Here is a 144179-nt window from a genome sequence, read left to right as displayed (position 1 = left end):
ATATAAACATATAATAATGTTAAAAAATACTAAAAAGTACCTGCAAACATTAATTTATAAAAAAATTAAAAACACTTAACAAACAAATAATTATATTTAATATAAATTAATGATAATCAAAAACATTAATAATTACACATAAACAATACTTTTTATTCCTACCCAGTAACACCACACATTTCACAACGTACATCTAAATTTCTATAAAAGTGTACCTCCTTAATTAATATAATTATCAAATAAACAATTATTATAATTACAAATCTATTTAAAACATATAAAAATTAATTTACTCACCAAACATTACCGCTATAAATTCAAAAACCCAACACAAAATGAAAGTAAAATTTACCATAACAATGTATCAATTAATGCATCATGAATTAGCAAATATTTATTAATTAATACAACTTTAAATAATTTTCAACCTCTACCCCAACAAAACCACAACACACACATAAAAATAAGTATACAATTTGCATAACTAATTTAACATTAATAAATTATTATCAATTAACAACAACATATTAATTAATGAAAATTAATTAAACTTCCCACCCTTTACCATTATAATTACACAATTTTCATATTTAATTTTTAATGAATGAATTACCATTAATCAACAATTAATTATTAATTAATTTTAAATAAATGACTTCACACCCTATTCCCCTATAAACCCACAAACGACTCCTACATAATTGACACAATTAACATAATTTCCTAATAATTAATAATAAAACAATTATTAATTAATTAATAATAAATTAATTACCACAAACAATATATTACTGACTTCGATATTTTAAAAAACTATATTTCTTACCTTACTGTTGATATTCTGGACCATGATTTCTCACAGGCCATATTCTTGTATTACAATATTTGCAACTCGTTATTATGGTAGTTCGATAATCACAACTCGATATTCTGTCTGTGCACCATGCTGGAATACAGTGATTGATTATGACCAATCGGTATGTTCATCAGAATATTAGCATGCACCCGGGTTCAGGCCATTGGAGCGTGCCCACTTGGGATTGCTTCTGCTCAATCAGACTGTGAATGTTGCAGTGATATTTTTAAAGGGTATGTCCAGACCTATCTGTGCCATTCCTGCCAGGACATAGGTCCTATCACCCTGTAGTATCAAAGGGGAAGCCCCCCTTGACCCCTATGCACTAACCTTGGCTGGTGGAGACACACTAATAGATTGGGGGTGCATAGTTGCACCTAGGGTTGCTGCCTACTGCCTTCACAATGAGGATTAAGTCCTGGGGCTTTACGCAGAACAGTACCTTTTTATATTTGGCATGTTTAGAATTTCTACAAACGTTATGAGCATAACTTTTGAAATTATTGTTACCAATGATTCACTTCTCTGAGAATGTCAGGATGGATGGAGGAAAATCCCAGTCTCACGAGTGCAGTAGGTGAGCTTTGAGTCCTAGGCATTGAGCTAGACTAATGGTCTGCTTTCAATATTGCTTAGTGGCAGGGCCAGCTTTAGCGCTGTTGGCGCCTGGTGCAATTGTTTTTTGACCCCCCTTAACTTCCTCTCCACAAATGTCCTCACTATCACTCTCCAACAGTGTCACGCATCTCTCCACTGCCCCTCTTTGAAATACATTTAAGTTGTTTTTAAAACACTACACATAGTTCACCCACACTGAGTTTTTTGATCTGCATGGTATATGTTCTTCACAGCAGGCACTTTAAACGTCTGCTCTACTTTATGATAAGTCAAAACTGCCACTATTCGGATCTCACACCAGCAGTAACATTAATCACCTGAGTTATCTTGACATTTTAATTGTAGCCTGAAAACTGCTGGACGCACAAGGAGGTTCACTTGCTTAAACCCATAAGTTATTTTGGAACACAGTGCCCCACACCAAAGTCAGCACCAGGTGCAGCGGCACTGGTCGCATTGCCCTAAAGCCGGCCCTGGTCAGTGAAATTATTAAAAGGATGAATCAAATCAAAAGGATCTGTCCTCTTCGGTTCAGCTTGGAAATGCAAGCGAATAAAACATATCCATCGTTTTCTGGTAGTTTTTGTTTCAATGACTGTCTGGAAGCAATACACACAGGTTCCTTCCATACCAGCTCTCTGGAAAGTGTCCCTTGGTTTCTGCACATAAGCAAAGACACCTGATCCAATTTCGAGAAGATCTTCCCAGGCTACATCCAGAATAGAGGAACTATGCCCCAGCATGACTGGCAGGGCCTTTTGAATCTGGAGGTTGCGCCGAATGTGATTGTCATTTTAATGCTATACTTCAGGGCATGATGATACCCCCCAGCTGGTTGGGAGCAGAGATCATTCCAATTTTTAAAAAAGGATCCCCACCACTGGCAACAAATTATAGACCCATAAGTCTAATAGATATTTCACAAAAATTATTTGTGAGGGTCTTGTTAGCTAGACTTCAATCATGGATGGAAGAAAAGGGGGTACTGTCTTCCCTTCAGGCGGGATCAGGGAAAATATATCAACCCTGGTCCAAGTACTAAGACTGCAGCTCCTGTACTGGAAGACCGTCTGCCTTCAGGGGGGGATCTTATATCTAATTTTCGTGGACCTAAGGTCGGCTTTCGACCTGGTGCCACAGCAAAAGCTGTGGTCTGTTCTCACTGAGATGGGGGCCCTGGTATGTCTGAGCTCTCTCCTCAAAAGATTGCATGAAGATAGCTACGCCCAAATAAGATTTGGCAAAGATGGAAAACTTACAGCTCCAATCCCCATAAAACGTGGCGTACGACAGGGATGCGTCATAGCACCAACACTATTTAGTCTTTATATTAATGGGTTGATCGATGAATTGGCAACTGTAAAGGATCTTGATGACCCCAAGTTAGCGTCCTGCCGAATTTCAGCAATGATGTTCGCGGATGACACCCTTTTGGTCTCAAAATCACCCATGGAAATTCAGAGGGTCTTAGATAAATTTGAGCTTTTCTGTAAGGAGAGAGATCTAGACCTAAACTTACAGAAAACTAAATATATGGCATTTAATAGTCCAAAGAGCTCACGTCTGAACCCCCAATTAAATGGGAAACACCTGGAAAGAGTCTCATTCTTCACATATGTGGGTCTCATCATTACTGAAAATTTGGATTAAGGGGGCTCATATTTCCAAGAACACATTAAAACTAGCTCAATCTACAGGAGGCATAATGAAAGTGTATAGCAGATCAGACAAATGAACAGTTAGCCCAGCTCTAGAAATCTATAAGGCCCAAGCGTGTGGGGCTGCATTATATAGTGCCGAGCTATGGGGCCATGCCAAACTAGATTCCCTTTTAAAGGTAGAAAATCAATTCCTCAGACAGCTGTACAGGCTACCAGTGAGCACTCCGCTGATCCCGCTAAGACTAGACTCAGGTTTGATGGCGATAGCGGACACTTCAAGTCTTAGACCTATACTGTATTGGTGTCGCCTTTGGGTCACCCCTGAACTAGTGACATATAGAGAGGAGTTGCTGGAGGTCATGTCAATCCGGGGTGCAGTTACACTTCCATGGTTTGCAAATATAAAATCTTTACTGTCCAATATGGGTCGAGGTGACTGTTGGCCAGACCCAGACCGTGCCTGGCTACAAACCACAAGAAAACAAATTAAGGCGCAATAGGAAGAATATAGGAGGGCCCAATTACATTCTTGTCCCAAAATGGGCACACTTTCCCTGGCTTTCTTGGAAGTCAAGGATGTTGCCCGCTTCGAGCCAATACTAGACTTGATTACACCGGTGGAGGCAAGAAAGCTCTTCCTACAATTTCAGTTTGGGGTTCTACCGCTCTGGGGCTACACGGCAAAGTGGAGCAAGGATCAAAAGGCACAGTGCCCTGCCTGTGGTTCCACTGATGAATCAGCGCAGCATGTGTTTTTCGGCTTCCCTGGCTATAATAAGGCCCGGAAACGCTGGCTGGCACAGATCTGTAAAAATATTTGTACTAGGCACTACCAGGAGGCATTTCGGATATTGAAATCCTACCTTAGCAACCCGATTGTGTTCTCAGTCTCCAGATTTTTGTTCTCCATGTGGTGTACGAGAAGGGCTTTACTGAAACTTTCTAATGAGGCCTAGGGATGTTCCAATGTTTTAATGTAACTATTCTTTTAACAACTGTATATTTTATAAATCACAAATAGTCCTTTTATGTGCTATGGTTGTTTTAACCTTTCAAATAGATTATTATTCTACTTTTTAACCAATCATTATCTATTTACTGCATTCCCCGATATGTAATTGTACAGCCCAGTAGCTTGTAGTATCCCTAACGTCTAGTTCCTTAAATAATGAAATCTAAAGACTGTTGGGATACTGTTCTTAAATGTCCTAAGTATGACGATTGTAAGCAAATATCAATGAATGTATATAGTATTGCACTTTTTTCAGGTCGTATGACCGAAATAAAGTTTTTTTAACTGAACTGATTGTCAGTGGGTATTGTCCAACCGTCTGAGCAGGGACAAACAAGCTGGAGGTTCCTTCAATCTCACAGAACACCTTTAGGACATGGATCTCCAAATAGCCTGCTATTCCTGCTCTTTCCAGAATCTGCATCTGAGTGTTGTTCCTGTCCATCTGACTTGCAACAAGTCGAAAGGTCTCTGCTGAGGTTCTACTTTTCTTTCCTGCTGCTACTGCTGACTGTGCCTGCGGGGAAGCCACAGCTGCCTAGGAAGTCCAGATGCAGACATAGGCCCAGATTCTCAAAAGAATCACAGATATCAGCGCAGCAGCCAAAAATGCTGCACTGCGTTGCATGATAGAGGGGAGCAGGAGGGGACCATGGCCCGATTCACAGAACTAACTTAAGACAAAATCCTAAAGTTACTACCATTTTGAAATTTACAGAAGGCACTTACTCATTTTGGTATTCACAGAAGGCACTTACTCATTTCGGTATTCACAGAAGGCATTTAGGAGTCCTAAAGTTAGGAGACCGAACTTAACTACTCCTAAACTAAGAAAAATCCTAAATTTAAGACTTTCGGTATTCACAGAAGGCATTTAGGAGTCCTAAAGTTAGGAGTCCTAACTTTACTACTCCTAAACTGAGAAAAATACCAACTTTACGACTTTCGGTATTCACAGAAGGTATTTATACTTTAGGACTCCTAAATGCCTTCTGTCAATACCGAAATTAGTCAGTGCCTTCTGTGAATACCAAAATGGTAGTAAGTTTAGGATTTTGTCTTAAGCTAGTTCTGTGAATCGGGCCCCAATTCTCCAGAGTTAGGGCTCTCTCCTCCCCTCTTCCTGGTGCCGTCGCTGATTTCAGCTGTCACGCGCCAGGCACACAGCTCAGTGTCATAGTGTTAGGATGCGTGTCTGAGTCTACCTTAGGTTTTGTACAGGAAGGGCACACTTCCTGTACAAAATACTATGTCTAGACAAGTTTAAAAGCGTTTCATACTTTATATTTGTGCTGTACAGTACAGTACAGCACACATGTAAAGACAGAAGAGCAAGGAGAAATAAAAACATTTCTCCTTTTAACTCATGCTTTTTAGCGGCATTCATTTTTTATGCTAAACCCTGTCTATTAATGTTAGCAGACAGGGGTTAGCATCAAAATACATGGGTGGCTGCGTGGGAACCCTCATGTACCACCCATGTCGCCCCTTGACACAATGTAATGCCAAGCAGCATTTCGTGCTACTTTGGGCTACTTTTTCATACAAACCAATGCAAATACCAAATTGCTTTGGTTTTGTTAATCCCCCAAAAGGTTTAGCACAGGTTAAGCAATAAAAAATTAACATTAACCCGGTGCTAAACCTTTGTGAATCTTGGCCATAATGGCTTGAAATCATCTGTACCCCTCATCAGAATTCAAAGGAGGGGTTTCCTAGAAAACCTATCACAATAAGTGCAGGGAATTTGAATGGTGAGTCTGGAAGACGACCATCCAATTTTTACCACACTGTGTTTCATCTAAAATCCAAACTTCCTTCCATTGGTGGTAGACACATGAACTCGATGGGGCTACAGTTGGATTGCAGTTCAAATAAAGTATTTACTTCGCTATATTTTTCTGTGCATGCCTTTTAATCTTAACACAAACACCACATGATCTTTTGACTCAGTTTCATTAAACTCTTTTCTCAGGGTAAAATGTATTTCTCTTAACGAAATCTGCTCAGAAGAGGAGCCACACTCACACTCACAGCTTCTATAATGGTATGTCCCAAGATATTGCTTCATCAGGGGATTGCTTTTTCTAGGGTAGTAGGGAGCATCATACCCGGAGTCACCCAGCTATTACAAAATAGTTTCCCTGCAACACCTACTCCTTCCTGTTGCCTTTGCGAATGCTGATTTACCACAAGCATTATAAATACCAAATGTACCCATTATAACAGTACTTATGTTAGTTACCTGAAACTTGAGGCTTGTAGGTCAAACTAACCTGCTTGTCTCTACTGATTCAATACTAGCCCTGGTCAAGTTCTGGAGATCTATCTGAGCTGTCCTCCAGCTGGCACCACTTTCTTCCATAGTCCACTAACATTATGCAGTCTTGTCACATTCCATTCCATCATGGCTTGACATCTATCGAAAGTTCTCTCTAAAACATTCTTGCTCTGAGTATAACTCTGCAGCGGAGGCGGTAGTGGCACCGCTGCCCTGGCAGTCTGACCGCCCTATTACAAGTTGGGCTGTCGGACCACTATTGCACCGCCAAAACCGAGAGGGATCAGAGATCCCTGGCGGTGGTGCGGCGGTCTTGAGGCGGCAATATGCTTGGCGGGGCAGATGTGGTCCTGCCAAGCATATTACGAGTTTCCTCTCTGCCACGGTTTACAGGGCGGTTCCAACTCCATGAAAACTTTGCAGAGAGAAAACAGAGGGGGCCCTACAGGGCCACCTGTTGCCTCAGGGCCATAGGGTGCATTCAGGGGGGTACATGTTGTGCCCCCCTGTGTGCATGCACCCCAGTACCTGTATGGCATGGACTGCACCCGTCCATGCCGTGCAGGTACTGTCTTTGACGTTCCCATTGCAGTGCCTTCTTCAAAGCGCACATGGGGTTGACAATGTGGGAGTGGGGCGGCGGTGTGGTGGTCCTGCTCCCACACCGCCAAAGTCATAATCGGACCCTCTGTGTATTCTGGCAAGGACAGTATTGCTCTGAAATCATATGTTCTTGCCATCCATACTCAAGCATGTATCGATTTAATGCAAGTCTTTCACGTGATTTACATCTGTCAAATACACTACAGTATCAATTTCATAAACATTTATACCGTTTTTAATATAAGAAGGTTTCACTATCACATGCATCCAAGTACACATAATTCAGTTTGTTTTATCTACCTGTCACATATGTCTAGGGTAGCGTGTCATAAAATGTATGCTGAAGGAGGAATAGGATTCCTTCAAACTACCTCTCATTTATCATAAAGCCTGCCATCTTGTTTATTTAGATCTAATGACATTCAGTAAACACCAAGCCCTATGCCAAGTAAGGTAGGCTAAAACAATTGTAATCGCATTCACCGTCAGACTATTAGGCTCTTGTGACGTCACTAAGTACGGGGGAACTGCATGAACTGCTTGGATAAATCAATTAAACAATTTGTCAACTGTTCATGTTCAGGACATTCACTTGCTTGTAGTCATAGGATATACACATGGTATGGATTGAAATTCCTATTGGGGCCATTTAGTCTTTCATCTTTTTAATGTTGCATTTTTCCTCCCCCCTTTCTCCTTTCACTCTCATGGCATCACGATGTAAATGTTTTTAAGGGTACTTTCTAATGCATATTTTCATTATGAAAAAGCAAGTGACTGAATGGAAATAAAAGGGAAGACAAATAATTATAGTTAAATCTTTTTGTGCAATTTTCTGTCAAGCTCAGGCTCAAGATTATTGACAGCCTGTTTATTACTTTCTGGAATAAATGTATTTATTCTCTGAATAAACTCTATCATAACAATTGACTGCAACGCAAATCCCTTTCCCTCTTATTTAATCACATTTCGTAAGGTTTGCTACTTGTAACAAATTGTGTTACTGGTTGAGGGGGCTGAAACCCTACTCAAGCAGCAACCACACTCCTTGACAGGGTGAAGTCACAAACATACCTAAAAATAAATTGTACTTGGCCCACGAGTAGCTTGGCTCAGACCAGTCAGGCTTAACTTGGAGGCAATGTGTAAAGTATTTTTGCAACACTTCAAACAATAACAAAATGAAACCACACCACAAAAGGGATCCCACACCAGGTTAGAAAAATAGAGCAATTTTTAAGAAATAAAAAAGACCAACATGACAAAAATCAATAGAATCAGAGATCTGCAGTTTTAAAGATTTCAGTGAAAAGAGCGCCAAAAAGCAGAAAGCGCCAACCATGGACATCTGATCGCGCCGGACTGTAAGACATTCCATAACGTGTATTTGTGGAGCACACATTCTCCCGTAGGCATCTTGGCACTGAATAACAGATGTTTATTTTACCCAACTCAATGGTACTAATTTTATTTACCTCAGATGGACGCGTTGGATTTTGAAACTGTGAACATGAGCTCATACACAGGACCCTGCCTTGAATACATTAGTTCACTGAGCCACTGGACCCGGCCAGACAAAGTCACAAATTTAGGGCAATGGTGGTGGAGAGTGAGCTTGCTACAGGGACTCAGTTATGATTGCTACACAAAGTACCTTAAATTCTGGTTTGACAGGCATTGCACAGGTCTGCATTGTAGATGCATCTCGTAGATGAAGCAATACGTTGGTTCTGAGGTTTGGCGAGGCTGTGATATGAGCTCCTTCGTCATCATTGAGGTTCCAGTCAACAAGGGTTTGCAATTTTATTCTATTCTGCAGTATTTGTATAGAGTATGGCTACTCGTGGGCTTCCTAGCGCTTTCTCAGCTACGGTAGAACAGCTGGAAGATAAGATTATTCCCTGTATAGCCAGGTCTTGAGACCTTTACAGAAGGAGAGCTCTTGCTCCAGGAAGCAAAGTTTGAGGGGGAGGGAGTTCCAAAGCTTAGACACCAAGAAAGATGTAGAACAACCTCCCCAGCGAGATCAATTAATCCTAGGGACCTTAAGTAGGTGAGCAGGTGCTGATCTCAGAGGCTTGCTAGGCAAATACAGAGAAGCTATTGATCGTAGTAGCGGAGGAACCTGTATTGTTTATTTCTCTATGAATGATGCATAGGGACGTAAACTGGATGCGGCGCACCACCGGAAGTCAGTGGAGATCCTTAGGGGCCTTGGCAGTTGACTGACACTTGGGAGTGTTAGTAAAAAGTGGTGCTGCTGCATTCTGCACTATATGCAGTCTTTTGTTAACATAGCACGGAGAGCCATGGTATAAGGCATTCGCATAATCAAGGCGTGCAAGCACCAGGGCATGGAAAATGATTCTTCCAACTGTGAAAAGGAGGAGCTGAAGGACTTTCCTCAATAACCTCAGAATGCCAAAGCAGATGCAGAAAGTTTCTTGGCCTGATGTTCCATTGTGAGCTTAGAGTGCAGCCAGACCCCCAAGCTCTTTTTTGGACTTGTGGGGGTCGGATGCTTGCTTGGCCAGTGTGGTATGGGCCTCTGAACACAGATCTGGGAGTAACTGCCCAACAACATGACTTGTGTCTTGTCCTCATTGAGTTTTAGTTTGCAGCTTGGCATCAAGCTGGCGGATCACTGACAGAATATCGAGGAGCAAAATATCGACCTGCCAAAATATTGTGGAAAAAATATAGAATGCCAGAATATCTACTTCCTTTCTTTAAACAGGTAAGTACAAAAACATCGACTCCAAAATATCGTTGTAAAAACATATAGACAGTCAAAATATCAAATTTTTTAAATGTCTTAAAAGTAATTAAAAAATAATATAATAATAAATATAATTAATTTAAACATACTTAAAATACTTAAATAAACTTAAAATTACTAAATAATTAATGTAACTTAAATGTTTTTTAAAAATAATTTTAATACATATATATCTATACTATATATATACATACATATTATTAACAAAACATATACAATATTTTCAACGTAGAATAGCGAGAGGGTTAAATTTACTATTACCACTCCAGTGAGTGCAACAGTAGAGAAAACATTGGATAGCGTAGGGGTAAAAATTACTATTCCCACTCCAGAGAGTGCAACAGTAGGGAAAGCATTGGATAGCGTAGGGGTAAAAATTACTATTCCCACTCCAATGAGTGCATCAGTAGGGAAAGCGTTGGATAGCGTAGGGATAAAAATTACTATTCCCACTCCAATGAGTGCAACAGTAGGGAAAGCGTTGGATAGCCGATGGGTGAAAATTACTATTACCACTCCAGTGAGTGCAACAGTAGGGAAAGCGCTGGATAGCGTAAGGGTAAAATGTACTATTCGCACTCCAGAGAGTGCAACAGTAGGGAAAGCATTGGATAGCGTAGGGGTAAAAATTACTATTCCCACTCCAGTGAGTGCAACAGTAGGGAAAGCGCTGGATAGCATAGGGGTAAAAATTACTATTCCCACTCCACAGAGTGCAACAGTAGGGAAAGCATTGGATAGCGTAGGGATAAAAATTACTATTCCAACTCCAATGAGTGCAACAGTAGGGAAAGCGTTGGATAGCCGATGGGTGAAAATTACTATTACCACTCCAGTGAGTGCAACAGTAGGGAAAGCATTGGATAGCGTAGGGATAAAAATTACTATTCCAACTCCAGTGAGTGCAACAGTAGGGAAAGCGTTGGATAGCGGGTGTTTAAAAATTACTATTCCCACTCCAGTGAGTGCAACAGTAGGGAAAGCATTGGATAGCGTAGGGGTAAAAATTACTATTCCCACTCCAATGAGTGCATCAGTAGGGAAAGTGTTGGATAGCGGGAGAGTAAAAATTACTATTCCCATTCCAATGAGTGCAACAGTAGGGAAAACATTGATAGCGTAGTGGTAAAAATTACTATTCCCACTCCAGTGAGTGCAACAATAGGGAAAGCATTGGATAGCGTAGGGGTAAAAATTACTATTCCCACTCCAGAGAGTGCAACAGTAGGGAAAGCATTGGATAGCGTAGGGGTAAAAATTACTATTCCCACTCCAATGAGTGCATCAGTAGGGAAAGCGTTGGATAGCGTAGGGATAAAAATTACTATTCCCACTCCAATGAGTGCAACAGTAGGGAAAGCGTTGGATAGCCGATGGGTGAAAATTACTATTACCACTCCAGTGAGTGCAACAGTAGGGAAAGCGCTGGATAGCGTAAGGGTAAAATGTACTATTCGCACTCCAGAGAGTGCAACAGTAGGGAAAGCATTGGATAGCGTAGGGGTAAAAATTACTATTCCCACTCCAGTGAGTGCAACAGTAGGGAAAGCGCTGGATAGCATAGGGGTAAAAATTACTATTCCCACTCCACAGAGTGCAACAGTAGGGAAAGCATTGGATAGCGTAGGGATAAAAATTACTATTCCAACTCCAATGAGTGCAACAGTAGGGAAAGCGTTGGATAGCCGATGGGTGAAAATTACTATTACCACTCCAGTGAGTGCAACAGTAGGGAAAGCATTGGATAGCGTAGGGATAAAAATTACTATTCCAACTCCAGTGAGTGCAACAGTAGGGAAAGCGTTGGATAGCGGGTGTTTAAAAATTACTATTCCCACTCCAGTGAGTGCAACAGTAGGGAAAGCATTGGATAGCGTAGGGGTAAAAATTACTATTCCCACTCCAATGAGTGCATCAGTAGGGAAAGTGTTGGATAGCGGGAGAGTAAAAATTACTATTCCCATTCCAATGAGTGCAACAGTAGGGAAAACATTGATAGCGTAGTGGTAAAAATTACTATTCCCACTCCAGTGAGTGCAACAATAGGGAAAGCATTGGATAGCGTAGGGGTAAACATTACTATTCCCACTCCAGTGAGTGCAACAGTAGGGAAAGCGTTGGATAGCGTAGGGGTGAAAATTTCTATTACCACTCCAGTGAGTGCAACAGTAGGGAAAGGGCTGGATAGCGTAAGGGTAAAAATTACTATTCCCACTCCAGAGAGTGCTACAGTAGGGAAAGCTTTGGATAGCGTAGGGGTAAAAATTACTATTCCCACTCCAGTGAGTGCAACAGTAGGGAAAGCGTTGGATAGCGTAGGGGTTAAAATTACTATTCCCGCTCCAGTGAGTGCAACAGTAGGGAAAGGGCTGGATAGCGTAAGGGTAAAAATTACTATTCCCACTCCAGAGAGTGCAACAGTAGGGAAAGTGTTGGATAGCGTAGGGGTAAAAATTACTATTCCCACTCCAGAGAGTGCAACAGTAGGGAAAGTTAATACTTCATATATGAATGAAAATTAATTAAATATTAATACCAATATTTTTTTTAAATAATTTATAATTTTTTATAATAAATTAATGAATCAATTAAAAATACAAATAAAAAATAATTTAAAAAAAAATTACCTACTAATACAAAGTATTTAACAATTAACAATATGTATAATTAACAATTACAACATAATAATAAATTAATACAAAAAAAATACATAAATTAAACAATGTTATTATTTATAATTAAATTACTTCCCAACCTATTCCCCTATAAACCCACAACCCACTACTGAAAAGAAATTAAAATAATTAACATAATTAACATTTAATCAATTAATTAAAATGAATTACCATTTATATTTTAATTACTCACCAATTATAAATTAATTAACAATGAATTACCATTTATATTTTAATTCATTACCAATTAATTAATTAATTTAAAATAATTACCAATTAAATTTTAATTAATTTCCAAATAATAATTAATGAAAAATTATTTTAAAATAAATACCAATAAATAAATTAACATATTTAATTAATTAGAATTAAATTACTTCCCACACTATTCCCCTATAAACCCACAACCCGCGACAGAAAATAAATTAATATAATTAACATAATTATCAATTATCCAAATAATTAAAATTAATTACCAATGCTATTTTAACTAATTACCAATTAATAATTAATTCAAAATGCATTCAAAATAAATACCAATAAATAAATTAACATATTTAATTAATTATAATAAATTACTTCCCACCATATTCCCCTATAAACCCACATCCCGCTACAGAAAATAAATTAATATAATTAACTTAATTATCAATTAAACAATTAATTAAAATGATTTACCAATTACATTTTAATTAATTACCAATTAATAATTAATTAACAATTAATTCAAAATAGATACCAATAAATAAATTAACATATTTTATTAATTATATTGAAATTACTTCCGACCCTATTCCCATATAAACCCACTACCCGCTACTAATTTATATTACGCAAAAATAAAATACCATAAAATTAATTAATTTAAATTAATTATAAAATAAATATACACTTTTCACACATATAGTAACATAAAAAACACTTTACAAAATTGATATTAACTTACTTACCTCAAATTCGATATTTTTGTTGTCTATATTCTGTCCATTCGATATTTTGTCCATTCTATATTTTGGAATCGATATTAATGCTGTTCTAGTCGATATTTTTGTAGTCTATATTCTGTCAATTCGATATTGTATCCATTCTATATTTTTGAATCGATACCCCCCATGTGCACCCCCAACCCCCGACACCCTGGGGGCCCGCAACGGGTCACCAAACACCAAAGACCACATGCTTTGCGGACGGACCTGCCGTCCGTCGCTGGTCCCACCGCAATACCACCGCCACCCTAATCTGGAGGTGGGTGTTTTCTGTGGCCGTGGCGGTGAATTCGCATCCTCCGGGCTGGCGGTGGCTTCCGCAGGCCCGAAGGATGCGGATTCACTGCCATCCTAATGAGGCCCTAAGTTAGGTCCAGGCGCGATCTAGTCCCCTAGCCGCCTGACAGTAGGAAGCGACAGAGTGGAATGGGATCAGAAACAGGTCTGACCAACATAGAGGCATCGGCGTCTGGACCTGAAGAGTATCGATGTTACTGACAATCAGATCAAGAGGATGGCCCTTCTCATTTGTGGGGCATTCCACCATCTCAACCAATCGTAGTGCTTCCATATCATGCACAAGACTTTTTGAAGCATTATCTTTTATGTCATTTACATGTAGATTAAATTATAACTGTGAAGTTGGCTTTATCTGTAGCTAGCACTGCCACCACTTCTAATAGGGTGTGGAGAAACTGAGCATATGGGCCAGAGGGGTCTGTAAATGAGGATTCCAGAAAAAGAGATCGTAGAAGAAAGTGTCTCAGAAAAGGCCAGGCACTCACAGTTCGGGATCTTAACTGGAGAGGTGCAGCAACTCAGCGGCTCCCTGTAAATAATAGCTATCCCACCACCACCACCTCTATCCTGCCTATCTTGTTTTGCAACACAGTAATTGGAGTAGAGTGTCTGACTTTAACCTCTTAAGCGCTGCGCCTATACCAACGGCTGACGGCACCACTACCTCGGGAGTGCTGCCGTCGGCCGTTGGATGTTCCAACTGCACCTGCGCAATGGAACGTTCAGCACTGGAGCTGGACGTTCCAAAGCAGCTAAGGTGTTAAGTCAGGCCTAGAGACCTTTGACATCCAGGTTTCTGTAAGAAAAAGCACATCTAAACAGAATTTCGAAAGAAGATCAAATAAATCAAATTTGTGTGCACCCAGTGAGTGACAGTTGATCAGGCAGGCATGCCCAGCAAACAAAGGGGAAATACAATCAGGTTGGTACTGTTCGGAGGCTTACTGAGGGGACCAACTACAGTCAAAGCAGACCCAAGATGCTTGACTGGGATCTATACCCCCCAATGCGAAGTCCTGTGTCGAGGTTGTATCACGTAGTCGAGAAGATGCATCAGTTCGATGGAGTTGCGAGACAGCAATGCAGAGTTCGTGCCAGCACTGAGGCTGCCATTCATGAGGGATGCGAAGGAATGCACCGAGGATGCGTAGCATAGAACTGGTTCGAAGACGTATGTGGGTGCAAAGGTGATGCGGGTCTTTGCGATGGGTCAGATCCATGCAATAGCAGCAATACTTGGGTTCTGCGCGGGGTTGCACTGCACAACAGATGTGATGCGTTGGTTCCACTGGCTTCACAGAGGCTGGCAGAGCACCTACGGGCCATTTCCAAGAGTTGAGGACTGGGGTGGCACTACTTGGCAGGTTAGACTCACAGATGGTCCAGTTGCTGAGCCCAAGGTTGTTGAAGCCTTCTGTCCCTGAGACTCAAGTCAGGAGTCCACCCAACTAGCCCTGGGAGTCACCCTGGGGTCCTGGATTCAATAGATATAAGTTTTGTTCCTCTCTCCCAGGCAAGAGGGCTGCAAGTAGCAGGTCTGCACAGCAGGGTAGCGGCCCTTCAGAGCAGCAGTCCAGAAGAGTGCCAGCCCAGCAGTCCTTCTTTCTGGTAAAGTATCGACTGGTCCAAAATTGCACTTAAGAGTTGCAGTCTGAGGTTTAATGAATATACCCTATTCTGCCTTTGAAGTGGGAGGAGCTTCTAAAGGTTCCCCTTTGAAATGCACAAGTGTCCTCCCTTCCTTGCCCTGCTCCAGACTAACTACAGGGGGTATGCAGCCCTTTGTGTGGTCGCAAGACATGCCCTATTCAAGTGCAAGTAGGGCTGTGCCTAGCTCTTCCCTCCCATCTTGCCAGTGATGGGCCATCCAGGCAAACCTAAGCTCTCTATTGTGGGATTTTCTAGGAGGAATACACAAAGCACAACTGTCAACTATACACTGTCATGTGACCCAGAGGCATGCTGCAGGCACCAAAAGGCTAAGGCAGGAAAATGTCTACTTTCTAAAAGTGTCATTTTCCAAATTATAATAAAAAATCGGACTTTACCACAAAGGAGGATTTTTCATTGCAGATACAAAGACACCAAAACATAAACTGGTTATTAATTCACATTTGGAAGTTACAGCGCATTAAGGGCCAGATGTACGACCTGTTTTTGCATGTGCAAACGGGTCTGCAACCCCTTCCCCTTTGCAAATGCATGCGAATGCATGTGAAAATATGCATTCCCTTTTGCAAATGCATGCGAAAATAGGACCACTGCCTGCCCTTAAAAAATTAATAGGAAACGTTTAATTTTAAAAATCTAAAAAATGCATCCCGTTTTGCTTTAACCCCTCCCATGCTCGTGATGGAACCGTTCTGTCACGAGCCTCGGGAGGCTGTGCTGGTGACGGAACGGTTCCGTCACGGCCCGCTTGCCGCGCCTGCGCGCCGCGAATTCCGCGCCTGCGCTGGACGTTCTGAAGAGTGGGCGGGGCCGTGACGGAACCATTCCATCACAAGCACAGCTCACCCACGGGCTGTGACGGAGCGATTCCGTCCGCCTCCCCCTTAGCGCTGCGGCGGAATAGCTGCCGCAGCGAAGGGGTTAAGGAAAATGGTCTGCTTTTAAAAAAAAAAGCCGCTTTATTTAAAAGCAGTCCCAGACATGGTGGTCTGCTGAGCCCAGCAGGCCACCATCCCTGGGAGGGCCAGCCATTTTTAATGGGGTCGCAAAATGAGAGTGCCTCATGAATATTGATGAGCCTCGCATTTTGCGACCCCATTTGGAATCGCTAACAGTGCCTATGACAATGTTGCACATTTGGAATTGTGGCTCGCAAATTGGAACGTGTTGTTTTTCACAATTTGCGAGTCGCAATTCCAAATGGTCGTACATCTGGCCCCATATGTAATAAGGTAAGTCCAATGTTATTCTATGGGAGGGGTATACCTTGCTGTATTGGAAAACGAATTTAAGACCTTTTCACCACTAGGACATGTCAAACAGATAAGTACATGTCCAACTTTTTAAATACACTGCCCCCTTAACTCTGGACTGTCCAGGGCCTACTTTAGGGGTGACTTATATGTATTAAAAAGGATGGTTTGGGTCTGGCAAAAGGTTTATTATAATCACAAAAACAGGTGTGTTGTCCCTATGAGAGATTGATGTTTTTTTAGCTGGTTATGGCAGTTTTGTGGACTAATATGATCACTATAGGTGCCTGTGTTTGACCTCATGATCACAGGTTCAAATCCTGCTTGGTTCACTCAGTCTTTCATCCTTATAAGTACCATTTAAGTGGGTAACAATTGAATGTTATTCAGCACCAAGATGCCCTTCTGGATTAACATATGATTTACAAATTCACTTTATGTTATTTGGTATTACAAATAGTAAGGTCAGACAGAAGAAGCATCCCTTTTCAGCTACACAAGCAAAGTGGCATGCAGTGGGTGCGGCAATGCCCAGCGGGCCCGAACAAGGGGGCGAGGGGGTCTTTGCTGGATTTCTTTTTCTTCCCTAAAGATGCCTAGAGAAGGCAGCTGAATATTGCTGTACACCTAGCTTGGAAGAGGTATGAAAGGTGGGGTGGTAGACTGGGAATAATACAGATTAAAATTAGCTATAGGTTATCAATAAAGTGTTCTTTATTCATACTCAGAACTCATGCCAAAATTATAAACAGACACAGATCCTAGAAGGATGCTAATGAAACCCAGGTTCACGAAAGCTCAACATGTTTCTTGGCGGAATCTGCTTGCAAAGATTCCATGCCAATCCATCAGGGCCAGTTATCGCTACCCTAATCTACCTCATTGCCAGTGCTACTCGTGAGTTGTGATTCCTGTATTAGGTAAAAATAATGGATTTTTTGGTTTTTAGAAAAGGGGTTTCACAATTGAGACTATCTCTGTGTAACCCGTGAGCAAAGTGAACTCCCTGGAATGCTGTGGAGTCGCTTCTAGAGCTCCAAATTGGGGTAGTCAGACAGCGTGGTGTAGAACCTCCCTCCTTGCCGGCATCTCAGGAAAAAAAGCCTTTTATTATGCTAGGCCCAAATGGCAGTTTAAAACTGCACACATAGCCACAATGGTCTGAAAGAACTACTTAAGTGGGTGGCACAATCAGTGCTGCAGGTCTACTAGTAGCATTTAATTTACATGCTCTGAGTACATATAGTACCACTTTACAAGGGACGCATAAGTAAATTAAATGTGTCAATTGGGTATAAGCCAATTCATTTTACCATGTTTGAAGGAGAGAGCACATGCTTTTTAGCACTGGTTAGCAATGGTAAAGTGCGCAGAGTCCTAAGGAGGGCAAAAACAAAATCAGCAAAAATGGAGGAGGAATGCAAAAAGTTTGGGGAAGACCATGTGACGGCTGACAGGTCTAACACTACTTATATAAACCCCTTTGCTGCGGGGGTAATTCCCCTGCTCTGCTGGGAGTAAGGGGGGCGCTGTGGAATGCTCAGCACAGCAGGGGAATTCTCCCCGCACCTGAGCGTTCCACTCAAATGAGATGTCATCAGTGATTTCATCAGTGATGTCATTTGAGATGTCATCAGTGATGTCATGAGTGATGTCACTGACCATGTCATGAATGATGTAATATGTGACATCATCAGCAGTGGATTGCGGGTGCGCGAAATATAGTTAGTACAACTAACTATATGGGAGCAATTTCAATGGTTTTTTAAATGCTAATTCCTAACTATATAAGTCCTGAAACCTATGGTTTTTTAAGTGAATTTGCAAGGTTTTTTAAATGCTAATTCCTAACTATATAAGGCTTGAAACCTATGTTTTTTTCAGTGAATTTGCAAGGTTTTTTAAATGCTAATTCCTAACTATATCAGGCGTGAAACCTATATTTTTTTTTCAATAAATTTCAAAGGTTTTGTAAATGCTAATTCTATTAGCGGATAACGTTTATATATGTTATTCTCCTTCTGGGACCAGCTGAGCAGCCATCTTGTTTCTCCGGAGAAGTGAGGCACAAGAGAGCACAAAACAAGAGTGGAAAACGCGAAAAGGGAGCAGGGTTGAGACCCCCTGACCCCCTAGCCCTTCTCAGGGGGTCCCAGAAGGACCACCAAGTGCAAAAAAAAATGTTAAATCGTGGGGTACGCGCACGGTACGCGTACCCTACGTGTACGGTGTGCGTACCCCGAGATTTCTTTTTTTTTTTTTTACCCATGTGGGGTCCTTTTGGGACCCCCTGAGAAGGGCTAGAGGGTTGGGGTCTCTACCCTGCCCCCTTTTCGTGTTTTCCACTCTTGTTTTGGGCTCTCTTGTGCCTCAGTTCTCCTGAAAAACAAGATGGTGGCCAACACTTCCTGGTTTGGACAGTTTGGAATGTTGACAGTCGACTGCCAGCCAATCAGAAACTCGCTTGCGCACATAAGGGTACGGTGAGCGCATATAGATATATAATTTGATCAAATTCAATTTTCTCAACAACTACTGAAGGGATTTTCACCAAATATAGGAAAAGGCACTACTGCATACCTGTCCCTACCATTTTGCCAAGTTTGGTGTAATTCCGTTCAGCCGTTTGGGCTGTAGCCGTGTCTAAGGGTCCCATAGAAAATGCCATTTGAAAAATTTCAAATTTAATTTTCTCAAGAACTACTGGAGGGATTTACACCAAACATACAAAAGGCACTGCTGCATACCAGTCCCTACCATTTTGCAAAATCTGGTATAATTCCGTTCAACCTTTCGAGCTGTAGCCTTGTCAGAATGTCCCTATGGAAATGAACATGGGGAAAACACGTTTTGGGTCCCCCCTTTTTTCTCGGCCCCCGCTTGACGAATCCCCCCGAAACTTTCAGGGAAGGAGCGGAGCTCAGCGAGGCAAATTTAAGGAAAATTACAGGCAGATCCCTCAATCGGCACCAAAGTTATTCCCAATAGAATGTTCGGAATTTCCTATGGTAACTAGGTCCTAACTATGCTCAGATGTGAGTCCCTTGCTCACTTTGCCATTGGATTCTAGCAAGCCGGGCTGAAGAGGGCTGGAATGCCAGAAGCCGGTCCTCGGAAGCTTGTTTCCGGTCCAGGGAAGACATGGCTTGGCAGTTCGGGCTGGACTGTTCCAATGAGGCACAGGGTCAGACTGATTTGCATATAGCCATGTCTGAACTGGGGTGGCAGAGTGGGCTAAAGAACGGTGATGGATTAAACCCAGATCTTTTGACTGGGTGTGAGTGTTTGATTGATTCAGGTGCTCCGTCCATCACCACCCCCTTTTGAACCGCTTTTGGCCGCCATAAGTGTGGCAGGGTATGCTCAGACGTGAGTCCCTTGCTCACTTTGCCACTGGATTCAAGCACGCCGGGCTGAAGACGGCTGGAATGCCAGAAACCGGTCCTCGGAAGCTTGTTTCCGGTCCAGGGAAGACATGGTTTGGCAGTTCGGGCTGGACTGTTCCCATGGGGCACAGGGTCAGACTGATTTGCATATAGCCATGTCTGAACTGGGGTGGCAGATTGGGCTAAAGAATTGTGATGCATTAAACCCAGATCTTTTGACTGGGTGTGAGTGTTTGATTGATTCAGATGCTCCGTCCATCACCACCCCCTTTTGTACCGCAACTGGTACAGAAGCCAATATGTACCATCATATCTTGCCCTTAGCACCGTCCCTAGCTCCGCCCACTTACCACACCTCTAGCTTATTTTAATGAGTACCTGTATTTGTTTTTTCCCATTTAAAGCACTGCCTACACATAGGTGACCTGCTTGGTAATTGAAGGCCCCTAGTTTCACTCTGCTCTCGGGGTGACAGGCTCAGCGAGGACAAAGTGCCTTGGAAATGGTTCTGGAAACTGGTATCTAAAGTAAGGTACCTTAAGGTGGGTTTTGAAAACAGTGATGCCCACTTTATTGTCTTTGTAAGCGGGGAGATGTGATCCAACCTGCAGATGCTGGCTATCCTGAGAGAGTGGCCATTATAAATGGGATAGCTTCTGAAAGGAAACCTAAACAATTGACGACAACTGGCCTTCATACTTTCTAGCATAAATAACTAGAAACAATTCGACAAAACAATGCCATTGCTTCCACCTCGTGTAAATAAACACCCACAGTAATAGAATGTAATCTAATAGTGCCCACACCGCCAGCGCTCGCTCCGTACTGCGCACGTTAACACTTACATACCAAAGAGACTCCTGAGACATATTTGTGGGAAAGCAGTGGTGCAGGTTTATTTCGTACAACAAGTAGCTGATAAGGTGGGTCATCTTACAGGCGATCCAATACGGCAGCCCCTCGCTGACCCGCATGCCTAAGGAGCCATCTTGCACGGCGAGTCGATGCTCTGACGGTGCAGTAAATTATCACTTTATTTCGTTATACTCCCGCCCCCCCTGTCAGGGCGGAGCGATGAGGCACACCCCCGGTCGGTTCAGGCCCCCCGACCGCCCGAAGGACTAACGGGGCGCCGACGCTGTTTCCTGGAAACCCCTCGGCTCCAGGTTCTTGGCTCAGGCACCCTTACTGTGCCAGGCAGAGGTATTTAGACTGTATCCTTCTGCCGCAGAGGTACCCCTACTGTCCATCTGCTTCCAGATCGCCCTGTGACTCCGCCTGCAACACAAAACATGACCATTAAAAGTTCACAACTTTCGCCCTCCGCTCTGCAGCTGGGTCAGGGTTAGGGTGGGAACAGCGCAGAGCAGCCCAAGGAACCGACGCGGGAAGGAGAGGCCGAGCAAAGTTGTTGGGCCTGCTATGTACCCCCCAGGAACGCCCCCATCCCTAGAAGAGCCCTCCCATTGGCCGTTGGCGAGGAGGGCGGCTCAGAGGGGGGGTTGGCGCGCTGCAGGCTCCTCTCGCGCGACGTGTGGGACTAAGACACTGTCTCGCCCATGCTCCCCTCCGTGTCGCGCGGCCAGTGGCATAGTGCCCACACCGCCAGCGCTCGCTCCGTACTGCGCACGTTAACACTTACATACCAAAGAGACTCCTGAGACATATTTGTGGGAAAGCAGTGGTGCAGGTTTATTTCGTACAACAAGTAGCTGATAAGGTGGGTCATCTTACAGGCGATCCAATACGGCAGCCCCTCGCTGACCCGCATGCCTAAGGAGCCATCTTGCACGGCGAGTCGATGCTCTGACGGTGCAGTAAATTATCACTTTATTTCGTTATACTCCCGCCCCCCCTGTCAGGGCGGAGCGATGAGGCACACCCCCGGTCGGTTCAGGCCCCCCGACCGCCCGAAGGACTAACGGGGCGCCGACGCTGTTTCCTGGAACCCCCTCGGCTCCAGGTTCTTGGCTCAGGCACCCTTACTGTGCCAGGCAGAGGTATTTAGACTGTATCCTTCTGCCGCAGAGGTACCCCTACTGTCCATCTGCTTCCAGATCGCCCTGTGACTCCGCCACAGCTCTGGAGGAGGCCCCCGTCGATGACAGAGCCCCCCACCACCTAGCTACTTTCGGTCGCTGTTTAGTGCACCTTTATCCTAGTACCCTTCCGTGTTCTCTCCGTATTGGTACCTGCCAATGAACATTTCTTGCTATGGTTCTCAGGACATGCCCTCAATTACATACACCACTTATGGATATTTCTTAGAACGGGTCTTAGGACACGCCCTTAGTTACATGAGCCGCACCTCTTATGGGGATTGCTTAGATACGGTTCTTAGGCCACGCCCTTAGTCACATAGGCCACACCTCCTACAGAGATTCCTTGGGTACTGTTAGTTGTATTTGTCCGGACATATTATACGGGGGATCGGCAAGTGACAATTTGCATTATTGTATCTGCTGAGAATGGAAAACCAGTGATATTTGTCCCTGCAAAGAGGTGGGATTATGACAGTTATCCTGTAGTCAAATCATTTACTTGCTGCATGGGCACAGTGCTGCAATAATCATGACAGCGATTGGCCTGGCAAATCACTGCAAGATCATTATTTGAGATTGGTTAGAGCCAGCTGGCAGATGCCCGTAACCGTCAATGTCATTCCCAGTTCTCAGTTTCAGTGTTTGTCATTCTTGCAGTGCTCTCTTTGTACCTGTGTTTGGTACTCTTTGGTGCATGCCACGCCACTTCTCTCTTATAACACACTGTTTGCTATTTCTCACGTGTTGTTTACCTTTGCACTTGCATAAGTGCCATCATTGCCTACGTAACGTCTGTTCCTGTGCCTGGGTGCATTGCGAACTATACCTCTACTTATACTGTATGTTCCCTTGCAACCTGCACACTGTTGTACTGTTTGCTACCTCCTGCATTTCATTTACTCACAATTGTCACTTTTACCTCATGTAACTGGTCTGTTTTTGTAGGTTTTCCCCTGTCATTTACTGCAAAGTTTCTCGCCCGTCATTTTCTGTACCCATTGAGTCCCACTCAGGGTGTCGTGTTTGCCGACCATGCCTGGCATAATCGATTTTGCAGTGAGGGCCAGGAAGGTGGCTGTGCTCCCGCCCTAGCGAACACATTGAGAGGTCCTGAAAGTACTGGCGGCAAGGTCTGCTCGGGCGCGTTTCTTGTTGTTCTTCAGAACAATTAAGTGAGTGTCACAGTGAATGATAAAGTGAATGGCGGGAGTGCATAAAAGGCTCGGCGTGGTACCCCCGGGGGCCACAAGCAGCCTGTGAGTTCTGAAATCAGACTGAAAACCGGAATTTTCACTCACTTTCACAATCCATAAATACATACAAACATCCCATGCATAATCATGCGCAACATGTGTGCGTCTGCTTGACCATGACAATATTACTACATGTATGCAAGGTTGGCTCTAATATTCTTAATCACTGAGTGTGAGAGGAACCACCACGATTCCGGGCAACACATATGACGTTACGATAGGGACTGCCTTATGAAAATTCGGAGGACTGGGGAGACCCAGTGGAGAATAAACTAAGACCCGATAAGGAAACCGAGTTGGTGCTGTAGCGTTAAGGTTAAGGCAGGACACTACTAACAACAATAACCACAAGAGGATAGCAGAATGCGACCAATGGCAAAAGGAAGCTGGGAGCAGGCCTGCAACAACTGGAAAAACCCTTCCCTGGGGCTTACGGAATCCAACCCACCAGGAGTGCTACACATTCCTGTACTGACAGATGTAGCCTGAGGGCATTTTAAGAGGCTGACACAGTAAACTTGACAGGTGTGGAGATTAACATGTGAGCAAAAGGTGCCAAGCGTTACCCTTTGACCAGGCTTGTGGCATATTATCACAACAGAACGGAGTGGTATGGGGGTGAAACACAGCAACGGCGTGTGGCTGAGTAAAGTTGACTGGTTTGCACCTGGCATGTTCTGGCCTGGGATTGGAAGCTGATGAGTGAGGTGGCCCACCAGATGGCGAGTAGGAGAGAACTACCAGATGCAAAATTGGGAAAGGCGGGCACACGCTCAGAGCTGTTTTAACCGCATTATAGGCAACATAGGCAAAGCAGTGCACTGGGCCCTGCCAACACAAACACTCACAGCAATCAAATTGTTGGATAGAGCCGCATGGGCCCTATGCTCGTGGGGCCCCTGGGAAACTGCTCAGCTTGCCCATGTGTTGAAGACCGCACTGCACCGCTAGCTTGGAGAAGATAAATGTTCGGGCGTTATGCGGATACATTAAACGACAAGGAAAGCAACAACTGTTGTTCAAAATCACAACACCGACAATGAGCACCAGGGAATTGGGGTGAGATGCTTCTATCAAGTTCGAGTAAAAATTGTCTGTTTTGGTGAAAATTTAAAACACGCCTGTGTACACTTGAAACCTGATGTCAAAGATTTTAAGTGGATTAATATGTAAAAATACTTGATATTGAGACTTTACTCCTATTAAAAGTAGGATTCCTTGCTTAACTTCATTTTACGCCGTTTAAAACACCGTTCAAAATGTTCCGCTAAATTTCCTTGCCCTGAGTCAGAAGACACCTGTTAAATTGTGCCTCACTCTCACGCTCCCAATTTACAATATAGGCGGTCTAAATCCGGTAGATATGCAAACTTTTAGAAAACATTGAAGGTGTACTAGGATTCTGCAGAAATAGCCACACTTTGGTAAGGAATAGTAAGAAGGCTCTACTTAGGCATTGAGATACAAAGGTATGTGCAATTACAATGACGGAGTATAGGTAGGCATAGAGGAAATTGTTCAAGGAAAACGTTCACAGTTCATGGCATGAGCCCCAGATAGGTAAGAAGAATGATTAGAACCAAAAGGCAACATGAGTTAGTGTATTGACCAATGGCACTGACAAAGAAGGCAGACTTGGCTGAACAAGTGATCATATGCCAGCTCCAACAGTCTGCCTGCGATGAAGGGTTGCACTTCGATCCTTCACCGTTCATAAATTAACGATCACACACATGCCACGCATGCGCTCCGACCCTGCGCTGCATCCCTTGACGATAAACCGTTCTGGCCACATGCATCACATACTCTTGCCCTCTATATCAGTAGCCCCCGTAAACTGCGCTGGGAAAGCCTCAGGGCCGACGCCACCGCAGCTGATAAAAGGTGCTGCGCACGGGCAGTGAAATGGCGTGAGTTGGGGACCGCGGACATCTTACGCGCGCTCCTCAATCACCTAGCTGCCGTTACTCGATAACATATTCCTTCCCGTGGGCATTCTTGTGCAGTGCTTTAACCTGCCTCATTCTGGTTTTAAGTGATTCATCGACGCCCCTAGCACGAGCGCTGTATTTCTGAGCGCTCTCATTATACTCCTGCATCGTTATATCAAACTATGGCCCTGTTCTTGCATACATAAATGCGCCGCAGCTGGTCACATAAATGCACGAGGACGAGGCTTTTCTTCACCTGAGATGCCCATAGCACACTATATGCAGCACAACACGCCCCAGCTTCCCTGTGAATACCCCCGTGTCAGATCGGGGGGGGGGGGCGGTTGTAACAAGGGACTGATACCGGCGATCAATTAAAGCGCCAACCTAGTCCCACACACCAAACGCTGTGTTCTCTGCTCTGTGCATTAGAGCATGTTAATGCATTGTTAGTTGCATCTCACGCAACGGAGCATCAACCAATGTACATTTGCTTTAATGATCCAGGATGTCGATGAGAAAGTATGTCAATGGAGAAAGGATTTTGGCTGGCAATACACATAATCCTTTGTGAAGCGAGGTGCAACCGGCCAGGCCTGCCTGCCCTTGCTCTACGTTAATTACCATTACAGCCTAGACGAAGGTGGCTCCCCGCTGCTGCCCTTAAATCTGAATTTTGCCAACTTGGCAGGGCTCCGTCCCCTCCCTCCTGCTAGGCTCAATACACTCTTCCTATAACATGATGTGTATTGCTTCTCTTGTACCCGAGTGCTAGCATATCTAACAGTATTATTTCGCAGCTGCACACGTGGCTTAAGTGATTTGCCCAGAATCACAGGATGCTTGGCGTCGTTACCGAGACTCGCACCCAAAACCGAGGTTGAACGCCCTCCTGGTGGGATGCGACCCGCAATTTTGACTGTCCTAAGTACCAGCGACGGCTCGTGGAGGGAGTTACGGTGGGGCAGGAGGGCGGGGAGGGGGAGGGGCAGGGCGGAGGTTGCTAAAAACCGGCATATAGATAATTGCAGGTAAGTAAACAATTTAATTAATAAAACGAATTTCGTAGTGCGCCTTGCATCGCAAAATGCAATGCGAGCTACGAAATTCGTTTTATTAATTAAATTGTTTACTTACCTGCAATTATCCATATGCCGGTTTTTAGCAACCTCCGCCCTGCCCCGCCCCCTCCCCGCCCTCCTGCCCCACCGTAACTCCCTCCACGAGCCGTCGCTGCTAAGTACTTTCACTTCTCGTGCTTGACCTATCGACCGCCGAACGCGGTGGCGGGAAGCAGCCCCCGGCAGCAACACTCCCTTCGCGGCCGTCTGCCGCTTTGTTTTGCTTTTGAGAGCTGGCTCTCCCTGTGCTGCCTATCCAGCACCCCCAGCCCACCCATTGCTACATTGAATTCCTTGTACTTTGCTGTGTGTCCATCCTCATTATTTCGGGTGCATGCACCTTCACTTCGCCCGAATGTCCCTTAAACTTCGCTTTGTTATCGTCTCCTAACTTATGTTTATTTATATATCTATGCCTTTATAACTAACGCGGGCTTTTACGCCATGACTCGGCAGGGGCAGAATTGCACATATCGCTATTGCATGCGAGTGTTTACCAACCTCCTGGAGCAGATGGGGAAGTCCCTTTGTGGAATAATCGGAGCAGGCATAACTATATCGGCCTCTACCGCACTGCCAAGGCCCGTTAATCCTAAACCGTGCCCTCTCTTTTATGTGCACTCAAAATCGACACCTAAGCAAGTCGCTTTCGCTGTGCCTGGCGGTTATCTGGGGTGCGCAAACAGGCAGGGCCACAAGCGCCCAGTTTGTCCTCCGTGCCGTTTGCATGGTGGAAAGTTCCACCCTTTTACAAATTTCCAAATTAACTAACGTATTATTCATATTCATTATGTACTGGTGTGGCATATCGGCAAGAGCTGCAAGCTCCAACGCGGGGGGGAGCAAGTTCGAGTCTGTCCGCCGGCTCAATATCCTGCGATGCATGAGGCAAAAGTGGCAATCGTGCGGGAACAAAGTATAAAAGGTAGCAAACGGTGCAACGCCGGAGGGAACGTTTTATTTAAAATGAACATGGCCAATGTTTTAATACTTGGTCTGGCTTCATACGAGGATTTGTGTTTTTAAACCTCGAGCCAAGGGAACGTACGATAGTTACAGAGATCGACAGCTCCATCGGAGAACCCTGTGCCCTCGTGGGGCGAAACCGGTGCTCATGTAAGTCGCTCTGATACCCGGAATCTCAGTTGTAGTTCACAAAGCATCAACGAGAACGTAATGTTGTGTTCTTCGTGGAGTCCGGGCTTTTCTAAGCATTTATTCGGGTGCAAGCCACCTTCACACGAAGGCGTCTAAGCGCTCGACACGTTATACAGCGGGGCTTCGCCAGCAAGCCGGGAGCGCATCATTAATTCGATAGCGAATTATATCACGCTTTACATAGGGTTGGCAATGTTACGATCATGGAACGTTACACGCGAACCTGTTCCCATCGTACAAAAGTTCACATGTTAATTAACAATTCGGGTGAGGCAGATCCCTCGCGCGGGGTGTACCCGACGGCGCCTCTAAACGCTCCTAACCAAATTAAGTACAGTGGCCGATTGAGCATTGAAAGACACGGGGTCAGGGAACATTACACACGCACATGTTCCCAACATACAACAGTTACCTCGGGCAATTTATATTCAGATGAGGGCTGTACATCGCGCGGGTTGTAACCGACAGCGCTCCCAACAACGTTCATTAAAGTGTCACAATTGAGCAACTAATGACACGAGGTCATAGGGGCTCAAGTGTTGCGACGGCCTCCCGCTCTATACACGGACTCAACCGCTCGTAAACTCTAATGGCAAACCCCTTGCACGTCTTGGCCTCCTTGCTGAGGAAGCCTTGCTATCGCCGCTATGCTGTACTCGCGGCACCCCAGCCACCCCGGATTGGGGTGTACTGATCCTGGATGACTACTCCCCCTAGGCCCTTCCATGGTGGCGTACTGCCTCAGGGCACTTTCTGTGGCGGCCATTAGCAACCCAGGCATTCTTGGCGCGAAACTAATCGCCTCTCCCGATCCTGCCCCGCAAAGGCATCGGGGCGCTTGCGGCCGGCCATTCCCACCCAGGGCATATTGGCGCGGTATTACTTGCCTCGCGTTTACCAGACCCCGTATTCAAATATCGACCCACCGTTTTGATGGGCCTACGGGCACTCACAGCTTGTCCCTAGCGTTCCTATCGCTACGTGCTTCACCGCCGACACTCGCCCGTTGTTGCCCGCCCGAGATCCCGCTCTCCTGGCCCTAAAATCGACAAATTCTCGACATACTTTGACAAGTCTACTACTCCGGGCATGAACTGGGAAAAAACCCAGTGGATCATCGCCCATTCTAATTCTCTCGCTCCCCTTGCTCTATCCTCCGCGACTCACAACACATTCACGATAGCCGCCACTGACCCCCCCCCCCCCCGTGGCCGATGCCACAAGGCCCCCGTCAACCTGGTCATGCCCAGGGACAGGGCCTGGAGGAGGCGAGTTGGGGCACATACCTCGAAAAACCTAGTCGACCGACGCGATCGGGAAACAGCAAACAGCGCAGAGCAGCCCAAGGAACCGACGCGGGAAGGAGAGGCCGAGCAAAGTTGTTGGGCCTGCTATGTACCCCCCAGGAACGCCCCCATCCCTAGAAGAGCCCTCCCATTGGCCGTTGGCGAGGAGGGCGGCTCAGAGGGGGGGTTGGCGCGCTGCAGGCTCCTCTCGCGCGACGTGTGGGACTAAGACACTGTCTCGCCCATGCTCCCCTCCGTGTCGCGCGGCCAGTGGCACTTCCGTCATCTTTTTGGCATGTGCTCCCTGCTTGTGTTTGCTCTTACAACGTGGAATGTTGACCTCTGCTGGGATTGTAGTCTATTGATTTGGGCCTGTCAGATCATCCGTGATGAAAGGAATACATAATACGTTCACTTCATTGCTGTAACATCCAGGCTTGTAAATCAGCAGTCCGTGCACAGACTACCTGCACAGCTGTCTTACAGCAGAGATATGAGAAACGGGAGGGGAGGGCAGACTGTTTTACATATAAAATATGTAGTTTAGAGTACGTTTTTTCATGGCAACCCGCGCTGCAGAGCAAATTACCAGACAGGTAAGAGTTAACGTGACTGTTAATGCACAACTTTCAGTTTATAAAGCCCCTCGGAACCAAACGGGCAGCCTTGATATTTGCTGAGCTGAAAGGCGATTGCTAGAGTTGGATTCCAGTGAGCATGTAGCCTGGTGGTGCTCATGAGATACGGAATGAACCGACAATGCTCCTTCAAGAGACTCTGTTGTCTCTCGTTCCAAATGGTCCCATGGCACCTGAAGTGATACTCGGGGTGAAATTCTGCCAAATATTTTTTCGGGTGGATAAAAGTCTTTGGGTTCAGGATTACTCGATCAAAAAAACTCTAGAACCTGAATATTCTGGGTCCGAGCCCAGAGACATTACTGCGGGGCAGGGGTGTACAGGCAGGCCCCCATCTTCCTCGTGCATCGTCTGTACATTAAATGCTCCTCACGGTCAGGGGTAGTCGTACCCCAGAAATATCTCTCACCTCCTTACCCCTCCCTACCTTCCGGAGGAAGAAGATCCCCAAGTCAATAGAAGAGTCCACGGCTGAGTGACCCCGACGTTTACCCTCCCCAATCCCATGCCAGAGCGCAACATAAGAGGAGCAGACAACACTCCCCCTCCGACTTTCCCTACCTTGCCCTGAACCCCAGACAACTACTCTCCAACCCGGCCCTCCAGCTGGCTTCCACCTGCTTTGCCAGCTGGAGTAAAGATTTCACCATCTTGGGTTTATGATGCACGGAGCTCTCTCTGGAAACAATTAGTGCCCCAGTGCACATTCCCAAAGCAGTAAGTGCATCACTTGGCTGAAAATATGGGAGTGGAAGGACTGGGAATATGAGACTTGGTTTACAAGTCAACACCGATAGTAAAATGATTTGCCCTTACTCACCGTGCTCGGGCCACTGTAAGGAACCAACCTGCTTGGAACTAAAGAACAGAAGCGTCTTTACTTGCCTGCACACTAAGCTGACTGCCTGGTAATGTGTTGGAGAAAACTGTCTCCATCTCTTTCAGAAATGTCTGTCCCAAGCCTTCTTTTACAAAATAGATAGCGTCAGTTTCACTCCGAGGGTCTGTCCAGGGAGAAACGTGTAGCTGGGAAAAGCCTTTCTCCTTGAATGTGCTGCCTTTCCTGGGAAACCCTTGCTTGCCCTGAGTGTTGAAGGGCTGGGACGCCTTTTTCTACTGGGAGGCTGCAAACGGGCCCCTGATTCAGTACAGCTCGCCTCCTGGATATCTGCAACTGGATTTTTGCAAACTGGAATGCACAATTACGATTTTTGAGTTCTTTGGAATCAATCAATCATAACACTTGTATAGCGCGCTACTCACGGGTCTCAAGGCGCTTGGGGGAAGGGGGGCGCTACTGCTCGAACAGCCAGGTCTTGATATTAATATTTGATATTTTTGGGGTTTGTATAGCGCAACTATCGCTCCGGAAGGAGCATCTTGGCGCTGAGCATGCAGAAGAACCAGCTCGGTGAGGCATGGATCAAATGGCTGCGAGAACTAATGAGTCGGGCTGTGGGAATATCCAGGTCTTCAGGAGTTTCCTAAAAAGGCTTTCTGTAGGGGCGTGCCTGAGGTTGAAGGGGAGGCTGTTCCATGCCTTAGCCGCTAGGAATAAAAAAGTTTTTCCTCCTTTCGTTTTTAACTTGATTCTAGGAACAGTGACCAGGTTGGCTCCTGATGATCTCAAATAACGCGATGGGGTGTAGTGCAAAAAGCGCTTAGAGAGGTAAAATGGGCCTGTATTCCTGGTGGCTTTGAAAACCGTGACGAGGAGTTTAAAGAGGATTCTTTTGTGGAGAGGCAGCCAGTGAAGGGTGTTAAAGGCTGCTGAGGCCGAGGACCTTCTTGGGAGTTTGAGAACGAGCCTGGCCGCCGCGTGTTGAACGCTTTGCAGTTTCTTAAGAGTGGACTTCTTTACTCCTGCCAAAAGGCCATTACAGTAATCTAGCCGGGATAGGATTAAGGCCACCGCGACTGATTTCCTGGCTGAGATGGGAAGAAAGTCAAAGAATTTCTTCAACTGTCTAATGAGACTGAAACAGCACCCCGCAGTGATGCGCACATGGTCGTCAAAACTAAGGGACGAATCGAATTGGACAACCAGGTTGCGGGCTGAGGAAACCGCACTCGGCGAGGCTTCAGAGTTTTGAGGCCACCAATCTTTTGGGGAGAAGAGGATGTCTTTACCTAAGGGTATAATTTCCGTTTTGGCACTATTGCACTTAAGATGGTTATTGTTGAGCCAAGAAAAGACTTGAGAGAGACAATTCTGAAATCTGAGGGCGGCATCAGTGCATTTTTTATCTATGGTGACGACGAGCTGAGTGTCATCAGCATAAGATGTAACGAGGATTCCGTGGGATTCAATTCAATTCAATTCAAATGATCTTTATTCGGATTAATACATCCATAAAAGTACATACAGAATGAGAATACATTAGAAACATTAAAAACAACTCATACACATAAGACAATAATCGAATTAGGTTTTAGGTTAAGCAGCAAGATGACTTAAAGTGCATAATATAATTTGTAAAGTGCATAGTGCCTAATACTAAAGAGTATTAATTCATCAATATCCACAGTTGCCCAATATAGAAATATCTCATAAAATCATTCAATATTATTGCTATTTAGTAACTGATACTCAAATACGTGAACCAACATAACTCGGTTATCCATTATCCAGTTTCCATGGTTGCCCTAGATTTTACACAGGCTTTTATAAAACAGCTAACAGAGTAAATAACATCATCCATATGCAGCATTTGCAAAAATTGTAGAGCAGGAATAGATTCCCGTAGATTATATTTACGTAAAATTGGTCTTAAGTATTGACATGTATACAATTTGTAATGGCCACAAAAGAAGAAATAATGCAGTAGATTTTGTCGTCCACCTAAAGAACAGGGACAATCCAATTCTTCTAAATTTTTATTGTAGCCAATGGGGAAGCTAAGCAGATAAACTAAGCTTCCCTCCCGGAACCTAAATAAAAGACTCCGGTTCCATCTACCTATTGGCAATGTCAAATATCTAATAAAACTGTTAGGATTATCAGCATCTGGGTCACAAATGCGTGAATATTTCATGACCACAGGTTTACTAGATTCTGATCTCATCCTTTCCTCAGTATATACCTCCAAAAGTGCCCGTTTGATGCTGTTTTTATGGGTGGGTACAATTAAGTCAGGGGAACTAAATAAAGATCCTAGTCCCACCTGTTGCAGGCTAGTTTTGACTGCTTTTAGCCAAGGTATATGTTGAGATCTATCACTAGACAAACAGTCAGATATAATACTACGAGTCAGTGTTGCTGCTGGGTTTAACCAGATTTTAATCCAAAATAGGGCAGGCCTTGACTTTATAAAATCAGCAATGTATGGCAGCCTCAATTCATTATGGCAAATCAAAGTGGGAGCACAGGGGACTCCCCCTAGCACCCTCCTACAGAATCTATTTTCTGCCACCTGAAGGGCCGAGCTGTTACAATATCCCCATACTTCTGCACCGTAAGTCCCAGTAGGTCGACATTGGGTACGGTAGATGGAAAGAAGAGGGGTAACAACATCAGCCAGTTTCGGTTGGCGAAGGGATAGGATCGAGTTAATCGACTTGCCAATTTTGTTACTTGCAAAGGCTACATGTTGCTGCCATGAGCCTGAATTAGAAAATGTCAACCCTAAATAAGGAAAAGTGCTGGTGCATTTTAAAATATTATTACCAGATTTAATGGATGCAATGTTATACTTCTTTGGTCCACAATTCATTATAAAAGATTTTTTAAAATTGGTATTTAAACCAAGGTCGGACATGAAGGCAACAAAGCCGGAGATTAAAGTGCGTAATGCATTCGGCGTACGCCCCATCAATACAGCGTCATCCGCATAGAGAAGAGTGGTGATGGGCGAGCCGTTTATTATGGGGACATCCTTAACAATCTCACTCAAAGTGTTGCTTAACCTATTAATATATAAAATAAAAAGCAATGGGGCGAGTACGCAGCCCTGTCTAACACCTCTACTAATAGGGATGTCGTCAGACAGATCACCATCATTGTTAATTCGTACTCGTGCTGTTAGATCCCTATGTAAATAAGAAAGGAAATACACCAGTGAATCGTCCAAACCATAATCAAGCAAAACTGACCACAACCTAGAACGGTTAACAAAATCAAACGCAGAACTCAAGTCCATAAAACCTAAATAAAGAGGGGATTTTTTAACAATAATATATTTAGCCATAATCAGGTTTAGATTTAAGCATTGTTCTGTGGTGCCCACCTTACTTCTAAAACCCAATTGACTACAGTGAAGAATATTGTTTTCTTCAGCCCAATCCCTTATCCTTCTGAAGATTACTCTTCCCAAGACTTTTAACGTATTGTCGATTAGTGAAATCGGGCGGTAGCAAGCGGGATCCGACCTATCGCCTTTCTTAAAAATAGGCACGATGACACTATTCGACCAGGATTCGGGGATTGAGCTGTCATTTAGGTTATTAAATAGATTGCATAAAAGAGGAGCCCAAAAATTAATTTCTGATTTTATTTGGTCGATGGAGAGACCATCAGGACCCGGAGCTTTATTGCTAGCACTATCAGTGATCGCGTCCTCGACCTCAAATAATGAAAAAGTCAAGGGTTCATCACTAAGGGATGGATGGACAGTGTCTGAAGGGGTAGCTGGTGCGGCATAAATTTGGGAGAAATGATCTACCCATGCCTCGCCCGTTATATTACTGTTAATTTGGCTGATGTTAGAGCCAAACGATCTTAACGACTTGACTTCTTTCCAGAATCCCATTGAGTCCTTCAGTTTGGCGGTGTGCGTGAGTGATTCCCAATGTTTAATTACTAGGGTTTCAGATCTAATGTATAAGACCCTTTTATATTGTGATCTTAATGTTCTCACAAGTTGAGGGTCCCTCGGGCTGGTGTTAAGTGCAGCCCTCAAATCCCTGTTGGCCTTAGAGCAGGAGGTATCAAACCATCGGGTTCCCTGCGAGATGTTCTGCCTAACAGGTTTAGATGATTCAATTTTAATTGCCCTACATAGATCACCAAAAGCGCCAACCACCTCATTGCCAGGACTTGTATGCGACAGGCAAGTTTCAACTGTCTCAGGGTGTTTTTTAATTACTCTGGAAAGTATCCCTTTATTGTCAGCTCCCTTCCATGCTAGTCTCAATCTATCGGTTGATAAAGCTAGGTTTAAAGGACCTACATCTGGTTTCGCTGCAGCCCTTGAGGTCTGGGGATTGTGTATGTTAACTTTAAGCGGATAGTGATCACTGTATGCAGAACAGACGACTTCAGCTTTTAAGGTTATTTCACTTAACTCAGGGCATGTGAAAATATAATCAATCGTAGAAGCACAGCCCTGACCTATGAAAGTGGGGGTTGTTACATTATTTATACCTGTACCTGCAAATTCCATAGCATTAACTAAGTCATGAGAAGCTATAAAATCTTTCAATTCTGCCCCATTCTTACATATTGGGTTATGGCGATACAAGTGTGCATTAAAATCCCCTCCGATGCAAATACCATCGAAAGATCCATGCTTTTTCCCCCCCATAATTTCATCGATAAAATTAAACAATAATATAAAATTGCCATTTGGGCGACTAACAAAATCATTATTATAAAAGTTTATAATACATAATTTCAATCTGTTAATGTACTTGATGGCCATAAAACAACAGATACCTGGTGTAGGGATCAATTTAGTATGCACCCCGTATTTTATCTTGGACCAAATAGATAGTCCCCCGCTAGGTCGACCCATGGGTGACGGCAGAGCCTTAAGATTGTGGCAGCAGAAGCCCTCAATTGTTGGTGACATTGTACTCCATGTTTCTTGTAGCAACAATATATCACAATTATTATCAACCCACTTAAGCCACTCCGAAATTTTCAATTTAGAATTTAGGCTAGCTATATTCCAGCTAACAATAGACAATACTGAGTCCAAAGGCAAATGAGCAAGGGTCTGATGTTGTTTGCTCAGGGTTCTTTGAGGCGAGTTTTCCGGGGCAATCAGGAGTTCGGATACCGGAGAAGAATCGACAAAGGTAGTCGAAGATGGTCAGTCTTGCATATCCAGGTCCGAAAGTGGTGCATATCTATTGTACATTTGTAATGGGAAATAGGGTTGGTGAAATTGCATAGGAGGTGGGCGAAAATGCACAGGTGGTGGTTGAAAATGCATAAAAGGTGCTGGTTGTGAATGCGTTAGTGGCACTGTGAATTGCATAGGGGGTGGGCGAGGTTGAGTGGCCGGTTGTCTGTAGAAATAACTCAAGGGTAACATAGTTGCAACAGTTGGGATGGTTGAATAATTGCAATTTCTGTTTAGGAGGTTTCTTACTGTCCCAGGATTATTAAAGTTGAGGACTACGCAGTCACCTTCCTTGTCCTTGAGTAAAGGGCCAACCCACGATACCCTACGCGCAGATATAATCTCTCTAGAGATATCAAAACCAACACCTTTGTGTTTAGTTAGCCAGTCTATGCTCTTATTCCGCAATTGCACCCACGATTCCCCCTGATCCTCCCTCAAAGGCGGGACACCTGCTAGAACCAGAACAAAAGGACAGGCATCCGGTGGCAGATGTAATGCTGGTCCTTGATGTTTAAAAGATTTAGTAGACCCTTGGGAGCCAGTGCCCACGTTGTTATTAACCGCTGTCGGTTTTGAAGCTGCACTTAAAATGGTTGGGCCACTATTGTTGCTTGGAGCAGAGGTATTAGAAGTCGATGGAATGACAACTGTCCTAGGGGCAGGTATAGGAGTTGGTTTCGTGGATGTGTTAACCTTACTCGTAGCTGGCCCCTTTTTAGTGGTTGTGGGTTTTACTGATAATTGTTCCGTCAGTGGAGAGGCAGAAACAGAATTGCTTAGTGCCCCACCCGAGGTACTGATGTTAACCTGTTTTTTTGATGACAATATATTGTTTGCATTTTCCAATTCCTTCAAAAGGCGATCTGCTCTAACTTGATCCAAGATGATTGACCCTTTCCTTTTTGTTTCACCAGTTTTAACCAGGTTATCCAATCTATCAAGTCTTTTAAAAACATTATTAAACTGGCTGATCATTTGTTTTTCAATTCGATTAAAAATAGTATCAACTATGGTTTCTATCATATTTCCATTCTGTCTTGATAGATTAAAATTATCACCCATTATTGTAGTTTGGGTCCATATGGTTTTAGAGTTCCCACAAGAATTAGTGATGGATACATCAGAAAAGCTGTCCAGGTCCGCGGATTCTTTATCCACTTTATCCTCTGTCAAGACGATTTGTACCCCCGATGATTTGTTTTTATTCCACAGACTTTGAGGTGTTGGTTGGTTTTTGTGGAATACAGTCTGTTTTCTTTTATTCGCACTTAACTTGGATGTGCCTCTTTTGCGTTTCTCCCTGCCCGGCTTGTTACTACTGGAGTCGATGAGGTCCACATTAATGACATCATCCTGCGAGGCAGTTACAATTGTAGTAACACTCTCTGTCTGAGTGGGTACCGGGGATATCATTGTCAGTGTTGGCTTTGGCGTTGCTGCCACTGGTGATGTCGAGGCAGAAACTTGTGCTGTGTAGATGACTGTATTTTCATCATCCTGAATTATGGGCACATCAACACAGGGATATGATGGTTTTACCACGGTTATTTCTGGATTTATGTGTGCATTACCATTGATGCCACTGGAGCTACTTGTGGAAGTTGTTTTACTATTGATAGAAACCATAGAAAACCTTCGCTCGGTCTCCACTATTTCGTTAAAAGCGGAGTCTATCATTGACTCAAAGGAAGTAATAAGGGAAACAGAGGCGTCAGCAATCTTGTTTCCTACATCATCATTCTCGTTGTCGCCCATTTTAGTATCCGTAATAAGTGCTCACCTTTAATAGAGTTGTTAGAGGGGTGGCCCGCCCGTCCACTGCAGTCCACTGACGGCCACAGACGGCCCCGCCCTTGTCCCGGGCTTCTCCCGGGACGCTCCCGCTTAGCGGGAACTAGCCTTTCCTTATATAGGTGGTCCGTATGGTTATAGGCGGGGCGTGTGTCCAGGGAGAGCGGCCAGGTGACGGGAGGCGTGGTGTGCAGGGACTTCTGGGATTTGAAGTCCTGCCCCGCACGCTCGCAGCCCTGGACCTTCACGCACTGGTGCAGCAAGACTCCCCTGTCGTGCTGATGCGCAGCGGGACCCGCGAAGCGGGTTCCGCAAGTTGTAGAACCGGTAGCGGGAAGAGAAGGGTCCAAGCAGAGTCCACGACCCACAGCAAACACAACCGCTACGGTGCTAAGGTTTCCCGCGTTCTGCTGTCCTCACAAGCCTTTTGATGGTTACAGGCGGGGCGTGTGTCCAGGGAGAGCGGCCAGGTGACGGGAGGCGTGGTGTGCAGGGACTTCTGGGATTTGAAGTCCTGCCCCGCACGCTCGCAGCCCTGGACCTTCACGCACTGGTGCAGCAAGACTCCCCTGTCGTGCTGATGCGCAGCGGGACCCGCGAAGCGGGTTCCGCAAGTTGTAGAACCGGTAGCGGGAAGAGAAGGGTCCAAGCAGAGTCCACGACCCACAGCAAACACAACCGCTACGGTGCTAAGGTTTCCCGCGTTCTGCTGTCCTCACAAGCCTTTTGATGGTTACAGGCGGGGCGTGTGTCCAGGGAGAGCGGCCAGGTGACGGGAGGCGTGGTGTGCAGGGACTTCTGGGATGTGAAGTCCTGCCCCGCACGCTCGCAGCCCTGGACCTTCACGCACTGGTGCAGCAAGACTCCCCTGTCGTGCTGATGCGCAGCGGGACCCGCGAAGCGGGTTCCGCAAGTTGTAGAACCGGTAGCGGGAAGAGAAGGGTCCAAGCAGAGTCCACGACCCACAGCAAACACAACCGCTACGGTGCTAAGGTTTCCCGCGTTCTGCTGTCCTCACAAGCCTTTTGATGGTTACAGGCGGGGCGTGTGTCCAGGGAGAGCGGCCAGGTGACGGGAGGCGTGGTGTGCAGGGACTTCTGGGATTTGAAGTCCTGCCCCGCACGCTCGCAGCCCTGGACCTTCACGCACTGGTGCAGCAAGACTCCCCTGTCGTGCTGATGCGCAGCGGGACCCGCGAAGCGGGTTCCGCAAGTTGTAGAACCGGTAGCGGGAAGAGAAGGGTCCAAGCAGAGTCCACGACCCACAGCAAACACAACCGCTACGGTGCTAAGGTTTCCCGTGGGATTCAATCACTGTGAGAAGGGGGGCCATGTAGATATTAAAAAAGAGTGGACTAAGTAATGACCCCTGGGGCACTCCTGATGTGGTGGGTCTTTCGCCGGAGAGGAAGGGGCCTAATGAAACTGTTTGAGATCTGTTAGATAGGAATGATGTTATCCATGTTAATGCTGTACCCGTTACACCAATCTCGCGCATTCTGTTAATGAGAATGGCATGTGAGATGGTGTTGAATGCTGCGGTTAGGTCGAGCAGGATGAGTACAGCTTGTCTCCCCTCATCCTGCAGGAACTTGATGGAGTCCGATAGCTCGATCAATGCAGTTTCAGTGGAATGGCCAGGGCGAAAGCCTGATTGCTGTGGGTGCAAGATGTGACTGTTTTCCACAAAGGCTTTTAACTCCTCGTGAACTAGATGCTCTGTAATTTTGCCTAGTGCCGGAAGTAAGGAGATTGGGCGCATATTGGATAGGTCTGACGGGGATTTGTTTTGTTTTTTCATTAGGGGCTTAACAATGGCCTTTTTCCATTCATCGGGGACAATGCCTGAGCTAAGGGATTCGTTGACAATGGCATTGATTGTGGGGTTAACAGCCTCGATGAGATGGTGGAGGATAATCGGGGGGCAAGAGTCCGTGGGTGCTCCCGATCTACAGGTCATAATAGCCTTCTGTGTTTGCAAAAGGGAGACTGTTGAGAAGCTACCTAAGGTGGGTGAATTGGTGACGGCTTCCTGTGTGGGGATTAGGGGGGGGGAAAGTCCTTGTGAATATTGTTGATTTTCTCGATTAAAAAATCGGCTATTTGATCGCAAAGGGTTTGGGATGGAGGAATTTCGAGTGCGAGGGCTTTTGGGTGGGTGAAAGACTTGACTATATTAAAAATTGTTTGCTGTTTCTGTTTAGCTTCCTCTATGGCTATGGTAAAGAACTCCTTTTTAGCTTTTTTTATGTTAGAGAGGTATCGTTTCCTCTGCAGGATGTATAGGGTTCTGGAAGTGTGGTCGTAAGTTTTCCTCCACTCTCTTTCTAGGACCCTACACATGAGGTGACTTTCGGTGAGGGCCTGGGTATACCAGGGGGCATTGGGCTTTCTTTTGCGATGGACTGATTTTTGACTATTTGGGTTGGAATTAACCGAGACCACTTTATCGATCCACGTGTGAAAGTTGTTGGAGTCTAACAATACGTCTCCAACAATAGTGGGAGGGGGGGTCGGAGGCTGGGGGTTCAACTTAATGCGCTCGGCCACTTTCTTCCAGTTGGTCGAGAAGGGGGTGGGGGAACACTTAGTGTTCAGTTGCGCTGAGGGTTTTGCCTTGATAGAGAAAGGGATGAAACAGTGATCGGTCCATATTTGTGGGATCGGGGGAGATACGAATAGAGTGACTAAATTTGTACAGATGCCGTCTAACGTGTGGCCGGCCCGGTGCGTTGGGGGAGTGACCAGTTGAGAGAGCCCAAAAATATCGAGTGATTGTTGGAAACTTAAAGTATGAGGGTCTGCGCAGGATTCTAGATGAAGGTTAAAATCTCAGAGAAGGGTGAAGGTAGAGTAATGGGTCATGAGTGACCCGAGGGTCTCGTCAAGAGAATCCAGAAATGGCGTGGCGTTTCCAGGGGGCGATAGACTAGTCCTCCTGAAAAGGAGGTGGAGGAGTTGATTTGGATCACAAAGCCTATGCCCTCACTGTCCTTGAGGTGGCCCAGATCGAATGTGTGGCACATAAAGGATTTCTTGGTGATGAAAGCTATCCCCCCTCCCGTTGCCGCTAGGTCTGTCCCGCCTATGGATGGTAAAGTCGGGAGGGAGGGCGATTGCCAAGTCAGGGTTGGACGCGTCATTTAACCAGGTTTCGGTGATAAAGAGGGCGTCTAGGTCGTGAGAGAGTATAAGGTCATGAATATCTTGTCCATGACATGCTAGAGACCTGGCATTAATGAGCCCGCCTTTAAAGGTGATGAGCTTGTGTGTTGGTAAGGGGGGTGGGTTGGAAGTTTCGCAGGCGGGTCCCAGAGACGACCATCTGCAAAGGCGGCATGAAAATGGGCCCCAGAGACGATCTGTAGGGGGATGTTCCTTACAGCTATGGCTGGCCGTTATGTGGCGCAATGAGAGAAGATCGTTAGAGTCGTACCTGATGGCTAGATGGTTTTGGCAGACGGGCTTGGCTTAGGCGTGGCTTCGGCGCGCGACCGGCGCGCCCGCTGCGCCAGCCCGCTGCGCCGTCTGGCCGCCTTGCACATTTATAGGAAGGAAGGAGGGTGGGAGGACGGCGCAACTAGAGCGCTGACCTCACCTGCCTCGCTCAAGATGGCGCCCACCGCCGCCGAATGTTGGCAGAAAACGGCTGGGCTGAAAGGAGAACAATAGTAGGTGTAAGAAGTGTCAGAGTACCTAAAACTCAATTCCCCTTATGCTGACAGCCCCCAAAGGTGAAAGTACGGCGATTTGAAAAGCGGTTAAAAAAAACGCTCAAAATGTAATGCTTATAATGCTAAAATAAAGTTTCCATAAATCGCGATTCTTAAAAATCTCCAGCAGCTCGCAGCCCCAGTTCCCCTCACCAGGGAGAGCTTCTGAAAGGCACAGAGTGCTGGGAAGGGCTCACCTAAATACACCAGGAGGGCGGGAGGACGGCGGGAGTTGTCTGCTGAAGGCGAGGTGGTCCTGGGTCAGCCGAAGGTGGATAGGGAGGGAGTTCCATGTCTTGGCCGCCAGGTAGGAGAAGGATCTGCCTCCGGCGGTGGCTCTTCGGATGCGTGGTACGGCGGCGAGGGCGAGTCTAGCGGATCGTAGCTGGCGGGTGGGCATGTGGAAGGTCAGGCGGTCGTTGAGGTACTTGGGGCCCAGGTTGTGGAGAGACTTGTGTGCGTGGGTGAGGAGCCTGAACGTGATCCTCTTGTTGACGGGGAGCCAGTGCAGGTTCCTCAGGTGGCCGGAGATGTGGCTGCGTCGAGGGATGTCTAGGATGAGTCGGGTGGAGGCGTTCTGGATGCGTTGTAGTCTTTTCTGTAGCTTGGCTGTGGTTCCGGCGTAGAGGGTGCTTCCGTAGTCCAGCCGGCTGGTGACGAGGGCCTGGGTGACCGTCTTCCTGGTTTCGATCGGGATCCATCGGAAGATCTTGCGGAGCATGCGGAGGGTGTGAAAGCATGAGGAGGAGACGGCGTTGACTTGTCTGGTCATCGAGAGGGAGGAGTCCAGGATGAAGCCCCGGGTTGCGTGCGTGGTCTGTTGGCTTGGGGGCGGTGCCCAAGGCTGGGTTCCACCAGGAGTCATCCCAGGCGGTGGGTGATGGCCCAAGGATGAGGACTTCTGTCTTGTCTGAGTTCGGTTTCAAGCAGCTGTTCTTCATCCACTCTGCGACGTCTTTCATCCCTTCGTGGAAGCTGGTTCTGGCGGTGTCGGGATCTCTGGTGAGGGAGAGGATCAGCTGGGTGTCGTCGGCGTAGGAGATGATGTTGAGGTTGTGTTGGCATGCGATGGCTGCGAGGGGACTCATGCTATTGTCATTCATATGTCATTCATGCTAACCCAAGCATTTTAAACCGACTTAAAGCCACAGTCATAAGAAGTGCCTGCACCAAGTCTGTGATCTCTGCACAGCATCTTCTGAATGTATAAGAAAAGAGAGGTACCCCTTAACCCCTTCGCTGCTGGGCCTTTTCCCCTCCTGTGCTGAGCCCTTTTTTGGCTATTTGGGGTAGTGCGCGCTTAGGCCCCTGTAACTTTTTGACCACATAAGCTATCCACGCCAAATTTGCGTCCTTTTCTTCCAACATCATGTGGATTCCAAAGGCGCCCAGGGTTTGTGGATTCCCTTGGAAGGGTCCCAGAAATTAACCAAAATATAGTGATTTTTTTGTTTTTTTCAGAAAAATGGGAAAAACGGGCTGCAAATGAAAGCCTCTGGGTTTTTCCCTGAAAAGGGTATCAAAAAAGGGTTTGTAGGGCTGAAATCTCCGTTTTCTCAGCTTTCAGGGAATGACAGTCTTTTGTCAGGGAACCAACATTTTTCACACAGTTTTGGCATTTTTCTGGGACATAGCCTATTTTTGCAATTTTTAGAGCTTTCCACCTCCTTCCAATTAATGGTAGAAAAGAGTTTGAAAGCAATAATGGATCCTAGAAAGCTGTACATTTTCGAAAAGTAAACAAAATTCTGAATTCAGAAAGGGGTCATTTGTCTAAATCCATGAAGGATTCTTTATCGAAAGTAACAGTTAAATCTTGGAATAATAGAAAACTTGTTGAAAAAAACAGCCTTTTGTCTCAACGTTTTCACCTATAACTTTTTCTAATCTTGACAGCTCTTGGAAAGCAATATACTGTTACATCCGTTAGACCTTCCTGGTTGTGGGGATATATAGGACTTGTAGTTTCACCAAGAACCCAACGAACCCAGATCCAAAAACTGAGCAGCAACTTGCAATGGTTTTTTTTTCTTTTACTGGGTATAGAGCACTTTGTCTTAGAAAATGTATACATGGAAAAATCTGTATGAAAGACACCTATGTATTTCTGAATTGGGTACAAAATATAGAGTTCAGAAACAGTATATAATTGCACATTTTCAAAATTGGGAATACCCATACTAGCTTGAGAATTATTGGTCATTTTTCAAAAACATTTTTTTTTTACACAATGTCTGTCATTGAAAGGGAGAAATGCTAGAAAGCTCATTTGGTAATAACAGTTGATTTACAAATCTGAATTACCCGAAGTCTCCCGATAAAAACGGTACCTCACTTGTGTGGGTCGGCCTTGTGCCTGCGATAGGAAACGGCGCAAAATGCAACGTGGTCACACCTCAATTTTGCAGTTACAAATTGACCCTTTTATGGCAAAGTGCCTACCTGTAGTTTTTGCACCCTAGCTCTGCCGGCACCTAGGGAAACCTAGCAAACCTATACATTTTTGGAAAGTAGACACCCTGGGGAATTCAGGATGGGGTGACTCGACTGCCTACCACCAGGCTTTGTTACCCAGAATCCCTTGCAAAGCTAAAAATATGACAAAAAAAACACATTTTCCTCACATTTCTGTGGTGGAAAGTTCTGGAATCTGCGTGGATCACCAGATTTCCACCCACCCAGCGTTCCCCCAGATCTCAAGAGAAAAATGGTATCTCACTTGCGTGGGTAGGCATAGTGGCTGCGACAGGAAACAGCGCAAAACGCAACGTGGTCACAACTCAATTTTTCTGTGAAATTGTGGCCTTTTTGGGCAAAGAGACTACCTTTTGTTTTTGAACCCTAGCTCTGCCGGCACCCAGGGAAACCTAGCAAACCTATATATTTTTGAAAAGTAGACACCCAGGGGAATTCAGGATGGCATGACTCGACTGCCTACCCCCAGGTTCTCTTACCCAGAATCCCTTGCAAAGCTAAGAAATTGGGAAAAAAAACACATTTTCCTCACATTTCTGTGGTGGAAAGTTCCGGAATCTGCGTGGATCAACAAATTTCCACCCACCCAGCGTTCCCCCAGGTCTCCCGAGAAAAATGGTATCTCACTTGCGTGGGTAGGCATAGTGGCTGCGACAGGAAACAGCGCAAAACGCAACGTGGTCACAACTCAATTTTTCTGTGAAATTGTGGCCTTTTTGGGCAAAGAGACTACCTTTTGTTTTTGAACCCTAGCTCTGCCGGCACCCAGGGAAACCTAGCAAACCTATATATTTTTGAAAAGTAGACACCCAGGGAAATTCAGGATGGCATGACTCGACTGCCTACCCCCAGGTTCTCTTACCCAGAATCCCTTGCAAAGCTAAGAAATTGGAAAAAAAAACGCATTTTCCTCACATTTCTGTGGTGGAAAGTTCCGGAATCTGTGTGGATCAACAAATTTCCACCCACCCAGCGTTCCCCCAGGTCTCCCGAGAAAAATGGTATCTCACTTGCATGGGTAGGCATAGTGGCTGCGACAGGAAACAGCGCAAAACGCAACGTGGTCACAACTCAATTTTTCTGTGAAATTGTGGCCTTTTTGGGCAAAGAGACTACCTTTTGTTTTTGAACCCTAGCTCTGCCGGCACCCAGGGAAACCTAGCAAACCTATATATTTTTGAAAAGTAGACACCCAGAGGAATTCAGGATGGGGTGACTCGACTGCCTACCCCCAGGTTCTCTTACCCAGAATCCCTTGCAAAGCTAGGAAATTGGAAACAAAAACACATTTTCCTCAAATTTCTGTGGTGGAAAGTTCCGGAATCTGCGTGGATCAACATATTTCCACCCACCCAGCGTTTCCCCAGGTCTCCCGAGAAAAATGGTATCTCACTTGCGTGGGTAGGCATAGTGGCTGCGACAGGAAACAGCGCAAAACGCAACGTGGTCACAACTCAATTTTTCTGTGAAATTGTGGCCTTTTTGGGCAAAGAGACTACCTTTTATTTTTGAACCCTAGCTCTGCCGGCACCCAGGGAAACCTAGCAAACCTATATATTTTTGAAAAGTAGACACCCAGGGGAATTCAGGATGGGGTGACTCGACTGCCTACCCCCAGGTTCTCTTACCCAGAATCCCTTGCAAAGCTAAGAAATTGGAAAAAAAACCACATTTTCCTCACATTTCTGTGGTGGAAAGTTCCGGAATCTGCGAGGATCAACAAATTTCCACCCACCAAGCGTTACACCAGGTCTCCCGAGAAAAATGGTATCTCACTTGCGTGGGTAGGCATAGTGGCTGCGACAGGAAACAGCGCAAAACGCAACGTGGTCACAACTCAATTTTTCTGTGAAATTGTGGCCTTTTTGGGCAAAGAGACTACCTTTTGTTTTTGAACCCTAGCTCTGCCGGCACCCAGGGAAACCTAGCAAACCTATATATTTTTGAAAAGTAGACACCCAGGGGAATTCAGGATGGCATGACTCGACTGCCTACCCCCAGGTTCTCTTACCCAGAATCCCTTGCAAAGCTAAGAAATTGGAAAAAAAACGCATTTTCCTCACATTTCTGTGGTGGAAAGTTCCGGAATCTGTGTGGATCAACAAATTTCCACCCACCCAGCGTTCCCCCAGGTCTCCCGAGAAAAATGGTATCTCACTTGCATGGGTAGGCATAGTGGCTGCGACAGGAAACAGCGCAAAACGCAACGTGGTCACAACTCAATTTTTCTGTGAAATTGTGGCCTTTTTGGGCAAAGAGACTACCTTTTGTTTTTGAACCCTAGCTCTGCCGGCACCCAGGGAAACCTAGCAAACCTATATATTTTTGAAAAGTAGACACCCAGGGGAATTCAGGATGGGGTGACTCGACTGCCTACCCCCAGGTTCTCTTACCCAGAATCCCTTGCAAAGCTAGGAAATTGGAAACAAAAACACATTTTCCTCACATTTCTGTGGTGGAAAGTTCCGGAATCTGCGTGGATCAACAAATTTCCACCCACCCAGCGTTCCCCCAGGTCTCCCGAGAAAAATGGTATCTCACTTGCGTGGGTAGGCATAGTGGCTGCGACAGGAAACAGCGCAAAACGCAACGTGGTCACAACTCAATTTTTCTGTGAAATTGTGGCCTTTTTGGGCAAAGAGACTACCTTTTGTTTTTGAACCCTAGCTCTGCCGGCACCCAGGGAAACCTAGCAAACCTATATATTTTTGAAAAGTAGACACCCAGGGGAATTCAGGATGGGGTGACTCGACTGCCTACCCCCAGGTTCTCTTACCCAGAATCCCTTGCAAAGCTAAGAAATTGGGAAAAAAACACATTTTCCTCACATTTCTGTGGTGGAAAGTTCCGGAATCTGCGTGGATCAACAAATTTCCACCCACCAAGCGTTACACCAGGTCTCCCGAGAAAAATGGTATCTCACTTGCGTGGGTAGGCATAGTGGCTGCGACAGGAAACAGCGCAAAACGCAACGTGGTCACAACTCAATTTTTCTGTGAAATTGTGGCCTTTTTGGGCAAAGAGACTACCTTTTGTTTTTTAACCCTAGCTCTGCCGGCACCCAGGGAAACCTAGCAAACCTATATATTTTTGAAAAGTAGACACCCAGGGGAATTCAGGATGGGGTGACTCGACTGCCTACCCCCAGGTTCTCTTACCCAGAATCCCTTGCAAAGCTAAGAAATCGGAAAAAAACAAATTTTCCTCACATTTCTGTGGTGGAAAGTTCCGGAATCTGCGTGGATCAACAAATTTCCACCCACCCAGCGTTCCTCCAGGTCTCCCGAGAAAAATGGTATCTCACTTGCGTGGGTAGGCATAGTGGCTGTGACAGGAAACAGCGCAAAACGCAACGTGGTCACAACTCAATTTTTCTGTGAAATTGTGGCCTTTTTGGGCAAAGAGACTACCTTTTGTTTTTGAACCCTAGCTCTGCCAGAACCTAGGGAAACCTAGCAAACCTATATATTTTTGAAAAGTAGACACCCAGGGGAATTCAGGATGGGGTGACTCGACTGCCTACCCCCAGGTTCTCTTACCCAGAATCCCTTGCAAAGCTAAGAAATTGGAGAAAAAAAACACATTTTCCTCACATTTCTGTGGTGGAAAGTTCCGGAATCTGCGTGGATCAACAAATTTCCACCCACCCAGCGTTCCCCCAGGTCTCCCGAGAAAAATGGTATCTCACTTGCGTGGGTAGGCATAGTGGCTGCGACAGGAAGCAGCGCAAAACGCAACGTGGTCACAACTCAATTTTTCTGTGAAATTGTGGCCTTTTTGGGCAAAGAGACTACCTTTTGTTTTTGAACCCTAGCTCTGCCGGCACCCAGGGAAACCTAGCAAACCTATATATTTTTAAAAAGTAGACACCCAGGGGAATTCAGGATGGGGTGACTCGAGTGCCTACCCCCAGGTTCTCTTACCCAGAATCCCTTGCAAACCTAAGAAATTGCAAAAAAAAAACGCATTTTCCTCACATTTCTGTGGTGGAAAGTTCCGGAATCTGCGTGGATCAACAAATTTCCACCCACCCAGCGTTCCCCCAGGTCTCCCAAGAAAAATGGTATCTCACTTGCGTGGGTAGGCATAGTGGCTGCGACAGGAAACAGCGCAAAACGCAACGTGGTCACAACTCAATTTTTCTGTGAAATTGTGGCCTTTTTGGGCAAAGAGACTACCTTTTGTTTTTGAACCCTAGCTCTGCCGGCACCCAGGGAAACCTAGCAAACCTATATATTTTTGAAAAGTAGACACCCAGGGAAATTCAGGATGGGGTGACTCGACTGCCTACCCCCAGGTTCTCTTACCCAGAATCCCTTGCAAAGCTAAGAAATTGGAAAAAAAACGCATTTTCCTCACATTTCTGTGGTGGAAAGTTCAGGAATCTGCGTGGATCAACAAATTTCCACCCACCCAGCGTTCCCCCAGGTCTCCCGAGAAAAATGGTATCTCACTTGCGTGGGTAGGCATAGTGGCTGCGACAGGAAACAGCGCAAAACGCAACGTGGTCACAACTCAATTTTTCTGTGAAATTGTGGCCTTTTTGGGCAAAGAGACTACCTTTTGTTTTTGAACCCTAGCTCTGCCGGCACCCAGGGAAACCTAGCAAACCTATATATTTTTGAAAAGTAGACAACCAGGGAAATTCAGGATGGGGTGACTCGACTGCCTACCCCAGGGTTCTCTTACCCAGAATCCCTTGCAAAGCTAAGAAATTGGAGAAAAAAAAACACATTTTCCTCACATTTCTGTGGTGTAAAGTTCCGGAATCTGCGTGGATCAACAAATTTCTACCCACCCAGCGTTCCCCCAGGTCTCCCGAGAAAAATGGTATCTCACTTGCGTGGGTAGGCATAGTGGCTGCGACAGGAAACAGCGCAAAACGCAACGTGGTCACAACTCAATTTTTCTGTGAAATTGTGGCCTTTTTGGGCAAAGAGACTACCTTTTGTTTTTGAACCCTAGCTCTGCCGGCACCCAGGGAAACCTAGCAAACCTATATATTTTTGAAAAGTAGACACCCAGGGGAATTCAGGATGGCATGACTCGACTGCCTACCCCCAGGTTCTCTTACCCAGAATCCCTTGCAAAGCTAAGAAATTGGAAAAAAAAACGCATTTTCCTCACATTTCTGTGGTGGAAAGTTCCGGAATCTGTGTGGATCAACAAATTTCCACCCACCCAGCGTTCCCCCAGGTCTCCCGAGAAAAATGGTATCTCACTTGCATGGGTAGGCATAGTGGCTGCGACAGGAAACAGCGCAAAACGCAACGTGGTCACAACTCAATTTTTCTGTGAAATTGTGGCCTTTTTGGGCAAAGAGACTACCTTTTGTTTTTGAACCCTAGCTCTGTCGGCACCCAGGGAAACCTAGCAAACCTATATATTTTTGAAAAGTAGACACCCAGGGGAATTCAGGATGGGGTGACTCGACTGCCTACCCCCAGGTTCTCTTACCCAGAATCCCTTGCAAAGCTAGGAAATTGGAAACAAAAACACATTTTCCTCACATTTCTGTGGTGGAAAGTTCCGGAATCTGCGTGGATCAACAAATTTCCACCCAGCCAGCGTTCCCCCAGGTCTCCCGAGAAAAATGGTATCTCACTTGCGTGGGTAGGCATAGTGGCTGCGACAGGAAACAGCGCAAAACGCAACGTGGTCACAACTCAATTTTTCTGTGAAATTGTGGCCTTTTTGGGCAAAGAGACTACCTTTTGTTTTTGAACCCTAGCTCTGCCGGCACCCAGGGAAACCTAGCAAACCTATATATTTTTGAAAAGTAGACACCCAGGGGAATTCAGGATGGGGTGACTCGACTGTCTACCCCCAGGTTCTCTTACCCAGAATCCCTTGCAAAGCTAAGAAATTGGAAAAAAAACCACATTTTCCTCACATTTCTGTGGTGGAAAGTTCCGGAATCTGCGTGGATCAACAAATTTCCACCCACCAAGCGTTACACCAGGTCTCCCGAGAAAAATGGTATCTCACTTGCGTGGGTAGGCATAGTGGCTGCGACAGGAAACAGCGCAAAACGCAACGTGGTCACAACTCAATTTTTCTGTGAAATTGTGGCCTTTTTGGGCAAAGAGACTACCTTTTGTTTTTGAACCCTAGCTCTGCCGGCACCCAGGGAAACCTAGCAAACCTATATATTTTTGAAAAGTAGACACCCAGGGGAATTCAGGATGGGGTGACTCGACTGCCTACCCCCAGGTTCTCTTACCCAGAATCCCTTGCAAAGCTAAGAAATCGGAAAAAAACACATTTTCCTCACATTTCTGTGGTGGAAAGTTCCGGAATCTGCGTGGATCAACAAATTTCCACCCACCCAGCGTTCCTCCAGGTCTCCCGAGAAAAATGGTATCTCACTTGCGTGGGTAGGCATAGTGGCTGCGACAGGAAACAGCGCAAAACGCACCGTGGTCACAACTCAATTTTTCTGTGAAATTGTGGCCTTTTTGGGCAAAGAGACTACCTTTTGTTTTTGAACCCTAGCTCTGCCGGCACCTGGGGAAACCTAGCAAACCTATATATTTTTGAAAAGTAGACACCCAGGGGAATTCAGGATGGGGTGACTCGACTGCCTACCCCCAGGTTCTCTTACCCAGAATCCCTTGCAAAGCTAAGAAATTGGAAAAAAAAACACATTTTCCTCACATTTCTGTGGTGGAAAGTTCCAGAATCTGCGTGGATCAACAAATTTCCACCCACCCAGCGTTCCCCCAGGTCTCCCGAGAAAAATGGTATCTCACTTGCGTGGGTAGGCATAGTGGCTGCGACAGGAAGCAGCGCAAAACGCAACGTGGTCACAACTCAATTTTTCTGTGAAATTGTGGCCTTTTTGGGCAAAGAGACTACCTTTTGTTTTTGAACCCTAGCTCTGCCGGCACCCAGGGAAACCTAGCAAACCTATATATTTTTAAAAAGTAGACACACCCAGGGGAATTCAGGATGGGGTGACTCGACTGCCTACCCCCAGGTTCTCTTACCCAGAATCCCTTGCAAAGCTAAGAAATTGGAAAAAAAACGCATTTTCCTCACATTTCTGTGGTGGAAAGTTCCGGAATCTGCGTGGATCAACAAATTTCCACGCACCCAGCGTTCCCCCAGGTCTCCCGAGAAAAATGGTATCTCACTTGCGTGGGTAGGCATAGTGGCTGCGACAGGAAACAGCGCAAAACGCAACGTGGTCACAACTCAATTTTTCTGTGAAATTGTGGCCTTTTTGGGCAAAGAGACTACCTTTTGTTTTTGAACCCTAGCTCTGCCGGCACCCAGGGAAACCTAGCAAACCTATATATTTTTGAAAAGTAGACACCCAGGGAAATTCAGGATGGGGTGACTCGACTGCCTACCCCCAGGTTCTCTTACCCAGAATCCCTTGCAAAGCTAAGAAATTGGAAAAAAAAAACGCATTTTCCTCACATTTCTGTGGTAGAAAGTTCCGGAATCTGCGTGGATCAACAAATTTCCACCCACCCAGCGTTCCCCCAGGTCTCCCGAGAAAAATGGTATCTCACTTGCGTGGGTAGGCATAGTGGCTGCGACAGGAAACAGCGCAAAACGCAACGTGGTCACAACTCAATTTTTCTGTGAAATTGTGGCCTTTTTGGGCAAAGAGACTACCTTTTGTTTTTGAACCCTAGCTCTGCCGGCACCCAGGGAAACCTAGCAAACCTATATATTTTTGAAAAGTAGACACCCAGGGAAATTCAGGATGGGGTGACTCGACTGCCTACCCCCAGGTTCTCTTACCCAGAATCCCTTGCAAAGCTAAGAAATTGGAAAAAAAAAACACATTTTCCTCACATTTCTGTGGTGGAAAGTTCCGGAATCTGCGTGGATCAACAAATTTCTACCCACCCAGCGTTCCCCCAGGTCTCCCGAGAAAAATGGTATCTCACTTGCGTGGGTAGGCATAGTGGCTGCGACAGGAAACAGCGCAAAACGCAACGTGGTCACAACTCAATTTTTCTGTGAAATTGTGGCCTTTTTGGGCAAAGAGACTACCTTTTGTTTTTGAACCCTAGCTCTGCCGGCACCCAGGGAAACCTAGCAAACCTATATATTTTTGAAAAGTAGACACCCAGGGGAATTCAGGATGGGGTGACTCGACTGCCTACCCCCACGTTCTCTTACCCAGAATCCCTTGCAAAGCTAAGAAATTGGAGAAAAAAAAACACATTTTCCTCACATTTCTGTGGTGGAAAGTTCTGGAATCTGCGTGGATCACCAGATTTCTACCCACCCAGCGTTCCCCCAGATCTCCCGAGAAAAATGGTATCTCACTTGCGTGGGTAGGCATAGTGGCTGCGACAGGAAACAGCGCAAAACGCAACGTGGTCACAACTCAATTTTTCTGTGAAATTGTGGCCTTTTTGGGCAAAGAGACTACCTTTTGTTTTTGAACCCTAGCTCTGCCGGCACCCAGGGAAACCTAGCAAACCTATATATTTTTGAAAAGTAGACACCCAGGGGAATTCAGGATGGGGTGACTCGACTGCCTACCCCCAGGTTCTCTTACCCAGAATCCCTTGCAAAGCTAAGAAATTGGAAAAAGAAACACATTTTCCTCACATTTCTGTGGTGGAAAGTTCCGGAATCTGCGTGGATCAACAAATTTCCACGCACCCAGCGTTCCCCAAGGTCTCCCGAGAAAAATGGTATCTCACTTGCGTGGGTGGGCATAGTGGCTGCGACAGGAAACAGCGCAAAACGCAACGTGGTCACAACTCAATTTTTCTGTGAAATTGTGGCCTTTTTGGGCAAAGAGACTACCTTTTGTTTTTGAACCCTAGCTCTGCCGGCACCCAGGGAAACCTAGCAAACCTATATATTTTTGAAAAGTAGACACCCAGGGGAATTCAGGATGGGGTGACTCGACTGCCTACCCCCAGGTTCTCTTACCCAGAATCCCTTGCAAAGCTAAGAAATTGGAAAAAAAACACATTTTCCTCACATTTCTGTGGTGGAAAGTTCCGGAATCTGCGTGGATCAACAAATTTCCACCCACCCAGCGTTCCCCCAGGTCTCCCGAGAAAAATGGTATCTCACTTACGTGGGTAGGCATAGTGGCTGCGACAGGAAACAGCGCAAAACGCAACGTGGTCACAACTCAATTTTTCTGTGAAATTGTGGCCTTTTTGGGCAAAGAGACTACCTTTTGTTTTTGAACCCTAGCTCTGCCGGCACCCAGGGAAACCTAGCAAACCTATATATTTTTGAAAAGTAGACACCCAGGGGAATTCAGGATGGCATGACTCGACTGCCTACCCCCAGGTTCTCTTACCCAGAATCCCTTTCAAAGCTAAGAAATTGGAAAAAAAAACGCATTTTCCTCACATTTCTGTGGTGGAAAGTTCCGGAATCTGTGTGGATCAACAAATTTCCACCCACCCAGCGTTCCCCCAGGTCTCCCGAGAAAAATGGTATCTCACTTGCATGGGTAGGCATAGTGGCTGCGACAGGAAACAGCGCAAAACGCAACGTGGTCACAACTCAATTTTTCTGTGAAATTGTGGCCTTTTTGGGCAAAGAGACTACCTTTTGTTTTTGAACCCTAGCTCTGCCGGCACCCAGGGAAACCTAGCAAACCTATATATTTTTGAAAAGTAGACACCCAGGGGAATTCAGGATGGGGTGACTCGACTGCCTACCCCCAGGTTCTCTTACCCAGAATCCCTTGCAAAGCTAGGAAATTGGAAACAAAAACACATTTTCCTCACATTTCTGTGGTGGAAAGTTCCGGAATCTGCGTGGATCAACAAATTTCTACCCACCCAGCGTTCCCCCAGGTCTCCCGAGAAAAATGGTATCTCACTTGCGTGGGTAGGCATAGTGGCTGCGACAGGAAACAGCGCAAAACGCAACGTGGTCACAACTCAATTTTTCTGTGAAATTGTGGCCTTTTTGGGCAAAGAGACTACCTTTTGTTTTTGAACCCTAGCTCTGCCGGCACCCAGGGAAACCTAGCAAACCTATATATTTTTGAAAAGTAGACACCCAGGGAAATTCAGGATGGGGTGACTCGACTGCCTACCCCCAGGTTCTCTTACCCAGAATCCCTTGCAAAGCTAAGAAATTGGAAAAAAAACCACATTTTCCTCACATTTCTGTGGTGGAAAGTTCCAGAATCTGCGTGGATCAACAAATTTCCACCCACCAAGCGTTACACCAGGTCTCCCGAGAAAAATGGTATCTCACTTGCGTGGGTAGGCATAGTGGCTGCGACAGGAAACAGCGCAAAACGCAACGTGGTCACAACTCAATTTTTCTGTGAAATTGTGGCCTTTTTGGGCAAAGAGACTACCTTTTGTTTTTGAACCCTAGCTCTGCCGGCACCCAGGGAAACCTAGCAAACCTATATATTTTTGAAAAGTAGACACCCAGGGGAATTCAGGATGGGGTGACTCGACTGCCTACCCCCAGGTTCTCCTACCCAGAATCCCTTGCAAAGCTAAGAAATCGGAAAAAAAACACATTTTCCTCACATTTCTGTGGTGGAAAGTTCCGGAATCTGCGTGGATCAACAAATTTCCACCCACCCAGCGTTCCTCCAGGTCTCCCGAGAAAAATGGTATCTCACTTGCGTGGGTAGGCATAGTGGCTGCAACAGGAAACAGCGCAAAACGCAACGTGGTCACAACTCAATTTTTCTGTGAAATTGTGGCCTTTTTGGGCAAAGAGACTACCTTTTGTTTTTGAACCCTAGCTCTGCCGGCACCCAGGGAAACCTAGCAAACCTATATATTTTTAAAAAGTAGACACCCAGGGGAATTCAGGATGGGGTGACTCGACTGCCTACCCCCAGGTTCTCTTACCCAGAATCCCTTGCAAAGCTAAGAAATTGGAAAAAAATACGCATTTTCCTCACATTTCTGTGGTGGAAAGTTTCGGAATCTGCGTGGATCAACAAATTTCCACCCACCCAGCGTTCCCCCAGGTTTCCCGAGAAAAATGGTATCTCACTTGCGTGGGTAGGCATAGTGGCTGCGACAGGAAACAGCGCAAAACGCAACGTGGTCACAACTCAATTTTTCTGTGAAATTGTGGCCTTTTTGGGCAAAGAGACTACCTTTTGTTTTTGAACCCTAGCTCTGCCGGCACCCAGGGAAACCTAGCAAACCTATATATTTTTGAAAAGTAGACACCCAGGGAAATTCAGGATGGGGTGACTCGACTGCCTACCCCCAGGTTCTCTTACCCAGAATCCCTTGCAAAGCTAAGAAATTGGAGAAAAAAAACGCATTTTCCTCACATTTCTGTGGTGGAAAGTTCCGGAATCTGCGTGGATCAACAAATTTCCACCCACCCAGCGTTCCCCCAGGTCTCCCGAGAAAAATGGTATCTCACTTGCGTGGGTAGGCATAGTGGCTGCGACAGGAAACAGCGCAAAACGCAACGTGGTCACAACTCAATTTTTCTGTGAAATTGTGGCCTTTTTGGGCAAAGAGACTACCTTTTGTTTTTGAACCCTAGCTCTGCCGGCACCCAGGGAAACCTAGCAAACCTATATATTTTTGAAAAGTAGACACCCAGGGAAATTCAGGATGGGGTGACTCGACTGCCTACCCCCAGGTTCTCTTACCCAGAATCCCTTGCAAAGCTAAGAAATTGGAAAAAAAAACACATTTTCCTCACATTTCTGTGGTGGAAAGTTCCGGAATCTGCGTGGATCAACAAATTTCTACCCACCCAGCGTTCCCCCAGGTCTCCCGAGAAAAATGGTATCTCACTTGCGTGGGTAGGCATAGTGGCTGCAACAGGAAACAGCGCAAAACGCAACGTGGTCACAACTCAATTTTTCTGTGAAATTGTGGCCTTTTTGGGCAAAGAGACTACCTTTTGTTTTTGAACCCTAGCTCTGCCGGCACCCAGGGAAACCTAGCAAACCTATATATTTTTGAAAAGTAGACACCCAGGGAAATTCAGGATGGGGTGACTCGACTGCCTACCCCCAGGTTCTCTTACCCAGAATCCCTTGCAAAGCTAAGAAATCGGAAAAAAACACATTTTCCTCACATTTCTGTGGTGGAAAGTTCCGGAATCTGCGTGGATCAACAAATTTCCACCCACCCAGCGTTCCCCCAGGTCTCCCGAGAAAAATGGTACCTCACTTGCGTGGGTAGGCATAGTGGCTGCAAAAGGAAATGGTTCAAATTGTACGGTGGTGAATTTACAATACCAAATTGCTAAACAACCTTCATTTTTTGGGGGGGGGCACCTGAGTTTTTGGCCCGGGGCTCGGTGGTATTCTTTGGAAAGTACCAAACCCAAACAGATCTGAAAAGTAGACCCCCGGGGGAGTCCAGGGAGGTATGGCATGCGTGGGTCCCCGAACGTTTTCCTACCCAGACCACCTAGCAAACCTTAAAATTAGGTAAAATAATCACTTTTCCAAACTTTTTTGCGTGGGATCACCGTGCCGGCAAAAATGTCCTACCACCCAGCGCTCCCCCTGTTCTCCCGAGTAAAAGGATACCTCACTTGTGTGGGTGCCCCAAAGCAGAACAGGCCAAAAATGAATGTTGAAAAAAGTAGTATTTCAGTGTTGCAAATTAAGCCCCCCTGCCTTAGTCACAGGCCTTTGGCCCACCCACACAAGTGAGGTATCATTTTACTTGGGAGAACAAGGGGAACGCAGGGTGGTAGGACATTTGTGCCGACACGGCGATCCCACGCAAAAATGTATGGAAAACTGTTTTTTTAACCTAAATTTATGGTTTGCAGGGATTTCTGGGTAGGAAAACATTGGGGGACCCACGCATGCCATACCTCCCCAGACTCCCCCGGGTGTCTAGTTTTCAGAAATGTTTGGGTTTGGTAGTTACCAAAGATGCCCGCCGAGCCCCGATCCAAAAACTCAGTCCCCCCCCCTAAAAAAAGAAGGTAATCTTGCTATTGGTTATTGTAATGTCTCCACCGTACGATTTGGACCTTTTCCTGTTGCAGTCACTATGCCTACCCACGCAAGTGAGGTACCATTTTTATCGGGAGACCTGGGGGAACGCAGGGTGGGAGGAAATTTGTGTGAACCCAGTGACGCCACGCTTTCCCACGCAAAAAAAGTGTGTAAAAAATGATTTTTCCAGCAAAAATTGAGGTTTGCAAGGGATTCTGGGTAAAGGAACGTTGGAGGATCCACGCAAGCCATACCTCCTTGGAAGCCCCCGGGTGTCTACTTGTCAGAAATGTGTGGGTTTAGTAGGTTTCCCTACATGGCCGTCTCGCACGGGGCCAAAAACCCAGGTAACCTCTCTTGCAAAAGCTGGGGCTATTGAATGTCAATAGCACCAGCTTTTGAAAGAGGGGTTACCTGGGTTTTTGGCCCCGTGCGAGACGGCCATGTAGGGAAACCTACTAAACCCACACATTTCTGAAAAGTAGACACCCAGGGGCTTCCAACGAGGTATGGCTTGCGTGGATCCTCCAACGTTCCTTTACCCAGAATCCCTTGCAAACCTCAATTTTTGCTGGAAAAATCAGTGTTTACATACTTTTTTTGCATGGGAAAGCGTGGCGTCACTGGGCTCACACAAATTTCCTCCCACCCAGCGTTCCCCCAGGTCTCCCGATAAAAATGGTACCTCACTTGCGTGGGTAGGCATAGTGGCTGCAAAAGGAAACGGTCCAAATTGTACGGTGGCGAATTAAGTTTTCAATTTGAGAGCGTGTGATTCAAGGAAATTTTGACCGACAATTTCAAGTTTGCAGGAGATTGTGGAAAAAAATCAATAAAATTCACCAGAAAGACATGACCATATACTTCCATGGTTTAACAATAAAATCTAAATTTAGTAAGTTATTTATAGCTATAATGTACACCGTAACAGAGTTACTCAAAACAAAGTCAAACATTCAAGCACAGCTAACTATTCCTCAAAGACACACACATACAGGTTGGATTTGGCACGAGGGCGAGTGATGGTTCAGTACATAAAATTTTATTAACAAGATATTTCAAAAAATGAAATGCTCTGTCAATAAATAAATGCATAAAAACCAAACCAGTGACTCCCAACTCGTGAGCTGTAAAGCCACGACAAGGCACCAACCGTTTTACAGGCCATTCACGCACCTTTCATACCTGTTACACACCAGACCATTGACACCATCCGGAAGGAAAAGCAACACATTACAACATTCACAAAAAGGGACAAGGTACACCCTACTTCTAAAAGGGAAAACAAAAACAAATATTACTGGACAGCCATCTAAACCGCAAACACACACACATACTGGTTGGATTTGGCACGAGGATGAGTGATGATTCAGTACATACAATTTTATTTGCAAGTAATTTCACAAAAATGAAATACACTGCGTATAATTGAAGGTATGATAAACTGAACCACTGACTCACAGCTCGTGAGCTGTAAAGCCACGTCAAGGCACCAACCTCTTTACAGGCCATTCATACACCTTTCGTACGTGTGACACATACAAAACATTCACGCCGCCAGCCGCGGACCCATCACATTACAATACTCACACCAGCAGACAGCGCCATTCAAGGGCCCATCACTTTCACACGCCCATATATCTGCCACAGCAACTACACAAAATGATGGACTGCGTAGAGTGTCACTCAACTAGCAGTGTATGTAGTGACCAACAGAAAGTTAGTACTCACACACCGCCAGCCGAGCGCCAGACCACCCACACCACCATCCAAGCACCAAACCATGCACAAAGCCAGCCAAACATCACTCAGCGCACACAGACAGCCAAGTACCACACCATGCACACCGCCAGCCAAGTACCACTCCACGCACACCGCCAGCCAAGAACCACTCCAAGCACACCGCAAGCAAAGCGCCACTCCACGCACACCGCCAGCCAAGCACCACTCCGTGCACAGACAGCCAAGTACCACTCCACGCTCACCATCCAGCCAAGCGCCACTCCACACACACCGCCAGCCAAACACCACTCGACACACACCGCCAGCCAAGCAGTACTCCATGCACAGACAGCCAAGTACCACTCCATGCACACCATCCAGCCATGCGCCACTCCACACACACCGCCAGCCAAGCACCACACCGCAAGCCAAGCACCACTCCGCGCACACCGCAAGCCAAGCACCACTCCACGCACACCATCCAGCCAAGCGCCACTCCACGCACACCATCCAGCCAAGCGCCACTCCACACACACCGCCAACCAAACACCATTCCTTGCACTCCACCAGCCAAGCACCATACACTCACACTGCCAGCCAAGCACCTAACCATGCACTCCGCCTGCCAAACGAAAATCCACACACACCACCCGCAAAACACCAAACCATGCACTCTGCCAGGGAGGCACCAATCCACACACACCTCCAGCCAAGCGCCAGTCCACGCACACCGCCATCCAAGCGCCAGCCTGCACACACCACAATCACATTTAGAATTATTCTTTTCAAAAAAACACTAAACAAATGGAAATACCTACAAATCAACTTACACAAATTTTAAAACCAAACACATTGCACTAAAGCCAAACCTTGAAACAAACCAAATTTTTTTACAGAATACAGACCAGGCAATTCACTTCACAGCTCATTAAAACTCCCAATACTTCTTTTTCGTGTGGTATGATTTAAAACAAGCTGACAGACACAATCCAGGCTTAGAAGGACAGTCATACGAGACTCCTTCCGCACGCCTCTACGCCAACAGACTCTGCATCTTCTAGTCGGAAAGTCTTTTGCGGTAGTGGGAGGAATGAATTCAGCAAAGTGGCGATCTTTCAATCTAGCCACCTCCTCCACCACTCCAAATCTAGGAACACTTGCCTGCTCCACTAGTACAAGGCTGGCTATTACAGACTCCTGAAACTTAACAAAAGGCATCTTCGACTCAGGACAAGACTTCTGGAACACAACAAAAGCATTGAAGGATGCCAAATGGAAAAGATGAATAGCCAATTTCTTGTACCAAACGTAAGCCTTTCAAATAGCATCATAAGGTTCCAACCTCTGATCTACTCGGTCAACACCACCCATGTACTTATTGTAATCTAGAATGCACACAGGTTTGCGCACTTCAGCAACCTGACCCCAAACAGGCAGAGGTACAGTACTTTCGTCATGGATAGTAGTCAGCATGTACACATCTCTCTTGTCTGAAAACTTCACAGCCAGAAGCTCCCCACATCGCAATGCAGTAGACTGTCCCCTCACAAGCCTTTTGCAAACAAGTTCCTTTGGGAAACCTTTCCGGTTACTGCGCATTGTGCCACAAGCAACAGTGCCCACTTTGGCCAACTCCTTGAACAACCGCACACCAGTGTAGAAGTTATCTACATACAAATGGTGGCCTTTGTGAAATAATCCTCTACCTAGTTCCCATACAATCTTCTCAGTCACTCCAAAAGTGGAAGGACAACCAGGAGGGTTAATGCTGGACTCCTTACCAGTGTACACCCTGAAATTGTAGACATATCCAGTCTCACTGTCACACAACATATACAGTTTGATTCCATAGCGTGCCCTCTTACTAGGAATGTACTGCCTAAAAACCAAGCGGCCCTTGAACAATAGCAAAGACTCATCCACTGCAATTTCTTTTCCAGGAGCAAAGATCTCAGAAAAACGATCAACAAAGAGATCAAGGACAGGCCGAATTTTAAACAGACGGTCACAATCAGGGTGATCGCGTGCCAAGGCTAAACCATTATCAACAAAATGCATCATCCGAAGAAGAAGCAAAAACCGATCACGACTTATGACTGCTGGATATATAGCTGTTGTCATCAAGGGACTAGTGGACCAATATGAAGACATTGATGGCTTCCTTAGCAAGCCCATCAAAAAAGTTAAACCCAAAAACTTCTTCATCTCTTCAACATTTGTGGGAGTCCACAGAGTAGCTCTAGAATGGGGCTTAAGCCTGGCACTATTGTCCCTCAAAAACTGTTCTGCATACAAATTGGTTTGGTCAACAATATTTTGCAAAAACACATCGTCCATAAACAACTGAAAAAAATTTATTGGCTGAAAATTCTCAGTATTCACTCTACACCCAGGAACACCAGTGAACTCTGGCAATGCCGGCTGCACCATGCCAGGGGGAACCCAGAGGCCATCCCCATGAACGGGGGGAGCAGCCACCTCAGCCTGCAGACCAGAAGCCACTTGTTGCTGTACACGTACGGGAAGCCTAACATCCACAGATACTTCTGGCTGCACATCACCAACAGAAAACATAGCATCCCCAGAAGACTCTTGCTGCACTACACCACCGGGAAACAAAGCAGGTCCAGATGCATCTTGCTGCTCTACAACAATGGGAAGCCTACCAGCCCCAGATGCCTCTTGTAGCACTTCACCAACGGGAAGCCCAGCAGCCTGAGAAGCTTCTTGCTGCACTACACCACCGGAAAACAAATCAGACCCTGATGCACCTTGCCGCTCTACAACAATAGGAGGCCTAACAGCACCAGATGCCGCTTGGCGCACCACAGCAATGTGAAGCCTTTTGGGCACAGGCTGCAGCCCACCTGCCTCATGCCGACGTAAAAAGAAAGGATACCTTGCAGCCCTAGGAAGTAGCACAGCTGCCTCTTGGTCCACTACCGGCGCAACAATGTCCTCCGCTACCATAGACACTTCATCAGCACTAGAAGAAGATTCTTCATCCGATGATGATGAATGCAGGCAAAGAGAAAACTCACTGCCTGAATCTTCTCCACCAACCTCCAAATCCGAATCAGAGTCAGTCTCTGAACCATGGTCAGAGGAAGACTCAAAAAGCAAACTAAGAACCTGCTGAGCAGTAATCCTGCGACTAGCCATTATCCTTACAAAGAAAGACAGCACACACAAGTGAACAACAACCTACACTGTGCAAAGTAAGAAGTAAACAAGGTAAGGCTTTCACACAAAGATCAATACAATCCAAAACAATTTCACTCTTACCAAATACAGCTACACTCACCAGCACCTACTCTGCTGAGACACAGCAAAAAGAAATGATATCCCACTAGAAAGAAAAGAAAAAAACAAATTAGAAATCAAAGTGCACATAAAACACTAATGCTGAAGAAAAAAAGAAACAGAGCCACACAAAGTGATATAAGTACAACCTTTTTCAAAAAGACAAAAAACAAGGGAAAGTAGTACAAAATACATTCACTTACCAAGCACAAGCAACTACACAAGCTGCAAAACCAACAGTAACGGTCCCGCAACCTACAACAATCCAAACAGCAAAAGCCTGGAACAAGGCAAAAATGGAGAAGATAAAAAAATTACTACCACATTTCACAAACAATATAACAATTGAAAAAACCACACACAAATTTGCCCCCCAAATTTACATTTGCACAGAGGGGCCATCAAATAGGGCAAAGACCAATTGGGATTAGATGAGGTTTAACATCAAGACACTGGTTAATTTTTTGAATTTATTTTACTGCCTAACCCCTTTGGTGCCAGTCGGTCTTCTGCTCCTACCAGTACCCCCATCACACGGGGGCAGTAAGGACATTCATACACCTTTCGTACGTGTGACACATACAAAACATTCACACCACCAGCCGCAGACCCATCACATTACAACACTCACACCAGCAGACAGCGCCATTCAAGGGCCCATCACTTTCACACACCCAAATATCTGCCACAGCAACTACACAAAATGATGGACTGAGTAGAGTGTCACTCAACTAGCAGTGTGTGTAGTGACCAACAGAAAGTAGGTACTCACACACCGCCAGCCGAGCGCCAGTCCACCCACACCACCATCCAAGCGACAGACCATGCACACTGCCAGCCAAACACCACTCCACGAACACCGCAAGCCAAGCACCACTCCACGCACACCGCAAGCAAAGCGCCACTCCACGCACACCGCAAGCCAAGCGCCACTCCACGCACACCATCCAGCCAAGCGCCACTCCACGCACACCATCCAGCCAAGCGCCACTCCACGCACACCATCCAGCCAAGCACCACTCCGTGCACAGACAGCCAAGTACTACTCCACGCACACCATCCAGCCATGCGCCACTCCACACACACCGCCAGCCAAGCACCACACCGCAAGCCAAGCGCCACTCCATGCACACCGCAAGCCAAGCACCACTCCACGCACACCGCAAGCCAAGCGCCACTCCACGCACACCGCAAGCCAAGCGCCACTCCACGCACACCGCAAGCCAAGCACCACTCCACGCACACCATCCAGCCAAGCGCCACTCCACACACACCACCAGCCAAGCACCACTCCGTGTACAGACAGCCAAGTACTACTCCACGCACACCATCCAGCCATGCGCCACTCCACACACACCGCCAGCCAAGCACAACACCGCAAGCCAAGCGCCACTCCACGCACACCGCCAGCCAAGCACCACTCCACACACACCGCCAGACAAGCAGCACTCCGTGCACAGACAGCCACGAACCACTCCACGCACACCATCCAGCCAAGCGCCACTCCACACACACCGCCAGCCAAACACCACTCCATGCACAGACAGCCAAGTACCACTCCATGCACAGACAGCCAAGTACCACTCCACGCACACCATCCAGCCAAGCGCCACTCCACACACACCGAAAGCCAAGTGCCACTCCACGAACACCGCAAGCCAAGAGCCACTCCACGCACACCGCAAGCCAAGCACCACTCCACGCACAGAGCAAGCCAAGCACCACTCTACGCACACCGCAAGCCAAGCACCACTCTACGCACACCGCAAGCCAAGCGCCACACCACGCACACCGCAAGCCAAGCACCACTCCACGCACACCATCCAGCCAAGCGCCACTCCACGCACACCATCCAGCCAAGCGCCACTCCACACACACTGCCAGCCAAGCACCACTCCGTGCACAGACAGCCAAGTACTACTCCACGCACACCATCCAGCCATGCGCCACTCCACACACACCGCCAGCCAAGCACCACACCGCTAGCCAAGCGCCACTCCACGCACACCGCAAGCCAAGCGCCACTCCATGCACACCGCAAGCCAAGCACCACTCCACGCACACCGCAAGCCAAGCACCACTCCACGCACACCGCAAGCACAGCGCCACTCCACGCACACCGCAAGCCAAGCGCCACTCCACGCACACCGCAAGCCAAGCACCACTCCACGCACACCGCAAGCCAAGCACCACTCCACACACACCGCAAGCCAAGCGCCACTCCACGCACACCGCAAGCCAAGCACCACTCCACGCACACCATCCAGCCAAGCGCCACTCCACGCACACCATCCAGCCAAGCGCCACTCCACACACACTGCCAGCCAAGCACCACTCCGTGCACAGACAGCCAAGTACTACTCCACGCACACCATCCAGCCATGCGCCACTCCACACACACCACCAGCCAAGCACCACACCGCTAGCCAAGCACCACTCCACGCACACCGCAAGCCAAGCGCCACTCCACGCACACCATCCAGCCAAGCGCCACTCCACGCACACCATCCAGCCAAGCGCCACTCCACACACACCACCAGCCAAGCACCACTCCGTGCACAGACAGCCAAGTACTACTCCACGCACACCATCCAGCCATGCGCCACTCCACACACACCGCCAGCCAAGCACCACACCGCTAGCCAAGCGCCACTCCACGCACACCGCAAGCCAAGCGCCACTCCATGCACACCGCAAGCCAAGCACCACTCCACGCACACCGCAAGCCAAGCACCACTCCACGCACACCGCAAGCACAGCGCCACTCCACGCACACCGCAAGCCAAGCGCCACTCCACGCACACCGCAAGCCAAGCACCACTCCACGCACACCGCAAGCCAAGCACCACTCCACACACACCGCAAGCCAAGCGCCACTCCACGCACACCGCAAGCCAAGCACCACTCCACGCACACCATCCAGCCAAGCGCCACTCCACGCACACCATCCAGCCAAGCGCCACTCCACACACACTGCCAGCCAAGCACCACTCCGTGCACAGACAGCCAAGTACTACTCCACGCACACCATCCAGCCATGCGCCACTCCACACACACCACCAGCCAAGCACCACACCGCTAGCCAAGCACCACTCCACGCACACCGCAAGCCAAGCGCCACTCCACGCACACCATCCAGCCAAGCGCCACTCCACGCACACCATCCAGCCAAGCGCCACTCCACACACACCGCCAGCCAAGCACCACACCGCCAGCCAAGCACCACACCGCCAGCCAAGCGCCACTCCACGCACACCGCAAGCCAAGTGCCACTCCATGCACACCGCAAGCCAAGCGCCACTCCACGCACACCGCAAGCCAAGCACCACTCCACGCACACCGCAAGCCAAGCACCACTCCACGCACACCATCCAGCCAAGCGCCACTCCACGCACACCATCCAGCCAAGCGCCACTCCACGCACACCATCCAGCCAAGGTCCACTCCACACACACCACCAGCCAAGCACCACTCCGTGCACAGACAGCCAAGTACTACTCCACGCACACCATCCAGCCATGCGCCACTCCACACACACCGCCAGCCAAGCACCACACCGCCAGCCAAGCACCACACCGCCAGCCAAGCACCACTCCACGCACACCGCAAGCCAAGCGCCACTCCATGCACACCGCAAGCCAAGCACCACTCCACGCACACCGCAAACAAAGCGCCACTCCACGCACACCGCAAGCCAATCGCCACTCCACGCACACCGCAAGCCAAGCACCACTCCACGCACACCGCAAGCCAAGCACCACTCCACGCACACCATCCAGCCAAGCGCCACTCCACGCACACCATCCAGCCAAGCGCCACTCCACGCACACCATCCAGCCAAGCGCCACTCCACACACACCGCCAGCCAAGCACCACACCGCAAGCCAAGCACCACTCCACGCACACCGCCAGCCAAGCACCAGTCCACACACACCGCCAGCCAAGCACCACTCCACGCACAGACAGCCAAGTACCACTCCACGCACACCACCAGCCAAGCACCACTCCACGCACACCGCAAGCGCCACTCCACGCACACCGCCAGCCAAGCACCACTCCACGCACACCGCAAGCAAAGCGCCACTCCACGCACACCGCAAGCAAAGCACCACTCCGTGCACAGACAGCCAAGTACCGCTCCACGCACACCATCCAGCCATGCGCCACTCCACACACACCGCCAGCCAAGCAGCACTCCGTGCACATACAGCCAAGTACCACTCCACGCACACCATCCAGCCAAGCACCACTACACACACCGCCAGGCAAACACCACTCCGATTTGCCCCAAGGGGGGGCAGAAATTCAAAAACAATTACTTGCCACCAGGAAGAGACCCTTGCCCAAGGGGTCGCCTCCAAAACATATACATTGCCTCAAAACAGTTCCCTGGTGCCAGTGGGGAATTTCTGCCCCCACCTGGGGGCAAAGCAACTAAAAAAACGGGCTGATTTGCCCCCCGGGGGGGCAGAAAAACAAAAATATTATCACAGCCCACCTGGAAGCGACCCTTGCCCAAGGGGTCGCTTCCTAAAAGCTAATTTCAAGATCCCTGGTGCTAGTGGGCATTTTCTGCCCCCCCCACCCGGGGGCAAAACGGCAAAAAAAGGCCCTTTTTGCCCCAAGGGGGGGGGGACAGAAAATAAACAACAAAATCAAGGCCCCCTGGAGGCGACCCTTACCCAAGGGGTCGCTTCCCAAAACAAACATGCACTAATAAAAAATCCCTGGTGCCAGTGGTTTATTTCTGCCCCCCCCCCGGGGGCAAAACGGCCGAAATAACGGCCCGATTTGCCCCCAGGGTCAGCAGAAAATCGAAAATAAAATGGCTGCCCACCTGGAAGCGACCCTTGCCCAAGGGGTCGCTTCCTAAAAGCTAATTTCACGATCCCTGGTGCTAGTGGGCATTTTCGGACCCCCCCGGGGGCAAAACGGCAAAAAAAACGGGCCGATTTGCCCCCAGGGGGGACAGAAAATAAACGACAAAATAAAGGCCCCCAGGAAGCGACCCTTACCCAAGGGGTCGCTTCCAAAAACAAACATTGCCAAAACAAATAATCCCTGGTGCCAGTGGTTTATTTCTGCCCCCCCCTGGGGGCAAAACGGCCGAAATAACGGGCCGATTTGCCCCCAGGGGGGGCAGAAAATCGTCAAGAAAATGTCTGCCCACCTGGAAGCGACCCTTGCCCAAGGGGTCGCTTCCGAAAAGCTAAATTTACAATCCCTGGTACTAGTGGGGGCATTTCCGCCGCACGATCGCGACGCTGTGCGCGATCGTGAGGCAGAAATGCCCTGCAAAGAGACTTCAGGGGAAAGGAAAATCTCTTTCCTCTCCCCTGATGCCTCTTTGCGACCCCAAACCCCCGCCGGACACGAGAAACTCACCTTTCTCCTTGGCGCGCAGGAAGCAAATGGCTTCCCGAGCGCAGGGAATCCCTGATGATGTCAGCGCGCGCTGTGCGCGCTGACGTCCTCAGGGATTCCCAGGGGGGGGGGGGGTGGGGGCGGCAGCGGAAGCTCTTCCGCTGCCGCCCCGAGCAAAACAACGAAGATCAGAGAACCTCGGGGGGAGCGCCAGCGCTTCCCCCGAGGGTGGGGCTCATGACGAGCTGGGCTCGTCATCAGCACACGACCACCGTGCACCATGACGAGCCCAGCTCGTCATCAGCATCGAAAGGGTTAAACAAGTCAAGGGAAATGAGGTTATCCAACCGCAAGGTACGTCGGAGAAACTAGTAGAGAATTGCGTACCCGGGTTTTAGAACATAAATCAGCAATACGTACCAATAAATGCAACGCCCCATTGACTGATCACTTCAAAACTTTTAATCCTTCATGTGAGGATCTCAGATGGTTTATTTTAGAAAAAATGAGAACTAATCGAAGAGGATGAGACATTGACAAAATCAGAAAGATTAGAGAACAGTGGTATTTCTGCCATCTGAATACCGTCTTGAAAGGACTTAACACGAGGGAAGACTGGGCAAAATGTTTATAATAATTTAAGTCAGTATATAATCTATGTACTCTGTCTCCACAAGTATCTGTAGCCCCTTACAGTATAGATTTCCTCGCGCCACATGTATCTGTAGCCCTCTCCAGGATAGATTCCTCTCGCCAAACAATTATTTTAATATTTTTTATAATAATTGCGGTTTGACGTGAGATTTTTGGAAAGATCAGTACTCCATTAAAATTCAATGGTCCTGTGTCACTTATAGTACGATCCAACCATAAACATCCACTTAGCCTTGGCTATTAATAGAGCGCTCTCATGTATTAGTAACCCCTTAATAGTATATATGTCCTCCCACTACTTTTTAGATAATACGCGGTATTACGTGAGGATTCTTGGGAAGATCAGTACCCCATCAATAACTAAATGGCTGTGTGTCATTTATAGCACGATTCAAATATAACCTTCTACGTAGCCCTGGCTACAATCAGAACGGTCCACGCATTCCGTGCATTCAGATGTTTAGCTTAGTCGCCGGACCAGATAGAGAACTCTACGCTACTCTGCGGAGGGCGGACCTAAGCTACGGCAAAGTCCAATCAGCTCCTAGTACGCCCTAGGTCCTGATTTGCTGACAACGGTATCCAAACTCTCAAACGTGATAGGCCACTTAGAATAAACATAGGAACTAATCAGAAGTGTTTATAGGGGATTTAAACGGACCTAACACGCACCTTTCGTGCATTCTATCCGGACCCCCACCTATAAAGGACGCTCCAGGAAATACGCCAGGTGAGCTCGAATCGAGATTTCTCTCTGAGCCCTACAATAGGCTTTAACCCCTCCCCTGCTGATGATGGAACCGCTCCGTCATCAGCTACGGTTGGGCTGCGCTGATGATGGAGCGGTTCCGTCATGGCCCGGCCGCCGCGCCTGCGCGGCGCTCATTTCGCGCCTGCGCGGCAGTTTTAATGAGCGGGGCGGGTCATGACGGAACCGCTCCGTCACCAGCACAGCTCAACCGCGGCTGGTGACGGAGCGGTTCTGTCACCAGCATGCGGCCGCCCCGCCCACTTAGCGCTGCGGCGGAATAGCCGCCGCAGCGAAAGGGTTTAATTTAACTTATAGGACCAGATTCAGTATCGTGATGACTCGTTTAATTTATCCAAAAGGGAGTTATCACCATTCAGAAGGTCAACAAGCGGTGAGGCACCGACCAACAGCTAGTCTCGACATCTGCGAGAAGCGCTTTTTTATACAGATACCGCCGAAGGTACATTTATCAGTAACTAATGCTTTTCTTATAGATAAGAACAGAGCCTTTGAGATTTCTAATAGTATTATATCGTCTGTTCTATTTTTTATATCTTCCAGTTCCTTATGGCCTGGTTCGAACAAAGATTTATTTTAATAATTCCAAATCGACTTTGGACACTCATAAGCAGTAGCATAACCTTATTTCGGATACACCTCAACAGATAGGCGCTTAAACCTACCTCTATAGAGTTTTAGCTTAAGTCCAATTGGAACTAGGATTTTAATTTGTGTACATTGTTAATTTAAAACAGAGAGCCGGAGACATCAAATATATAAGACCCTCGCTCAAGTCCTTGTCAACACCACAAACGTGATGTGAAGTGTATCATATTGAAACTTAGGGTAAGAATGCCATATAAATAAAAAGCGTGATAATAAAACCATGAACTCTGGGGGCTTTACCTAGACTGCAAGATAGCTGGGTTTTACAGTTTCTATACAACTCTCTTAGAATAAAGATCTTACAAATACTAGTCCCTATTTCACGTCCCATTAGAGGGTCCATGGCTCCGGTTACTAAACCCTTCTTAACATAATGGATAGAACAAGCTGTAATCCCCACTGCCCGCTTTATTACAAGCTTCATTATACCCTACTTATGCAGATTGGAGGACAATTAGTTTCACCTTAATAAAGGGAAAGGTTTTTGACTGCTATTATTCAGATTTAGGTAAATTGGATTAAAAAATGTTGATGTGATAACAAATACACAGCAATTTGTGAGTAATATGGTATCATTGTCTTTTATAGATCTTTTCTGTCATCTCGATTTTGAAACAAATGTGTGTAAATAATTTCTTTATTTCAAGAAACTAAGCATGTACATAACAATTACAGCATGTGGAGTATCAGAATATTAGCGTTGTCAGATAAGTCCCCCTAAGCATGGAATCCTAGGCCTAAATGAGTGCTTAGAGTCAATAATTGATGTATTTGTATGATCTTCTGACTAATATTAGAATAATTATAAGTACGATTTTAATTGTTTGTATATAATTTATTGCAGGGCGATTTGATATACCCCCTGATTGTGACAGATAATTGTATGTCTTGAAAAAGGTGGTTAGTATCACGAGAACCCACCGAAACGCGTCGACGCCACTTCTGGTATAATTCAAGTCTCCAACACCAAAGTTGATGTGCTGACACTTTAGCAACATAATACCGGTGTAACCACAACGGAGCCCAAATATACAATCTGTACTCAACAATTTCTATGTTGTACTTGTCCTGTCCCCCTTTTGCAATTGTGCAGGTCGCAACGGATTGTATTGTTTTTATTTGATGTTTTTAGACTAGGGATCCAAATTAGTCAGCCCTATAACTGTCTCTTTCAGAGTTTATTCAAAAATAAAATGAATTTTTAAATTTCTAATTGCTTTGATGTATGATATTGTACTTGTGATTTTGGGAGGTATGTCTATGTATACCTATTTTTAATTTTGCCTCAAGGGAATCTCTGATTTTGCAGCATCCTCTGAAGCCAGAGTCGGCACCCCTTCACCTGGGATCAATCCCTCCTCGACCTGATGCCCTCATAGCTCAACATGATGATCAACACTGTGTAATAAGAGCTTCACAGCAATCATATCACTTCAGTCCAGAGTTTCAAATGTCTTTGTTATTCAGTTTCACACTATGCAAATCAGCACTTTCAAAACATCCTTCAACGTCTTTCAGCCAGAGCTCTACCGCTGCATATCATGTCTGCAGCTCTGGAGCCACTCTCCAGCAATTTGACATCGCTTCAACGGATCAGTCAGAGAGCCACTGATTTGAATTCAATCTGTACTTCAAACGGAACTCAAACTCCAGACTGGCTGGACTCTTTGGCCCTTTTTAGGTCGAACCTAGCGGCGTGCATATGCGGCTCTGCGAGGCATGTAGGCTGATTATGGGGCTTGAAGCACCACCCATGTTTTCTATTGGCTCCTGTTAGTGCATTTCATAAAGGGCTGCTTTTGTTTGGTTGATATCTTTAGTTAGTCCCACCTTCTGGTGTTTTCGACCTTCCGAGGCGACTGCCACTGCCACTGTTACTGTGGTCTTACTCTTTTTTTTATTTATGGTCCTTTGCGCACTCTTTTCTTGTTTGCCTCGGCTATGCAGAAGCATGACGTCTGCTTCAGGGATGCTGCACTTTGTTTCGGATGACTTGTTATATTGACTTGAGGTCTAGAGTTGCTTCGGCGATAATGGCAGCTTGACGAGGAGAGACAGCCTACGTTGCAGAAAAGTGACGGCCCTCCTGTCTCTTTACGGAACCCCCACTGATGCACTTAGAGGAGCGGGAGCCTTCTTAGACGTCCAGGGGTACCTGTACAGTGTGAAGAGCTGTGCGCCGCAATCGTCGACTGCTCCGCCTGGTGCTGACTCAGCTCCCCGGTGAGAGGTGGCTCCCGGGGGGGAAGGTCTGCGCGGCTGGGAGATGATCGATATACTGCTCCTGTGCAGATAGGAGTGCTGCCTGGGCAAACACTGCAGATCACACCCGCAGGGTGGCAGGGTGCTTACAGTGTGGTGCTGCCAAGGGAAGTAAGGTCGCAGACCAGTCTTCCCCTGCAGAATTCGTGCATACACAGAAGGACAAGGTGTGGGGTTGGGATTAGAGGGTCAAGGGGAAGGGGCGGAATATGGGAGGGTTTAAAGGTGGTAGGAGAGGAGGGAGCAGCCTCTTCTGAACACCTAAGCCCCACCGGGGGACATAGAAAATTTTTGCAGTCAATAGGTAGGTGGGTGGTTGGGGCAGGGGCCCATTTTGTCGATCGGCGGGGTGTTTTGGTTTCACAATGGCTGTTAGGAGGCGTGTGGGACAGTTTTCTGGGGCCCCTGCACCATGCTGGGGGCCTGCGGTCTGTGTTTTTCTTTATTTCTGTCATGTGATTTATGCGTTTTTGGATAGCAATGGTTTCCTTAGGTCGGAGCGCTTCACGATTGGTCCAGTCATGATCCCGGAGGAGTAAACTGCATGGGTTCAGCGAAGCAGTGTGGGCCGGTGGGAGGGGCTGCGGCCGGTGGGCTCCCTGGGCGGGTGTCTGGTCAGCCGAGGTCAGGTGTATGCGTTTGGTTCCCCTGAGGTGTGAGGGCCCGCGGTCCGTCACCCCCGGGATTTGTGGACGGGGTACACGGTTTTGGCGTCCGGTGGCAGTGTGCGCAGGCGGCAGGTCTGGTTGGGTTTGGCGTCATCTACATGTACACGCTGCCTTGTCCTTGTCGAGGGGAGGTAGGGGGGCCATGCGGCGCACGGAGCGGGAGGCGTCTCTGTGGGGGCGGGGTGACACGTCAGGTCAAGGCTGGTATGGGGAGGGCGGCGGCCTATAGCGGGGTTATGCGCGGCTCTGCTAGGCCTGGGGGCGAGCTGACTGCATCGGAGGGTGGGTGGGGGGCTGCGGGGACAGTGAGCTCAGTCGCTCAGCACGTGGGCCTGGGGGGGCGGGGCACTGGTATGAATAGTTTGTGGACTGCTGGGGCTTCCCTACCGCGGTCTCGTTTCCCCGGGGGGAGGCGGCATTGGGGGGGCTGTACTGGAGACCCCCTTTTCTGAATTCTGTACCTCTATTAGCAGATGAGTGGTGGTAATTTGCTTCTTTCCGCTGGTCCAAGTGCATTACGCCGAGGGAGTTCCACATTATTTTATATCATTGGGCTTGCTTTGGGGTTGCTGTGTGGGAGGGCCCGGGGCTGCGGTCAGGCAGGCAGGTGGGGTTTTAGGGGGCACCAGGTATAGGGGTGAGTGACTGCCTGCACGGCGCGAGGCCAGGTGGTGCTCGGGGCTCACCTGGTTGGAGCAACCGGTGAAGGGGGGGGACCCAGGACCGGTATCGTACCGGCAGTAATTGGGATGCCAGTGGGGTGCACAACGGCCTCGGGGAGCTGGCCAGAAGCTGTAGAGGGGTCTGCGGATGCCTGCCCCTCCATCGCGGGATCTCGCAGGAAGCCCATTTCAGCATATGGAATTTTTTCAAACTAGTGAACAGTGTGTAACAGTGGCATGGCGGTTTGCGAGTGAGAAAGGGGTTGTGTTCACGTGGATGTGGTGGGATGCAGTAGGATTAAGGAGTGGGTGTGGTGTGTAGAGGCAGTTTATATGGGACGGCAGTCGAGTGAGGGTTGACAGGGGGGCGGGGGGTTCCGGTAACTGGACTGGTTTTTTTGTTGCTCCAGGAACCACACAAAGCTACAGACAAGTGCAGACGACGGCGATGTGGAACATCTGAGGAGGAGGTTCTGGGCGGACACTCAGGTATGAGTGGAAAGATGGGGGGTGCTGCAAGGATGGTGGGGCTACGGCTGGTTGGCCGAGGTGCTTTGGGCTGTGATGGGAAGAGGGGACCGAGTACTGAAGGGAGCGCACCGGTTGCTAGATCAGAATTTTTAGGCAATGGGTCTGGCAGTTCAGCATTGTGGATTTCTTTACCAGTGGTCACGTGGCCTAACACCGTTGTGCAAGGAATGGATAGGGTTAGGGAGTCCGTGGTTTTGGGCGTCCATGGTGCTCGAGGTCATAGGTGTGAAAGCTGGGACTTTGGTGCAATTGTGGGAGTTGTTCTGATGGAAGGGGGGGTGTGCACTGGTCCAGGGACGCTTGTGCGGGTTGGGCGACTGCGATGGAGGCCCACCCCGAGGGGGCCGGTGTTATGGTTGGCTGACTCACATGCTGCAGGTGTTGTGGACTGGGTAGGTCTTTGGTTTGTGCTATAGTGTGAGTAGGGGCTGGACAGTTCGGCCGTTTCTTGTCTTTAGTTCTTTAATTACAATTTAGGTAGCGGAGCTGAATGACTCTGGCACTATGCTCCTCTCAGGGGTTAAAAGAGACCTCGGAGTCTGTTCATTTCCCCCTAGAGGTGGGTTGCTGTGGTCCATGGGGAGCAGTGGTTGAATGGGTGATGTTTTCTGGTGAACGGCGAGGCGGCGCCTGGAGTGTTTGGGGTACATTATGGGGCGCATGATTGGCCAGCGGGACGATATTGGTGATTTGGGGCGCCTTGTGCTGATGGTGTGGCGAGGGGCCCGGCAGTTGGGGTGGGTTTAGGGGTTGCAGACAGTTTTCAAGGGCACCAAGATTAGGGATTGGCGAGTGAAGACCTAGGGCTGGGGGGTTATTTATTTTCCAACAGAGGTAGGGGGATCTTCTTTCCTTCTAGGTTCCTTCAGAGGCCGGGCTGTTGTGTAGGTTGGCCAGCGGTGGCGCACAATTCTTTCATAGGGGGGCTGTAGCAGCGGGGGCAGACAAAGGGACAAGGGGCTGGGGGGGAGGCGGAAGGTTCAAGCTACAGGTGTACAACAAGGTGTTTCTGGGATGACGTGGCGACTGGACGCTTTCTGTGAGGGGCGAGGGGAAGAGGGATGTAATTCATGTAGGACTAATTATTCGTTTCTACTACAGGAGTCGGGAGTGGGGCGGGACCCCAGGCGGTCGCATGGTGGGGGATGGGTCCTTCTTCCAGACATGGACCGGCGGAGGAGGTGAACTAGACAGTTTGCAGGAGGGATGTGCAATGATGAGGGAGCCGGTGGGCCATATTGGGGGTGTGGTTGTGGTCGGTGCGGATGACATTGTGTTGCAAGAACTGAGTTGCCTGATCGGAGAATAATGGTGGGTCACGGATGTAGGTTGGGTATCGGTGGTATGGTTTTGTACTGTGAGGCATGAAAGGGACCTGGTGCACGGTGGCAGATGACAGGGGCGATTGGGTCGCTGAGTTTGAATTGGACCTGAAAGAACGGGTCGACAGGGGGTAGGACTATTGACCTGAATTGCGGGGCAGGGGACCGATGAAAGGGTGCAGGAGTCGAGGATTTGGTCCTGACTGGTGACTTTGACACGGGCCGCCGATTGGGGTAGTGGATGGTCGTCCACTAAGATGGAGGGCTCTACTTTCACTTGTGAGGTCGGCCTGCACACAATGTTGCTTGTCCTCGCTGGATACAGGTACAGGTGAAAATGGGGGGTTTGCACGGGGATGGAGGCCTTTCTTGGTTGAGGAGTGGCCCGTCTGAAAAAAGGTTGCTTGTGCCTTTGGGTGCAGGTACTGGTAGTGGATGGTCGTTCACCACGAAGGGGGCATTTGTCACAATGCCGAGTTTGGCCTGAAGAACCTTGGCGGTTTATGCTGGATGCAAGCAGTGGGGTTGATGGGCATTCACCGTGGGAGGGGCACTGGCCGCAAGCCAATTTTTTGGTCCCATTGAATAATATCAATTTACAATGGAGGCGAGCAACGAGTGGATGGTCGTTTACTGTGGAGGGGTCTCTTGGCACAACCAACGTTTTGGTATGTGAATCCTCTCTGTCCCCATTGGTGGTAAGCACGAGGGTGGATTGTCGTCCACAGAGGAGGGGGCGCTTGTAGTGCAGGGTTTCCCTCAGATTTGATCTCGGTTGCATGGGTTGCAAGCAAGTGGGTGGATGGTCGTTCACCACAAAAGGGGTCCTTGTCACACACGTGGTTTCAGGTCCCGTCAAAAGGTATCTGTTTACAATGGGAACAAGCGAAAGGGTGGTTGGCCGTTCACCAAGAGGAGGGCTCTTGGCACAGGTAGGGTTTTGGCCCAAGAATCATGTCGTACTCCATTTGGAGGCAAGCAAAAGGGTGGATGGTCCTTCACCGGGTGGGGAAGGGCGCTTGTCGCTGGCAAAGTTTGGCCCGTAAATCTGTTCTGTTATGCAGGGTGCAAACAAATGGGTGGATGGTCGTTCGCCGTGGGGGGGTCCTTGTCACAAGCGAAGTTTCGGTCCCATCAAATCGGAACGGTTTACATTGGAGGTGAGCAGAAGGGTGTGTGGTCGTTCGCTGTGAGGGGGGGCTCTCGGCACAAGCTTAGTTTGGGCTCAAGAATCCTATCTGGCTACATTTGGTTGCAAGCACCAGGGTGGATGGTCGTTCACTGGGAAGGGGGAGGCACTTGTCACAGGCAAAAGTTTGGCCAATTCATATTTTCTGTTACACTGGCTGCAAACGGCAGGGTGGATGGTCATTCACCGGGATGGAAGCATGTGTGGTTCACCAGGTTTGGCCCAAATAATATAAGCTATTCTCCACGGGAGGCAGACGAAGGTGGTGGATTGTCATTCACCATGAGAGGGGGGGACCCTTCATGGTCGAAGTGTCCCACAATAGTTGATTTGCTTATATGAGATGCAGTGTCAGTTGGTGGATGGTCATTCACTGTGAGGGGGGAGCACCTTTCAAGGACGAACAGTGGCCTGTGTTACTTGATTTGTTTATGTGGAACGCAGAAACGGGTGGTGGATGGTCGTTCACCGCAAACAATGGGGCACCTGCCTGTCCCGGATTGGCCTATTGTACAGTGATTTGAACACCTGGGTACAGATACAGGTGGTGGATGGTTGTTCACCGACGACAGGGGGGTTCCTGTCTGCGAGTTTTGGAATGGCAAGGGTTTTGGTTACACAGGCTTGGTTTTTCATGGTAAAGGGGGGCATCTTTCCCGGACAGGGATTGCCTCGGAGATGTTTTTATTTGCGCATGTCGCATGGTACGGTGGTGGCTGGTCGGCCACCAGGGGGCCACAAGGTGGAGGATGCATTAGCGGCACAAGGGGGTGTGGCAGGGAACCGCCCTACAGGGTTTCCCTGGTTGGCTGTACTTTGGAGGGGTGGTGAGTCACACACGGGCGATCCACCCCTCGAGGGGGAGAACTGTCCACGGGTGACTGATAGCGGGGCACGGGAGGCAATGAAGGAAATTCAACAGAGGATGCTCGGAGGACAAGTGAAGGTGAGAATGGGGAGAGGAAGGAGGTCGCCGGGTGAATGGGGGAAGAGTCAAACAGGTGAGATGGTTTGAGAAGAAGGAATGGAGAATGAGTCGGTATGGGGTGGGGAAAAGTATATTTATTGCATTTATGTACTATGTATTAAAGTCTAAAGGAGTGCAACCTTGTCCTAATAAAAATGTCCTTTTACACTTCAAGTAACAGCGTGGAGTGTGGTTCTTGCGCGATGCGGGCCCCAGGGACAGTAAGGTCACAGACCGGTCTTCCCCTGTGGAATTCGCGCATAGACCGGAAGGACAAGGTGTGGGGGTGGGATTAGAGGGTCAAGGGGAAGGGGCGGGATATGTGAGGGTTTGAAGGTGGTAGGAGAGGAGGAAGCAACCTCTTCTGAACACCTAAGCACCACCGGGGGGACATAGAAAAACTTTGTCCACCCACCCACCCAACAGGTCTTAAGCATTGGGCTTGGGGTGGTATCTGGGTCAGAGCGTGCCATTTTAGGGCGGGTTGCAGGGCAGAGGCGTGGCGGTACTTTGGAGGGGTGGTGAGTCACATACGGGCGATCTACCCCTCGAGGGGGAGAACGGTACACGGGTGACTGATAGCAGGGCGCAGGAGGCAATGAAGGAAATTCAACAGAGGATGCTCGGAGGGCAAGTGAAGGTGAGAATGGGGAGAGCAAGGAGGTCACCGAGTGAATGGGGGAAGAGTCAAACAGCTGAGATGGTTTGAGAAGGAGGAATGGAGAATGAGTCGGTATGGGGTGGTGAAAAGTATATTTATTGCATTTATGTACTATGTAATAAAGTCTAAAGGAGTGCAACCTTGTCCTAATAAAAATGGCCTTTTACACTTCAAGTAACAGCGTTGAGTGTGGTTCTTGCGCGAGTGTGTTTAAATCTGCACTTGTCCCCTGGTCTGGAGGAGGAAGGTGCGTGAGGGCTCCTATACGAGTGCTGCCTCACTGCGCTGAAGTTGAACCCACATGACCCTTGCGTAGGTTGTGAGGCGCTTGCCGTGGTGATTGGGGACAGGCTTCCTAGACCCCCTGGGCGGCTGACAATCACCTGGTGAGACTACTGTTTAGTGTGAATCTTCTGGGGGCAGTGACTGGGGACAGTATCTTTCTGCGGGTCCCCCTTCTAATCACGACCTGAGGTGGAATCTGAGGCTAGATGACCTCTTGGGAGCTGGGACTGTGGCCTGGGGTGCAGTTGGTGTGACCACTTGAGCTTTTGTCTGCTGCAGCAGAGGGCTGGGACTGGGTCGCCTATACTGGCCTGCAACATCTCTAACAAGGCATTGGCATGTGATTGCTCCTTTGGCTACTTGATAGACTGTCCCATTGCTCGAGGTCCCTGGTGTACGGTGAATGGACTGTGGGAGAAGCGTATATTCTCCGAGCCCATTCTAGCTGTTTTGACCACCCCCCGGCCAGTGCTGCAATCTTGCTGGGGACACCAGAGGCATCTCAAGACACCGGAAGCATCTTGAGATCGGGACCGGGAGAACTACAATCCCCATCAGCCCGTCCAGCGCGCATGCCACGCACCCCTGCCCGAGCGTCAGGAGGCACAGAAAAGGGGGTCAGGGCTCCTGCAGCGCCCATCAGAGGCCGGGCTGGGCTATCCCCTGAAAAGTGCCATATGAGAAAGGTGAGTGGTAAACAACGATAGAAGCATGGTAAGACGGATTGCTACCTCAGGCCCACGGCCTACTACTATTGATAGTATGCTTGAAAGAGCAGTTAGTATTGTCTCTACAGAGATTGAGCTAACCGAGAGGAGACTATCTTTGGGACTATCTGTACCCCACTCTACTTGGCTGGAAGGCGAGGAGTAATTCTTATAAACTCAGCCCCCATACCATTAAATATCCCAAACACCGCTAGCGCAAATCATAACTCAGATAATCAGTACATTATGCCATCCACAGTTGTTCTTAACTTACCTCCTGAAGCTTGCCCTTATGTTTTAGTTTTAGCGGTGTCCCTCCCATAAAGAAAGACCAAACTGAGTCCTGGTGCAACTTCGGAATAAGAGCGCCGATTGGCTGGCCAAACATAAAGGTCTAAGGATGGCAAATGTCAGTGAGATACTAATGGTGCCCAGGGTGGGTTGGGTCGGCTCCTCCCAAAAGAATATCAAAGGATATTGCATCGTTGTCAATTTTAGACGCCCACCACTGGTAAAATCGTTATTGTCAGCACAGGTACTCAATAATAACTCTCCAACCCTCATTTGGTCTTTGCCCTTGGTTTTTTTCTATAAACCACCTCAGGATTTACATAATTTCACTATTCCCACATACACCTTGCATAACCGGTTTTCTGCTCTGTCTAGTTTAGAGAGCCTAGATTGACCATCATTCTGTCCATCACCTGTAGTACCTGCGGACAATTTTATCAGACCCTTCCATAGCCGCATTCCCCGAACTGTCCAAAATAAATTTGGACATGCTTAGTTGGAATGTTGCTGGTTTAGCCTCTAAAATACATTTTACGGAGTGGGTTGACCTAGTTAAAAAATATGACATTTTAATGTTTCAAGAAACATGGTGTACAGTTGAATTATTTTTTGAAGGTTTTGTGTGCAATAATAGTATTGCACCTAGTCCTAAGGTAGGTCGCCCATCCGGTGGTCTTTCGACCTGGATAAATATTTCAGCAGGGGGGAGTATAAAATCCCTTGCAACAAACAACAATAATTTTCAAGCAACGATCTACACGCGTCGGGACTCAATTTGTTTTATACATTTTTATAATAATGATTTTACAACCCTACCAAACAGGAATTTTATTAATCTGTTCGCGTTTATCGTCAATTTACCGAATAATAATATGTACGATAAACTCTTCGGAATTTGTTTAGGCGGTGATTTCAACGCAAGACTTTCAAGTGACATTGGCTCATCTGCCATTCCCTCGGCCATGGAGCCTACGTGTAAAAGAGGAGTGGAACTAGCAAACCATTTATCCATTTGTAATCTAATTAATGTAATGGAAAGAGCTGATGCAAATCAAAACAAGAACTGCATAATACCCACGTATAGGGGCCGAGGTTGCTCCTCTATAATTGATTATGTCTTTATATCAGCCTCATTGGAGGATTTCTTAGTAAAGGCAGAGGTCTTACGTACTACTCTGGGAGATCACAACCCAATTTTAGCATCTATTAGATTTTCTCTTAAACCTATCCCTGTGATAGAACCTGGGGCAAATAACCTAGTGGCATCTACTGATAAGCTAAGAGTAATCTGGAAGGGAATAGATAATAAAGCTTTATTTGCCAACATGATAAAATCGTATCCACTGCTTATCGAAACTTGCCTGTCATGCAGCGTTCTTGATGCAGAGATCATCGAGGCGTTTAGTAGCCTATGCGCAGGTATTAAACACATGATTTTCAGATGAGCTTTAAAAACTAGAACAAACCCCAAATGGTTTGATGGCACTTGCTCGCAGGCAAATAGAGAACTGCATGCAGCATTAGCGGCTTCACCCAGGGATGTAACCCTTGGCAGATTGTTACGATCTTGTTACATGAAAGTGACCAGGTTGCAAACAGACGAGATCCTAAAAGAACGTTCGGACAATCTCACCTGTGCCGCTACACTGAATGATGGAAACGGATTTTGGTTAGCAGTTAAAGCTATGAGATCGATGGGTTTAAATATCACTCCCATAAGCTGTAATATAACGAGTGGGAGGCACACTTCGCTAGGATCTATACAGCTTCATCAGTGATCCCGAATTTTTGCATTAGCCCTCCAGCCGCTAAGGTATTCATATCAATGACAGAGGTAGAGGATGCCATACATCAAAGTGTAGGGAACAAAGCCCCTGGTCCAGATGAGCTTTCTATTGATCTTATCAAACAAGAACCGGAATTTTGGGCACATCTTTTATGTAATGTTTTTAACAATTTGACCCAAACAACTATCCCGAGCACTTGGTCCACTAGTATTATTGTGCCCATTTTTAAAAAAGGTGACCGATCCGACCATAGTTGTTACCGACCTATTTCTTTTATAGCAACACTCTGAAAATCTTAGGAAGGGTTGTTTTCAGCAAAATTAGGACTTGGGGGGAGAAGGACCAAATTTTAAATCAAGTCAGCTGGGTTTTAGGAGCAAATTGGTTACAGTTGAACAGTATCTTAATTTAAATCTAATCCTTGGGAAATACACAATTGCACAAAAGTCACCTATTTATTTGGGTTTTATGGACCTCACATCAGCATTTGATTTTGTTAATAGATCACGCTAATGGTCGGTCCTTTTAAATTATCGTTTGGACGAGGCCCTGGTCTATTTCTTGGCACATTTGCACAGGGATTTGAAGGCGCGGGTTAGGATTAGTAACAATGGGGAGGCCTCATGGGAGATTGTTATTGGTAGAGGGGACAGACAGGGATGTGTACTCGCCCCTATACTTTTTATTCTTCATATAAACGATCTACACAACACCCTGCCAAAACTGACTAACGACGCCCCAAAAATAACGGCAATATATTCCCTGCCCTTCTATATGCAGATTATGCGGTCATCATGGGCCGCACCCCCAATGCACTCCGCACTTTAGTCAAGGCCTTTGTGTCCTTTTCTGCCGGATTTGGATCGCTGTAGCAATTTCAAAAAATCATATATAATGAGCTGTGGCCCGAAAAAACACTGTATCAATTCTATAACATCTGGTAATGAATCCCTATTATGTACTTGCACTTTTCCTTATCTGGGCCTAGTGTTTTCAGAGACAGGATCCTGGCAAGCTCATGCTGCTCACAGTAGAAGCAAACTTTCAAAATCGATCAATTCCATCCTGTGCCTTTGGCAGCCGAAACAGGCAGAGGTGGTATCACCTTTAATGAAGATATATAAATCGAAGTGTATCCCAAAATCCACATATGGCACTGAAGTTTGGGATTCACAAACTGCAGCAGGGTTCAAAGGGAAGAAAACAGATTTTGCAGAATAATGTTGGGGGCCCAAATCTCTTCACCTTCCATTGTATGTCATAGGGAACTTAATTTATTTTCTATAGAAGATTTTATTAGGTCGCGCCTAGCGATATTCTGGCTAAAAATATGACAGACCCTGCAGCATCCCTAACAAGAGAGATCATCACCGACTGCCTTAAGTGCGACAAGGGTGGTTCCATACCCTGGCTCTCCGCTGTCAGAAGAAGTTTAACCAGCGTGAACCTGGAACATGTCTTTCTACATCCACTTGCAATTGAGGGTATGAACAAAAGATCACTTATGGGGGCATTATATGAATTATATAACAATGAAAGACATGCCACCGAAAGCCTCAAACCATCAGTAGTCAGCTACATGCCCTTCCGGGAGGCATCTGGCCCCCAAAACCGTATGCTACCTAAATATCTTTTGAAGAGTGTTAGGCGCTGGAAGAGGACCCTACTCTTTCGCCTCAGAGATGGTTCAATAAAATACTCACTTTGTTTCCCTTTGGGATTCAATAATGATCTTGAGCATATGCCTTGTCCGTGTGGCACCGGTAGTAACCAAACGGTGGTACACTTTCTATTGTTCTGTAACTACTACGGTAAATATACAAAGCAATACTTGATCCCGTACTTCAAGGCAGCAACCATTATTGACTACAAAACAGCTGAACTTGAAATCTTGCAACTCGGAAGTGATGATTTGACCTTCCGAGTAAGCTCGTAGCGGCAGTACGTTCACGCGCCTCCATGGGGGACTTATAATGTGATAAAAGCACTTAATAATGTCCAGGTGTACATAGCTATTATCACCTCTCTACTCGAATATTTACCAAGGTGTCACCTTTTAGGAGTGGAAGCGCAAGCAAAATTAATTATCCTGCACTATGTTGCGGACATTGTTTACAACCAAATTGCACTTTACCTTAATATGATGCTGCTGCTGGTACTTATATTCAACTATATTTGCACTATATGGCTAATACTGTTTACACTAATTGCACTTTATTATAATATGATGTTGTTTTGTTTTTGAATGCCCGTCCAACTCTCTTTTAAATGTTATCTTATTGGTTTATTTATTTGCCAGCTTTTAATATGACAGGGCTCATTTTCACTGTGCTTTTTCATACATTGTTTACCGTGGAAATTCTTTTTATCAAACCTATGTGTTTTTTTATTAGTCGCAATCACCGCGGATTCATATAATAATTTAGTTGTGAATCTAAATGAGACTTTTTATATAACAGTTGTTTTTCCTGTTTGGCTGTGATTGAATTGCGCTTTTTTATGGATATTTTTTTATCCGAATAAAGATTGAATAATATTGACTTACTCGATTTAGTCACACAGCATGGCTTGTTCCTTTCTTTATTTATGCATGCTGCTTTCACTTTCACTGTTGATCCTATATCTGGTTTTCGACTTATTCTTCTCTCATTCTCTTCACCACTGGCTGCCTTCTCATCGCCTCCACCCCGGCAGGCCAGCTGCCCCATAAACCGTTGAGTCAGGCTTCTCCGCCCCACAGACTCTCTCCTACTCAAGTCTGGCATCAGCTTCTCCCCAGCCCTCACAGTCTCCTCCCGCCTTTAGCAGCTCTCCCTTCTACCTACCTGAGAACCTCTTCCTCTCTTCCCAGGGCACCTCCCCTCTCCAGCTGTGAGCAGACTGTTGCACTTTTAAAGTCCTGGAAGAGAAGAGGGATTCCTCTGCAGCAGCCATGAGCGGGGACAACAAGCATGTCCTGCTGGAACTGGAAGGGGTGTACGAGGAAGGGGAGGCGGAAGTGGACTGGGAGATCGATGAGTTTACTTTAACTACACTGGTGTCTTCAATGATGCACTTTCACTGAAGACCCTCACGGGTGAGTTGTAGTGCATAACAAACGCATGCCAAGACTGCCCGGTGGGCCCCGTAGGGGACCCTCCAACAGGGTGGCCGTCTTAGTGCCACAGAAATGCACAGAAGTTGGCTGCCCAGGCTCCTTAGGCGAGAGACCAAAGGGGTTTGCTGGCCGCGTCACTTCCGGCAGTGGGAGGGGGACAGGGGTACAAAACCTTCCCCCGCCCACTGGGCAGTCTCTTGACCGCTGCCCGTCACGCTGTTTCCTGCCCTACCGCTTACCCTGCGGACGGCCAAAAAAAGGGGAACGGGGAAGGGGAAAATCTAACTTATTCTTTTGTGTTGCAGGAGGAGTTACAGGGTGATCCAGAGTCTACACGGTACAGAAGGGTACTATACTGCAGCAGCACAACAAGGGTGCTAAGCCAAGGATACCCAGGGATGTCTTAGCATGTCCCCTGGAAGAAATACTGCGCCCCATTAGTCCTACGGGCGGTTGTGGGTCTGACCAACCGGGGGCTCCTGGAACGCTCCGCCCACCTTTTGGGGGCGTGAGCAAGGAAGTGGACTGGCGGTCCACTGATGGGAGGGGTAGCCCCTCCCAATGATTGGTAATCACCGATTGGCGGAGGCCACAGTGCAATATGGCTCATCAGGCGGGCAGGTAGCATAGGGGCTGGCCTGCCCTGGGATCGCCCGTAAGATAACCCACCATGTTGGCATAGTGGTTATGCAAATAAACCTGCAGCAAATTTCTCCACTAAGAAGGTATTGTGTGGTTTATTTATGTATGTTGCTGTATGAGAACGGATGGCATCAGTAGGACTGTGTATTGTATTGTATTGTATATTAGATTTCTATAGCGCCTTATCACCCAGGGGTATTGTATCACATTTGTCTTTCATCTTCAGTATGTTCAATTGAAAGTAGTAGTCTGCAGTGTTTGGATTTCTAGAGTGACACTAACAGTGCACCAAACTTTTCTGTTCACCGCAGACACTGGCACTTTGGAATGTTCCACACAGCACTTTTATTTTTTGTTTCTGCTGTATGGTGGAAACGCCCAATGAGTTACTGGCACAAGACCATGCGCTCCCAGAACACTCATTATGGGATCTTGGGGCCATATGTATCACGCTCAAATGCGTTTGCAAACGCCAACATTTGCAGAGTTTCGGCTTTTGCGAACACATTTTCGCTAAATGGTATGTATCACACAAATCTGCATGCAAAATAAGGAATCGCAAAATTTGTGATTCCTTATTTTGCGATTGCATTTAAGGAATTGCAAATTTTGCGATTCCTTAGATGCAATGTAAGAAGCCAAAAAAATTAGCAAAATGTCCTTAAGGAATCGCCAATTACCACCAACTTCTAGTTGGTGGTAAGTTGCGAATTCCTTGAAAAATGCACATTTTTGCATTTTTCAAAGTGCCATGTGATGCACATACATGCCCTTAGGGCATGTATGTGTGCCACATGTGCACCCATGCATATATCAGGGGTGCAACAGGGTGTCCTTTGGACACCCCTGCACCCTTGAAATTATTCTCAATTTGCGATTAGCAAATTGCAAATTGCAAATTGAGAATAACTTCTCATTCATTCCTGTGGGCCTCCTGGCCCATAGAAATGAATGGCAAAATATTCCTTGATTGCGATTCGCAATTTGCGAATCGCAATTAAGGAATTTTAAGAAATCGCAAAACAAATTCGATTTTGTACATACATACCTATTTGCGATTCTCAAATAGCGATTTCTTAAAAATCGCTATTTGGGAATCGCAAATCAGGTTGATGATACATATGGCCCTAAGTCTTACAAGGAACAGCCTTGGTTTTCACGTTTTATCTGAAAGGTCTCCTTAGAGAAAATATCATCTATGTAATGATCGGGGCGTGTGATATGACCATTGCAGAGATCTGTTTGTAGTCAAAGCTTCATGCTCAAATCCCAGTATAATACAATGCATGGGCCTGTGCACCTGCTAAAAATTTCTTTGTTAAGGCTTTGCGCTACAGGTTCCAACGTAGGTAAAACATCTGAGTGGGTAACTACCTAAACTGTGCAGACCAATCGCATGTTACAATCCCGGTTACCTTGCGCAGACTTTAATCTTTTTTCAGTTGATAAATTGAGCACGACATAGTTGATAGGTAGAACTGGTGGGTATTTATGAAGGTACGAAAGGGCGAAATCTGCTGCACAAAAATCAGTTATTGAGGTGTGTTTATATTATTTTGATAACTTTTGTTGATTCCAAATTAAACATTTATTCTTATAAGTGCATTTCTACCTACAAGAAAGCCATTGCTTTTCAATATTTGTCAACTTTTCCATGCATGGCAGTCGTAATATATGTAAGCCCATTGATTTTTGTTTTCTAAAAAAGTAACTAATTACAAATAGAGCATACTGTGCTTTCGCCCTGCAGGTGCCTGTGCTGCTCTGCGATGGGATTTTTGAAGACCATGTTTTGGGCCAGGCAGTAGCCCCATCACATATAAAAATAGACAGGTGTGGTGGAAAGAGACAAGCTACACAATGCGTCTTGTGAACTTAGAACTGGATATAAAGTGGATTGAAGAGCTTCCAAGTTGTTTATAATCATGTAAGTGCCATAAATCTAGCTGTTATGGTGAGCAGCTGGGATTCATGCTGAATTAACCAGGGCCTTACACGCAATGATGTACTGATCTCCACACATTACACCCGCCAAGTTAGTTAAGGTATTATTGGATTAATATTATTTGTATTCATCATTTAAATTCCTTTTGGATGCACAGTTGCACCATCTAAGCATGAGTTGGTTCTCCAGTATTCATTGAATAGCACAAAAGCCTGAGTGTGTGGCCGTTCACCAGTGGCACGTGAAGTAACATTAGTAACCAAGATAATATGCTGCATGGATAAACACGTATAAGGTCCCAAAGGCGAGACCTATTGGCTATGTCAATGCTTGTTATTTTGACTCATTGTTTTAGATATATTTCACCATTCATTTGATATATTTTTCCACATTTTCTTTTAGTGTGTAGGTTTATTTTCTTTAATTACATTTGGATCTATTTAACTAACTTGGCCAAGGGCTTCATGGTTTATAGCTTGACTGTTTTGCTGTTTGATTTTCTGTTTGTTCCAAACTAACAAGGTTAACTCAGTGGGACACGTTGATTGGACTTTGATCTCATTCCAAGCTCACATTAAGACTGTGTCTTCTCAGCTAACAGTACTACATTCCAATTCCATAAAGAAGAAAGGCATCATCAAGCACATACCATACACATATATTGGCTTTGTCTGCTAAGCAGTATGGAGATTGCTTCCTTATTCAGCTACAGCAGAACAGTCATTTGTTCTTGCATTGTGCTGTGCTTTGCTGTTACTAGCTCCAGAGTTCCACTCCTCTGGAATGTCACGGTCACGTGGTTCCACCAGCAGCAGTTGGTCTGTAGCTGGCAATGGTGGGAATCACACCTTGTGCTACTGTCGACTGACTTGAGAATAAAGAGCTAGTGTCTGTTGCCCGGTGTCATTACTACATTTCTTGTCCACGATTACCAGCCACATGTAGTGACACCCGTAGCGGTAAGGCATATGGATTCACGGAGCGAGGTTGTCACAATGATCTGGCGTAAGGAGCCTTTCCACTTCGGCAGACCGGCTCTGTTCAAAAACAGCCGGTAAATGCCATCTCGCTTGAGGAGGAAGTACAGAGGCATCCTTTGGCAGGCAAGGAGCATCTGTGGGGAGCTGAGTCTGTTCACACTCTGTTTGACGTGGGATGGTGGGGTGAGGAGAAGGAGTAGTTGTAGCACAGGCTACTGTATGCATGAGAGCAGAACAGCTGTGATCAAAGGCAGATGTGTAACTTGGGCCGGTGCCTGTATTTTTTAATCCAGGTCTATTGTGCTGGCATGCTGCAAGTGTGATGTATGGCTACAGCTTACCTGTATCTCATTCAGGGGAACAGCATCTGAAGAGTCAATCTTCCCAGTCTTTGCCTGTGGCTCCTTGTAATGTGGTGTCTGTCACATGACTGGTTAGAGGAAAGGCACTTGTGTTTGTGGGCGAAGTCTCCTGAGGTTCCGTGACAATTGTAAGTGGTGTTTTCGACTCGCACGAATATGGTCGAGTCTGGTATCTATGAACCGCAAATGACGAGTTTAGTAAGTAGGCGCAGTTTCGCTGTGCTAACTTAAACCGTTCGTTTGTTATGTGGGTTTTTCATCTGTACCCACGGGTTCCATCTTAGATACGGCATCCATTTTGTCTCTTGCCCTCAAGTAGCCAGCGAACGGACGATGTCCGCTTCGCGACCCTGGGACTCTCAAGATATTTGCGGAAGACACATGTTCTTTGTAAGAGTCTTTATGACGAGTGGGATGCTACTGTAAAGCAGTCGGTGACACTTTGCTAGCGTACTTTGTTGTGTTATTTGACGACTGCAGCCGCCAAAAACCGAGGGTATTAGCTCTTTGCTGGGACTTGGTAAATCCCGTAACCCTTGACGTTTGTGAAACTCGGCTAGTGTGCAAGATGCCTGGTCGTAGTACTTTGTTCAGTTGTTTCAGACCCTGTGGTGTGGACTCCCGACTGGAGGACTCGTGTCCGATACCTCCGGTTGGAACTCCGACTTATGAACTGTACAGTAAACATGGGCTAGGCCCGATTACTTTTAATGAATACTGGATCAAATACACGAAGAAGGACGGTGACCTTCGCTGGCCACCACATGGTAGCTTCGAGGCCCCGATCTTAGATAATCTAGAGGTTAAATTGTTCGCGAAAAAGTCACGGCCGGCCATGTTTGATGCCTTTCGGTTGTGGCGTAAAGAAGCCCGACAGAAAGAAATCAGACAGACTAAGCGAAATCAGAGAGATAGTGCTGGTACCATTGTAAAGAAAGCAGAGCAGTTTCAGCATGATAAGGAGGTTAGGGAAAAGGAAGTGTTTGACAGATTACAGCGTATGACTATGGATAAGTGCTATCCTGCTTTGCCTACGGAGTCGGAAAAGAAGGATGAGTCAGTTGAGGATCCTTTAATGTCTTATCTAATGAAGTCGCCACCTCCGTACGTACAGGGTACCACAGTCCCTGTGATTCCCCCTGTGCCTGTTCCTGCACCTATTCTTCCTTTGCCTGTTCCTCAACCTGCACCCGTTCTTCCGACTGTTCCTGCTCCTTCGTCTGTCGCTATTCCTACTGCTCCTCCACTTCCACATACTCCTGCTCCCGCTACTGCTCCTGTTCTGTTAACCCCTGCTGTTGTTTCTGTTTCCACTCCTTCACTTGTTAGTCCTGTGTCCTATACTTCTCCCTCTACTCGTAGTCGTAATTCCCCTCTTGCGGCTAGCTTCTTTCATTCGCTCGGACCTGTTCTTGGGTCCGCTGGTTCAGATGGTCCTCAAAGACGTAGTCAGCTTCCAGGTAATAGGGAACGTGCTTCGCTATATAATATGGCGATGGGTTGGATGACGCACCCCCTTAGAAATCCACCTCGTATTGTACTCGACACGTTTTGTCAGTTCAATATACCAACCCAGAGATTTGTGTTCGAGGAAATGTGCAAGGTCCTTCGTGATCAGATATCGGCTGACGCACCTGACGAGGTGCTGACCGCGTTGTCTGATTTACAGCTTCAGTTTTCGGCTGGACTGATAGTGGATACCAACGTTCGACGAGCCGTTGAACGGTTGCTATCTTTTCGTCCCACTCCTATACCTCAAGCCTTGTTTGTTGAGGATATTGAAAGACAGCTAGATGAGTCTGGTCAATTTCCTATGCGAGAAGTTCCACCAGTATGGATGCCTGGTAACCCTGCAGCAAACCCCCCGATTTTGCCTTTCTTCCAGAGAGTATGGATACATCTCCCATGGAAACGCTCGGAAGTATTGCAGGTGAAGCAATCTTTGCCTGACCCACGCAAGAATCCTACAGGGTATTACAAAGAATTATCGCAGCTCATAGATGCTACGGTAATGAATCTTGCCGACATCGATATGTTGTTCGGCAATGTCGTACCGCAACCGGTATGGGCTAAGATTCGTCATGAAAACCATCCGAATGAATTAGGTGTTGCTTGGGCTGCCATTGTAGCGGCAGATGCCGGACAAACGGCTGCTGCTAAACCCGACCAGCTGATTGTTGACCTTCCGCAAAGAATTATAACATTAATGAAAACTCTTATGCCAGCTATGAGGGTGAACTGGGACAAATTGTCAGCTTGCAAGCAAAAGAAGGACGAGAGTGTTTCCGACTTCTTTACGAGGTTCGAGGAGGCATTCATCGACCATAGTGGTCAGGATATGAGCACTGAGGGTGGTCAAAGGTTGTTCGTGGATAAATTTGTTTCGAACTTATTGCCCGATTTGAGCAATAAATTGAAAAATTCAGAAAGTGCATGGGCCGTTTCTACTTCAGCTCAGATATTGGCTACGGCACAATATTATGAGAATAGGGAGAAAGAAGAGAGCGACCGTGCTGATAAAAAGACGAAAGAGCTTAAAACTAAAGTGTTGCTTCAGCAAGCGTATCCTCCACGTTCGAATCAGAATACTTCGCAACAAAATAGATCGCAGCCGCAATCGAACCGATCGCAATCTCGTAATGACTCCTCTTCCCAAAGATCCTCGTTAGGGTACAATCAATGTGCTTATTGTAGACAAGAGGGTCACATTAAATTCAATTGTCCTGTTTTAAATGAACGTAATAGTGGTAACTCATCTAGAGGTGGTCGTGGTGGTTCGCAGCAGGCACCACGTGGTAGAGGTCGTGGAGCTCAGAATGATCGCTCAGATAATTCATCAAATTCCGATAATTGTTTTGATCAACGTGGATCGTCGCAAGGGCGATCTGCACAGTACAATGTAGACGATTATTACGTCGATCAGGGAACTGACGACAGTAATTACTAGGACAGCCATAGACAAGGAGAGGGAGTGGTATCAGTTTCGGTTGATCAGAGAGGGCCTTACGTCGCTGTTGCTACATCAGGCGTCGTTGAGCCTTTTCTGTTGGACACTGGTGCAGCGAAAAGTTCCATTAAGCATTCGAAACTCCCTGGCGCACCTTTGTCTGGCTTAACCAATGTTTCCGTTGGATTCTCTGGCGCCCCCGTTAGCAATCCAGTTTCGCGCCCTTTGCCCCTTAAAATTGGGCCTCGTGAGCTAGAAGCTCCGTTGATTTTAACCACGGGTTGTGGTGAAAATCTTTTGGGCCTGGATTTGCTTAAACGATTGTATGCGACTTTGTATTGTTCCCCTGCGGGTGTAAAGCTTACGTTGGGAGAGAGGGTTGTCTCTCCTATGTACTTGTCTCTCGATACGCTTCCACCGGAATTGAATTCTCTTCCTGCGTCTTTGTGGGCGACAGGTCCCAACGATGTGGGCCTACTGGATATCTCCCCTTATGTTGTTCAGTTGACATCTAATGTGCGATTGCCACGTATTCCCCAATATCGTATCTCCCTTGATGGTGAACGAGCACTGTTGGCGATCATTTATGATCTGATCGAGAAAGACGTCATTGAAGAGACTCGGGGAAACGTATGCAACAGCCCTGTATTGCCCATTCTTAAACGTACTGATCCTTCAAAACCACCTGTTTATCGTTTTGTTATCGATTTACGGGAGGTGAATAAAATTGTGGTTCCTCAATTTCCTGTTGTGCCTGACATTACGGCGCTACTGACTCTGATTCCAGCTTCTGCATCGTGGTTTTCGGTGATTGACTTGAAGAATGCGTTCTTCAGCATCCCGATTGCAGAAGAGAGCAGAGACCTTTTCGGTTTCTCTCTTGGTGGACGCAGCTTCCGGTTTAAACGCGCTCCTCAGGGCTACTGTGAAAGTCCATCGATTTACAGTCAAGCCTTGAAGGGTCAACTGGATGCGTTTAGGTTGCCGGCTGGTGCGGCTTTAATCCAATATGTCGATGACCTATTGGTAGCTGCGGATACTCAGGACATTTGCAAAATTGCTACGGTATCGTTGCTGCAACATCTCTGCGAGTTAAATCACAAGGTGTCACCTTCTAAACTCCAATATTGTTGTCAAGAAGTAACCTATCTAGGTCACTTATTGTCAAAGGAGGGAAGACGGTTGACCCCAGAGAGAATTGCAGCAATTGCGCGAATGGCTGTGCCACAAACCCAAAGAGATGTGCGTGCCTTTCTAGGTATCACGTCGTACTGTAGGCAATGGATTCCAAATTTTTCATTGCTAGCGAAACCATTGGTGGCTCTTACGTGCAAGGATGTTTCGACTCCTTTACCATGGACGGAAGAATGTCAGAAAAGTTTTTCTGAATTACGTGATTCATTATGTTCGGCTCCTGTGTTAGGTACTCCTGACTATAGCAAGCCATTTACATTATATGTTCACGAGAGAGAAGGTTGTGCGTTGAGTGTTTTAACGCAACCTTTTGGTGGTAGGCAACGTCCATGTGCATATTTTTCCTCGACCTTGGACCCGGTAGCTAGAGCATTGCCGAGTTGTTTGAGAGCAACAGCGGCAGCCGCGGTCTCCATCCGACAATCAGCAGGATTGGTCATGGATAATATGCTTACGGTAATGGTTCCGCATGCAGTCGATACTCTTTTGAATCGTACGAAAACTCAGCACTTGACGAGTGCGAGGTTGTCTGGGTACGAGTTGACGCTGTTGGCAAGCCACATTCAAATAAAACGTTGTAATGTTCTGAACCCGGCAACTTTGTTACCAATTAGCACAGAGTCAGATGAAGTAGCAGAACATGATTGTTATTTGAGGACAGAAGAAGAAACGAAAGGTCGAGTGGACCTTAAAAACACCCCATTGGAAGAACCAGATGGTACACTGTATGTGGATGGTTCATGTTTTAAGTTGCCGAATGGTGATGTGACTACTGCTTATGCTGTTGTGACGTTGAATACTGTTGTTGAGACTGCAAGACTAAATCAGAATTCTGCCCAAGCTGCAGAGCTGATTGCTCTTACCAGAGTGTGTGTGTTAGCGAAAGGGAAACATGTGAATGTGTTTACCGACAGCCAATATGCATTTGGCGTCGCACATAGTTTTGGACGTTTGTGGAGAGAGAGAGGTTTTCTAACATCGCATGGTACGAAGATTCAGCATGGTCAGCTTGTGAATGATCTTTTGGATGCACTTACGTTGCCTAAGCAAGTGGCGATTGTTAAATGTAGTGCGCATCGTAAGGTGACGGATGATGTTGGTCGTGGTAATGCGTTTGCGGATGAGACTGCTAAGGAGACTGCCCGGAACCTTAGCACTCGAATGTATGTGACGAGTTCGGTTAGGTGGCCTACAGAATCGAGTATGTGTGAGGACACTATCGAGAGTGTAAAGGCAATTCAGAATGAGGCCACCGAGGCTGAGAAGATGAAGTGGAAAGAAAGTACGGGAAAGTTGGATGCGAATGGTTGTTGGATTGATTTGTCGGATCAGAAAAGATGGATGTTACCGGATGCGTATGTGCTGGCCGTTGTGACAATGGCGCATGGGTTAGCACATATTAGCGCGAAAGGTATTTGTAAGTTGCTGTCCCCTGTGTGGAAGAATGATGGTATTACGAAATGTGCTGAACGCTTAGTTAAGAACTGTATGGTGTGTATGATGTACAATCCTGGCAAGGGAACCCCAACTCCTCCTGGCAGTTTTGCTCCCCCTTCATGTCCCTTTGAGGTGATTCAATTGGACTTCATCCATATGGAGCGATGCAATAACCTGAAATACGTTCTAGTTGTGGTTTGCGCATTCTCCCGATGGATCGAGGCCTATCCTCTCAAAGACAATACTGCTTTGTCTACTGCGAAAATCCTACTGAAGGAATATTTTCCTCGGTATGGAATGCCTAGAGTCGTGTGGTCAGATAACGGAAGTGAGTTTGTGGGTAGTGTGATGAAGAGTGTGTGTAAGGGCCTTGGAATTAATCAGAAATTCCACAGCGCCAATCATCCCCAGTCAGCTGGTTTGGTTGAAGGGTATAACGGCACCCTTAAACTAAAACTAGCGAAGATTCAGGCTACGACTGGTCTTTCGTGGCCTGACGCTTTACCCTTAGCATTACTGTCAACTAGGGCGACTGTACACTCCCGAGTAGGGCTTAGTCCCTATGAAATAGTGTTCGGTCGTCCTGCGAATGTTTGGGGGGTTCCTAGGCCAGGTATTTTTTGTGATCTCGAATATCCAATGTTGATCGATTATCTTCATGACTTGACTGCTAAACTGAGGTTAATTCACCAACAGGTTCACGAAGCATTGCCGACGCGGACGGAGGGTCCAGGCCACCAGCTCCAGCCCGGAGATTGGGTGGTGACGCGGAACTTTTCGCGCAAGAACAACTTGGACCCGAGGTTCACCGGACCCTACCAGGTCCTCCTTGCCACGAGAACTGCAGTTCGTCTTGAGGGGCGGAAGAATTGGGTGCACGCCACCCACACGAAGAAAGTCCCCATCCCGTTGCCAGCAGACTCGTGGGTGAGGAAAGGCATTGCATCAACTGAAACTGAAGGATTGTCGGCGTTTGTACCTTTCAGCGACGCACAACCTGTCGAAGAATCCTCAGTGCAGCAGAAAGACACTGTTGAACAATTGTCAGCAAAAGACTCAAGACCAAAACATTCAGCTGATCAACAGGACGCTGTCCCTTCAACGGATCCTTTGTTTGACGAACAGACACGTCCTGGGAAAACCCGATACTTTTTGCGATCTAGCACTAAAGACTAATAAAAGATCCTGCTTTGTTGTATTGATAATTGCATTATCCCGTTTTCCACGATCAGTTTGAACATTCGTACCATTGTAATTATTTTGTACATATTCATTGAGCTTTGTTCCTTACACTTTTTGCTTCCACAGCTGAGAGACATTGTTTTTGCATACATATATATTGTGCATTAAAGGCCGTAGGGCCGCGCGCGTACTTCCTTCTGGATAGTAGGTCTTGACGCTAGGTTAAAGACCGTCGGTTCCTGGGAACTCCTAGGGATTGACTATTGCTACACAGAACGAAGTGCGTCAAGAAACGTTGCGGACGGTCATAGGGAATGGCATTCTCGAAGCTGATGAACTTGGAAGAAGCTCAGGCTCATAGATTCAAGCTGCAGCAACTCAGTCGTACCAAATGTTTTTTGTTCCAAATATTTGTATTGTTTTTGACTGTTTCTGCATTATTGGCGGGTGGGGTGTATTACACGATGTCTTACTTCTTACCTTCTGCTACACCTACTCCTACCCCTGACCCTAAACTTATCTCCACTGCTTCTCCTCATTCTTTCCATATCTTACCTGAACACGAGCAGGCTAGACGTGCAGAATTCCGCAACAATTCCTTTATTCAGCTCCTTCATCAGCATCAGTTAGTGGTTAACACTACTAATTGTTGGGTGTGTGGGTTGATGCCACATACTACGGATAAGGGAATTCCATATCTGGTGTTACCGTATAGTTCCCAAGGGTCTGCTCGAGCATTTCAGACAATGTTTCGAAGCGCACTGGGTTTCCACCCCATTCGAGAACCACGTTCCCCCTACTCTGGTCCTACCTCGTATCAAAAACCTTTGTCTATAGCAATAGAGGATTTAGATAGTGATATCTATGATCCCTCGCTTATTCCTGAAGAAGAGGTACAAGCCTATAGGGTACTAAGTAGAGGCGAATATAGTGTGTTCACCAGTGAAAAGCAGCTTAAAAGCTCGCCTCCGATATGGGTCGTACCCCACATTGGTAATTTTTGTCTCATAGGTCGCGGTCGAATATCAAAAGCCCGACTTGGAGAGAGTGCTTGCACTGAAAATTACATTCTGCCGATGGTCTCGTCCCCTGTGTTCCTGGCCGCCAAGGGTACCTACTTTATCTGTCATGATCGTGCATATGCATGGTTGCCCTCTGACTTCATGGGCTCATGCTTCATCGCAAATTTGTTGCCTCCGACGTTCACTGTAGATGCAGATTATCACAAGACTAGAGTTGTGAGAGGCGTAATTAGCGAAGAGGATACTGCCGGTCAAGAGGCAGGAGACTTTTTCAAGGGTTTCCTCCCGTTTTGGGGACCTATGGTTAATAGTAGGAACCTGAGACAGTTGACTCGAGTGGTAGAATCAACCGCTAATATTACCGCCAGTGCCCTTGGTAATATCACCACAGAACTTCAGGCGGATAGACTTATGACGTTACAAAACCGTATGGTTTTAGACGTGATCTTAGCAGATCGAGGTGGGGTATGTAAGGTGATCCATTCGAGCTGCTGTATTTTCATTCCTGATAATGCTCCGACTGTCTATCAAGCCATCTCGAAGTTGCATAAGATCTCCGAATCCATACACGTGGATGTAGGGGATTGGACGCTACTTGGGTGGTTTTGGGGCCTAATGTCGACTTGGGGTTGGAAGATTCTGATGATCATCGGAGTCGTTGTGGTGTTCCTGTTCACGTGTTGCCTTTGTGTGCAGTGCGGTCCTGCCTTATGTGGCCTCTGTGCTACAACGTGTATGAGACAGCCACCTGTTACCAAGGGGACTCGGTTGGACAGAGCTATGCTACAGCAACATCTCGATGGTCTGATGAATATCGAATATGATTCCGACTAGTGCTTGCCTACATGAGGGCAAAAGGAGCGTCTGAGGTTCCGTGACAATTGTAAGTGGTGTTTTCGACTCGCACGAATATGGTCGAGTCTGGTATCTATGAACCGCAAACGACGAGTTTAGTAAGTAGGCGCAGTTTCGCTGTGCTAACTTAAACCGTTCGTTTGTTATGTGGGTTTTTCATCTGTACCCACGGGTTCCATCTTAGATACGGCATCCATTTTGTCTCTTGCCCTCAAGTAGCCAGCGAACGGACGATGTCCGCTTCGCGACCCTGGGACTCTCAAGATATTTGCGGAAGACACATGTTCTTTGTAAGAGTCTTTATGACGAGAGGGATGCTACTGTAAAGCAGATGGCGCCGCTCGAGGCTCATCTTGCCGCACGGACTTATTGTCTCAGCCGTGCATCTCATTAGGCACGTCCCTTTGATGCCTGTATCTCGTGTTTCCCGATACCTCCCCTTTTACACCCTTTCCGATCTCCCCACTGTCTCCGTCTTCCTCTGCACCTGTCTTTGTTCCTATTTCGATCTGTTTTACTGCCGATTGGAATGCACTAATGTTGGGAAGATGGGTTTTTACAGTTGGGAACCGCCAAATGTTTCCGCACTTATGTCCCGGACCTTGGGTGTTTCGAAGTGACCAAAACGACCCCTCTGGGGGATAATTGTGGGAACCGGGTCATAAACTTTTGTGTTCAATGTAACTCTATGGGTAAAAACTGTATAAAAGGAGCGATCCACAGAACCAATTTGAAGCAGTCTCCCCAAGTTGCACGTGTTGTACTTGTCGTGACTTCTGTGTTCCCTGCAGTAAATAAACCTTGAATCTTTGACGCCGAAGGAAGTGTCCCGTGTCTCTGTCATTCGTACGCCGGAGCAGGTTACCCACGAAGGTTTCAGGTGTTGTGCCCTGGCACCGCTGGGTCTTAAAGAACCCAGTCCTTCACTCCTGATGGTCGCCGAAATAATTGCACAATTTTAGAAGGAAGTGAGAGGAAAGGAATGCAAGACATCACAGTCTGGATGACCAACAGCTGCCTGAAGCTAAATACTGAGAAGACAGAAGTCCTCAACCTCGGTACCACCCCTTCCGCATGGGACAGCACCTGGTGGCCGACCACCCTTGGAAGCCCACCTACGCCCTCAGATCACGCCACGAACCTCGGCATCATACTCAACACATCACTCACCATGAACCGACAGGTCAACGCCGTCACCTCCAGCTGCTTCAACATCCTCCGAATCCTCCGCAAGACCTTCAGATAGATCCCCCCCTGAGTCAAGGAAGACAGTCACCCACGCACTCATCACCAGCAGACTGAACTATGGAAACACACTCCAAGCCGGCATCAACAAGTCCCTACTCTGCAAACTCCAGACAATATAGAACATCACCGCCAGACTCGTCCTCTGCATCCCCTGACAGAAACACATCAGCCAACACCTAGGAAGTCTCCACTGGCTCCTCACTCATGCCTACAAATGCCTACACAACAATGGACCTAAATACCTCAATGACAGAATCAACTTCCACGCTCCCAAAAGAAACATCTGATCTTCCAACCTCGCACTGGCCGAAACCCAACGCATCCACAGAGCCAGAGCAGGTGGAAGAACCTTCTCTCACATTGCAGCCAAGACCTGGAACGATCTACCAGCAGACATCAGATGCGCCCCCTTCCTGAACACCTTCAGGAAGACCCTCAAGACAAGGCTCTTCGGTTAAACAGATCTGCGAACTCCCATCCCCGCGCCTTGAGACCCTCACGGGTGAGTAGCGCGCTTACAATTCCCTGATTGATCGATTGATTGAAGTGACAGTGTAGAGCAAAAGCACTTGTTTTTGTGAGGAGGTCCCCTGTTGACCAACTTAATAATTGCACAACCTTTCATTCTACTTGGATCAACATTGTTGTGTTTTATCAGTGTCTCATCCCATTACCTTCTAGATTAACACACATTCTGCAGTTTTGTGCATTCCTCTTGGGGCCAAGATCCAATATGGCAGTCTCCTCCATAGTTATTACACCTCCTTTTCATGCTCATCCTGGGCAACCGTCTATGCAGTGGGAGGAGTGGATTGACTCATTTGAGAACTAAATTATTGCGTTGGATGGCCTTGAGTTTTCTACTGAAAGGAAGAAGGCTTCACTTCTAGGTACCAATGGGAAAGAAGCGCATCATATTTTCAAGTACTCACTTCAGATGTTAGGAAATGACAACCAGCCAGTGGAGGATTTATTTAAGGAGGTCAAGCTACGCCTGGAGAAGAGGTTTGCTAAGGAGGAGAAAATTGTGAGGTCTCTCTACAAGTTCTATACTAGGCCACAAAGGACTGTTGAATCTATGGATGAGTTTGTTTCTTGTTTAAGGGAGCTGTCCATTAAGGGTAACTTTGGTCAAATATCAGATGAACTGATTTGGGATGAATTGATTGTACAATGCCATAGTAAGAAAGTAAAGAATCGTCTTTGGGCTGTGAAGAACCCCACCTTGAAGGATGCCATCTCTAATGCCAAAGTGGTGGAAGAGTCTGAGCGGTGCATGTTTTAGATGAACAAAAAATAACAAGCTGAAGAAGATGTGTAGTAATTGGGAGAAAATGCAAGAGCACAAAGAGCTCAGTGGACAAGCTAAACCCCAAGTTTCAGAAGTCTGCAAAGTCCAAGGACTGTTATAGGTGTGGCAGTGCTTATCATGTGAGTGACCCCAAGTGGTGCTTTGCATCCAAACCAGACTGCAGGAAATGTGGTCACAGGGGTCACTACCCCCGAATGTGCAAAGACTCTAGCAGGTCCAGGGCTGCTGTGGCCAAGAAATTGAGTCTGGATGGGGACAGTAAAGATCGGGTATTGATGGTTCTTCCAGACAGTGGCGATTCAAAGAAAAGGTGTCGCCCCAAGGCATTCTTTGGGATTTTGGGGACACAAGTGGAACTGATGGTGGACTCTGGTTCTTTGTACACCATCGTGCCCAAGTGGATGTGGGAAAATGATTGGCTACAGGTTTCACTCTTGCTGAGGGACACTGATCCGAGTGGGTACCAGGGGGAGAAAATCGATGTGTTAGGTTATTTTACTTCTTCCTTTGTTTTTAAATCTAGATAGGTGGTGGGTAAAGTCTACGTTGCAGATGATGGTCCCCATATCCTGGGTTGGGGTCACCAATTCGACCTTTACATTGTCATCGATCCCCATGCTGCTGGTTAAGTTTTGTGCTTGGTGGATGTCTCCACTGGACAAGTTTTGAGTGTGATGGATGATGTTTTTGGTGGCGATCTTGCTGAGTTGGAGGGATACACTCATAAGATTATCTTAAAAGAAGGTACCATCCCTGTCAAGCATAAACTGAGGAGGGTGCAATTATTAGGAGAGATGAAGTCAAGAAAATGTTGGAGGACATGCTTAAAGATGGGGTCATCGAACCGGTTGAGGCCTCTGAATGGGTCTCTCCGGTGGTGAGCGCAAAAAAAGTGATGGAAAGCTCAGGTTCTGTGTGGATCTTTGTAGCTTAAACCAGCTTGTTGTCACTGATACTTTCCCCCTTCCTAACATCAATGAGCTGTTGCTTTTACTTAAGGGTGGCAAGTACTTTTCCAAACTCGATTTGAAAAGTGCTTACCACCAAATTAAGTTACATGAGGAATCTAAAAACCTCACACCATTTATTACCATGGATGGCACTTTCCCGTTCATAAGGTTGCCCTTTGGGTTGTCATCCGCTGCCAGTGTGTTTCAGTGTATCATGTCAGAGATTTTGAGGGGCATTGAAAATGTAAACTTTTTTCAGGATGACATCTTCTTGTTTGGGGAGTCTGTTCAAGTGCACTTAAGAATTTTGAGGGAGCTCCTGGGTAGATCGAGGAAGGCGGGCCTTACCCTGAGGAAAGACAAGTGTAAGTTTCTGGTGGAGAATATTGAGTACCTTGGCCATACCATTTCTGGGCAGGGCGTCCGTCCCAAGGTCAATCTTATAGAAGCTATGAGTTCCTCATGACAAGGACAAGTTATGGTTGTTCATGGGCTTGATAGAGTACTAAGCCAAATTTGTCAAATGCTTGGCTACCAAGACGGAGGCCCTTAGGTTGTTGTTAAAGAAAGGTTGTTCCTTTGTGTGGGGGATGCTCAACAGTACGCTTTTGATCTGATTAAAAAGGATATTTGCGAGGCAGGGGTTCTTGCACCCTTTGACACACACCTTACTACCTTCCTTACAGTCAACGCTAGTGTTTGTGGGTTAGGGGTGGTCCTGTCTCAAGTGCAAGTGGGGGTTGAGAGAACAGTGGCGTTTGTCTCCTGCTCTTTGCCCGAGTGTGAGAGTAACTACTCGGTCGTCGAGCATTTCAGGACCTTCTAATGAGGTTTTGCTTTTTGCATTTGCACTGACCACAAACCCTTGGTCAAGGTGCTGAGTCCAGGTAGGGCTGGTAAAGGCACAGCAAGACAGGCCATACTTGCTACTCGGCTCCAAGAATACATGTACTGGGTGTCTCACATTCCGGAGTGGAAAAATGCACAAGCCGATTGCTTATCTTGCTTGTCAATAAGGAGCATGGGAGAGCTGAGCATGGGGTCTTTCGGGAATAAAACGGTGCAGTGGCCTATTTGGATGATGTGGAGAAGTGCATTGGTGGTGCCTTGTTGGCGGAGTGGCGCATGTTCAAGGATCAAGACATCACACTCAAGAGTGTGGAACACGTATTGGTCTTGGGCGAACGTAAGACCTTTTGTAAAGGTCTTGGATGAGATGAGCGTAAGTGACTCAAAAGTTCTCATGAGGAACGATAAGTTTGTTCCTCCATATGGGTTTAGGCCCAGGATTATCGAGCTCACCCATGAAGGACACCTCGGGCAAACCATGACCAACAATTGGGTGCAAGAGAATTTCTGGTGGCCCTGCATGGATGAGCAGATCACGTCTTGGAATGTGAATGGTGAGGTATGCATGGAGAGTGAAAAGAGGCTCAAGACTGGCAGTAATGCCTCACCAGGTCACATTGAGGACCCTGGGCTACCGTATGTTTGAACTTTATTGGGCCTACGCATGGTATGGAGAAGTTGAGGAATGCATTGGTGCTGGTTGAAGTTCACTCTAAGTGGCTGGTTGTTCGTTTTATGTCCGACGTTACGACTCGCAGGACCATTGAGCAGCTAAAGGTTGTTTTTCAAGAAGAGAGTCTTACCCGCATTCTTGTCACTGATAATGGCACTCAACTTGTTTCGCATGCAATGAGGGACTTTCTCTGTAAGTGTGGTATTTCGTATCACCGCACGGCTATTTACAACCCCCAAGCCAATGGCATGGTCTGCCAGGCCAATCGCCTGGTTAAGGGTACCATTTCCATGGCTATACAAAGTGGAAAAATGTCAGGGAATTGGTTGATGAGATGGTATGGGCCCATCACATGACTGCTCATAGTGTGACGGGTATTTCACCCTTTGAAAAAATGCGGGCAGGAAGCCTGGCCCCAATCTTTTACCCACCTAGCTATCTCTCGCAAGTCTGAATCCGACAAGGGGGATGGGGTCAGTGTTGATGCAAGGGGAGCGCGCCGGCGACTGGGTCAAAATCAAACATGGCAGGCCTGGCAAAGGTTTGTTAAAGTTCTGGGGTCTCTTTAGAGTGAGGCAAGTTTTCAATAACTACGTACTGCTTGACAATGGCAACAAATAGAACAATTGCAAGGTTGATTTGTATCGCAAAGGAGAGGGTGTGGGAGTCAAAGTGGCTGGGCCTGTTGGCAGCTGTTCTGACGACAGTGTAAATGGCTTCTTGCTAATGAGTGACGTGAATCTCAGGGCCGATGATTTAGGAGGAAGTAGTGAGGGTGGCTCTGGTAGTGCGTCCATTTCACTTCCCTGTGGTGCTTCTCCTCTTTTAGGGCCTGAGACTTACCGTCCTTGCAGGTCTCGCAGGCCGCCTCGTTATTTGGAAAATTATGTTCTAACTTAAGGTTCTTCCTCCAACCTTCTGCTTATGTAATTTATTTTGTTTACTCGCCATTTCAAGTTCTTTTTTATGTTCCTTTCTTTGCTGTTTGACTGTTTGGGTAGAAGGGAGGGTGGTGTGTTGTAATGGGGTTCTTGCATTGTGCTGTGCTTTGCTGTGACTAGCTCCAGAGTTCCACTCCTCTGGAATGCCGCTGTCGCGTGGTTTCACCCCGGCAGTTGGTCTGTGGCTGGCGATGGTGGGATCAAGCTTCGTGCTACTGTCGTCCAACCTGAGAATAATGAGCTACTGTCTGTTGCCCTGTGTCCAGTGTCATTAGTACATCCTTGTAAACCATCCCACGGATTACACGCTGAGAAGTACCATCAAGTCGCCACCATTACCACTTGGCCCTGTACAGTGCTCCGTAGTCTTCTGGATAGGTTTGCAATATAGAAATACCATATACATACATACATACTTTGTCATGCTGAGGAATACTTTTTGAAGCATCAGTAGTCATAGTGCTCAAACAAAAGATTCAGAAGATGTTCCACGCAGCAAAAGTGGAACAATGTTGCTCAAAAGGTTGATCCCTTACACCTTTCAGGAAAGGAGCAATGAGCAAAAAGGAACTGCCACTTACACAACCTGACCTGTGAGACGATGCATATCCTGATGCCTTGATCTCTGGTTGCATAAAAGGCCTACACCTGACTGACACTTCAATTGAGTCATGAACTAAAGCAGAGAGGCAGACTTCCCACGGTATTACCTGATGGCCTGTGAAGTTTATAATGCTATATATGGGAGAGAAACTACAGATGGCATGGGTGAACTTGCCAAGTTCTTAAATGCCTTTGCTACCTCTCATCCCCCTCAACATACAGTTGTAATGATAACAGGGGACTTTAATCTACACCCATGTAGAGACAGCTACATGTACAATTCCATGGATCCTGAGGGGGCAATATCTGACCGGGTCCATATGAATCACACCGCACAAGGGGACATCCTGAATGATTTGGCTGCAGGTCACAATCTGGTTAACCTCCTCAGTAAATGTATCTTGGACTAACCTGATGGTGTAATAACTTATAAAATGCCCGGGGGGCTAACTTAACGATTATAATTACATTTAATAGGGTTTTCTTCCCACTTTGTATAGTTTTGCAAAAGGATGGAATGTTCATAGTGACCATAACTCCTTGATCGCTACCTTTTTAAGAGAGAAAAAGCAGTCAGATAATTGTACCTTACATAAGGCTCGGGTCACTGCTAAAGATAAGGGTCATAGACTCAAATGGGACAAGGTCATTCCAAAGACTTTTAATGCCGATATTGTATGGGTGTGTGAGTTGGATTTCCGGACATGGCTAAATGTTGAGGCCTCGGATGACAGTATCTTTAAGGCTTCTGATGCAATTTGTTAATATATGAAATTAGCCCTTAATAAGCCTGGGGTGCTAGGCTCCCCATGCCCGGTAGATGGTTCAATAAGAACTGCTCAAAGTTATTAGCAACAATGAAGAATTTACCGTGGGATAGAGAGGGGTCAAACAGTGTAGCTCCGCCCACAGAGTTACGCTTAGGGACAAGAAGCACCAGTTAAAGAACGATCTGTGAGATGACCTGGTGATAGCAAGTAATTTAAAGGACAGTACTCTGTTCTGGAGGGTTTTGAATCATCCTTTTTATTTTTAAAGAAGATCAGCTTTCCGTTCAGGCCGCCACAGTGGATGGGTGGTGATCCACAGGCATGGGTAGATCATTTTTCAGCCCTTTAGGATTGTGAGTGTCCTTAGCCCTCAACCCAGTCCACTTAAAAGGCTGATAGCTTGTCATTCCGAGGGAAGAAGTAAAAGATGTCATCCTATCTATACCCCTGGGAAAGGCACCGGAGGCTCATGGGGTCCTGGGTGACTTGCTGAAGTCTTTAGTGGACCTGTGGGCTCCTGTTATCAACCTGTTCATTAAAGCAACTATCTGCAGACCCCTAACAGATGTTTAGCACCAGTCTGCAATAGTCCCAGCGTATAAAAAGATGACCAAGCCTATTATAGCCCAATCTCTCTCATGGATGAAGAAGTTAAAGTCATAGGGAGAGTCATTCGGAAGAGATTGACTAGCTGGACCAATCAAAATAACATTCTGTCTAACCTACAATATGGGTTTAGGCCCCGAAGGGGGTGGTGGAGCATAATGTACAATTATACCTTCTGATGTCCAAATAAACTCTCAGGGGCATGGTATATTTGGCATTTATGGAACTTAGCTCAGCCTTTGATAAAGTTAACAGAGATAAGCTCTTGGCTGAGCTGGAGTCCATTGGAGTCGAATCGGCTCATATCACCTTTTTGAAAGACCTCCACAATGGCCTGACATGAGTGGTCAAATATGGAATTGATGGGGAATGCACCGAGCCCTCTAGTTTCAAAAAGAGGTGTTCGATAGGGCTGTATCCTCGCCCCTTTCTTATTTATAATGTACATCAATTGCTTGGAAAGTGTGTTAGTCAACAGCGGGTTTGATGTCCCCAGGGTGATGGCAGACAGATTCCTGTGCTTTTATATGCCGAGGACGCAGTATTAATCGCTTTCACAGCCAGAAGCCTACAGCTGCTCTTAGATTTATTTATTGCTTTTATGGACAGTATGTTATGTTATGTTATGTTATGTTATGTTATGTTATGTTATGTTATGTTATGTTATTTGGTATTTATAAAGCGCACAGCTACTCCCAAGAATGTCCTGGCGCTAAGAGAAAACCCACATAACAGCTAACAGAAAAACACCCAAAGCAGAAACTGGTTAGGACCTAATATTGAAAAAGCCATGTTTTAAATTATCTCCTAAAAATGAGGAGGTACTGTACCTGTCTAAAAGAGAGAGGTAGGCTATTCCACAGACGAGGGGCCACCACTTGAAAGGATCTTCCCCCTACCCGGGAAAGCAGGACCTTGGGAGTGGAGGTCAAAAGCTGAGCAGAGGACCTCAAGGTACGTTGAGGGGTATAGTGTTGAAATATTTCCCTAAGGTAGGGGGCTCCTATCTGATGAAAGGTTTAAAGACCAAAACTAACGCTTTGAAAGGGATTATTTTCCGAACCGGTAGCCAGTGCAAGGAAAACAGAAGATGGGTCGTGCATGTCCTATGTCCTGCCTGAAAGATGGCCCTGGCCACACATTCTGGACCATCTGTTATCGGCCCAGTAAGTAGTCCGGGAGTCCCAGGTACAGGGAGTTTACATAGTCCAGTCTCGAGACCACCAAGGCCTCGACTACCGTTTTTCTGCAGGAAAACTCGGAGCAGGGGGAGAAAGTTCCCCAGCATTCTTAAAACCGCAAAACAGGTCCCAGCCACCGATTGGATCTGAACCTTCATAGAGAGGGTAGCATCCAATCTGACCCCAAGATTTTTCACGGTGGTAACTGAAAATGTGGGGGGAGACATATCCTGTGGCTACCATTTGTGCCATGCAACACAAGGGCGTGAGCCGAAGAAGATAATATCTGACTTTTCAGAGTTGCACTTCAGTTGGTTTTGTCTAAGCCAAGAGAAAACCTCTGAAAGACAAGTGTTGATCACATTGCCCTTGAACTCAGCCCCTTCTTGCAAGTGAACAACAGTTGCGTGTCGACCGTATACAATACTATTTTGGCCCCATATTTCTTGGCGAGAGGTGCAAGAGGGGCCATATACAAATTGAACAGTGTTGGGCTCAAAATTGAGCCCTGTGGGACCCCGACATTCATGGAAGGGATTACAGCAGCAAAAGGAGGGAACCAGATAGTTTGTAAATGGTTGTTTAAGAATGAAGTGGACTATCTCAATACCGTGCCTCCGATACCGCCCTACACAAGTCTTTGCAGTAGTCTATTTACAGCACGGTATTGAAGACCGCGGAAAGGCCCAACACCACCAAAAGCAATGCCTCCCTTATCCAGAGTAGCTTTTAGAGTTTCCATGACTTCTAATAAGGCCATTTCTGTGCTGAAATTAGCTCTGAAGCCTGACTGACTCAGGTGCAGAAGATGGTTAACCTCCATGTAGTCCAGAGTGACTGTGTTGACATATTTCTCCAAAACCTTGTAGAAGAAAGGCAGCAGGGATATGGGCCTGTTGTTACCGGCGACCTCTGGGTCAGCCGTGGGTTTCTTTAAGAACGGGAGAATTTTTGCATGTTTCCAGATTTGCAGCATGTGCCCCTCACGCAGGGCGGTGTTCAAAATCAAATTCACAGCAGGGTTTATTACCTCTGCAATGGATGATAGCACATTTGCTGGACAGGGATCAGTTGGTGAGCAGGACTTAAGAGCCTTCATGAGAGCAAGGGATTAATCCAAAGTGATATCAGGCAGGTGCGTAAGGGAGACATTAGTATTCTGGCCAGCATCAGGGGGCAGACCAGAGACTGCCTCTAGAGCTGACGACTGACCTCTGAAGGAATCCTGAATGTTTTTGATGTTATTATGGAAGAAACCGGCCACAACATTGGTCGTGGGAACAAACGGGCAACCGATTGCTATAAGAGATGAAAAATATTTTAATATATTAAAAAGGTCCCTGCTTTTATTACCAGCCTGATCGATTTTAGTGGAAAAGAAAAGTTTCTTTCCCTCGCAGACTTTCCTATAAGGGCCTTTAAAGGCCCGTTTATAAGTGGATTTATCAGTGGGTTTGTAATTCGCCCGCCGCTCTCTTTCAAGGCGTTTGCACGCATTTTTGCTTGTCCTAATGGCATCCAGAAATCAAGGGGCAGAAGCTCGTTTTGTTTTATCTGCCCTCGAGGTGGGAGGGGCAAGTTCCAAGGTACGGAGTCGAAGCCAATGCTCTAAGGAGTGAACATCCCTCTCAAGATTTCCACTATGGGGAATAGGGTGACGACTCAGTGCACTCGCCTCAGGGGAAATCAGATGGAAGGGCCTACAACTGCTGGTGCAGGCTTTTCCCTGTGGTTGGGGTGTCACGTTTCGAGCCAGATAGTGGGACTACAACTCCCAGAATACTTGCTGTGGTCCTTTTTCTCTGTTTCTTCCTGTCCATGTCCTTTTTCTATTTATTTCCTCCCGGCGCTTGCCGCGGTGCTTGTCACCTGTGTTTCTTAGTATCTTGGATTGTGCCTCGTGAATCTCGTGTATGCCCTGGGAGGGTGATTTGACATACGGAGTTGGGAAACTTCTTCCTCGCCCGTTTGGTGAGTGTGTGGACGCTGGGATCAGCGGAAAGCAGCGTTGGGGATCCGCGCTGAAGGAGAGCCGCGCTGAGTGCTGGAGAGAGAGAGAGCAGCGTCGGGGAGCCGCGCTGAAGGAGAGCCGCGCTGGAGGCAAGGCAGCGTGGAAGAGCTGCATTTACACGGATAACGGCTGTGCAGCCGTGGGGCGAGCTGGGGTACTAATTCTGCCCTGAAACTGGATTACAAACAATGAAGTGTGCTGTTTAAACACTAAGTGACTCCAGGGAATTTCTTCAGTCCGTGTGTATTCTAGCGGTGGCTAGTATAGAAGGGTGGTTTTCAACTCTTCTGGTTATTTTGCACAACTATTTTTGACATCTGTTGTTTTTTTGGCAATGGTACCTTGCTGAACATTTTGTGGATTTTGTTTATTGAGCTGTTGAGTGGCTCGGATCCAGAACTCTGTAACCTTGGGTTTATTTCGTGTATGACTTTTGGAAACATCCTGTTGGATCTCGGATCTTATGGTGTATTACACTAGACTGGGACATCGCTGAAGAGTGCTTTGGAAGTCTTTTGCTTCTTCCCTGATATAAGGATTCTGGGCAGATCCTTTCTTCTTTTCTTTTTCTTTTATTTTTCCTATTTTGCTTTTTTTTTGATTACGCAAGAGTGGAAGCCTTATTGAGTACCTATTCACAACCTCTACGTTTGGCGTTTTCTCCTGCTGTCAAGTCCTGTAGATGGTTTCTGGCTGCCACATCTTTATATTTTATTTATCCACTTTTCCCCTTCCCTGGGCCGGGTCCTATATGCGAGTGTTGATCTTACGCTCGTCTGTGGTACCGTGTCTAGGGAGGAAGGAAGATCACTTCGGCCTCGCTCCTGCTGTACCGGATATCCAGGTTAGTCAGTCTGGCTAGACACGACAGAGTGACAAGCCCACGTTCTACTACAGCTTGAGCGATGGAGACTGAGAATATTTTAGCATCTATGTTAGAAGCCCTTAACGCTTTACGGGTGGAGGTAGACGCCGTTAGAGGGGAAAATCATGAAATGAGAAAGGAGATGGGTACTCTACGTCAGGAAGTAGCGGGAATGGCTCGTACCAGTCCTGCTGGTTCAAGAGGAGCCCATTACATTAAAGAAGCTATTTTCCAACCTCCAACGCACACTCAGAACCCTACAGTACAGGGAGGTGGGCAAGGCCCTTCTACCATTCAAGTAGTGCAACCAATTCAATTGCCTCTGGCGTCTCCAGAAAGGTTTTTGGGGGACCCTAAGAAATTTGGTACCTTCCTGGGTCAGTGTAGGTTACATTTTTTATGTAAGCCAACGGTATTCCCTGATGACCACTCCAAAACAGCCTTTATGTTGTCATATTTGGGGGGTAACGCAGGTAGTTGGTCGTTCCCGCTCATTGAAAGGAAAGATCCTGTATTAGATGACTTTGAGGGGTTTTGTGATGAGATGCGCAAATTGTTTGATCGTAAAGCACATATGCTGTCTTTAGATAGGGAGTTGATTACCTTGAAACAAGGATCCCAAGACTTGTTGTCTTACATTACCAATTTTAATCGTCTTGTTGTTGAAACTGATTGGCCTACCTCGAAGAGAATCTCCTTGTTCTACCAAGGATTGCGAGGTGAATTAAAGGATGTATTGGCGCAGGTAGTTACGTTGCCTACTACCTGTGAAGAACTGATTGACCTCACAGTTCAGCTAGATCATCGCTTACAAGAACGCAGAGGCGACAAACATCGGTATGATTTCCGGTTTCCCATGGTAAAACCTAAAGTTGCGGCAGAAAGCGCTACAACCTCCGATGCCCCTGAACCAATGCAAATCGGAGGTGTAAGAGGACCCTTATCTCCAGAAGAGCGTACTCGCAGACGAAACCTAAAACTCTGCATGTACTGTGGGAAATCTGGACATTTCATTAGAGAATGTAGAGCAAAGACCAAAGGTACCCGTTCTCTTTCTGTGGTGGAACATCCCCTCAATGTGGCGGGAAACGAGAATGCTCAAGTGAGTCCCAGACCCCTTGCTTGAGCCCAAACAACGAACAAGAGGTCTACCATGCCGTAGCCAATACGATGCAGCCAGCTGTACCTCACATGAATGTCTGCGTTACTATACAATGGCCAGGTGGTCAACCTGTGATGGTACATGCCATGTTGGATAGTGGAGCAACAGGAAACTTCATTGATCTGCAATATGCCAAAAGACTTGGAATTCCTTGTATCCAAAAAGAGACCCCTGAAGCGGTGAAGGCAGTGGATGGGTCTGACTTAACTTCCGGGCCGGTGTGTTACCATACAAGTCAGTTGGTGATGCGAGTGGGACAAAACCATCATGAATATATTGCCTTTGATCTGATAGATGCCCCGCAGTTCAAGCTAATTTTGGGAATGCCCTGGTTAACTTTGCATGATCCTGTTGTTAAATGGGCTGCTCGTACTATCACCTTGAGTTCCACGTACTGCAAGGACCATTGTTCCCTCCCTTGTATCCATGAGACAATACACGTGGAAACTCCAGCAAGTACTCTAGCAGGAGCAGGAATACATCTCGAAGTGAATGCCATCTCCTCTCTTCCTGAGGTGTATAGCCAGTATCGAGACGTCTTCGATGAGAAAGAAGCCAGCAAACTACCCCCTCATCGGGATTATGATTGTGTGATCGAGTTAGAACCTGGGGCCAATATTCCATGTAGCAGAATATACGCTCTCACAGAGGCAGAAAATGTTTACCTTCAGGAGTATTTAAAGAAGCTCTTAGCCTCGGGTTTCATACGTCCCTCCACATCTCCAGCATCATCTCCTCTGTTCTTTATCCCGAAGAAAGAAGAGGGTTTGCGAACCTGTATCGACTACAGAGCCATCAATAGGGTCACCCGGAAGAATAGATACCCTCTTCCTTTGATACCAGTGCTATTAGATCAGCTGAAGGATGCGACGATCTTCACCAAACTCGATCTGCGGGGGGCATACCATTTGGTGCGGGTTCGTCGCGGTGACGAATGGAAGACTGCATTCCGCACCAAATATGGGCTCTACGAATATCAGGTGATGCCCTTTGGCTTGTGCAATGCCCCGGCGGCATTTCAATTTTTTATGGATGAGGTGTTGAGGGGCTTATTGGATGTTTCATGCATAGTGTATATTGATGACATCCTCATCTACTCTGCCACAAGGGAGGATCATATTATGCATGTAAAGGAAGTATTGGAACGCCTACAACGTCACGAATTATATGCCAAATTGGAGAAATGTTTGTTCCATGCCACAGAAGTGGAATTCCTTGGATACATCATTGGCCCTAAGGGATTACAAATGGATCACAAGAAGATTCAAGCCATCACACACTGGGAAGCACCAGCTAGTGTAAAAGCGTTGCAAAGCTTCATTGGTTTTGCTAACTTTTATAGTCGATTTATACAAGGATTTTCCAGGATCATACAGCCATTAACCCTTCTCTTGAGGAAAGGAGCTACATTCAAGTGGACTGAAGCTGCAGAACAAGCTTTTCAGACTCTGAAAACATGTTTCATTTCGGCACCCATCTTACGCCATCCAGATGCCAGTCAGCCATTTGTGTTGGAAACAGATGCGTCGCATTTTGCTATTGGAGGTGTGTTATCCCAGAGGAATCCGGATACAGGCCAGCTGCATCCAGTAGCCTATTTCTCCAGAAAACTGTCTTCTAGTGAGGTTAATTACAGCATAACTGATAAGGAGTTATTGGCGATCAAGCGCGCATGCGAAGAATGGAGACATCATTTGTTGGGGGCAAGACACACCGTGGAAATCTTTACTGATCATAGAAACCTCCTCTTCCTGAAGAGTGCAAAAGCTTTAACACCTCGCCAATTGCAGTGGTCGCTGTTTTTCTCTGATTTTGACTTCATCATTAAGTATCGTCCTGGCCCACAAAATGGCAAAGCGGATGCTTTATCAAGACCTGAATCAGTGCTAAGGAACCGATCTTCAGAGATGGAGGATCCCCCCTTTCTTTTACACAGAGCATCTTTCACTCCAACAGTAGCAGCAATTGTCGGTCCTGCGGATTTCCTGAAACTAGTTGAAGAAAAAAGCAACCTTTTAGACGCACAAGCCTGGTTAGCCAAGGAGCCACTGCAACGGCAGAAGAAAGATAAACTCCTCTTCAGAAACAATCAGTTGTTCTTACCAGACCATGAAGTACAAGGTTTAGTCCTTCGATGGACCCATGACTCATCTTTGAGTGGACATCCAGGTATGCTCAAGACTTTCCAGACGACCTCCAGGTACTTTTGGTGGGAAACCATGCAGAAAGACATTGAAGAATACGTTACCAAGTGTCCCATATGTATCCAGGCTAAAGCACAACATCAAAGAAGCACTGGATTGTTGCGTCCTATACCTGTTCCTCCCTATCCATGGCATACAGTTTCAATGGACTTCATAGTAGAAATGCCTATCAGTTTCGGCAACAACACTATCCTAGTGGTGGTAGACCATCTCACCAAAATGGGTCATTTTATTGCATTACCCAAATTACCCACTTCAGGTGAATTAGCTATAGTTTTTCTACAGAATGTAGTACGGTTGCATGGGCTTCCTTCTGTTCTAATAACAGATAGAGGCACTCAGTTCACTTCAAAGTTCTGGAAGGCATTGTGTGAAGTGATGCAAATAGATGCTAGACTATCCACAAGTTACCATCCGCAGACGGATGGCAAAACAGAAAGACTGAATCAGACGCTAGAGCAATATTTAAGGTGCTTTACATTACAACAGGAGGAAGAGTGGAGGACGTTGTTGTGGATGGCTGAGTTTGCCTATAATAATACGACTCACTCTTCGTTAGGATGCTCTCCTTTCTTTTGTCTCACTGGGTATCACCCCAATTCTTTGCCATTTGATCAGTTATGCCCCTCCTCTCATCCCTCCATACAACAACATCATGCCCACCTTCAAGCCGTTTTGCAGTCTGCCAAAGAGCAGTTGGAGGCAGCCAGAAACCGTGACAAACTGCAGGCAGATAGAAAGAGAACCCCAGAACCCTGCTATGTAGTGGGTGACAAGGTATGGTTGAGTACTAAATATTTGAGGTTGAAGGGCAACACACGTTTGCAACCTAAGTTTGTGGGTCCGTATCCCATTGTTGCTGTGATTAACCCAGTAGCCATGAAATTAAAGCTTCCTTCTTCTTGGCACATTCATCCTGTTTTCCATGTGTCCTTGCTGAAACCGTACATCCAAGGGACAAGGGCTGTAGCCAAACCTCCGCCTGTGACAGTGGAAGGGGATGTTGAGTATGAAGTCAAAGCCGTACTGGACTCCAGAAGGGTGAGGGGAGCCTTACAATATCTGATTGATTGGAAGGGGTATGGCCCTGAGGAGCGTTCTTGGGAACCTCTTGGTAACTTGCACTGTCCGGGGTTGTTACGGCGTTTCCACGCTAGATTCCCTACAAAGCCTGGTGGACCGCCGAGACGTCGGTCATTAAGGGGGGGTTCTGTCACGTTTCGAGCCAGATAGTGGGACTACAACTCCCAGAATACTTGCTGTGGTCCTTTTTCTCTGTTTCTTCCTGTCCATGTCCTTTTTCTATTTATTTCCTCCCGGCGCTTGCCGCGGTGCTTGTCACCTGTGTTTCTTAGTATCTTGGATTGTGCCTCGTGAATCTCGTGTATGCCCTGGGAGGGTGATTTGACATACGGAGTTGGGAAACTTCTTCCTCGCCCGTTTGGTGAGTGTGTGGACGCTGGGATCAGCGGAAAGCAGCGTTGGGGATCCGCGCTGAAGGAGAGCCGCGCTGAGTGCTGGAGAGAGAGAGAGCAGCGTCGGGGAGCCGCGCTGAAGGAGAGCCGCGCTGGAGGCAAGGCAGCGTGGAAGAGCTGCATTTACACGGATAACGGCTGTGCAGCCGTGGGGCGAGCTGGGGTACTAATTCTGCCCTGAAACTGGATTACAAACAATGAAGTGTGCTATTTAAACACTAAGTGACTCCAGGGAATTTCTTCAGTCCGTGTGTATTCTAGCGGTGGCTAGTATAGAAGGGTGGTTTTCAACTCTTCTGGTTATTTTGCACAACTATTTTTGACATCTGTTGTTTTTTTGGCAATGGTACCTTGCTGAACATTTTGTGGATTTTGTTTATTGAGCTGTTGAGTGGCTCGGATCCAGAACTCTGTAACCTTGGGTTTATTTCGTGTATGACTTTTGGAAACATCCTGTTGGATCTCGGATCTTATGGTGTATTACACTAGACTGGGACATCGCTGAAGAGTGCTTTGGAAGTCTTTTGCTTCTTCCCTGATATAAGGATTCTGGGCAGATCCTTTCTTCTTTTCTTTTTCTTTTCTTTTTCCTATTTTGCCTTTTTTTTGATTACGCAAGAGTGGAAGCCTTATTGAGTACCTATTCACAACCTCTACGTTTGGCGTTTTCTCCTGCTGTCAAGTCCTGTAGATGGTTTCTGGCTGCCACATCTTTATATTTTATTTATCCACTTTTCCCCTTCCCTGGGCCGGGTCCTATATGCGAGTGTTGATCTTACGCTCGTCTGTGGTACCGTGTCTAGGGAGGAAGGAAGATCACTTCGGCCTCGCTCCTGCTGTACCGGATATCCAGGTTAGTCAGTCTGGCTAGACACGACATGGGGCTTGTCTAGCTCCTTACAGACTATAAAACCTATCAGGCAATGGTTAGACCAGGCTAAAGGGAGGGGGGCATCCATTTCAATCCGATTAGATGAGAAAATCTGCTCCAACGTAGGCCCCTTTTCATGAGTGGGGAGACAGACATACGGGGTCAGATTAAGCATGTAGAGGGATTCACTCAACCTCAGGGGCTCTTGTTCAAAGGGATTGTCCATTTGAATATTGTAATCTACAAGGACCAGGCACCGACTATATTTGGCAGCTATGGGAGATATAGCATAGCTGATAGACTCCAAAACCTTTTCTGCCGGCCCCGGAGGGCGGTAGATTACTACCCCTGTGATGGACTGATGGCCTGAGACGGATAGGAGGAAACCCATGCTCTTTGCCCCCTCTATCTCCATGATTGATAGTGAAACGCAGCTAAAGGAACTCCTAAAAATTAGGGCCACACCCCCTCCTCTCCCCTTGGGTCGATCCTTCCTTAGGATCTGGTAACCCGTGGGAATCGCACTAGCAATAGTGGGGTTGGAGGCTTCTGTTAGCCATGTATGGATTTGTTTACTAATTTAAAAAAATTACATTTTTTGTTGGTTGGCCCTAAGAAAAAAAACCATACAGTTTCCCAGCCCAGGGACAGATTTAAAGCAGGGTGGGAAACTTTTCCTACCTGGGGACTTTACTAAATTTCAGCTGTGGTTGGCAACTACTGAGTAAGAAAAATGTATGGAGCTTAAAGTGGGCTATTTTTGGCTTGAAGGAATGCGCTAGTCCCTTTGGGCATAGTCGCTTAAATTATTGAAAGATGTTTATAAGGCCAAATGCATCCCTGTGGCAACTTTTGGGTGTGAGATGTGGGGTTATGCACCTATCACCCAAATTCAGGTGACAGAAAACAGGTTTTTGAGGGATCATCTGGTCTTGGGACAGGGCATCCCAACCGAAATCATACATGAAGAACTTGCTATGAATGTTAATACAGATTTTATTTGCATTCACCTGCTTTTACTCTGGTGCACAGTTTGGCTCAAGGAGGAGTTAAATCTGATGGAGCATGGGTTTCACGTAAAAACAAACCTGCTTGGATTGAACCCTCAGTAACATTTACTAACAGTGTGAGGTGAAAGATTAACGAAAAAGGTCTAAAATGAGTTAGCATGTTAGTGCGACTGCGCAATTGAATGCTAAATTACTGAAGTAGGCCGCAAAATGCTTTTTGACTAATTTAAAGTAAAAGTATTAATTCTGCTAATAGTGCATGTTATTAACGATAAGCTAGGAAATATTAATGTTTAACGTGGGCTGCGCAGGGATAAAAAACCGCATTGGGTTGGTGCGTAGAGAAAATAATTTACAGATGAATAATACATTTTGGGTTTGTTTCTTGTAGAAGAGTGGCTTTCTATCCTGCATGACAAATAATGGGTTAAAGCAAAAGATTATTGGGAAATAAAAGCTAGAAAATGAAGGGAAGAGAGAGCAAGAGGAGAGTGAAACTTAGCCTTGTCCTTTGAATCCTGAGTGCTTGCCAAGAACTTTTGTGAAAGAACAATGCGGCGAACATGGAAGGAAGCTTCCTCTGCAGAAAGGCGCTCAGCGAAAAAATATATATGAGTATGAAATAGTGGAAAGTTTGCTTCTGATACTCCTGCCTTATCCCCAGGGGAGTACCAAGACCTCTTTTAAATAAAAAGTCGTCTTGCAAAACTTTGGCCTTATCCCTAGAGGAGTACCAAGACCTCTTTTCACTTGTTTGAGAGTAGAGTAGCATTAGTTGTTATTCTGCTGGAAGCAAAAGAAATCTTTGAGTAATTGAACTTTCCTTTACTAGTGGCGCAGACAAAGGCACTGTTTTGTGTAATTTCTAATAAAATGTTAGTTAGAAATATTTTGTTTTACTTTGCCGTATTATTATTGTGAATGCAGAGTCAGTAGAAGGAGTTATACTGACGTCAAAAAGCACCGTGCTGGCATTGGTCAGGGTAGCGGGTGCGTGTTGTGTTGTGATTGGTTAGTTGGTGTGACTCGCACTGGTATTGGACAAGTGCTTTTTCACTTACTATCCGTACACTAGTTCAGTCCGTAGCGCCAAGACGCCTTCGGGCAATCGTTGCGCTCTACAAATCTGAAAATCAATCAATCAATCAATCAAGTGCTAACCAGTAGAGTGAGTAGAATTACGGAAGGATTTTCTTGTTTCTCTAGAATATTTAGTGAACAAAAGCGAGTGTTGAGAAATTAAGTTGTTAAAAGTGATTCAGGATTTCTTTAAAAAAGATAAGCTGTAATTAGAGAGGGAATTCCTGTGCCTCCACCAAGATCGCCTGCTTCATTTATGATGTTAGAGCATGGTCATCATACGTGTACATGAATGTAGAATTAGATGAGGTATACCAAGGATGATGCTTTCCCAGAACATGGTACTTTCAATGTAAAGATATTAGAGAATCTGAGAAGCGGAATGGATTCCTTGAGACCAAATCTTAGACCTACGCAGTATGAGGCGCTTGGAAGAATTGGATAACAAAGGGTACAGGAGAGAGAGAGACAGGAATGGATTGAAATATAAGAATAGGATGAGATGGTTTTCAGAGGCTAAGTGGGATGCTCAAATGAAGAGATGGAGGATAGATGTGATCCTAGATGGATTATATCCAGTAAGGGTTGCTGAGAATCGGGCTGGTGAAAAGTGTAAGGAGAAAAGAATAATGTAGAGATTTTAGAATTAGATATGGATCCGAATGAGATTGATGATGAGTTATTAGAACAGATGTTACTGATAAGATCTCCTCCGTATCAGGAAAGTCTGGAAGGGGTTACTCCAAGAGCACCTTTAATTGAAATTGAATTTCCCCAAGTTTCACAGGTTACACAGGTTACTCGAATTTCACAGGAAAAAGAGACCAAAATGCTTTATAGAGCAAAAGAAGATTTGACTCAGAAAATTAATCAGATGAGTTTGAATGTAGAAGTGTTGTCAGTTCCAGTGTATATTTAGGGACAGAGTATTTCTAGAGTACGTGCATTGACAGTTCAGGTAAATGGTGTTAAGAATGTTAGTGCATCAGAGGTGAGTGGGACGCGTACGTCATTGATTGATCTTCCAGTAAATGGAAATGTGATTGATACACCTAAAAGGAGTGTTCAGATAGATTTTAGGGCGATATTGCCGGATGTGAGAGAAACAACTCCAATGGCAGGGGCTACTGGTTCAGCCAGAGGAGTTGGATGAATGGATAAGAGGAATGGCATCTAATATATCTAAACCAAGAATAGATATAGGTAGATTGAGAGTAGATCTGGATGAAATGACTATTGGTACAATTAGTCCTGAGAGATTGAAATCTTATCAAGACGAAGAGTTGTAATTTCTGTGCAAGAATATTACATGGAGAATGAAAGATGTGCATGAGAAATTAGCAGAGGCTGCACAAGAATATGGAATTGATATTGAGAAATCAAGAGCTTTGCAAAAGACGTATAGATTGGATTTCAGTGACAAGGACTTAGAGAGTTTGAATGCTTTTGGAAAACGATTGCAGATAAAGGAGTTGATAAATACCCTGAAAAGATGGGGTGATGTAGAACGATGCAAAGGCAGATGGATGAGGAAATAAGAAGAAGCTCGTGCAAATAAATGTGTGGTTGCATCTCCTTTGCTTCCATTAAAAGAAACAGAGGCTGCTGAAATTATATATCTGATGAGAGACGTTCCGGGTGGTGGATATGCTCATATTCCTTGGACAAGACAAGATATGTTGTCTTTTACAAATGAGCTTCCTAGATTGAGAGAGAAACCGATTGAGTGGTATAAATAGGTAGAGAGATTTATACAAGTTTCAAAGGTTTTGTTAAAACATTTGGATGGCATATCTGATATTGTGGTTCCAGCTGATTTATGGGCTGAATGTAAGATTGCAGTTGATTGGCCAAAATATGAATATCCCAGCGATATTAAAACTGAAGCACCATCAGAAGAGGTGATGAAAAAATATAATCCGGTGGTTACTAATCTGAAAGGAAATATTTCCCTGAAAGAAACTGATTGGGTTAAAATTGATAGAACGACACAGGAGACAAAAGAATCAGTTCAAGATTATTATGAGAGGCTTTTACAAGTGTTCAAACAGTATTGTGGTTTTGAAATCATTACTGATAAGGACATGGGACATTTTGTCTATAAATTTGTGTTTGGATTGAAACCAGGGATTAGTAATATGATTCAGCAACATTTGATGTGCTGATAAAATAAGAAAGTGGATAAGATTTTGAGATATGCAAAGTAGTGTAGAGATGATATTGAATCTAGACAGAAGAAGTTGAAAGAAAAACTGATGTGGGTACAGGTGAAAGTAGCAAATCATAAAAATTGGACTTTTGTTGATGGTTCACAAGCAGGTTTTCAAAGTGAAAGGACCGAATCTGAATTTTCAAAATAGTCAGGTACCTATGAATATTGTACCAAATTGAGTTGTTCAAGTGCAGTTACCAGGAAAAGGTAGAGGTAAAAGTAACAAAGAAGAGATGAAAAATAAATTTCTGTGTCATGAGGTCAGTTGGGACATTGGAAGAACAAGTGTAAAGTTTCGCTAGGAAGTAATGGAATGGTTCAAAATTTTAATCCACAGATTTAGAATGAGGTGGTTGTGAATCAATAACAATTGCAGCAGCAGCAACAGTTAGTTACACCACAAGTACTCGCATTATTGGTTGCAATGTTCTGAGAGTGATTCAGATTCCTCTCAATGACGGTACCTGAGGGGGAGGAAGAGTGCATGCTTGGCCCATCTCTGGAGGTAGATCAGTCTCGTCCTTTTGTTGATAGAAAAGTTTTTATATTACATTCCTAGTGTATACTGGTGCTACCCATTCTACTTTGAGACCAGCAGAAATTCCAAACCTACCACTCTCTGGAGAGACTATCCAAGTTGTAGGAGTTTCAAATAAGCATATTAAGACTCCAGTAACTAAACCAATGACGGTTCAAATTTAAGATTCAAAGATTTCCATCTGTTGGTGGTATGTGACTCGAGTCCAGTAAACCTTTTAGGTAGGGACTTATTGTGCAAGATGAATTGTACCATCTATTGTACACCGTATAGCAATGCTTTTCAAACATCAGATGAGGATGTTGCTTTTAAAATGATGATGGCAAAGCAAGGGTCAGATGTGAATGGTTTATATCCTTTGTTTACAGTAAATGATTTGCCTGTTGAATTAAGAGATACAGTGACAACTAATGTGGGGCATTTTTCCCGAAAGGATATCGGATTGATGAAAGGTGTAGAGCCTATTCATATTTTGGTAAGAAAGGATGCAGAATTTCCAAAAACACCACAGTATAAGATGAGTCCTGAGACTATAGAGGGAGTTACTCCTGTAATTGAGCAAATGATTGAACAGGGAATTTCGACAGAGCTACTTGGAAGTCCTTGTAACTCACATATAATGGGAATTAAGAACCGAGTGGGAAATATAGGATTGTGCAAGTTTTGCAAAAGGTGAATAAGATTGCGGTACCTTGTTGTCCGATAGTGCCAAACTCAGCAGTGATTCTTTATCAAATTCCTTGTGACGCGGAGTCGTTTACAGTGATTGATTTGTGTCAAGCGTTCTTTTCGATACCCTTACATACGGATAGGCAATATTTTTTTGCATTCCGGTTCCGAGACCGTGTTTTGGGGTGATGGCGAGTTCCTCAAGGGTACACAGAGAGTCCCTCGATTTTTAATCAGATTCTGAATTTTTTTTAGAGTCATTGGTTATACCAGAAGACTCCGTTTTGGTCCAGTATATTGATGACCTATCGGTGGCATCAAAGACTAAAGAGGCATGCATGACAGAAATGCTTGTTTTACTGAATCATTTGGCAGTAGGTGGGCATAAAGTGTCACCAGCGAAATTACAATTTTGTCAAAAGGAAGCTCAATATTTGGGATATAAAATTGAAAAAGGAATTAGGAAAGTATCACAGGTTTGGATTGCTGTGATCTTGCAAAAGAGACCTTCCAAAACACAGAAAGAGGTTTGAATGTTTCTGGGAATAGTTGGATATTGTAGACAATGGATAAGCAGGTTTTCATTGACAGCTAAGAGGTTGACTCATAAAGATGTGGTCGATCCAATTCAGTTGGATGAAGAGAGCATGAAAGCATTCATGGAATTGCGAGATAGTTTGTGTCGAGCACCTGCATTGGGAATGCCAGATTATGGAAAAGAATTTGCATTGTTCTGTTGTGAGAAGGATGGGTGTGCGCTTTCAGTCTTGACACAGAATGGCATGTCATCCAGTGGCACATTTTTCGGCTACTTTGGATTCAGTGACTGCAGCATTGCCAGGTTGTTTAAAAGCAGTGGCTGCTACATGTGTGAGTTTGGAGCAGAGTGACTCGATTGTAATGGGACAGACAGTGAAAGTGTATGTCCCACATTCAGTTGAAATTTTATTGACCGCAACCAGGACTTTGGAATCACGCAGAACGCTGAGGCCTTGACCGAGCAACACTGAGGTAAGCGATGCTCCTGCGGCACTCTGCCGCTGGTTTTTGTTTTACTCGGGGTCAACGCTTCAAACTAACCAAATTCTTTTCCGTTTTCCATCAGCGGATACGGAGCACGGTGGAAATTTACACGCCGAAATTCAAAAAGTTTTATCGGATATCAAGAGACCCCTTCGCACCGACTCTGACCAAACCAAAAAGGTACGTTCCTTGCTACCTAGCATAGAACTTCACGACAACTCATATCCCCAGCTTCCCAATACCAACACTTATTTTTCTGCACACAGCGCCACTGGCCACAATCTCAGTGAGAGCCCGCAGAAGAATTTTTTCTCCTACATAAAAGGCAGCCGCCACCGTCAAGTTAAGAAACAGTTGACGGTATGTTTGTCTTCACTCATTTTGGCAATACTGCACACCATGGCAGTAACACGTTCAAACTGTGCTAACGTTAACTCACCTTGTTTTAGGAGGCCTCGTCCCTGGACTCCTCATGGAGCTCATCGAGTCTGCACTTACATTCCTCCTCTGAATTTGTTTCGCTAAAGAACCGGTAGGTCCCTTGGCTGAGTGTTATAACATAGGGAGTCTTGCCTTGTTCTACCCAAAATACTCAATATAGTTCTCTTCCTTTCAACTTCCACAGACAGAGTAATTGTGCCCTGATGAGAATCCGGAAAACAAGCCCCTGGATTCGAAACGCGTCGGCCATTTAGAAAGGAATACTCGTATACCAGCATTAGCTGGTTGATAAAGAATCCTGAATTTATTTTCGCGCTCCTTTCCTAATTTTCCCCCCTTTTCTATTTTTCTTTGCTTCAATCAATGCTTTACTTATTTGAAAGTGTGTGTATCATTTATTGCCATGCATATTTAATGTCACTGTCTGTTTCACATTGTTTTCCATTTCCATGATTAACCCTTTCGATGCTGATGACGAGCTCAGCTCGTCATCACCCACGGGTGTCATGTGCTGATGACGAGCTGAGCTCGTCATGCAAACAGCAAAATGGTAAATCCCAGCACAGGAGGGGGAAAACGCCTAGCAGCTAAGAGGTTAATGACGACATTCAGTTTGTGACACTTTGTTGTGTAGAAAAGTGATTATACTTTGGTTCAAATTCACATTGTACACATGTCTTTGTCTGTCCACAATATTTTGTTTCTGACAAACAGAGTTTAATTAAAATTTCTTTGGTATAAATAAAAATACCCAGTTGACAACAACAAGCAGCGTGTTCAACTTTCCGTAAATGTGGTTGCAAATGTAAGTGGTGGGGCACTCTTCTTTGATTGCTCCTGCACCAGGACTCAGCATTTGACAAGTAGTCGTTTGACTAGATATCAAAGAGTGATCTCGGGTGCTGAAAATGTGACAATAACAAGATGTACTACACTGAACCCAGCAACATCGTTGCCAAGTTCAAGTTGTGAAGAAGTGAAAGATGAAGCAGATCATGATTGTTTGGATGTTACAGAATTGTGCACTAAACCAAGGCCTGACATAAAAGATGTACTGTTTTCTGAGTCAGATTTTGTTATGTTTGTGGATGGCACCTGTCTGAGGGATGAAAGAGGTGTTTTGCGTGCTGCATATGCTGTATGTACAGTGGCCATGGTTCTTGAATCATCTTGTATAAGAGGGATACATTTGGCCCAAATTTCTGAGTAGGTCGCTTTGACCAGGGCCTGTATAATTGGCAAAAATCTGAGAATAACCATATATACGGACAGTCAATATGGTTTCGAGATGGTACATTACTTTGGCAAATTGTGGTTGCAACAGGGATTTCTGACTTCTTCAGGGATTTTTCAGTGGTCAAATGTCCAGCACATAAATCAGGAAATTATTATGTGTCTAGAGGAAACAGATACACAAAGTGGCTCGTTTCTGTGCACAAAATTCAGTTTCAATTAACAAATGATCAGAAAATAAGAATACAGATTGTCACTTGATGTTCTCTTCAGTTGAAACATGGGATAAAGTTGCAGGAAGAAGCTAGTGAAGAGGAAAAGAGCTTTGGATCAAATCAAGTTGCGAAAAGAGACCTGAGGATGAAATATGGGTCTAAACAGATGACAGAGTATTAATGTCAGATTGTTTACTGTCACAGATGGAAAGGGTTTATAATGGGATTACACATGTTGGAGGGGATACCATGATCAGACTTTTCAAACAGTCATGGTATAATCCAAAGTTTAGGGTAATTGCAGAGAGTCTATGCCAAAGATGCGTGACATGCCAGAAGCAGAATCCAGGGAGGAAAACGAGTGTTAGTTGGGGCAGAATTGGGAAAGCAGCTGGACCTTTTACCAGGTTGCAGGCCAATTTCATAGAGCTCCATCCTTGTAATGGAGTCAAATATGTGTTGGTTGTTGTTTTTCTGTTTTCTCATTGGGTAGAATCATATCCAACGAGAAGAAGTAATAGTCTAACAGTTGCTAAATTGCTTTTGAGAGAGATAATTCCTAGATTTGGATTTCCATTCTCTTTAGAAACAGATAGAGATACTCATTTTAATAATGAAATAATTTGGATGATTTATGCAGCATTACAAACTGAGCAAAAGCTGCATTGTGCCTATTGACCGGAAGCCTCAGCTTTGGTTGAACAAATTAACAGCACTATTAAATCTAGATTGTCAAAGCTGTGTGCATCCACACCACTGAAATGGCCAGATGCTTTACCCTTGGTGTTAATGAGCTTGAGAAGCATTCCTGATAAACAAGACTGGATTATACCCTCATTGAATTATTATGGGGAGAACAATCAGACAGCCGATTGTACTAGCAAATCAACTAATTAATATTACTGATGATCTAGTGTTTGATTATTGCAGAGGATTGGCTGATGTGGTACGTTCTGTATCAAATCAGGTTGGAGAAATTGCAACAGCAACACAAAAGAAGCAAGCACCTGATTTAAGTCCAGGTGAGTGGATCCTGGTGAAGACGCATGTGAGAAAGTTGTGTTTGGAACCTAGATGGCATGGGTCTTACCAGATCATGCTGGTAACAACAACAGCAGTGAAGTGTGGTGGCTTGCCGAATTGGATACACACAAGAATAGTGAGTGGTGGCAAGACAAGAAAATCCAGAAGCTGTAGAATGTGAAGCCACAGAGTCTGAAGCTATAGATTCTGAAAGTGTGGAACACATGTTTGCACAGGAGAAACATGGGATGAAGTTAGACAGTTGCAGGAAGAAGCTAGTGAAGAGGAAAAGAGCTTTGGATCAAATCAGGTTGCGAAAAGAGACCTGAGGATGAAATATGGGTCTAAACAGATGACAGAGTAGTGATGCCAGATTGTTTACTGTCACAGATGGAAAGGGTTTATCATGGGATTACACATGTTGGAGGGGATACCATGATCAGACTTTTCAAACAGTCATGGTATAATCCTAAGTTCAGGGTAATTGCAGAGAGTCTATGCCAAAGATGCGTGACATGCCAGAAGCAGAATCCAGGGAGGAAAACGAGTGTTAGTTGGGGCAGAATTGGGAAAGCAGCTCAACCTTTTACCAGGTTGCAGGCCGATTTCATGGAGCTCCATCCTTGTAATGGACTGCAATATGTGTTGGCTGTTGTTTGTCTGTTTTCTCATTGGGTAGAATCATATCCAACGAGAAGAAGCATTACAAACTGAGCAAAATCTGCATTGTGCCTATCGACCAGAAGCCTCAGGTGTGGTTTAACAAATTAACGGCACTATTAAATCTAGATTGTCAAAGCTGTGTGCATCCACAACACTGAAATGGCCAGATGCTTTACCCTTGGTGTTAATGAGCTTGAGAAGCATTCCTGATAAAAAAAACTGGATTATCCCCTCATTAAATTAATATGGGGAGAACAATCAGACAGCCGATTTTACTAGCAAATCAACTAATGAATATTACTGATGATCTAGTGTTTGATTATTGCAGAGGATTGGCTGTTGTGGTACAACAACAGCAGTGAAGTGGGGTGGCTTGCCGAATTGGATACACACAAGTCTTACAAGAAGAGTTCCAAGTCCACTTGAAAGACAAGAAGAAGAATAGTGACTGGTGGCAAGACAAGAAGATCCAGAAGCTGTAGAATGTGAAGCCACAGAGTCTGAAGCTATAGATTCTGAAAGTGTGGAACACATGTTTGCACGGGAGAAAAGTCGAAAAAAGTGGGCACCAGCTACTGGGTCTTATAAGACTGCTCTTGAAAGTGACAATGGAGAAGTGTTGAATGAAAATCAAGGGCAAGTACAACAACAACGAAAAGAACTGAGTAAGAGAACTTGTGATCGTGACAGTGAAGCAGAAGAAACAGTACAAGCTAAGAGTGCAAGAAAAGGTGATGTGTGGCCAAGAGGAGTGAACAGACTGAAATACACTCTAAAGCAGAGATCTCCAGAAACAATAACTGTAGTGCCAGATCAGGTTGAACAAAATGAAACAGTTAGAAAAACAAGAAGAATAAGGGTTCCAAATAAAAAGTACACAGCTCCAGAGTGGACATATATAGTGCGAGAAGAAGTTGAAAATTCAAATCAGATCAAACAAGACATTGGTAAAGAGCAAAGTGAAGGAAATGGTTTTGAACCACCTTAAAGAACTGTGTATAAATAAGGTGTAGAATCCAGAGAAGTTAAACAATTCAGTGAAAAGAATTGCAGGAAATCAAAGCAGAAAAATCTAAAGGAGAAGATAAAAAAAGAGGGGGTCAAGAAGAAAGCAATAATGTATGAGGATACACTACTTTGGATAGATTTTAAGATTATATTTTTTTAGTTAGATTTTTTAGTTTCTATTAGTTTCTCTTAGTTTTTTATTATTTTTTTAGAATTAATACAAATGTTTCTACATTAGAAATGACAAATACAGCAGAAACTGGGCATCAAAATCATAGTTTTTAACCTAGATGTATTAATGCTTTCCTATTTAGTATCTTTCTAATAATGTTGGTGTGATTAACATTAATTGTTTGTGCCTATCTTAATGGTAACTAATCATAAGAATAACACTAATACTAATAGTGTGATGAGTGATAAAGTAGATACTAAAGAATTGGGAGAAAACTTGCATACTAAATTAGAGAAAATGAAAGATGACAGCATCTATCATGATAAAACAATTAATGACTTTTCATTAAATGTTTTCACAAAATTACTTTATGAGTACGTGGATGCAATGGATGCGAGAGATTGTTATGTGTGCATGCAATTACTGTTGTCTGTCTCAGAGGGGGTGACCTATCATCACCTACCTTTAACATATGGTGTGTCTTGTAGTGTACTAACGAATCTGTTTCATGAGACAGGGAGACTTGATTATTATTCAAATATGGATTTAGTGTTTTCAGATGTTCCTATTAGAAAGAACATGAATAAGATAAATAGTGCTAGAAGTGTTGAGTATATGTGGGACTGTTTTCATACCACACAGACATTAGACACAGTATATGCACATAGACATAACCGTACATGTAGCTTACGGTTTGAAGAGATAGAATTCATCAACATGGTAGAAGATAGAAAACAGGAGTTTCACAGAAAAGCTGCTGAGCAAAGGTCTCATGTACCTACATGGGCTTTCAGAGTAGGAAATGACAAAAAGGCGGGACTTACACTGAAATGTCTCTAGATTGGTATCATAGAGCGAAGCTTTGCATGCTTAGACAAAAGACTGATTATAATAATTATTTCATTGGTTCTAGTGAATGTGATCATACTTTCCTAATCACAGGAGAATGGGGAATAAAAGGAGGAACTGATCCTGTTTTTCCAGGAATTTATTATGTGTGTGGTAAGAATGCCTATTTTAGGTTGCCTGCACATTGGTATGGATGTTGTTATCCTGGTATTGTCTTTCCAAAGATAGACCATATGGATAAGAATCTTATAATCAATGAAGTAAAGAATGGACTAATACGTAATAAGAGAACACGTTTTTCAGAAATAGTAGAGGATATTTTTGGAGCATTAATGCCTTCAGTTGGAGTTATTTTGAATTTGCACAGAATTAGAAAATAGTCCGCAGTGGTTGATCTTTTATTAATAGACACTGCTGGAGGATTCTTAAAGGTTGATACTGAAATGGTTTTAGTTCGGTGTATGGTTTTGCAAAATCGACTTGCCCTTGATGTGATATTGGCTAAAGAGAGTGGAGTCTGCAATATGTTGAAAATACAACAATGTTGCACTTATATCCCTGACAAGAGTAAAAGTCTTGAGGAGTATATCAAGAATATTACAGATGTTCATCAAGATTTGTCTGAATTAAAGGTTGATGGTGCTTGAGGAAAACTTGGTAAGAGTTTTTCCTCAATGGGTAATTGGTTTTCTACTTTTGGGAATACTGTTTTGGGAAGAATATTAACATCTATTGTTGCAGTAGCTATGGCAATAGTAATGATTTAACTGATCTATAAGTGTTGTAGATGGAAAAGAGATATGTCAGATAATAAACGAACAAGAAAAAGAAAGAGAGAGAAAATAGAATTAGAAGATATGAAAGGGAATCATTATGAAGTCATGAAAGATTTAGATGGATTAATGATAAAATGTGAGAGAACATCTGCTTTCTAAAAGTGACACTCTGTATTGGTGGGTATTTTGGTGATGACTTAAAACGCCATCAAAGGGGGGATCGATGGAGCAGGGTTTTCGCGTAAAATAAAACCTGCTTGGATTGAACCCTCAGTAACATTTACTAACAGTTTGCAGTGAAAGATTAACGAAAAAGGTCTAAAAAGAGTGAAAATGTTACTGTGCAAGCGTGTGCTAAATTACTGAAGTAGGCCACAAAATGATTTTTGACTAATGTAAAGTAAAAGAATCAATGTGGCTAATAGCGCATGTTGTTAATAACAAGCTAGGTAATATTATTGTTTAAAGTGGGCTGCGTAGGGACAAAACACAGCATTGGGTTGGAGCGTAGAGAAAATTATTTACAGATGTATAATAAATGTTTGTGTTTGTTTCTTGTTGAAGAGTGGCTATCTATTCTGCATGACAAATATTGGGTTAAAGCTAAAGATTATTGGGAAATAAAAGCTAGAAAATGAAGGGAAGAGAGAGCAAGAGGAGAGTGAAACTTAACTGTGTCTTTTGAATCCTAAGTACTTGCCAAGAACTTTTATGAAAGAATAATGTGGCAAACGTGGAAGAACGCTTCCTCCACAGAAAGGCGCGCAAAGATACAATATACAAAGTATATTAAAAAGGCCGGAGAAGAGGAAAAGAAATGATAGTAGCCCGGACTTGTATTTCCTGGGGTGGATGCTGATGTCATCTGAATGAATAAAACACTGAAGTCTTTAAAATTGATGGACACGTAATGAGTGGTGTGACAGAACAGCCCCTTCCTTAACCAATCAAATGTGTAGAAAAACCTAAGTAAGATACTTTTGTGGGTTAGTCTTTTGGGTATTAGGGTATAACTGACGTGCCTAGTGGGAGGGGTAAGGACAGACATTCTTGCTGACTGTTGGGGTGAGATTGTCGTATGTCTTCGGTTTGCGGTTTTTCTGTACTTCTTGACTTAGTCTTTGCCTCTCCAAATCTTCTTGAGGGGCCTTTGCTGTTCTCGTGGCCAGAGAATTGTGTTTCCTAATTGGGTAAGTATAGCCTGATATCTGAATGTGCATACTCTTTTGCAAATGTATTTTGTTTATGAGTCTTTTGTCTCCTCTCCTATCCACGCCTTTATGCATTGTCACTGATTGTGAATTTGTCATTTTCTCTTCTGATGTTGTTTGCTTGTAACAATCTATGATTTGTGCTGAATATTGTATTTTGATAAGCATTATTTCATATGATTTAGATAAATATAAGATATAGAAATGAGTCTGTCTTTATTAGGAGTGTCTTTATTTTAGAGTATTAATTTGCCTATTGTATTCAACTAAATAAAGATTACATCGCCAGATTTGGTATTTAGAAATAAGCATTATAATGGAAATTGGTAAGTTGGTATAGTCATTAGAATCACACTTAACCCAACGCAAGAGAGCTTGTTGGGTAATGGAAATAGGGCCCTGTCTTTGAAAAATTATACGTTCCTGAGCACTGGATCAGTTTTGGTGGCAGAAATTGATGGATTTTATTTGTTATTTTGGCAAATTAATTGATTTAATGATTTTGATTACTAATATGAAGAGTTATGGTTTTGTTGTTATGTAGTCTGGAAGTACGGGTACGAAGTTGTCTAAGATCCGGGGATGTTAATTTAAGCCATTGTGGTATAGTCATAGTGTGGAGAAATATCACGCGGAAAGTCATAGTGTGGAGAAATACTACACTCAAAGTTCTTTGTCTGCTGTTATAATATCAAGCGGCAGAAGGCTGTTGATGTTATTTTAGGGACTTTTTCCATTGTAAGGAGAGTGTATGAAATAGTGGAAATTCGCTTCCGATACTCTGGCCTTATCCCCAGGGGAGTACCAAGACCTCTTTTAAATAAAAAGTCCACTTGTAAAACTTTGGCCTTATCCCTAGAGGAATACCAAGACCTCTTTTAACTTGTTTGATAGTAGAGTAGAATTAGTTGTTATTCTGCAGGAAGCAAAAGAAATCTTTGAGTAATTGAACTTTCCTTCACTAGTGTAGCAGACAAAGGCACTGTTTTGTGTCGTTTCTAATAAAAGTTTAGTTAGAAATATTTTGTTTTACATTGCCGTATTATTATTGTGAAGGGAGGGTCAGTAGAAGGAGTTATACTGCTGAATATCTGTATTTTGATGAGCATTTTTTCACATTATTTAGATAAACATTATAAGATTTACAAATGAGTCTGTCTTTATTTGGAGTGCCTTTATTTCAGAGTATTAATTTAACTATCATAATCAACTAAATAAACATTACATCGCCAGATTTGGTATTTAGAAATAAGCATTATGATGGAAATTGGTGAGTTGGCATAGTCATTATGTTATGTTATGTTATGTTACGTGTTCTTCTATAGCGCTCGGCTGCCCCAGCTAAGGGGCGTCCCGGCGCTTTTTCAAACAGCAAGAAGGGGGATACCGCATAGTCCGGCACGCCTTAGCACAACAATAACTGTGGATCTAATTCAAGGAAAAGAGGTGAGTCTTAATGGCCTTCCTGAATGGCAGAAGGTTGTTTAGTCCACGCAGTTGCGATGGTAAAGCATTCCACAATTTTGCCGCCAAATAGCCGAAGGAACAGCCTCCCAGGCGTGAGCGCTTCACCCTGGGGACCACTGCCAAGTCTTGGCCCTTCAACCGTAAAGAACAACGGGGGACATATGGAGTCAGAAAAAAACAGAGCATGGGCGGGATTGCTAGCTTCAGGATCTTAAAAGCAAGGCACAAGACCTTGAATTGGATCCGCTTGGCCACCGGGAGCCAATGGAGCCTGGTCAGGGTATCCGTTACTGGATGAAAGCTGGGGAGACCTATCAAGACTCTTGAGGCTGCGTTTTGGACCCGCTGCAATCTTTTAACCTCCGCCTGGCTGGCCCCAAGAGTAGGGAGCTTGCGTAATCCAGACGCGAGAGGATGGTTGCCTGCACAATAAGCTGGCTGGTGGATGAATCGAAGAATTTTAGGATGGGTTTAAGGTTGCGTAAAGTACCAAAACAGGTAGCTGCCACTTTTTTGGTGTGAGTGGTGAAGTTAAGAGAGGAGTCGATCCAGACTCCGAGATTCTTTACTTCTGATTTATGCTCGGGGAGATTGCCTGGCCACCATTTCTCTCCCCATTGTGACGCATTCTTTCCCACCAGTAGGACCTCGGTCTTACTGGCATTTAGTTGTAAATAATTTGCATTCATCCAGCTAGCAACGGCCGTAAAGCAGTTCTTAAATTGAGAGGCACTCGAGGCGCTAGGCTCCCCCAGGGCTACCACTAGCTGAGTGTCGTCAGCATATGAAATCATTGAAAGGTCCCATTGTTTGGCTACGTCAGCTAATGGTTGGACATAAACATTAAACAGCGTAGGGTTGAGTGCCGAGTCATGGGGTACACCTTGCTCAATAGGTCGTTCTTTGGACAGAAATGGTGGAGTGGAGACCCGGAAGGATCTTCCAGTTAAGAAAGCCCGAAACCATTCCAGTGCAGTGCCATCAACACCGACTCCCTTCAGCCTGTTCAGCAGGACCTCGTGCGAGACCGTATCAAAGGCGTCACTGAGGTCCAATAGGATCAGTGCCCCCGTTTGACCTGCGTCCAGCATAGTCCTGAGATGTTCTGTCATGCTCAGCAGAGCCGTTTCGGTGCTGTGGCCAGCTCGGAAGCCATGTTGTGAGGCGTCCAGGATATTATTTGAGTAGAGAAATTTCGTCAGAATGTTGTTGACGTGAGTTTCTGCCACCTTCGCAGGCCAGGGAAGCAGAGAAATGGGTCTGAAATTCTCAGGCTTGGCGGGGTCCAGCGTGGCCTTTTTAATAATGGGGGACACCCAGGCCTGTTTCCATCTTGCTGGTATTACAGCTGATGCAAAGGAAGCATTGATTATCTGACAAAGAGGATCAAGCACCAGAGCAGAAGCCTCTCTAAATTGGGCAAGTCTTAGAGGGTCCGTTGGCAAGCCTGATTGAATTTTTCAGCATAGTTTGGAGAAGTCTTCCTGGGACATTTCTGGAATGCTCAAGAGTTTCTGGGTCGGCTCAGCCTTACAAACAATGGAGCCAGATGTGGAGATAAATGAACCATAGATCGTCCAGATTTTCTCCACAAAAAAGGAGGCCAAGCTTTCACAATGAGAATCCGAAGCAACCATCATTGTCGATGCTTTTTTGGTGCTAAGATCCTTTAGAAATGTTAAAATAGATTTTGAAGGGTTCTGACTAAGCTTGATCTCCTTAGCATAATAAGCCGCTCGTGTTTTACATATTGTTCTGTGGTAATTATTCTGTGCTATGATATATTGTCCTTTTTGTTTCTAGGTCGTATGATTTCCTCCACTTTCGTTCAATAATTTTACAGTTTTTCGTTAGGTTATATAAAAGCCACCTTCAGATATTTAGGGAGACCAGGTTTATTTTCTGATCTGTACGGCAATGGAAAAAAGATCTTGGCAGGGTTATGCAGGTCTTCTTCCTTAGGGTGGCAGCTGAATGGGAGGCTTCTGCTTTAAGCAAGCAGTCGATACGCAAGTATATAATGGTCAAATCTGTTAGTGGGATGGAGCGCTATCTCCTTTTGGAAATGCCCAACCATCATCGTCTGTTGACTTATTGTAAATTGGGCATATTCCACCAGCTGTTGTTTCCAAAGGAGGTCTGGTACAAACCATATGATTTGCATCTGTGTACAAGCAACAATGTATCAGTTTGTGACACCATGAACCTTGTGCTCATTTGACCCAGATTCATTTCCCTTCGCCATAAGGCCCCTTTTGCTGCTCCTGAATTTTACACAGATCAGACCAGTCGTTAATTCGTAAAACAAATATGTGCCAGGGCTTTTGTCAGGAGGCAAGTCACACCAGTCCATTTCTCGTGTTAGCGCCATCTAAAACAGAACCAACTACTAACCATGAAGAAGGAGTGAGACTGTGGCATAATGGCCAGAGCTGCCGACTTTGGAGCTGGGCATCGGCTCAACATCTTGTGATTCTGGGCAAGTCAAGTAATCTCCCCGTAAATGAAAACGCCCTTAACTGGTGCTCATGAAAAGTGGTGGTGTTTATCACCGGAAACCACCGGCTCAAACTCAGCACTGGATCAGACCTGCATTTTTATATTTGCAGCTTTTATCTACATCTTAATTGTGTTTTTTGTGTCATAGTTTCTGACTGGTATTTTTATGGGAAAGTTTCTACTTTTGTTTCCTTTTTCTCCACAGGTATTAATTCCTATCGATGTTCCATTGGTTATTTCATCTCTGCATTAAGAACTTCGGCATATTGATTTACCCATATTTATATCTTTTGATGAGGTCATTGTTTTTAAACTATATATTGGTTTTAAGTATTATCACATCAATGTTTGGTATGTATTACTGAAATGTACACGTGTATGATTTTTGTTTCAAAAATCGAAAAACGTTTCTGAACTGACTAATGAGTAAAAATGAGTGAAGCTGCATGGTTCTCGAAGATGGACCTCCACTGGCTACCACCAGTTCATGTTGCATCCCGCCTACTGAATCATAAGTACGTTTTCAACATGTGGGTCTCTGGAGCTACAAACAACTCAACTTTGGATATCAAGTGCAGCCAAAGTCATCCAGAACACCATACTTGAAGAGCTGGCCAGTCTCACTGGTGTCATAAATGTAAGAGGTGATATATTGGTGTATGCAATATAGGTAGAAAGATGGTACTGCAGAGACTTAGAACCAACAGAGTAATACTCCACAAAGAGAAATGTGAGCTCCTGAAAAATAGGAACAATTTCTTTAGAAAATTCATTATCTGCAGAGAGTGAGGGTTGGATAGCGACAAGGTAAAGGACGCCAAAGCTGCCAAAGCCACATCATTTGTCAAGGACGTTTACTGGGCATGGTGAACTACTGTAGATGCTTTATCAAAGACTTGACTCTGCTCAAGCAACCATTGTGAGAATTCACAAAGGCCATCACCACTTGAACATGTGGGGAGCAGCAGGAGAATGCATGTCAAAAGATGTCCTATCAGCAAGCATGACTCTGGCATATTCTGATCTACAGAAGGATAACAAACTATTAAGTGGTGTCAGTCACACTGGCCTCAATGCAGTATTATCTCAGCAACAGGTTAGTTGAGAATGAACTCCAGTGGCCTACGCCAGTAGGCATTGACCCCCATGGAACAGCGCCGCTCACAAATTTAGAAGGAGACCATTGTGATCCATTTGGGCTGCAGTTACTTTCATCTTTACGTCTATGGGCACGCCTTCATTGTACAAACTGATATCAAGTCTTTGGTGCCTTTATTTCTGGGGTCAGCATCAAAACCGCAGCGCCGTTTTGAGAAATGGGTGCCCCAATTATAAGAGTATTCCTTTACAGTTGAATATAAAATGGAGTACCACAACCCCGCAGACTACCTGTCCTGGATCCCAGAGCAGCAACACCCTAAGTAAAGCGTGCGGCTTATGAGACTGAGGACTAAGTCATGGATGTAGTAGAGTGATCCTGACAAATCCCAATGAAACTCTATTACAATGTGACACCATCTAAGACAATGACTGCCTACAGTTGCCCTCTGAACAGCCACCACAGAACAGTGGGACATCCTGAAGTCATATAGGGGGCATGGAACTCCACGAGCCGAGAGAATCCTGGAGGCACCTTAGAATGCATGTCACGAATTGGAAGAAAGCAGCAATGAATGCCTGTTGAGGGACCACCAAATAGTTTTGGAACTAGGCCTGAGCAGAATTTCAATTACGCTGGAGTCTTTTTTGTAGTTCCAGTTACTCTTTGACATGGAATTACCATTAATAATGCAATTTCTCTTGCTTGCGAAATTAAGAGTAATATTGGCAGAAACAACCCTACTGCTCACTATTCGTGTTCTGCTGCATTTAGCAATATTTCTGTGTACAAAATGCATCCTGCATCCATTTTAGACATAAGAGTGCATTTTGCACAAAAAAATATTTAAATGCTGGGAGTAGGTTGGGGAAACATCCTACTCCAGGAGCACTTAGTGAGCATTAATGGCTACTCATGCTCACTATTTGTCTTCTATTGCTTTTAGCACCATTTCTTAGTGCGAAATGCATTCTTGAGTCCATTTTGCATTTTTGTATTAAGAATTAACAAATAGCACTAAACGCAGAATTACTCTTCTTGCATAATTCCATGTAATCTTGTTTGATTAAGCTACATGCAATGACGTGAGTTACACTCACCCCTACGCGTGACCCAGACCATCCATATGGCACATGTGGATCATATAGGCATAGTGAAAATGAAGAATAGATTATAGCAAAAGTTGTGGGTTCCACTGCTCGTTGAGCTAGAAGAGAATACCATCTGGAGTTCCATTCCCTGCCAAGCTATGGGAAGGTAGATCCATCAGCCCCTGTTGTCACTGATGAAGGGCCACAGCGCCCTTGGATGTGTGGCAGCTTGAACTTTGTGAGCTTACCAGATGTCAGATGCTTGATGGCCATAATTGGTAGTTACTCAAAATACTCTAATGAACTAGTAGTCACAACGGCAGCCTGTGACATGATGCCCAAGTTGGAGAAATTACACATGGCATGATATAAGAAATACGAACTGACAACAGACCTCTGTTCCAAGGTCAAGAGGTAACAGAACAGGTGAAATTTTGGGGCGTAAACGATCAGAAGATTACGCTTTGTGGCCCCAAACTAATGGAGCAGTAGAATGTTTTATGTGCACCATGAATAAACGAATACAATTGTCTTGCCATGAACAGCATCCACTAGAGTGAGGTATCTACTCTTTCCTATGAGACTAGCATCAAACACCTCACTCCCCTGCTGGAATAGCCCCAAGCATAGTATGTACAGGGAGAATTGTTTAAGACAGCATTCCCCACCACCCCAGCTGAATGCCTAGGGTCATGGACGGATGGTTGGGATTCCACAGACATAAGACGTCCATCAACGGATGCAGTGGCAAGAGAATGTCTTAAGCGTCTGATTTATAAGTAGAGGACGTAGTATTGGCAGAAAGTTCTGAATGGCATTTGAGCCAGAACTCCGGTGAGTATGGAAATGACAAGGCACTAGGATGACAGCCTGGAGACGGGGATGAGTAAGTCATGAGGAATATGCTATTTTTCAAGAGGTATTGAGGCTTGGGACTCACGGATGCGAGAATGCTCTGAGCTGTTTCTTCCAATTCAACTCTGGTCAATAGACTTTTGTAGTAGCCGGAGAGGAAGAGGGTTTAACAACAATTTAAATCTTATAGTACAGTGTGATCATTAGGAACACACAATAAAGGTCTGAGTTAGTAACTTGATGTTAAAAGGTTTATTAGAAACTCAAAGTCAGACTAATATAAATTCACCAAAGAGTTACCAAAGCATCTTACAATGTTAGTGCTCAACAGCAGAGAAAATATAAGGGTCTCAGTAGCGGCGATACAAAAATAAGGAAAAGGATTTGATGACTTGTGGATAGATTCAATCCTTCTCCTCATACATAGAAAAGATTTGGAGCATCAACTAAACCCTACGCTAACCTAAGGATAGGGAAAACCCTTTTGAATCAAGGTACCAAGAAAGGTGTCAGCATCAGAAACTCTGTAGAAGTTCTATAAGCAAAGAATCATATATGGCAGGAAGCCACACAATCAGATATGTCAAGAGAGGTCTGTACCTCTCCAAGTCTAAAGGAAATATGACTAAACCCAAGGTGGGATCACTAATTGAAATGCACCAAGAATATTTGAGAAAACATAACCTCATACACATCATAATCTGTTTTCCAGTTCCCAGAAAAGAACTTGGCACCTTGAACACTATTCCCATATCCCAGCATCTGCTTCCAAAGCATCCTTAGCACCTGCCTTTGTCTGATAGTACCAAGTGGTAACACTTCCTTTGTTCTTCATTAAAATCATTTGACCTTGACAGCTCTTCCTTGCCTCTATATCTCTGAAATACAATGTGCTTTTCTCTAACTAACAAATGCCTTTGGTCTTCACCTGCAGAGGAGAAGAACATGCTGAATTTTTTTTTAACCATTAGTATTAACTGTCTTGACTGTAAGCTTAAAGCCCGCAATCACGCTAACTTAACATTTCTCTTTGAAAATGTGTTAGTTCTACAACCTACATATAATCCAATAAATGAAATCTTTAATAATGAATCAAATTATATTGTGCTGTACTCTTATATGTGCAAAAGAAACAATTGATGGACAGAATGCTGGACAATGTAAACATTCACACTTTGTCACAAGGATCTGGGCTTAATCCATAATTCTTTTGCTCACCACACCACTGCAGTTTGTTACTTATGGGAACAATCCAGCCTGAACTGCCAAGCCAGATCCTCCCTGGACCGGAAACAAGCATCCTGGGACTGCTTTTAGGGCATCACCCTTCATCAACCAGGCTAGCTTGAATCTAGTGGTGTAGTGAGCACGGGAACCATGTTTGGGCATACCTTTTCCTACTTAGGGCGGCATATGACTATTCCTATGAGGCACAGGGTCAAGACTGATTTGCATATGGCTGGGTCAGAACTGGGGTGGCATAGTGGGCAAAAGATCAATGGATTTCACCCGGATCTCTTGACTAGGGGAGAATGTTTGAATCAATCAGCATTCCGTCCATCATTTGTTGCAGTTACACTTTTTGCCCTAAGTGGGACGGGTTTGCCCAGACGTGGGTTCCTTGCTCACTGTGCCACTGGATTCAAGCTAGCCTGGCTGATGAAGGGTGACATATCCCAAAACTGGTTCCAGGATGCTTGTTTCCGGTCCAGGGCGGACCTGTCTTGGCAGTTTGGTCTGGACTGTTCCCATGAGGCACAGGGTCAAGACTGATTTGCATATGGCAGGGTCCAAATTGGGGTGGCGTAGTGGGCAAAAGAACAATGGATATAATTCAGATCTCTTTACTGGGGGAGAATAATTAATAATTCAGCATTACGTCCATCATTTGTTGCAGTTACACAGTACTCTTATATGTGGCAAAATAGCTAATACATGTAATTTTAAGGAAACATTACAACTGGACATGATTTGTAAAGAAAGCATTAAACAGACATATGATTCATTCTCACCAATCCCTGGAGAATGTACTGCATTAGATGCATTTTAGAGCACCACCTTTCAATCTAAACCTATAAAAGATTCATATCAACGACCTAGATGTTTCTGAAAGAAAAATGTTAATATGCACACATCAACAGTAGGTAGTTATAGTTAGGACCTATTTTCCTTAGGAAATCCGCAACATTCTATTTGGATAAACTTTGACGCCAGTTGACGAATCTTTGCGAAATATTTAAAACTGGTGGGGCGCTCCGGTCCACTCCTATCAGGAAAGTCTTGGGGTGATTCGTGAAGCGGGGGCTGAGAAAAAAGGGGGTCCCAAAATGTGCTTTCCCCGTGCAATTTTCCATAGATACCCTTAATCGCGGCTACAGCCCGAACGGCTGAACAGAATTACACCAAATTTGGCAAAGTGGTAGTCCTTAGTTCAGACTCGTGCCTTTTGCTAATATGGTGTAAATCCGTTCAGTAGTTCCTGAGAAAATTACAATTAAAAGTACATATATATCTATGGCCTCGATGGATCGGCGCATCTTGCGCGGATTATAAGCACACTGTCCCAATCACGCGCTGAATGTTGATTGGCTGTCAAGTGGTTGTCAACATTCGAAATCAGGAAGTCCCACAAGGACCCCTAGGGCCCCAAAAGGTTATTTTTTTTTGTTGAAAAAGCTGAGAAATTTGCGGTGGGTGCATGGATCCGCCGTAAAAAAAATAGAAACGAGGCACTGGATACTGTGTTTGTTTAAAAATTACCTACGTGGGAAGGTGAAATCCTGGGGTCTAAAATATGCATTTGAAGCAGGGGCCGAGAAAAAAGGAGGTCCCAAAATGTGTTTTCCCCATGCAATTTTCCATAGGAACCGTTCATCGCGGCTACAGCCCGAACGGTTGAATGGAATTACACCAAATTTGGCAAAGTGGTAGTCCTCTGATCAAAGTCGTGTCTTTTGCTTAAATCGTGTAAATCCGTTCAACATTCGAAACCAGGAAGTGTTGGCAGCCATGTTGTGCCTCGGGAGAAGCAAGGATCTAGAAATTAGTGGGACAAGTGTTCAAAACTTTTAAAGGGGGCAGGTAAGAAATATTTTGATCCTCTAGACCTGCTTAGGGGGTCCCACAAGGACCCCTAGGGCCCTAAAGAAATGTTTTGGTTTTTTTTAAACTGAGAAATGTGCGCTGGGTACATGGATCCGCCGTAATAAAAATAAAAATGAAGCGTGTGCTCCTGTGCTTGTTTAAAAATTAGCTACCTGGGAGGGCCAAATCCCTGTGTCTAAGATATTACATTTGATGGGGGTCCAGAGGGGCCCTGTAGCCCGGGGACCGCCATTCCTCGGTGGTACAAAATAAATGGGTGAGGGTGCTCAAAGGTCTGTTTATGCCCCGTGGATTACCACCCTCTGGGGCTTTTTATATTTTGGGAAGGGGGCCATGTGGTCTCCATTCTGGAGCAGTCGAAAGCCTTGGGGAATACCACCCCCAGGAGTGGCTCCTGCTGTGTCTCGGGGTGCCCCTTGACCCCACAAGGTAGGTCGCTCCCCCTCCGCACAGCACCGCCTGTGTCTCCCTGCCCAGCTGCCGCTGCTGAGGAAGTTCGAGGCCCTCCTCCACCCACAGGCTACCACCTGCGCCTCATCCCTGGGGTCAAGCTGTAGGCCGTAGGTTGTTCATCTTCCCTTTTTCCGCTAGTTACTGTATTGTAGTGTATTGTTTTCACAGTATTGCCTGTATTGCTGTTATTTTCGTTCTTGTGCCTGTGACTGCTGTTCTCTGCCTTCCCCCCGCTGCCTGAACTGGATCTGTGCCATTTTTCCCTCTGTTCCCCCCGGTGTCCCTGTGTCTCTCTGCCTGGTTTTCCCTCTGTTCCCCTCTCTGGCCCCCTGCCTCTCTGCCCCTTTTGCCTTCTGTCTCTAAGCTGCCCCTATATTTCTGTGTCCTCTTGCCTCTTGTTCCACTCGTATCTCCCTCGTTTTTTTGTGCCCCTTTTTGCCTTCTGTGCCATTCTTTTCCCCTGTATTTCTGTGCCCTTTTGCCTTCTGTGCCACTCATTCCCCCTGTTGATCTATGGCCTTTTGCCTTCTGTGACACCCGTTTTCCCCCTTGATCTTTGTGCCGTTTGCCTTCTGTGACACCCGTTTTTCCCCTCAATCTTTGTGCCCTTTTCCTTCTGTGACACCCTTTTTCCCCTCGATCTTTGTGCCTTTTGCCTTCTGTGATACCCGTTTACCCCTCGATCCTTGTGAACTTTTGCCTTCTGTGCCACTCAATTCCCCCTTGCTTTTTGTGCCCCTTTGCCTGCGGGAACTTCTGAAACCTCGACAGACAGAGCTAACCAAAGCTTTCAAAGGCATGACAAAATGCTACAAATGCGGACAATGCAGTAATGTGATCTCAGGCGACAACTTCATGCACCCACAAACGGGAATTCCAATCAAACTAAAACACAATTCTGATTGTAATACAGACAAAGTCATATATGCCATCAAATGCCCCTGCGGCCTCGTATATGTAGGCAGGACCAGCAGAAAAATTAAAACTCGCATAATTGAGCATAAAAGTAGAATTAGAAACAAAAACACGACTTCTCCTTTAGCCTTACACTGGGAGACAGCAGGACACACCATACCCCAACTGCGTTTGACTGTTTTAGAGCGTATTATTAACAGCCCAGGGATTGACATAAATACATCCCTAGCACGCAGGGAAGCACATTGGATGAAGACACTATGTACGGTAGCCCCTAATGGGCTCAATGATCATTACGAAATGTTATGTTTTCTGTAACAGTAACACAAAAAAACTTATGTATTACCGACTGTAACCTGTAAAGGATTTGCACTCAACTATCTCCCTCCTTCCTGTCATCTTTTTCATCTTTTTCTCTTTACTCTATTACTTTTCAGCTTACCTATCCACCCTTCGGCACTTTGCTGTACACATTTTTTTCTTTTTCTTTATTCATTTCTAGCCTAATGACAATTTCACAGATTGCTTCGCAAGCATTTATATACACCAGCCATCCTTGATTCTCTTTATTTTCATGCACATTGCTACCATGAGTCCCAGCCGCTTAATGTTCCGTTTAGCTACCTTTCCCTTATCACAGTCCCCTCTCGCACTAGTTGTTTTCCCTATGTAACACGCTCACGTCGAATTAGACAGTGTTCCTTTAAATCGCAAGGCACTGTGGGACATTTTTCCTAACCGGCGTTTCATTACTTCCGCATGGTCGGTTTATCAACAGCTCCGCTACCTTTATCCAGACCGGGTACGTTCACTATATATAACTTAGTACTCTTATGGTACTCATTTCAATTCCCCACGGCGAACTCGTAAATTGGCACTGCGCTTGTTTACATTTTTGCAGTGACTCCGCACTTCCCGAGCACTACTGAACCAGTTCTACGTCCCGAGTATTGACGGATGTAGAAACTTTGCGTTTAAAGGTGAGAGCGCCCGTTTCTGACGCCTCTCGTATTCATCCTACAGGTCATTAATTTTACCTAAACTGTGGTCCTCTTTTTATCAGATTCTCAGGCGCTTAGTAGCTAGACCATCCCACACCGGCGCAATTCTCAAAAGGCAAGCCTATTATATATTGTTTCCGCTACTCTCTTAGAGCTAATACGGGCGATGGGATACACACTATGTATAATTTTCACACGCTCTGGTGATTTCTATCAGTTAAAACACACCATCATTTTCCCTTTTTAAAGAGCACATACTTTAACTTTGAGTGCAAACCCTATTTTCATAGCAGTATAATGACTGATTTTTGTTGTGTCATAGATCACTGTGGATTTTGAAACATAATTGAGAAGACACCTCAATTGACAGAATCGTATTCCCCTGACGAAGGGTTCAGTATTACGAACCCGAAATGCATTGGGACTTTGGAACTTTTTGAAGCTTATAACGTTATTTCTTTCACATTTACAAATGTATTGCTCATGTTATTTAATTGTTTAAAAAATTGGATATCTATGAATTTAAACACATGTTTATTAGCATGCATATAATGTTCATAATCATGTTTCTATGTTTTTGATAAATGATGATTAGGCAATTGCAACACGCATATAAAAAACCTTTGCCTTGAGCACCTTTGTGTAACTGGGTCTAAAGTTTATTCAGAAAAAATTTTGTAGAGACATTACTGTCCATAGGCTGTGCACTACCTTGGCTGTGGGTTCCCCACAGTCCCACTTTGTAGTTTTGCATTGAGAAACCATAGGGTCTTTTCTCAACACAGGCAGTAGCACGCAACTCCCTCACAAATTAATATTAAAACCCTCACATTGCTCTAATTGACAACTACTCATTGTTCAACTAAGGTGTGCAATCACATACCTATTCTAGTATTCATATGTGAGACCCCATCGCGTGATTGCACCCACTTTTACAAAATGTCGTGGAAAGACATAGCAGACCTCACCACTAACCAAGCCACTACCAAGGCATACACTTCAGATGAAGCTGAAACTATGTATTCATCAATTAAAGAAGCTCGCGATTTTGGAACATCCACAGGAAACATCTCACAACAACTATGACAATTGGAATACTTACTCAAAAAGAAACTAACCAGCGCCTCCACGCCACCACCCTCATAGAGTACCACAAGGTCAAGAGGATTCCAAGAGGCCTACGCATCGCCCTGAAACCAATGCTATTTAAATTTAACAAGGATTTAATGTCGCGATGGTACGCGATACTTAACAAGTGCTCGCTAGATCTAATACTTCTCATCATCGAAGAGATCTCTAATACATTAGCAGACCTCATGCACGACATCAATAAACTGAAAGACGAAATCTCACAATAAATGGAGTCTGAGGATTGGGGCAAAGTACTGGAAAATATTAACAACACTTTGGACAAGCATGCCAAAGAAGTCCATGAGCGTAAAATCAGGAAGTTCCGCAGGGACACAATCGACTATAAATTGGACGAAGTGTATTCTTGGGCTGAATCCTATGCACAAAAAACGTTTTTTAAGAAACCAAACACGAATTCCTCAGAGGAAAGCTTAGTGCCAGATCAAGATTTGACCGAACAACGTCCAAAACCTCCTGCAACAGCACCCCAAACAAGCACAACAACAGAAGGGGTTGCTTCAACCTCAACGCTACAGCCGCCTTTTTTAGCGGCGGGCTTATCGTCCAAAGCACCACCAGACAAGACACAAGGACAACAAGAACCAGGACCAGAAGGGGAAAAAACAACAAAAAAAGCTCCCGAAACAGGCAGACCACAGAGGAATCCGAAAAAATAGGATCCTTAGTGATGAATATATCTCAGAGAAAATTGAATAAAGCTGAACTGCAAGTTCTTAACAAAGGGATATCTTTCGTTCCCACGTATTCTTCCAACGAACTTGAAACGGAAACATCTTTATTTAAGTTCATGCGGAAATTACGATTGAAGTGGTTCTTCTACACCTTGCCAGATACAGAGGACTCCAACCCAGAATTCAGGAAATTTCGACCAAAAAGCAAATTTATATCACCAATAACACATAAATCTTTGGATACATTCGAACATCTTGTAAAAAAGGATCTCCAGGAAATCAAATACAGCCAACCCACGAAACCGAATCTGACACTAAAAGAACGGCGAACCTTGAACTCCTTGAGACAAGACAAATCCATCACATTCCAACCGGCCGACAAGGGCGGTGCCCTTGTGGTCCTTGATACAGCATTCTACAATTCCAGTGATTACTCTCATGTACTTGATTAAGACACATACACACAACTAGATGAAGATCCCACAGAGGCACTAATCACTCTGTTAACCAATCTTGTTGCCAAAGCAGTTGAGGACAACATAATTGACAACAACACCGGCAAATTTCTTGTTAACTCAACTCCTAAAGTACCGCATATATATATACTTCCCAAAATGCACAAAGACCATTTAAAACCTCCTTTTAGACCCATAGTGGCTGGATGCAACTCCATACATGAAGCAGTGGGACATTTTGTGGACCATCATCTACAACCACTTGTACAGACTTGGGAAACCTATGTAAAAGACACCACTGATTGTCTCCTGAAACTGGATGCAATTCAAGCGGAAATCGACAATGACATTCTTCTATGCACGATAGACGTTGTGGCTCTATACACATCCATAGCACACAATGAAGGCATAGAGGCAGTGGAATGGAGGTTGCTGGCCTCTACCACACCATCTGAACTAGCCATCTTTCTCTTGGAACTGTTACATTTTTCACTGTATCATAGTTATTTCCTTTGGCAGAAGAGGTTTTATTTACAGAGAACGGGCACTTCCATGGGCTTTCCCGGAGCTCCTTCATATGCGAATACCTTTATGGCCCACTTTGAGCATCAGCACATCCTCAACAACCCCACTTGGAAAACGAATTCTATTGCTTTTTTTCGTTATATTGATGACATTCTAGTCATATGGAAAGGATCCAAAACTGTGCTGGAAGACGCGATCAGAACATTGAACACACATAATCCCAGAATCCAATTTACATATGATATTCAGGCAGATAATATACATTTTCTGGATATTGAGATTCACAAAACCGCATCCGGCTTAACCACCACAGTATACAGAAAACCTACAGATGTGAATAGTGCACTACATTTCAAGAGCGCCCATCCTTTTTCATTGAAAAAACACTTACCAATGTCGCAGTTTACAAGAATAAAAAGGATCACATCAAATGAACAACTATGTACAAGACTGATTGAAGATCAAAAACTTAAATACCAAGCAAGAGGTTACCCATCACAAATACTCAAGGAAGCTGAAGAAAAGACAGCAAAAAAATCCAGGAAGGACTTACTCAGTGCCCCAATAAAAACAACAACACAGCGAGAAGTTTTTGTGCTAAAATTTTCTACCCAATTAGCAAGCATCAAGACCATAATCAAGAGACCATGGGAAATCATTGACAATGAACCTGACTTCCGTCATCTTTTTCCAAATCCTCCTTTATTTGCACACAACAGGTCAAAAAACCTACGGGAACTTCTGAAACCTCGACAGACAGAGCTAACCAAAGCTTTCAAAGGCATGATAAAATGCTAAAACTGCGGACAATGCAGTAATGTGATCTCAGGCGACAACTTCATGCACCCACAAATGGGTAATCCAATCAAACTAAAACACAATTCTGATTGTAATACAGACAAAGTCATATATGCCATCAAATGCCCCTGCGGCCTCGTATATGTAGGCAGGACCAGCAGAAAAATTAAAACTCGCATAATTGAGCATAAAAGCAGAATTAGAAACAAAAACACAACTTCTCCTTTAGCCTTACACTGGGAGACAGCAGGACACACCATACCCCAACTGCGTTTCACTGTTTTAGAGCGTATTATTAACAGCCCAGGGATTGACATAAATACATCCCTAGCACGCA

The sequence above is a fragment of the Lissotriton vulgaris genome, chromosome 4_1 (genome assembly GCF_964263255.1).
Source record: "Lissotriton vulgaris chromosome 4_1, aLisVul1.2, whole genome shotgun sequence".
Taxonomy (NCBI): domain Eukaryota; kingdom Metazoa; phylum Chordata; class Amphibia; order Caudata; family Salamandridae; genus Lissotriton; species Lissotriton vulgaris.
This window is presented reverse-complemented; position numbering follows the sequence as displayed.